We start from the raw sequence: 107,799 nt of genomic DNA, 5'->3' as shown, positions 1-107,799 counted from the left end.
TGCCATTTCTCATTATGAGTTCTGTATAATTATTTGATTTTTTAAATTATATTCATGTGTTATTTTTACTTAAAATTGTTAAGGACTTTTTTTTTTTTAAGTAAAGAGATCAAATGCAGACTACGGGCTAGCAAACGGGTTGGGACTGTAGTGGCCAACCTTTGCAAGCCTTGGTTTCCTCATCTGCAAAATGGAGAGAATAACACCCCTTGCCCCCGTCGTCACTGGAGGATCCCACGAGGGAGTGCCTGTCAAGGCCTTCGCTCAGTGTAACACTCAGTAACTTTCAGCCGGTGGTACAGTTCGCTGATGGCACCCCTGCGGCGGCGGCGGTGGTGCTGATTGAAGGCCCCTTCCCGAGCTAAAAATTCCAGAGTTCTAGGTGGGTCATATATTTTACTTGGCACTGTTTGCTGGCAGTGAGGAGTTGAACAATAATGCTACCAGGCCTTAGGGACCTCCTAGCCCGAGAGCATATGGCTGCCTGAGAGTAGTTACACTGTGCAGGAACAATGAATGGTGGTCACACAGACATACCTTAGCCTTGGGGCGACAGAGGATGCCCCAGAGTTCAGAGCCTAAGGCATGAATAGCAAGTGACCCACAGCAGCGGAGTGCAACTCCATGACAATCCCAAACCACAAGAAGAGCCTTGCTGAGCGTGGGAGCAGCGAGTCTTCAGGCCTGGCTAGAGCTTGCACATGGGAAGCTGAGCTTGCACAGCAGTCGGACGCTGAAGGCCGCGGGGTAGGGTGCGAAATGATGGGACGTGGCCTTCACACAAGCCCCGAGGGGCCAGAGGGGAGGCCAGAGCTCCATGAAGCCGCCCAGGCGGGGCAGAGGTGGTGGGGCTTTGACCTTGAACAGGAGGAGCGTAGACAGCAACCAAGGACACTCAAAAGATGGCGAGGCTTCGTTTTCTGCTGCTTCAGGCAATGAAAGGAAAACGTGCTTGAGGCCACAGGGCCCTGGGGCTCGGGCAGGAGGCGGCCGTGTGGGTGGACCTGAGGGCATGGTCAGGTCAGGAGGCGCCCACCTCCGGGCGTGGGTGCGGGTGGGTGCGGCGACGGATGCCCAGAAGGAGCAGGGATCTGGGGGAGACCAAAGGCGGGCCGCCGGGCCGGGGTGGGGCGCCCGGGCGGCCTGTGCCTTCCAGGTTCCCGGGAAGGATTCCTTCTGAAGAAGTCAGAGGAGGAGCCTGAGGTCTTCGACCAGAACTACTCAGCGGCAGCTTCCTTCGAAGACCTGGGGAAGCCCACGATCGACCGCGACGGCGCTGTTCAACCACCAGGCGGACCGCTACCCCCGCCGCGGCGCGGGCCCTGCTGGACAACAGCCTCCTCAAGCTGCTGGCCGGGGCCGGGGCTTCCGAGACGGGCCCCACACGGACACACCGGCGAACACCCTGTATGAGTACGCGCAGCCCCCGCCGCCTCCGCACTCCCTCCCTCCTCCTCCGCCTCCGCTCCCCGCCACCTCCGCGCTCTCCCCCCCCCCCCCACCTCCGCTACCTCCGCTCTCCCCCCTCCTCCGCCTCCGCTCTCCCCCCCCCCCCGCCTCCGCTCTCCCCCCTCCCCCGCCTCCGTTCTGCCCCCCCCCGCCTCCGCTCTCCCCCCCAGCCCCCTCCGCTCTCCCCCCCGCCTCCGCTCTCCCCCCCCAGCCCCTCCGCCCCCCCCCACCGCCTCCGCTCTCCCCCCACCTCCGCTCTTCCCCCCTCCCCCGCGCCCACCGCCTCCGCTCTCCCCCCTCCTCCACCTCCCCTCTCCCCACTCCACCGCCTCCTGCTTCTTTGGCTTCTTGTTTTAATGGCAAATTGTTGTTTTAGGCAGCGCTTGCTGTGAACAGTTCTACCTAAAGGGCTCCCTCCTGCCTCATATCCTACCTTTTGCAGGGGCCCTAAAGGACATGTCCTCGTCCTCACCTTGCTCTTTGGAATGGCTTTCCTGTCCAGCTCTGTTTCCATCTTGACGGTCAAAGAGAGGCGCCTCCAGCAGGTCCGGTTCATCGGTGGCCTGTACGTGGCTACATTCTGGCTCTCCGCGCTACTTTGGGACCTCCTGTCCTTCCTCGTTGCCACTCTGCTGCTGCTGATGAGCTGCGTGGTGCTGGGGCCCTTCCCCTGCACCGCATGGGGTGGGCGGGGGGCGGTGGGGCGGGGGGCTGGCCCTGGGCCCCCCGCAAAGAAGCAGAACTCAAGCCGAAACCTGGCAGGCAGCTCCATCCCCGATTGGCAACCCGGGATGTGAAAGCACCTTTATTGCTCCAGCATCAGGAGGCGCAGAGGGGCCTGCTTTAGGGTCTCTTAGCTGTGGCTTCCCCAGAACTGCTGTGACAAGCTGATAAAAGACAGTGCCCTGGGGACACGGGTTTCTAGTGCAGAAATCGCTCCCAGGGTACTGAGGGGGCAAGTCTTGGGTGGTGACTGAGCCGTGCGGCTCCAGGGTCCCTGCTTCATTTGCGAAGAACAGGTCACGCACGTCTTCCTTTTTCCCGCCTATGTGTTTTATAGATGTCTCTGAGCCCCTGACCTCCCTGCACTGGCTGCCGGGGGCAGAGCCAGCTATCTCTGCACTGCTGGACAAGCAAGTGGAGGGAGCTGCCTGTGGAGTACTGCTAACACATTATTTAACTGATTTTATTTTATTTTATTTTTATTTTTAGGGCCGCACCCAAGGCATACGGAAGTTCCCAGGCTGGGATCCAATCAGAGCTACAGCTGCCAGCCTACGCCACAGCCACAGCAACGCTGGATCCTTAACCCTCTGAGCGAGGCCAGAGCTCGAACCCGCAACCTCATGGTTCCTGGTCGGATTTGTTTCCACTGCGTCACAGCAGGAACTCCTACCTGATTTTAAACTTAAAATGATCCTATCCTTTCTCTAGTGCTTAAGACAGATGTCTCCAGTGCTTAAGACAGATGTCTCCTAATTCTCCCCCTTTCCCCCAAGGTGGTGTTTTTGTGCTACACGGAAGAGGCATTTATACAGCAGGAAAGCGTCCTGGCTGTTACCTTGATGCTAATGCTTTGTGCCTGGGCTCCCATCCCCTCCATCTGCCTGAGCAGCTTCTGCTTCGACTACCCGGGGAGCGCCTGTGCTGAGCTCATCGTCACGCTCACTGTCTCGAGCACTGGCTCCCTTGTTCTCGTCACCGTCACAAGTGAAAAAGGTGAGGACTGTCGTGCCTACACATCACGCAGCGTTCACGCTCCTGCCAGCAGCCACAGAAGTCGTGCCCACAAAAGCGTATGTCTGGGCCTTCCCTGGTGGCCTAGAAGTTAAGGGCCTCACCCTGGGTTGTTACTGCTGTGGCATGGGTTCGGTCCCTGGCCCGAGAACCCCCACGTGCCACAGGTGCAGCCCGAAAAAAAGTGTGTGTCTGCCCGAGGCCTGACGAGGCTCTTTTCGGCAGAGAAAGTGTCGGTGACCCAGGCATGCATCTCCAGGAGGACTTCACAGCTCATGGCAACACAGATCCCTGATTCCCTGAGCAAGGCCAGGGGTCAAACCCACATCCTCATGGTTCCTAGTCCGTTTGGTCTCTGCTGCGCCACGACGGGAACTTTGCAGCCACGCTCTCGATTTCCCAAGTGCACCAAGCTCTGTCTCCTTTATCTGCATAAATAATTGAAATAAAAGCAAAATGACAGGTTCAAGAAGCACTGCAAAAGAAAACTCCTTCAGGCGTGGAGGTTGGGTGGCCTCAGAGGCAGAGGGTGCACTGGGCATCAGGGGGAACTCGATTTCTGGTCTCGGGCCCGGGAGTGTGACCTGCAGTGGCAGATAGAGCAACAGAGAGAGGTGACAGATCCTTTGAATAGGATAAACAGCGGGTCCGGGGAGTTGCTGGGGGAGTGCCCTCTTCTTCCTGAAAGAAGAGTTAGTGATTTTTTTTTTTTTCTCTCTCCCCTCACAGATCTAGGCTACACGGTCGTCTCAGAGTCCTTGGACCACACGTTCCTACGGCTTCCAGGCCACTGCCTGGGCATGGCTTTCTCCAACTTATGTTATAACTTTGAACTACGCAAGTTTTGCAGTGCCAAGAGCCTGAACCAGACTGAGTGCACTCAAGTTTGTGAGTATCACAGATAGAATTTGTTCATTCCATTTTTCATTGAGCTGTAATTCACCCTTTTAAGGTGTACAATTAGCTGGGTTTGGGTAGATCCCCAAGGTTGTCCAACCACGGCCACCATCTAATTCCAGAATGTCTTCATCCCCCCCCAAAAGAGATACTCTGTCCATCAACAGTCACTCCCAAGTCCCTTTTCCTCGAAGCCCCTGACAACCAATAAGCTCCTTCCTGTCTCTGTGGATTAGCCCATTCTGGACGGTTCGTGGACGTGGAATCTGGCTGCCTCCGTCTGGGTTTTGACTTTTAGGAATAACTCTGTTGTGGACATTGACATACGGGTTTTTGTGTGAAGCTATTTTCAGCGCTCTCGGGTGTCCAGCTAGGAGTGGGTGCGCTGGTCTCACAGTGACTCGATGTTTAGCTTTTTGAGGAAACACCAAACTATTTACCACGGCAGCTGCCCCGTTTTGCATTTTACCAGCCACACGGGAGAGCCCCAGTTTGTCCACCTCCTTTCGAACATCTTTTAAAATTAGTTTTTTCCAGAGTTCCCGTCGTGGCGCAGTGGTTAACGAATCCGACTAGGAACCATGAGGTTGCGGGTTCGGTCCCTGCCCTTGCTCAGTGGGTTAACAATCCAGCGTTGCCGTGAGCTGTGGTGTAGGTTGCAGACGCGGCTCGGATTCTGCGTTGCTGTGGCTCTGGCGTAGGCCGGAGCCTACAGCTCCGATTCGACCCCTAGCCTGGGAACCTCCATATGCCGCGGGAGCGGCCCAAGAAATAACAAAAAGACAAAAAAAAAAGTTTTTTCCTTAAACTGCGATAAAATTTCTCTTACCATTTTGACCACTTTAAAGCGTTCAGGAGTGTCCGTCGTGGCTCACCAGTAACAATCCCCACTAGGAACCATGAGGTTGCAGGTTCAATCCCTGGCCTTGCTCCATGGGTTAAGGATCCGGCATTGCCGTGAGCTGTGGTGTAGGTCGAAGACGCGGCTCGGATCCTGCATTACTGTGGCCGTGGTCCAGGCCGGCAGCTACAGCTCCCATTGGACCCCTAGCCTGGCAACTTCCATGTGCCGGGAGTGCAGCCCTTAAAAAAAGACAAAAAAAGAAAGTGTACAGTTCAGTGGCATTAGGTGGATTCACACTGTCGCACACCCATCACCACCATCATCTTGCAAGATAGAAAGTGAACCCGTGGCTGCCTCCCCATGTCCCCACGCCAGCCCCAGGCAGCCAGCCCTCCTCTTCCTTTCGCCGAGTCTGACCGCTGCGGGCACCTCACACGAGACAGGGTTGTACGAGGAAGTTACCTAATGTGTGTAAAGCATGAGGAGAAGCTTGCAAAGTCACCTAAAGTTGGATGGCCCTTGTTTCTCCCGCGGTAGTAGAGGGGTACGTGGTCCGAGAACATCTACGCCTGCGAGCCCCTCGGGACGGGCTGGCGCCTGACCGCCCTCACCCTCTCAGGACCTGTGTCCGCATCCCGCTTCGCCTCCTTGAAACCAGTGGCCTGCGGGAACTGGAAGCCAGGTTCTGTGGCTTCCACAGGGAGCACACGTGGTGAGTGGGTCCAAGTGTAAGTCTCTGAGGACAGGTCAAGGGCAGCTGCACAGCTTCCTTCCTGCAGTCTGCAGGGGCCTGGAGACCTTCTAACCCACCCTCAGGGCAGAGAGGAGACGGCTGTCCCCAGGACCCCGGGGACCCGATGGGAGAAAGGCGAGGCATGTGGGCCAGGTCAGCTGAGGAGAAACAAGACTCTAAGACAAAAAAAAAAAAAAAAAAAAAAGGAGTTCCCGTCGTGGCTCCGTGGTTAACGAATCCGACTAGGAACCATGAGGTTGCGGGTTCGGTCCCTGGCCTTGCTCAGTGGGTTAAGGATCAGGCGTTGCCGTGAGCTGTGGTGTAGGTCGCAGACGCAGCTTGGATCCTGCGTTGCTGTGGCTCTGGCGTAGGCTGGTGGCTACGGCTCCGATTGGACCCCTAGCCTGGGAACCTCCATATGCCACGGGAGCGGCCCAAGAAATGGCAAAAAGACAAAAAGACAAAAAAAAAAGACTCTAGATTCCTGAAACGAGTCACCATGGAAGACCTCCTCCCCTCGGTCCTTCAGGAGCCGGATAGGAGAAGGGTCTGTGGTGCCAGCTCTTGAACATCTTCCCGAAGCAAAGCGCTCCCACCTCCGACCGCCCTGACCAAAACTCTGTAGAAAGTGGGATTTGCAATAGCTTGACACCTCTAGGCTTCACGTCTTTTAATTGTCCTTAAAAATCCAATGCCGTGTGACACGTCCTGGTCCACCACAGCATGGTCGTTCCCACAAGCCTTCAATCCTGCCTGTGGCCGCCCCTGAGGACAGGGGCAGGGGATGTCATACGGGAGCTGAGCGCTGCCAGGGCACCTTCAAGGCCTTCCCAGGGGGACCCAGTCGCTGGGGTCCCCTTGATCTCTCCCTCCGACCCTTGCAGAAGCACTCACACCTGCCGTCCTTTGTCTTGGGAAAGCAGGTGGCTTTGCAGAGCGCCGAGTCCATGCCTAGAGATCAGATGTGGAAGAGGAGGCAAAAATGATGGGGGCTTATTCAGAAAAACCGTGTAAGAAAAACCCCCTGGTCCTTAAAGAAGTATCCAAGGTAAACCCCTAGGTGGCTTAAAAAAGAAAGGCCGTTACTCGTTACTCGTGGGGCCCTTCGCATGAGGAAGCAGCTGCCAAGGGCTCCGGGATCTGCCCACCGGCTTGGAAAACAATAGTACCCGCTTATCAGCAGGTTTGCCTTCTGAGGTTTCAGTTACCTGCGACCAGCCATGCTCCAAAAAAAGTAAATGAAAAACTCCAGAAATACCAGCTCATACTTTTTTTGGTTTTGTTTTCTTGTTTGTTTGTTTTTGCTTTTTAGGGCCGCATCCTCGGCATATGGAGGTTCCCGGGCTAGGCATCAAATTGCAGCTACAGCTGCTGGCCTCTGCCACAGCCACAGCAGTGCACAATCTGAGCCACGTCTTCGACTTACACCACAGCTCACGGCAACGCGGGATCCTTCACCCGCGGAGTGAGGCCAGGAATCGAACCCGCAACCTCATGGTTCCTAGTTTCTGCAGCACCGCAATGGGAACTCCCTCAGCTCCTAAGTTGTAAATTGTGTACTGTGCTGAGCAGTGTGATGAAATCTTGAGCTGTCCCCTCTGTCACTTTGTTCAGCTTATCCACCCTTTAGTCACTTAGTTGCTGGCTCAATTATCCGATCAACTATCATAATATCAAAGCACTTATGTTCAAGTGACCTTGATTTTATTTAACAATGAGCCCAGAGCCCAAAGGCAGTGATACTGGCAATTTGGACATTCTCTTACTGTGCCTAATTTATAACCTAAACTTTGTCGGAATTCCCACGGCGGCACAGTGGGTTAGGGATCTGGCATTGTCTCTGTGGCTGTGCAGGTTCGACCCCCAGCCTGGTGTAGTGGGTTAACGACCTGGCACTGCCGAAGCTACAGGTCACAGCTGCAGCTCAGCTGCGATCCCTGGCCCAGGAATTTCCGTGTGCCATGGGTGTGGGGGGGGGGATTGATTAATTAAACTTCGTCATAGGCACATACACACAGGAGATAAGGTAGTGTGCGTAGGTCTGGTGCTGTCCATGGTTTAAGGCACCCACTGGGGGTCTTGGACCTTCTCTCTGCGGATAAGGGGGAACTGCTCTCCTGGGGTGAGTTTTGGTGGAGAGAAACTCCGAAAGAGGTTTCAGACCTCGGGGAACTAATCCCGCCTGAGCTCCTTGGTTCACGGGCCCAAAGACGCAAGTTCGCCCCTTGGCCCTCGTTGCCTCTCCCGGGGTCTCCTGTGAGACAGGAAGCCCTGGGATGGGAGGGGCCCCAGAGCCGTGAACCCCAAGAAGCCTTGAAGGGCGGACATGGTGGAGCCTCTCCTGAATCTAGAAGACAGTTTTTAGAGGAGCCGAGGTGAGGGAATCAATAGACTAAGCCTGGTCAGCGTACCTGAGAGCCCCGGCGGGACGGTGTTCAGAGACCCTGCAGGTGTGCAGACACTTGTATTTTTTTTTTTTTTGTCTTTTTGGCATTTCTTGGGCCACACCCTTGGCATATGGAGGTTCCCAGGCTAGGGGTCCAATCGGAGCCGTAGCCACCGGCCTACACCAGAGCCACAGCAACGCAGGATCCAAGCCACGTCTGCAACCTACACCACAGCTCACGGCAACGCCGGATCGTTAATCCACTGAGCAAGGCCAGGGACCAAACCCGCAACCTCATGGTTCCTAGTCGGATTCGTTAACCACTGCGCCACGACAGGAACTCCAGACACTTGTATTTATAGACAGAGACAGAGTGACAGAGAAAGGAGGAGTTGTTTCCCTGTAGATACTGGAGCTTAGGAAACGCCGTCCAGATCAGCTTAGGCAGCGTCGAAGGGGTTTCCTTGGCTTCAAAGACAGAAGGGACGCCGCTCATCTTAGGGAACTGGTTCTCCGTTTGCAGGGGCGGGAGGCGAGGAAACCTCCCGAGCCCTGCCGAGAGTAGCCGCTGGGAGGGGATGGCGCGTTGGAGCCCCAGGCCGAGGGCAGCTCCTCGACTCAGAGCTGCTGTGCGACAGGCACTGGGCAGCTCCAGCCCACTGACCGCGGGCTCCTGGCTGTGTGTCTCCTGTCTTGTGGCCTCAGGGCTACGGCAATGAGGCGCCCACCCTGGCTGTGAACCCGTGTCCCTCACTGTTCAAGCAGAGGCGTGCTTCCGCCTCCATGGAGCAGGGAAGACTTCCATTTTCAAACTGCTGACCGGGGCCGAGCCTGTCACCTCTGGGGACGCCTCTGTCAAGGGCCTCAGTGTCAGCTCTCACTTGGACACGGTGGGCCGAGCCCTGGGGCCAGAGAGGCATGAACCTGGGGGGATGGTATGGGTGTCTCCGGAAGAGGAGGCACTGACACGCCCCTGGGTGTTACCCAGGGTTCGGGAGCGGGGACCAGAGTGGAGCTGACCTTTGAAAATTCCAGGTATTGTTGACGTCTGACTCCCAAACCCAGAGCTACACCTCTTCTCTGGACACCAGATCACACATCGACCTGCTTACTCAACACTGCCTGGGAGACTTCTCTTGTAGCACGGCGGGCTAAGGACCCAGTGCTGTCATTGCAGCAGCCTGGGTTGCTGCTGTGGCATGGGTTCGATCCTTGGCCCGGGAACGTCCACATGCCGCCACAGCTGTGGCTAAAAAACAGAACAAAACACTTCTTGGAATGGCCCTGAAACCCCATGCACCCCCAAAACCATCAGCTGTCCCCATACACCCCAACCTCTTCCTTCCCCGCCCCTGCTCCTTGTGCTCCCTGGGGGTGTGAGTGCGCGCGTCTACTGCTGTCCAAGGTACCACTCAAGACGTCAGGTCAGCAACCGCAGTCCACGCCGCTCCCTCCCAAACAGCCCTGAGTGTGTGCTCCCCGGCCCCCTTCTCTCCACCCCTGCACACGGCTGGGCCGAGGCGCTTCCGAACTCAGTCTTACCTTCCTCGCCTTCCCGGCAGCAGTTCTTTTATTTCTTTTTCATCTCTTTCTCTTTTTTGGCCGCCCTGTGGCATATGACCTTTCTGGGCCAGGGATCCGATCTGAGCTGCTGTTGCCACCGAAGCCACAGCGGCAGCAAGGCCGGCCGGATTGTTAACCCACTGTGCCCGGCCAGGGATCACACCTGCGTGCCAGCGCCCCCAAGATGCCGTCCCCCCTGTTGCACCACAGCAGGAACCCCTCTGCAGCGTTTCTTTTTTCTTTTTTTTTTTTAAGCTCATCAAAGTCTCTTTCATTTATTCAACATATGCGCTAGAACTTTGGGATATTATTTTATCAAAAAAATACCTGTTACCTATTAAAACTACTCTTAGAATTTTAACTTTTTTTTTTATACTTTTTTTTATTTTCCCACAGTACAGCAAGGGAGTCAGGTTATCCTTACATGTATACATTACAATTACATTTTTTCCCCCACCTTTTGTTCTGTTGCAACATGAGTATCTGGATATAGTTCTCCATGCTACTCAGCAGGATCTCCTTGTAAATCTACTCTAAGTTGTGTCTGATAAGCCCAAGCTCCCGATCCCTCCCACTCCCTCCCCCTCCCACCGGGCAGCCACAAGTCTCTTCTCCACGTCCATGATTTTCTTTTCTGAGGAGATGTTCATTTGTGCTGGATATTAGATTCCAGTTATAAGTGATATCATGTGGTATTTGTCTTTGTCTTTCTGGCTCATTTCACTCAGTATGAGAGTCTCTAGTTCCATCCATGTTGCTGCAAATGGCATTATGTCATTCGTTTTTATGACTGAGTAGTATTCCATTGTGTATATAGACCCCATCTTCCGAATCCAATCATCTGTTTATGGACATTGGGGTTGTTTCCATGTCCTGGCTATTGTGAATAGTGCTGCAATGAACATGTGGGTGCATGTGTCTCTTTTAAGTAGAGTTTTGTCCAGATAGATGCCCAAGAGTGGGATTGTGGGGTCATATGGAAGTTCTATGTATAGATTTCTAAGGTATCTCCAAACTGTTCTCCATGGTGGCTGTACCAGTTTCCATTCCCACCAGCAGTGCAGGAGGGTTCCCTTGCAGCGTTTCTTAGTGCAGACCTTCCCTTCTGCAAGTTCTAGGCTCCCTTTGTTGACTTCTTCAGTGTTCCCTCTGTCTGATGCTCGGTCCTGGGCTCCTTTGGCAGAGCCTCTTCATCTCGCCCCTCAGCTTGTGCTGTTCCTCGGGGCTGCAGCATCAGCCCTCTGCCTTCTCACTATGCACACACTGTCCCACCGCCTCATTCACCTGCAGACTCCCATTATCTTCTGTTTGCTGATGTCTCCAAGTCGCCGCGTCCTCAGCCCAAGCCCAGTCCTGTGTTTTAAACCTGCAGACCCAGCCTTGCACAAACATCGCCCATTATAAACTCAGATGGAATATGTATCCCTCAAACGTGACCTCTTTCTCGGACTCTACCTCAGTTATTGGCACCAGCTTAATGAAACAGCTTTTGAATGCCTAGTATATGCCAACAATTGTGCGAGGCCCAGGGATCCTCACCTGCAAGGAGCACGTGCTCATGTGAACAAGCTGTTGCCAGGCAGTGAGGCACATGTAATGACCGACGTGTGGTCAGTACGCAGTGGAGTCAATGACAGGTGTATAGACCCATCACATGGAGACGTAAAGTCCTGCAGCCTGAACCCTGCTGGCGTCCAGAAGTTTATCTGATCGGCTCTACTGTCCATAAGCAAAGTAAAACTTAGAGAGAAAGCAGTAGAACCAACACAGGCTAGTTCCAGAATCCACACGCTTCATTTTCACTCTCCATCCCCTTCTGGGGAGCATAGCTTGGGTGAACAGTCATAACCAGTATAAGTCTCTCCTGCCTGTGAAACATTTTCTATTAATTTAAAATTTTTTTTGTTATTTTTATTTTATTCCCTATTTAGGGCTGCACCTTTGGTACATGGAAGATCCCAGACTAGGGGTCAAATCGGAGCCACAGTCACCAGCCTATGCCACAGACACAGTAGATCTGAGCCAGATCTGAGACCTACACTGCAGCTTGCGGCAATAGTGGATCCTTAACCTGCCAAGTGAGGCCAGGTATCGAATCCGCATCCTCATGGATACTGGTCAGGTTCTTAACCTGCTGAGCCGCAAAAGGAACTCCCTAAATTTTTTTGTTATTTTAAAATTATGGGAGTTCTCTTGCGGTGCGGCAGGCTAAAGATCCGGCATTGTCACTGCCGCAGCTTGGGTCATTGTTGGGGCGTGGGTTCAGTCACTGACCCGGGAACTTCTACATGCTGTGGATGTGGCCCAAAATAAAACCCCCAAAACTCAGTACCCACTCATGATTTTTTTTTTGATCTTTTTTTGCCTTTCCAGGGCCACACCCTTGGCATATGGAGGTTCCCAGGCCAGGGGTTGTATTGGAGCTGTAGCCACTGGCCTACGCCAGAGCCACAGCAACGGAGGATCCGAGCCGAGTCTGTGACCCACACCACAGCTCATGTTAACCCACGGAGTGAGACCAGCAGCCTCATGGATCCTTGTTGGGTTTGTTAACCGCTGAGCCACGAAGGGAACTCCCGCATGTGTTTATTTTTGCTTTTGTTTGCCTTGCCTTAGGAGACAGATCCCCAAAAGATACTGCTATGGCTTAGAGTGTTCTCTCTCTCTCTTTTTTTTTTCTAGATGTTTTATGGTTTCGGGTCTTACATTGAGGTCTTTCGTACATTCTGAGTTTATTTTTGTACATAGTGTGAGAAGATATTCTCATTTTTTTCCGTTTTATTGAAGTATGGTTGATTCTCAGCAGTGTGTTAGTTTCTGGTGTCCAGCAAAGTGACTCGTGTGAACGCATGGAGATAGATATGTGCACATGCATATATATCGTCTCTTTCATAGTCTTTTCCACTGTGGTTTATCACAAGGTGCTGAATGGAGTTGGCTGTGCTACGCAGTAGGACCTTGTGTTTATCTATCTTATACATAGTAGGTGGCATCTGAAAATGCTCTGATTCCATTCCTTTACGCGTAGTTGTTCGGTTTTCTCAGCACCACTTATTGAAGAGGTCGTCTTTTCCTCACTGTATATTCTTGCCTCCTTTGTTGCAGAGCAATTGATCTCACGTGAGGGGTTATTTTCTGCACTCGCTACTCTGTTCCATAGGTCTGTGTGTCTGGTTCCATGTGTGTGCCAGTATCATGTTTGATTACTGTAACTTTGTGGTATGGTCTGAAGTCAGGGAGCTTGGTTCCTCCAGCTCTGTTCTGTTTTTTCTCCAGACACTTTGCTAAAATTAAAAAAAAAAAAAAATCACGGAGTTCCCATCGTGGCTCAGTGGTTAACGAATCCGCCTAGAAACCATGAGGCTGCAGGTTCTGATCCCTGGCCTTGCTCCGTGGGTTAAGGATCTGGCATTGCCGTGAGCCGTGGTGTAGGTCGCAGAGGCGGCTCAGATCCCGCGTTGCTGTGGCTGTGGTGTGGGCCGGCGGCTACAGCTCTGATTCGACCCCTAGCCTGGGAACCTCTATATGCCATGGCTACAACCCTAGAACAATTTTTTAAATAAATAAATAAATAAAAATAAACAAATGGGACCTACTTAAACCTAAAAGCTTTCGTACAGCAAAGACAGCCATCAATAAAATGAAAAGACAGCCTACTGCACCGGAGGAAATATTTGCCAGTGATGTGACTTCATAAGGGTTTAATGTCCGAAACTACGTAAACAGCTTATACAACTCAATATCAAAAAAAACAAGCAGCCCCATTGAAATGGACAGAAGACATGCAGGCGGCCAGCAGGCACGTGAGAAGATACTCAGCATCGCTATTCATCAGGGAAATGCAATTCAAAGCAACGATTGGATATCGCCTCACACCTCACTTTTTTTTTTTATGAAGAGTTTATTTTTTTTATTTTACTTTATTTTTTTGTCTTTTGCCGTTTTCTTGGGCCACTCCCGCAGCATATGGAGGTTCCCAGGCTAGGGGTCTAATCGGAGCTGTAGCCGCCGGCCTATGCCAGAGCCACAGCAACGCGGGATCCGAGCCGCATCTGCGACCTACACCACAGCTCACAGCAACGCCGGATCCTTAACCCACTGAGCAAGGCCAGGGATCGAACCTGCAACCTCATGGTTCCTAGTTGAATTCGTTAACCACTGAGCCACGTGGGAACTCCCACCTCATTTTTTTTTGTCATCAAAAAGTCTACAAATAATGGGAGTTCCCATCATGGCTCAGTGGGAATGAATCTGACTAGCATCCATGAGGACGCAGGTTCGATCCCTGGCCTCGCTCAGTGGGTTAAGGATCTAGCATTACCATGAGCTGTGGTGTAGGCCACAGACACAACTCAGATCCCATGTGGTTGTGGCTGTGGTGTAGGCCAGCAGCTACAGCTGCAATTGGACTCCTAGCCTGGGAACCTCCATATGCCACGGGTATGACCCTAAAAAAAACAAAAACAAAAAGACAAAAGAAAACTACAAATAACAAGCGCTGGTGAGCATATGGACAAAGGGGAGCTCTCGTGCGCTGTTGTAGTGCACTGTTGGTGGGAGTGAAAACGGGTGCAGCACTATGGAGAGCAGTATGGAAGTTCCTCAAAAAACTGAAAACAGGAGTTCCCATTGTGGCTCAGCAAAAACAAATCTGATGAGGATCCATGAGAACATAGGTTTGATCCCTGGCCTCGCTCAGTGGGTTAAGGATCTGGCATTGTCGGGAGCTGTGGTGTAGGTCGCAGATGAGACTCGGATCCCACATTGCTGTGACCTGTGATGTAGGCCAGTGGCTACAGCTCCAATTCAAGGCCTAGCCTGGGAACCTACATAGGCCATGGGTGTGGCCCTAAAAAGAACCAAAAAAACCCAAAAACCTAAAAACAGAATTTCAGTATGATCCAGCAATTCTACTTACGAGTATATATTCAAAGAAAACTAAAACCCGAAAAGATACATGCAGCACTATCTGCAATAGCCAAGACATGGAGGCAACCTAACTGTCCATCAACAGATGAGTGGATAAAGAAGATGTGGTACATGTGTACAGTGGAATACTACTCAGTCAAAAAAATAAAAAAGAAATTCTGCCATTTGTAACAACATGGATGGACATGGAAGGTATCATGCTTAGTGAAATAAGTCAGAGAAAAGCAAATGATGTATGTTATCACTTATATGTAGAATCTAAAATATAAGACAGGGAGTTCCCATCGTGGCGCAGTGGTTAACGAACCCAACTAGGAACCATGAGGTTGTGGGTTCGATCCCTGCCCTTGCTCAGTGGGTTAACGATCCGGCGTTGCCGTGAGCTGTGGTGTAGGTTGCAGACACGGCTCGGATCCCGCGTTGCTGTGGCTCTGGCGTAGGCCGGTGGCTACAGCTCTGATTGGACCCCTAGCCTGGGAACCTCCATATGCCGTGGGAGCGGCCCATGAAATAGCAAAAAGACAAAAAAATAAAAAAATAAAATATAAGACAAACAAATGTACATAGCAAAACAGAAACAGACTCACAGACATAGAGAACAAACCTGTGGCTACCAGTGGGGAGAGGGAAGTGGGGGGGCAAGAGAGGGACGGGACTAGGAGTTACAAACGACTACAGATAAAATAAGTAAGCAGGAGTTCCTGTTGTGGCTCAGCGGGTTAAGAACCCAACTAGCATCCATGAGGATGTGGGTTTGATCCCTGCCTTCACTCAGTGGGCTAAAGATCCATTGTTGCCATAAGCTGCAGCATAGGTCTCAGATCCGGCTTGGATCCACTGTGCCTGGGGCTGTGGTGTAGGCTGGCAGCTGCAGCTCCGATTTGACCCCAGCCTGGGAACTTCCATATGCTGCAAGTTCGGCTCTAAAAAGAAAAATAAATAAAATTAAAAAGCAATAAACATATTGTACAGGACAGAGAAATACAGCCATTATTTTGTAACAAATGGCATATAATCTATAAAAATACTGAATTGCTATGTTGTATCATAGCAATTGAAACTATGGTGTAGCAATTGAAACTGAAACTAATACAGTATGGTAAATCAACTATAATTAAAAAAAACTTCAGGGAGCTCCCGTCGTGGCGCAGTGGTTAACGAATCCGACTAGGAACCATGAGGTTGCGGGTTCGGTCCCTGCCCTTGCTCAGTGGGTTAAGGATCCGGCGTTGCCGTGAGCTGTGGTGTAGGTTGCAGACGCGGCTCGGATCCCGCGTTGCTGTGGCTCTGGCGTAGGCCAGTGGCTACAGCTCCGATTGGACCCCTGGCCTGGGAACCTCCATATGCCGCAGAAGTGGCCCAAAGAAATAGCAAAAAGACAAAAAAAAAAAAAAAACTTCAGGATTTCCTGTGATAGCACAGCAGAAACCAGTCCAACTAGTGTGAATATAGATGCAGGTTCGATCCCTGGCCTTGCTCATTGGGTCAGGGGATCCAGTGTTGCTGTGAGCTGAGGTGTAGGTCGCAGACACAGCTTGGATCCCACATTGCTGTGCCGTGGCATAGGCCGGCAGCTGTAGCTCCAATTCGACCCCTAGCCTGGGAACCTCCATATGCCCCAGGTGCAGCTCTAAAAAGAAAAAAAAATTAGCAAACTAGAACTAGAAGAAACAATAGGTTAAAATCACTTGATAAAGGCAGTCAGAAATCTCCATACTTAATAGTGAAGTAATTTGAAGCATCTTCACTGAAGTCACCTGTGGTGGTGTTCTCAGCAGTTCCCTCTGGCCTGGGGACAGCTATCTCCAGGGGAGGCCCCAGCCTGGGAAGGCAAAGGCCCACCTTTGTTGTGTGATGACCCTGCAAACGTTCTTCCCTAGGCAGACACTCCAGGTACATCCCATCACAGCCTGTCACCCCCAGGTGGTGGAGCCCAAAGCTGCCCAGCTGCTTCAGAGGGAGGGGGACAGGGGAGGGGAGGACATGGGTTATCTTTCCAAATTGGCATCGTACCTCTGGTCATCATCTCCTCCAGGGCAGCACCTGAACACGGGTACACATCGGTGGTTTGCTGCAAGTTCATCACAGCAAAAACCTGGAGATATCGCATATGTGCCTGGTTTTTATTTTTATTTGTTTATTTATTTTGGATGCACCCATGGCATGCAGAAGTCCTGAGCGAGGGATCAAACCTGCGCCACAGCGGTGACAACACTGGATCCTTGAACCGCTAGGCCGTCAGGGAACTCCTATGCCTGAATTTTTTATGTAAATGGCCAAGTCAAATCTAGAAACATTCCCTGGATGACTTAAGTAGCCACTAAACAGAGTGAAAATAGATTTGTATTTACTAACCAAGGAAGATCTTTAAGACACAGTGTTAAAAAAAGCAAGTTGGAGTTTGTGGTGCAGCGGTTAACAAATCCGACTAGGAACCAAGAGGTTGTGGGTTCGATCCCTGGCCTTGTTCAGTGGGTTAAGGATCTGGCATTGCTGTGAGCTGTGGTGTAGGTTGCAGACGCGGCTCGGATCCCACGTTGCTGTAGCTCTGGTGTAGGCCAGTGGCTATGGCTCCGATTAGACCCCTAGCCTGGGAATCTCCATATGCCCAGAGAGCGGCCCTAGAAAAGGCAGAAAGACAAAAAAAAAAAAAAAAACAAGTTGCAGGACGATGGTGTCTGGCAAAAATAACCTACTGGGTCCCCTGTGGGGAGCACACGGCCCATGTGAAAGTCTAGAGGTGCGCCCCTGCCTGGCCACAGGGCAAGAGATTCCAGCAACCTTACACAGAAAATCTATTCATGGGTTACATGTCTAATAGAAAATATGGTCTTGGGTTTGGTTTGGTTTTGCTTTGCTTTTTAGGGCCGCACCCGTGGTATATGGAGGTTCCCAGTCTAGGGGTCCAATTGGAGCTACAGCTGCTGGTCTACACCACGGCCACAGCCACGCCAGATTCTTAACCCACTGAGCAAGGCCAGGGATCAAACCCGCAACCTCACGGTTCCTAGTTGGATTCATTTCCGCCACACCACGATGGGAACTCCTAGAAAATATGTTTAAAGGGGGAAAAATGAAGTGTCTTCTGTTGACCATATACTTGGAAGGTGGCAAGAGGCAGAGAGCACTGGGCGCCGAGGTCCCTCCCAGGCAGGTAGGAAGTAAGGGCTCCAGCCCCCCACGAGCTCTCCAGAATCAGCCTGGATGCCCCCAGCAAGCACGGCATCCTGACAGCCAAATGCCCCGGATGGCCCACGCACCCCACAGCACATGTCTGTTCACGTGGCATGGGTGGATGTGCACAGGCAGAGGCAGGGCCTAGCTAGGTGTCTAGCCGCTGCCCAGGCGGCAGCTTTCCTTCCAACACGCCTCCCCCTTGGGCTGTATTCCAACCCCAGGTGCGGCAGCGGATCGGCTACTGTCCCTAGTTTGATGCGCTGCTGGACCACCTGACCAGGAGACTCTGGTCATGCACGCCTGGCTGCGGGGCATCCCCGAGCGCCACATTGGTGCCTGCGTGGACCAAATTCTTGGTGACTTGCTCTTGTACACGTACGCCAACAAGCGGGTGAGGACCTGCAGGTGAGACTGGGGGCCCCCTCAGCCCTTCTCCCTCCAGTCATAAGATGTGCCCTGCTCTTCTCAGTGCCACGGTTTAGGGCTGGTATAGGGCAAGGCCCATCAGCTCCGGGCCTGCGGTAGTCATGTGGTCTGTGCCACTACATGGATTTCAGGGGATGTGCCTCTCTCCTCCCCTGAAGGAAAGATTGGGTCAGTGGCCGGGGCTGCCCCAAGGCACCGCTTCCCCTTGGCCCTGGGCAGGGCCCTGGGCAGTTATGTGGCTGAGGACGGGCAGATGCACCTCACACGTAATTCTCCCTGCTGCTTCCCAGGTGGTCTCTGCTTGTTGGTAGACTTGCATTTCAAGCACACATGACCTTATCCTGCTGTCTGAGACATCTGAGCTCTTGAAGAGCCTGGGGGATTCCTCAGTCTTAGGTTGCCAGTGATCCTAACCCAACTCCAGTGAGCTTAAACAAAAAAGGTCACACATCCCAGAGCTCCCCTCGAGTTGTGGACAGCGCCCCCTGGAGGTGGGAAGCAGCACCCCACTCCTGGGACTGGGAAGTCAGAGGTGCCCAAGGGTCGGATGATGTCACCTTGTCTCTTCCCTCTCTCTTGGCTTCAGTTTCATGCATGTTTTCGAGTTTCCGTGCATCTTTTGATGGTTAAATGAGTGAACATTTCGAAGCTTAGGAATTTCCATCATGGCTCAGTGAAAACGAATCTGACTAGCATCCATGAGGACACAGGTTCAAACCCTATTCTTTCTCAGTGGGTTAAGGATCCGATGTTGCCATGAGCTGTGGTGTAGGTCACAGACACGGCTCCAGTCACAAGTTGCTGTGGCTGTGGTGGAGGCCGGCAGCTGCAGCTCTGATTCGACCCCTAGCCTGGGAACCTCCATATGCCTCAGGTGCAGCCGTAAAAACACACACGAAAAAAACTTGGAAGTTTAGAACAGTGCCTTCTAAGTTGCAAATGCTATGTGTTTGTTTAAAAAAAGTTAGCTACTAATTATTAGAGAAATGCAAATCAAAACTGCAATGAGGTACCGCCTTGCCCCGGTCAGAATGGCCATCATTAGGAGCTCCCGCTGTAGCTCAGCAGGATTGGTGGTGTTTTGGGAGTGCTGGGAGGTAGGTTCCATCCCCAGCCCGTGCACAGTGGGTTAAGGATCCAGTGATGCCACAGCTGTGACTTAGGTCATGACCGCAGCTCAGATCTGATCCCTGGCCTGGGAGCTCCATATGCTGAGGGGCAGCCAAAAGTGAAAAAAATAAAATAAAATAAAATAAAAATCAACTATGCTTTAATTTAAAAAATGGAAAAAAAAAGGAGTTCCTGTTGTGGCTCAGCGGGTAAGAACCTGACTAGGATCCATGAAGATGTGGGGTCGATCCCTGCCCTCACTCAGTGGGTTAGGGATCCGGCATTGCCACAGCTGCAGTGTACATCACAGATGCAGCTCAGATCTGGCATTGCTGTGGCTGTGGCTGTGGCTGGCAGCTGCCGCTCCGATGTGACCCCTGGCCTGGGAATGTCCATATGTCTCAGGTGTGGTCCTAAAAAGATTTAAAAAAAAATGAAAAAAAAAAAACTGAAGAAGAACGAAATAATGCCGTTTGCAGCAACACAGATGGACCTAGAGAATCTCATACCATGTGAAGAAAGTCAGAGAAAGACACGTACCATATAACATCACCCATATGTGGAGTCTAAAATGTGGCACAAACGAATGTATCCACAAATCAGAAACAGACTCACAGACACGGAGAACAAACCTGTGGTTGCCAGGGGGACGGGGGAGGGAGTGAGATCCACTGGGAGTCTGGAGTGAGGAGAGGCAAACTGGTCCATTTAGAATGGATAAGTGCTAAGGTCCCCGCGTGCAGCCCAGGGGACTGTCACCTGTGATAGAACACGATGGAAAATAGCATGTGAAAAAGGATGTGTATATGTGTGTACATAACAATGTGTATATTCGTGACTGCGTCACTTTGCTGGACAGCAGAAACTGGCCTAGCATTGTGTGTGTGTGTGAGTGTGTGTGTGTGTGTGTTCTAATAAAACTAAAAAAAAAATTAAAATTGGAAAAATTTTACATAGAAAAAATGACACGAAAGCAACTTACCTATAAAATAAAAGCAGAGTCACAGACATAGAGAAGAGACTTGTGGTTGCCAAAGGGGAGGGAGTTGGGGAGGCAAGGATTGGGAGTCAGGGATTAGCAAATGCAAACCATTATATGTCGGATGGATAAACAACAAGGTCCTACTATAGAGCACAGGGAACTAGATTCAATATCCTGTGATAAACCATAATGGAAAATAATATTAAAAAGAATATATATAATCACCTTGTTGTACAAAAGAAATTAATACAACATTGTAAATCAACCATAAATCAACTTTAAAAAAGAAACCAACAATAAAAGATCATTTTTTTAAAAAAAGACTAGCTAGGAGTTCCCATCATGGTTCAGCAGAAGCGAATCCGACTAGGAACCATGAGGTTGCAGGTTCTATCCCTGACCTCGATCAGTGGGTTAAGGATCTGGCGTTGCCATGAGCTGTGGTGTAGGTGGCAGACGCAGACGCGGCTCAGATCCTGTGTGGCTGTGGCTGTGGTGTAGGCCGGCAGCTGTAGCTCCGATTAGACCCCTAGCCTGGGAACCTCCTTATGCCACAGGTGTGACTCTAAAAAGAAAAAAAAAAAAGTTAGCTAAAATGGCCCTATGCCCTCACCCCGAGTACCCATAGAGACCCTCCAAGGAGAGTCTTGGACCATGTGCTCACTCTGGATTGATCCCGGCCTAGTGGACAGCACAGTCACAGCGCAGCACTGGGGAAGGGGTCGGCCACGTCAATGAAGACCCCACCAGGAGGTGTGGAACACTTTCTTCATAGAGAAGTTGGAAGAGGGGAGGATCGCACTGCTGGAGACTTGTGATTGCCAGTCACCCAACTGTCCCCTCCGCCCCAGTGGCGGCAACAAGCGGAAGCTGAGCGCTGGCATTGCCCTGCTGGGAGAGCCTGCGGTCATCTTCCTGGACGAGCCGTCCACTGGCATGGACCCTGTGGCCCGGCGCCTGCTCTGGGACACCGTGGTGAGGGCCCGTGAGTCCGGCAAGGCCATCGTCATCACCTCCCACAGGTAGAGCCAGGGTCTCTGTGGGTCAGTGGAGGAGCCAGGACGAGGGCTCTGGGTGGGCTGGGCTGGGAGGAGCTGGGTGGACAGAAGACCTGTTGGCAGCGGGCAAAGACTCTGTGAGGAGAGTCCCCAGACTCTGCCATGTGGGCCACACCCTGAGCCTGGGAATCAGGAACAGCCTGATCTGGGCGCCAGCACGTGCCCGTGTGCCCAGCTTCCGACCCGGAGGGGGGCATCAGCATCCCCTGTGGCTACATGAGGCCTCTGCCCCTCTCCCCAGCATGGAGGAGTTGTGAGGCCCTGTGCACCCGGCTGGCCATCATGGTGCAGGGCCAGTTCAAGTGCCTGGGCAGCCCCCAGCACCTCAAAAGCAAGTTTGGCAGCGGCTACTCCCTACGGGCCAAGATCCGGAGCGAAGGGCAGCAGGAGGCCCTGGAGGAATTCAAGGCATTCGTGGACCTGACCTTCCCAGGTGTGTGGCGCCACACGGATGGCATCTGTGCGTCTGTCCATCCCCGACCCCTGGGGCGAGGGCTACGATTCCGGGGGCGCAGGCCACCCTGCCCTGGCCCTCCCTCCCGGCCCTCACAGGGACACGGTCTCTCCTTCATGCAGGCAGCGTCCTGGAGGATGAGCACCAAGGAATGGTCCATTACCACCTGCCCGGCGATGACCTGAGCTGGGCAAGGGTGATCGCACGCCTGGGCATTGGAGGGAGCACACCTCTGATGGCGCCCATCTTCCTGCGTTCTCTCTTTCGGGGGGAGTCTCACTCAGCGCTGCTGCGACATTCACGTGGATTTCATAAAGCAAGAGACGTCTGAGCTGGAAGGGACCTTGGGGATCAGCTCCTCCCGCCTCTCATTTCACAGAGAGGGGAGCAGCCATGTGCCCAGGGTCGCACAGAAAGCCAGGGACCCTCCTGGAGCCTCTGCCTTCTGGCACCATTCCTAGCCAGCATCCCTTTCCCTGAGATGGCAGATGGCTGAATTCCTTAGGACTAACTTCTTGAGGGGTGGTTTGGGAGCAGCAGGGCTTTGTGACAACCCCAAAGACCCTTCCTCTTTCCACCCCCTGCTGCCTCCTGTCGCCACAGCCGCCTCCTCCCTTCCTGCGGGTGTTCTGCATTATGGAGCAAGCCAAGAGGAAGTGCGCGTTGGAAGATTCCTCCGTCCACCAGACGGCTCCGGAGGAAGTCTTCCTGAGCCTCACCTGCCCGAGGCCCCCCACCCGAAGGGAAAACAGACAAGGACAAGCAAAACCAGCAGGCTCCCGGCCCCCCTCTCCTCCTTCGGCTCCATTTCCCTCCCAGCCCTCCTCCCAGCCTCCCACCCCACCCCACTCTGGGCCTCCCTCCCAGCATCCCCCACGGCTCCCCTCAAAGTCTGCCTTGCTGTAAGAAAGAGTTGTGGTGCCAGGTTAGCCCAGGTGCGCACAGCCTGCCCTGGGCTGCAGGGGGATACGGGGCTGGAGGGGTGGGTGTGGCTCTCTGCAGATTGAGGCCACTCACCTTCGAGGCCTGCTGGAGAACCCCCATGTGTTTCTGTGGAGAAGGGTCCCCTGGAGTCCCGCCTGGGTGGCCGGTGGTCTCATTGAGCCCTGGCCATGGAAGCAGCCTCAGAGAAACACCTGCCATGTCCTGTCAGGGAGAAGCCCTGTGGGTGACCGAAGCGGTGATGAAGCTGTACTTCTGAAGGTAGGCCAGAGCAGAGGTTGACACATTTGCTTCCCCAATGCAGTTTTTCTCTCTTCTTTCTTGGCCACACCCATGGCATATGCAAATTCCCAGGCTAGGGGTCGAATCAGAGCCGCAGCTGCCGGCCTGCACCACAGCCACAGCAACACAGGATCGAGGCCGCGTCTGCAACCTACACCACAGCTCATGGCAACTTGGATCTTTAACCCACTGAGTGAGGCCAGGGGTCGAACCCACATCCTCATGGATACCAGTTGGGTTCGTAACACACTGAGCCACAACGGGAACTCCACAATTTTTCAACTTAATATTGGATTCGTGGGGCTTCATTTGTCCTCTGCCCTGGCCCAGGCAAATGTTCGGGGTGAACCCGTGAACCCTACATCAACCCATGATGTGGGCAAGATGGTTGCCCCCATTTCCCAGAAGCAGCAGCTGAGACTCAGAGATATTCAGCAACTTTCCATGGTCAGCAGTTGCTAGAGCCAGGATTCAACTCAAGTGGAAGTCCTCAAAGTGGGATTCCTGACCAGAAGCAGCCACATCATCCAGAAACTTGTTAGACATACAGATTCTTGGGCCTCACCTAAGATTTATTGAATCAGAAATTTGGGGGGTGAGACCCAGAATCTGTGCTGTGATGCAACCCTGTGTTAACAGGTGCTTGGAGGCTGCACAGGTGTGAGAACGCTGAACTAAGGCCTGTGAGCTTGGACCATCCGGCCTGCGTTGACGGGTGCAGCCGGGCGCCTTTGTCTGCTGAGAAGCAGCCTATCAGATAGCCTTTCTCTCTCTAGAGTGGACACACCAGCCGCTCTAAAAAGCCCCTCTGACCCCTGCTTTGCAGGTTCTGGGAAGGCCACAACGACCGTCCCTGCCCCTACGCCCTGCCTCCGCTCACGGCGGCGCAGCATCACGGCGTGGTCGTGTCCCTGGCTGCCACACCCACTCCATGTGTTTTCCGTGTGGCTGCTCTGAGGCATCTGCCAGCATCCTCTGCCCCCCACTCCCCACCCACCAAGCCTGGTTCTCCCTGTCCCCCAGGACCCCTGGTCTGCCTCTTCCAAAGGCTCCTCTTCCTTCTCCCTGCCTGGTGGGTCCCTCAGCCCCCAGCCCGCCTCTCTCCCTCACTCTCCCCTCTGCACCTGCCACCCTTGGGTTTCTCTCTCATCCACCCCCCTGGCTTTCAACTGGCATCTTATTCCAGCCAGGAACTGCCCTGAGCTCCCAACAGTCTAGACTTTTCCAATGAGTTCTCTCACTCTCCTGAAGCCCAAAGGGAAATGGGCTCTTCTCCCACCCTCTGGACACAGCTCGTCAGCCCACCAGCTCTGGGGGCTCTTACTGCCAGGGTGGTAGGCAAGGGAAGGCATGGCTGCAGCACTGTCAAGAGAAGAACACCTATTTCCTGAAAAATAGAAAACTTTGGGAGTTCCCGTCATGCTTTAGCAGAAACAAATCTCACTAGTATCCATGAGGATGCAGGTTCGATCCGTGGCCTGGCTCAGTGGGTTAAGGATCCTGCAATGCTGTGGCTGTGGTGTAGGCGGCAGACACGGCTCGGATCCCTGCATTGCTGTGGCTGTGGTGTAGGCCGGTGGCTACAGCTCTGATTGGAGCTCCAATTTGACGCCTAGCCTGGGAACCTCCATAGGATGGGTGTAGCCCTAAAAAAAAGCAAACTTTGTAAATAAATAAAAGTGATAAAGAGATGTAGGCCAACCGAGGGACTTGGAGCCACGAGGACTCCACAGACGCAGCAGGGCAGCGGAGTGAGAGCAGTGACTGGCTCTTTGCTCCCTGGCTGGGGAGACCAGCTTTAGTCCCTGCACAGTGCTGAACAAGGGCACCTCTGCCCTGGGGAGACCAGTAACAAAGTAAGAGGGTGCGGTGGGACACAAAGTACCAAACTGGGAAACAGTAACCAGTGGCAACAGAGACAGCTGAAAACCTCAGGGGTCCTGTGGGGTTTCCTGTTCTCTGGCCTCTGGGGAGCAGGCCCCAAGTTTGCTCTGCTCTACCAGCTGGTCTTACACCGCCCCTGCCCCTTCCACCCCCCAGCTCCCAGGGCCTCATATCTCACTTGTGATCACGGCAGACATCTCCATCTCCTGCTCCAGACTGGCATGGAGCCTTGACAACACGGAGGCTCCTCTGTGTGTGCCCAGCTGCTGAGCACAGACCAACTACCCTGAAGGGGTTCCATGAGCCTAAGGGGTGGAGGGACAGGGCTATGGCGAAGAGGGGATGAGAGCATTGACCCGGATTCCCCAGCTTTTCCAGGAAGAGCCACTTTCAAACACTGCTCCCAGGAGACTGCATTTCTTTCCTGGTCAGAATGTCTCATGAAAGAGGTGGGATGTGAGCTGGTTCCTGAAAGACTGGGTGGGTGGACACTGCCTAATACCTGAGTGAACGGACCGCTCAGCTGTGGCTGCGGCAGCCAGCAAGGCACTCACTGTAAGCGTGCACGTCTGTTTTAGGAAGGTCTCCCAGGTGACCCCGAGGAGACACTGGGGACTGACAGGGGTCAGTGTATCTAGTCCGAGCGAGAAGGTGAGCGCTCCCCTGGGATGGAGGAGGGGTCCAGGGTGAGCCACATTTAAAGGGAAGAAAGAGGCAAACGTGCTGGCTTGAGTCAGTGAAGATTTCGAGCCCCAGGTCTCTGAATTCCACTTTCTGCATTACGATCTATGCCAGCCGTGGCTGGGCCACCGAAACAGGGTCTCCTCGCCTGAAGCAACGGTGGGAAGCAGGGTGTGCGGCTTTCGGGCGCGGGCCGGAAAGGTCAGGAGCAGCCTCCGTGAGGTGCTGCCTGCGGGTGGGGTCGCCCGAGTTCTCACAAGCAGAAACCAGATCCGGGTCCCAGCTGCGCCATGCCGCGCCCTCCGCGAGACCCCGGGCTCTGCGGCGCGTCGGGTCCGCTCAGACTTTCACTGACAACCCACGGTGCGCCGTGGGCTCGGGTCGCTCGGACCTCTGCCAACAAGTCAGCAGCAAGGTCCAATCACAGAACAGGCAGGGCTCACGGGGTCGAGAGCGAGCTCCTCGGGGACCCCAGCCCGGGCCAGGGAGGCGGGGCGGCCGCGCACACTCCGCCAATCAACAGTCAGCGTTCGAATTCGCGTCCTGGTATGGCCAATCGCGGGTGCCTGAGGCCGTGGGGGCGGGGTATGGGCGGGGCCTGTTGGAGCTGTGGCGCGCACCACCCCCCCGGGCCGGCCAATGGGAGCGCCGGGCGCGTTTGAAAACTCGGGCGGGCGGCGGGGCGGGTTTGCGCCTGCGTGGGGCGGTGCGCACTGGGCCCGCGGGCGGCTCTTGCGGCGGCGACAGCGGCGAAGGCGACGGCAGAGACGGCTATGGGGAGCGGAGGCGGTGAGCGCGGGGCGCCGGGCGCGGGGCGCGGGCGGCGGCAGTGCGGCCTCGAGACTGAGCAGGTCCGGCTCGAGCCCTTCGGTCCGGGGTGCGCGTCGTCCAGACGGCACCCGCCCGGCTCGCGGTTTAAATGCCCAGCTGCGCCCTGCTCCGCGTGAAAGCCGCTCGCGGGGCCTGCCACCTGTCGAGGGCTGTAATCACCGCTGAAGTTTCAGTGGTGATTACCTTGGCTGTCCTAGAGCAAGGGAATGAAAAAAAATAGCAAAATCTGGGGGTTGGACGCCCTGCGTCTTCGTTTGGCGTTCTCAGCCCGTTAATTGCTGATGGCTTGAAGACCCAGTTTAGGAGCGAGGGGAACGGGCAGGAGGAAGTCCTGTGGAGGGAGTGGTGCAGGTGGGCGAGCAGCCGCCTCCCGGCGGGACGGATGGGACTCGTAGGTGATGGGCTCCTCCTCCCTGAGAGCTTCTAGGTCGTCTGCTTAGAGTGAGGGAGTTGCTGGAGATGAAGTTGCAAGGACCCCCTGCGGGGACATCAGGCTCTGAGACTGGCTGGGCAGCTCTGAAGTCCGTGGAGCTGGACTGGCCTGGTCTTCAAGTCCACCCTTAGCTTCTCTGCAGGGCAGACCCTCCTAGTTTGGAAACCAGACTGTTCAGGCCCGCGGATCCTATTAAAATTATGTACTTTGTCATGTGTGCAATAGAAGCAAAGAGATCAGCAGGGGTGGGGTCTTCCCTGAGTGAAATGCCGGGTCAATAGTCATCCTTTTCCTCTTCCTGGTTGTCCTATGGGCTCTGGATCAGAAGTTACCCCAAAGCCCAGTTACCGGGTTACTACTCACCACGGAGGTTTATGGAATGTTTGAATGAATGATGGTCTTCTGTAACACTGCTGCTCCCGGTTACTTAGTCTCTGTTTGGGACGGTAAATATGGCTGGTTCCTTTCCTGGGGCAGAGGACAGTAACTGTTGAATCACATTCTGATGTCACTTTTCACATCAGCACAACTCCTATCCAACACATCACTTAGACCATCGGATTGTTTTTCTTAAGTGATCCACTGCAGGTGTGCCAAGTGTTTCTGCTATCCTGCAAAGCGAAGAATAAGGAGGAGACCCCGAAATCTGTCCATCTTGAGTCTCCCTGAAGACGTGCTCTTTCACATCCTGAAATGGCTCTCCGTCGGTGACATCCTCGCTGTGCGAGCTGTAAGTTGTCAGAGGAAAATGGTGGGAGCCCTGGCACTGCTGATTATACCGTGAAGCCTTTGTGTCTTAAATGTCAGAACAAAACTTGGGCTGCACGTGAGGGCAGAGGAAACAGTGCCGATACTGGTGGTAGATGCTCGAGGTTGTTTCTGATTGCTGAAAGCTAACACGTAGGACAGGGTCTGAGGCTGCTCATTGCAGGGTTTGTTTTAACGGAGAAGTACTCTGTTTAGGCAGTAAAACTGGCATTCCCGCAATAAATAAGGTAGTACTAAAAAGAAAACAGGAGTTCCCGTCCTGGTACAGTGGTTAACGAATCCGACAAGGAACCATGAGGTTGTGGGTCCGATCCCTGGCCTAGCTCAATGGGTTAGGGATCCGACGTTGCCGTGAGCTGTGGTGTAGGTCGCAGACGAGGCTTGAATCCCACGTTGCAGTGGCTGTGGTGCAGGCCAGTGGCTACAGCTCCAATTAGACCCCTAGCCTGGGAACTTCTATATGCCTCGGGAATCAGCCCTAGAAAAGGCAAAAAGACAAAAAAAATAATAATGAAATAAAATACATAAAAAGAAAACAGTATCATCTTTAGAGCAGATCCTGTGTAACATTCAGCACGGAAAGGGACTCTGGGAGTTCTTTTGCAGGTACTGGAACTGCAGCCTCACTTAGAATGTCTTAAGCAAAGGTGTACAGCAAATTAGTAGGGGGACACCAACAAGGAGCCGCTTCTCTGACTCCCATAGCTGCCTCCACTGTGTTCACCATGGGCACTACATTTCCCATGGCAGGGGGGAAGGTTTGGCACTTAGAATGCTCATCTGGGCTCAGGGCCCCCGGCCCGGCGCTTGCTACGATGGCCCGTGGCAGAGGCTCCAGGTCCCACCTGAGGCTGCTGTCGTGTGTCTGGAGGTCAGCGGCGCCCCCAGTGACCTCCAGGCGTCAGCTGTGCTCCCACGAGCAAGACCCCACGCAGAGGCTCTCCCAGCAGGTTTCTGCCATACCTGCTCCCCTTGGTGCTGGGTTCCCTGATCCTTGCAGGCATCTGGCCTTGCAGAGCTGTCATCCCTTTCTCAGCCTGGGTGCTTAGTCCTCCTTCCAGGACCCCTGTCCCCACCTCTAGAGCCAATGAGAAACTTGTTCCTGGGCGCTTCTCTCTAGTCAAAGCCACTGTTCATGACTTTGATACTCAGAGGCTGGGGGCCTTTACTGCTAGGGTGGGGAGAGACAGGAGACCTTGCATCTGTCTACACCCTTCCTTCGAGGAGCGGGGCCTCTGGGAGGCTCCCCCGATAACCCTCCACCCCCCCACACACACTTCTGCTCTTCTTCAGGTGCACTCCCACCTGAAGGACCTGGTGGACAGCCATGCCAGCGTGTGGGCATGTGCCAGCTTCCAGGAGCTGTGGCCGTCTCCGAGGAACCTGAGGCTCTTTGAAAGGTACCTGCACCCCGAGAACAGGGCAGATTTCGCCCTCTCTGGGCCGCCCAGGAATGGAATCGTTCCCAGGCCGATGGTCCACGTGGTGTTGCCCCCGCCCCAACCATCCCCCGGGAGGAGCTGAGGGCTGGGGGGACCTCGGCCGTCGGGTCACACGACTGCCAGTCCAGTCACTGGTCATCCTCTCCCCCGGCACAGGCCTGACTCTCCTTAGTCACAGGGCCGCTTCCGGAGGGCTCACTCGGGCTGTGACCCAGCCCACGTGACTCAGATGCAGGTCATCTGCGTGTGGAGACGTTACTCAGCCCTCTCCTGATCAGAACCGTGTGGTTTGACTCCCCTGGCATTATACTCACTGGCTGACCCCACCCCGCCAGCTGGAGTTGGGGCCCACGGGACGCTGCCTCAGACGTGGTCTACCAGCCACTCAGTTTACCCAAGGGCACGAGCCAGCGGCTTTGATATAGTCACCGAGTTGTACCGTCCTCAACAGTAACGTTAGGACGCTCTCATTACCCCCAGATGAAGCCCATGCCCTTTAGCAGCTGCTCCCCGTTTTCCTTATAACACCCCACGCCCTGGGCACCCACTGGTCTGCTTTCGGTCTCTGTAGTGTCCTGTTCTGAGCATTTCCGTATGAGTGTCATCATACACCAAGTTGCCGCCCATACCCGTCTTCTTTCCCTTAAGCATGTTCTCAGGGCGCCTCCGGGGGTGGCGAGGCTCGGGTCATGGATGTTTACCTCCACACCAGAGCTTTCTGCTCAGAAAACAGGTATTGTCATTTGAGGGGCTGTGGCGGAACAAAATCAGGCAATGTCTTATGTTCTTCGTGGTCTAGGGCTGCCGAAAAGGGGAATTTCGAAGCTGCTGTGAAGCTGGGCATCGCCTACCTCTACAACGAAGGCCGTGAGTCCCGGGGGCCAGCGGGGCGGGCGGGGCGTTTTAGAATGAGCACCAGCCCCGCCGGGTCAGCGCTTCAGTCGCTGTTGCTGCTGGGTCTGGCTGTGTGCTCTCTCCGCCGCAACTGGTGCCCAGAGGTGCCCCGCTCAGGGACCCCCTGGTGAACTTTGATCTTGTGTGGTGTTAGGGTTAGGTTTATTTTAACAAAACTTTCATTTCGATTGACAAAGAGGGACTCTGAGCAGAGACTCAGAATAGGGGCTGCCCAGCCAAGCCAGCCTTTCCTGGCTGCCTGCCCTCTGCTCAGTGAACACCACAGCCAGGCCTGGACCCTGGCTTCTCTCCTTGGCCGCAGCTCCTCTGTGGAACTTGGGGCAGTGGTCGGATGTCAGTGACCCTGGTGGCCAAGGCCCCATGCAGGAAGCAAGTCCAAGCAGGTCGAAGCCAGCCTGGTGCCCAGGTCTTCACCCCTCAAAGGGCAGGCACTCCTTAAAAGAACCTTGTGCAGCCCTCTCACCCGAGTCCTGCCTGTTTGCTTCGCACCCTAAGGAACAAGTCTGCAGCTCGTCCTGTCCCAGCTCCCAAAATGCATAAAGACTTGGGGCTAGCTGCCACTTTTCTGCTTCTGCGAAGACCTGGCGTCTCGCTGAGAGACCGCCCTGCACACAGCTGGCTGACAGGACGGTCGTGCCTGGAGGCGATGAGCAGTCCTGCTCCAGGCTCAGGAGCGCAGCGGTCCTCGGCCGCTCCCCCGGCAGCTGGACCCGCATACTATCCGCCCCACCCGTCTAGAGGGTGCAGGCCAGTGGTTGCTGGAATGTTCACAGCGTTGTGCAGCCATCACCACGAATTCTGAAATATGCTCATTTCCCCAAAAAGAGCAGAGGGCTGGGCAGCAGCTCCCACAGGAGGGAGGGTGGGGCTGGGGCGCCGCCATGGCCCTTCCCAGACCCCGGGATCCAGGCTGCTGGGGGGCCCGGCCGGGGCACTTCGCGCCCAGCGCACAGGAGGAGAAGCGAGGCGCTCTCATGCCGGCTCCTCTGTCCCAAAACGCCAGCGGCGCGGCAGCGGCTTAAGGCTCTAGACCCTCCCCTCCTCCCGAGACATCCGGGCTGTTCTGTCGTGTCTGTAGTGTCTGTGTCTGATGAGGCCCGGGCGGAAGTGAATGGCCTGAAGGCCTCCCGCTTCTTCAGTCTCGCCGAGCGACTGAACGCGGGCGGCGCACCCTTCATCTGGCTCTTCATCCGCCCGCCTTGGTCGGTGTCGGGAAGCTGCTGCAAGGCCGTGGTGCACGAGAGCCTCAGGGCGGAGTGCCAGCTGCAGAAAGTGAGTCGGGGGGCGCGGGGGCCTGGGTCCCAGGAGGTGAGAAGACCTGAGGGGAGAGGCTGGCGCCCAGGTCACGTTGGAGACCGAGGGCCGTGGAGGCGCAGAAACGAGCGTGGATGTGGGAGCATCTGGAAACTGCCAGCAGGGAGGGAAGGCCTCCCAGCCAGGGTCGGGGGCGTCGGGTGATGGGCTGGTCTGCAGCTGGGCTGACCGCTGGAAAGGCGGGACTCGGGCTCCGGGCAGCAGTTGGCCAAAGCCTGGGATCAGGGAGCCGCTGTCTGTGCGGAGGGGCCGGGCGGGGAGCCCAAGGATCCACAGGCGGAGGGCAGCCCTCTGGAAGTTGTCTCCGCCGACCTCACACTCCCGTCTCCTTTCAGGCTCACAGGGCGTCTATACTGCACTGCCTTGGGAGAGTCCTGAGCCTCTTCGAGGTGAGTCTGGTGGTCAATCCCACTGGGGCCTGTGTCGTTTGGCGTCCTGGCCGGGCGAGCACGCAGAGCACGAAGGCCCTGTGCTCCTGTGCCGCTCGCAAGTACTAAGGACCAGGGAGCACGTGAGAGGCGGCAGAAGGGGCCTCCAGGGTTCAGGGCCAAGGCGAGCTCTGGCTGTGGGCCTGAGCTCTGCCTGTGGGGCTGAGCTGTGCAGGACCCCAGGCCTGTTTGTTTCACGCTCTGCTGTTGGTTGGTCCCCCACCCCTCACACGGACCTCTCTGCCCTTGAGAAAGCTTAGCGAGCCTTGTGATTAGGGAACCCCCCCCCTGTAGCCTGGCCTGGTGGTGGCTTCTGGTGACAGGTGCTCTGAGAGCAGCAGGGGGGGACGGTGAGTGAGCAAGGAGCTGGAGGGGCCTTGAGAAGCGCCCCTGTCGCAGTCCGGGGAGGAGGGCTGAACTCCATCTCGAGGCGGCGGGACCCAGAGCCGAGCTCCAGGCACGCGGGTCGCCAAGTCGAGCATCCTCAGAGAAGTTGTTGCTACTCCAGGACAGGCAGCTCATTTTACTGCAGGTGAGGGCAGTATGTGGGGTCACTTAGAGGTGCTTATTCCAGGATGAAGAGAAACAGAAGCAGGCCCGGGACCTGTTTGAAGAGTCTGCCCATCAGGGGTGTTTGACCAGCTCGTACCTCCTCTGGGAAAGTGACAGAAGGATGGATGTGAGTGGGCCCAGGTCTGGGGAGAGGGTGACTGGTGTTGGCCAGAGGCATAGCCTCCAGATTAGCCCTGGGACGGGGTTCTGTCAGTGCGGGGGTCCCTCCTGGGGCCCCAGGAGCTGCTGGTCATTGGGCCGCTCTCAGCACTGCCCCAAAGACAACCACCGCCACCTGGGGGATAAAGGGCTGGGAAGAAGACCCTGCTGGGGACCCTCTGGAGGCGGCGGGGAGGGGGAGCAGTTAAGAACCCCAGGAGTGGGTTCTGAGTTTCTGCAGAGATATGACTGCATGAAGATATGGTGACTTTCTCCTGTTGACAGATGTCGGATCCTGGGCGATGCCTCCACAACTTCCGGAAACTCAGGGACTTCGCTGCCAAAGGCTGCTGGGAAGCACAGGTGAGCCGAGAGCTGGCCTTTGTCCTTATTCTTCCTCCCGAGGGGCCCAGGGGGGCAAGAGGGCCGGGCTCCCACCCAGGAGGCAGGGAGAGCGGCCCAGGGCCCAGACCTGAGCCGAAGGGAATGGGGCCCTGGGGTGAGTAGGGAGGAGAGCCCGGGGTGCTGTCTCCACCTCCGCCGGTGCACCTGAGCCAGCTGGCTGCTTCATGTCCAGGGGCTGCGGACCACCTTGCTGTCCCAATTTACACCCCTCCCTAAAGGTGGCCTGTGGGTAAAGCATCTTGGCAGCAGAGCTTGAGGCTCCTAGCAGTGGCCGTGTGGAATGCTGGCCTACGCACCGGGGGGTCCAGTGTTGAAGCCAGGGCATCAGGGATTTGTACCTGCTGTTCTCCCTGTGCAGCTGGAAAGAAGTCATTATCTCGAGACAAATCAGAGAAAACCCCCTCGGCCAAATGGGGAAGCTCTTTCTGTCACCCCAGCAACGAGCTGGGTAGTTGAGAATCATCTGCCCTCAAAAGCCAGGGAAAAAGATCACAAAGGGGCAGGGCCCAGCCCACCATCCCAGACACTGTCATGTTTATGTCCTAAAAGGCGCTTGGGAACTTCCCCTTGTGGCTCAGCAGGTTAAGAACCCAACTAGTATCCATGAGGATGCGGGTTCGATCCCTGGCCTCGCTCAGTGGGTTAAGGATCCAGCATTGCCGTGGCTGTGGCACAGGCCAGCAGCTGCAGCTTGGATTCAACCCCTAGCCCAGAACTTCCATATGCTGCAGGGGTGGCCCTGAAAAAAAAAAAAAAAAGACATAAAGGCCCTCAGCAGGTTTATCAGAACTACAACAACAGACAGTGTGATTCTGGTTCAAGCTGAAGCTAATCAGTAAGATTAGCACGGCCCCAGAGAGGTTCACGGGGCCTGGGTATACGCAGGAAAGAGGAGTGCTTTTGTGGAACGGAGGGTTCAGGATCCGGTGTTGGCCCTGCAGAGGCCGGATCACGCTGTGGCACAGGTCCAGTCCCACATGCTGTGGCCAGAGTCAGAAAGGAAAGGGAAAAAAAAAAATAATAATAAGACGAGCAGTGAAAACACAGGGCAGGTTTGAGCTCGCTGAGCGTTGAAAAGGGCGCACGGATAAAGGGGCCAGGGCTGTCCACACGAGCAGATTGTATACACGCCCTGCTTCTGAGGGGACAGCAGCAGTTCTGGCCACACACGTTCTTAGCGAGAGTGGTCTCTGCCAGCAGCAAGGAGATGCGTGGGTTCCTGGTAGTGGGCGTGCGGACCAGCCCAGGCCTCCCAGCAAGCGCTGGGCACGTGTGGCGCCTGTGGGTTGTCCGTGTGAGCGGAAGGTGCATGAAGCTGCACAGAGGTGACCCTCGAGATGACAAACCAGCAGGCTCCTCGAGCCAGGTCATTCAAGCCACCAGCCAGCTCTCAGCCACTCCAGGGCCTCCCCTGGAGCAGCCACTTGGACTAGTTGGGGGTGGGGTGGGGGCAAGCAGAAACAAGCTTCATTTCTAGAACACGCCGCCGGAGCCTGGCATGGACCGAGGCGCTGGGCCAGGCAGGAAGGGCCTGACAGCCCACCGTACAGCTGTTGTCTGTCTCAGTGTTCTGTCACGTGCCAGATTCTTCCCGAAAGAATTTAAGATCTTGGCCCTCCTGGGTCCTGAAGGCTGAGAAGGTACAGGTGGGCCAGTGTTTCCCGGCGGAATCCTTGCCTTTGGGAAGAGGACCCTCAGAAGCCCCCTGCTTCCCGCTCCCTCTGCAGCTCTCTTTAGCCAAAGCCTGTGCGAACGGAAACCAGCTGGGACTTGAGGCGAAAGCCTCCAGCGAGATTGTGAGCCAGCTGTTCCAGGCCTCCCGCGCCGTCAGCAAGCAGAGGGTCTTCTCCGTGCAGAAGGGACTCAACGACACCATGAGGTGAGCCTCTGCCGGGCAGGCGGCGCCCCAGCCAGGGGGGGAGGGCTCGTCCGTGGGTTCAGCGGCGCCTCTGGCCGGGCCCCCGTGTCCCCAGCCCCTCCAGGACTCGGGCGCGCTGCGAGTTGTCTAAGACCAGCAATGCCGGTTTCCTCCCGCATACAGGTCTGCTCTCACCCGTTCCCTTTTTAAGCCTCGGAGTGTTTTAAGCCACTTTAAACATCTTTCTAAAATGATGCCCCCAAATCACCTTTCCTTTCTGAGCATCCGTGTCTGAGTGGGGAGGGGTGGGGGGCAGCTGCCACGTGCTTGCAGCCTCCGGACCCCCCACAATCGCCGTCTTCCTGCAGCTCTGTTTTCCTCCGAGGTTTGGAATAACACTCAGCCGCAGAACATGTGGGAGAGTAAAACAAAATGTGAATATGTCTTGACGTTGACGCCAGAGCTGTCAAATGCCTTTTCGATTCTTAACGGGCAGCTCTGGCTGGACCGAGGCAGGCAGTGCCCAGCACGTGGCGCGCTCCCTCCCCTGCAGAGGCTCGAGCTCTTCCACACAGCAGGGTGCGCGGCGGCCTTTGCTCCCACGTTAAATGCCCTTGGGTCCTGTACCTGCACTGGTGGCACTGCCGCCCTGGGCCCTCCCCGCTGTTCCCTCTTTCTCTTGGAAGGAATGTGCTTATGGCACCTTGTGTTCTCTCAGTCCAGAATGAGTGCCAGCATGTCCTCCCGTGTCTGGAACCCCATCAAAACTGATGCATTGTAGAAATGCAGAATCCGGGATGCAAGAAACTGTACTGATGGCCTCCTCATCTTTTTCGCTTTTTTTTTTTTTTTTTTTAGGGCCACACCCACAGCATATGGAGGTTCCCAGGCTAGGGGTCACATTGGAGCTACAGCTGATGGCCTACACGCCACAGCCACAGCAATGCCAGATCTGAGCCGCGTCTGTGACCCACACCACAGCTCACGGCAACGCCGGATCCTTACCCCACTGAGCAAGGCCAGGGATAGAACCTGCAACCTCATGGTTCTTAGTTGGATTTGTTAACCACTGAGCCATGACGGGAACTCCGGTTTAACCATTTTAAAGGGTACAGTTCAGTTGCACTGTGTTTAGAAGTCAGGTCGCTGCGGTTGTCAGGTGTGTCTGTGCAGGGCAGCTTCCACTGTCCCCAGCAGTGGCCGGTGAAAACCTCCAGTGCCTGACCTGGTGCTGCCCTCCTCCCTGCCTCTCCCCTTCTTTCCACCGCCTTCCTCCCCTCCCATGCCCTCCCCTCGCCCACTCAGCCCCAGCGGGCGCTCCTCCTTCCCTCTGCTTCTATCAGGGCTGACGCCGCCCTGGCCCTCCTGTCTGTGCAGAATCCCTCGCTGTCACCGTCCCCCTCTCTCGCTTCTCTTCTCTCCGTTTCCTTTGCTCAAAAAAATGTTGGCCGTGGTCAGGCATCCATGTCATTGCCCACGCTGTGCCATGCGACCTCTGTGTTGCTGGGCCAGCTTTTTGCCCCGGCAAGGAGGGACCCTGTGCCTGTTGTCTCTGTGGGCCCGGGTCCTCTGGCAGGGTTGCTGGGAGACTGGGAACTCCAGCACCCGTTTTCAGCGCGTCCTGCTTCAGCTGCTTTCCGGGCTCTTTGCTGCACCACAGGGGCTGTGAGCTGCTCCTCCGGGAGAAGAGGGCTTTGCGGGAGGGCGGCAAACGTCAACTGACGCTTCTCCTGTCCTGCGACCTGGCCCCAGCTCTAGAGTGGACCCGCTTTGCCTCCGTCCAGGGCTCCTCCAGTGCCTGGGCCCTGGTGTGGGGGAGCCGGGGCACACGTGTGCAGCCCCCCTGCCTCCCAGGGACAAGCCCCCGAGGACAGGTGCCTGGGTAAACCCAGGACGCCAGAAGGGCCTGCTCCCCTGGGGGCAGCTGGGCCGGGCAGGCTGGGCGGTGGCGGCGCGAGTGCGGGCCCGGGCTCTCAGGGCTGGTGCGCTTCCCACAGGTACATTCTGATCGACTGGCTCGTCGAGGTGGCCACCATGAAGGACTTCACTAGCCTGTGCCTTCACCTGACCGTGGAGTGCGTGGACCGCTACCTGCGGCGGCGGCTGGTGCCCCGGTACCGGCTCCAGCTGCTGGGCATCGCCTGCATGGTCATCTGTACCCGGTGAGAAGTCCCCGCAGACGGTACCCAGCGTGCTGGCCCCGCCCCATTGACAGGCTGGGCTTTTCAGCACCTCGTTAATGAAGGGCTGCCCACGGCGGGTGGTCCTCCCCACGGGGCGCAGGGCTGACCCTGGGTGTGTGGGCAGCAGCTCATCTCAGGACGCAGAACACAGCACCACTGGGCAGGCTCAGGCTGGATCCTTCTTCTGACCCCTGAGGGCAGCACAGCCCTGAGGGAGGCTCACAGCCGGCTGCCCTTGCTGATCAAGTTCTCAGCTCTATCCAGAGACCTGCGTTTAGTGGGCCTCATGTCCCCCCACTCCTGGCTCCCCATAGGCCCCCTCCAACCATGTGGGCAGGATGCACCCTCCTCCAGAGACAGCCTGTACCTGTGGCAGCTCGGACTTTTCAAACCAGACATCCTAAGTTTGACCTAACTCTATCTTCCTTTGGAGTTCCTGTTGCAGCTCAGTGGTTAACAAACCCAACTAGCATCCATGAGGACTTGGGTTCGATCCCTGGCTTTGCTTAGTGGGTTAAGGATCCCGCGTTGCCATGAGCTGTGGTGTAGGTTGCAGACGTGGCTTAGATCTGGTGTGGCTGTGGCTGTGGTGTAGGCTGGTAGCCGTAGCTCCAATTTGACCCCTAGCCTGGGACCCTCCATATGCCGCAGGTGCAGCCTTAAAAAGACAAGAGACCAAAACCAAAACAAAAAACTCTACCTTCCTTTAACTAAATACCTTCCCTCAGTTTTGCCTTTGGAAGCCATGTGGATGGCAGGGCCCACCGTGCATTTTGCATTTTCTTGTTTTCCTAAACCAGACCTTGCCTGCATCTCCCCTGCATAGGGCTTCCCCGACCACACCCTGGTCTGTGAGGCTCGGGGGGTGAGGAGCAGACTCACCACACACGGTGGTAGAAACCGAGGAGCTGGGTGTGTCTCACCCAGTGACCCAGAGGCCTGGGTCGCTGGGACACTCCTTGTGTTTCTTGAGGTCATGAAGGAGCCCCGGTTCCTGTCTCGCTCCCTGCTACCCGCCACGACCACCTCTGCAGGGAGCTCAGCCATGTGGCCACAACGGGAACTGGAAAATGTGGCCTCTGGATGGCCGTGTGTCCGCAGGCAGAGGGAGCACGGGCTCAGGGTCAGTGAGCAGATTGCCACACGCTGTCCAGTGCCTCCCACTGTGCTCTGGGAACCCAGGGTTCCAGGGCTTGTCGCCAGAGGAGCTGAACAGATGGGTCCTCAGCCTCCTTGCATCCACACGGCGTGCTCCTGTCCTTGCAGTCAGGGGCCGAGGCACCGGACCAGACGGGCTGGCAGTGAGATGAGATCTGCTTAAAAAGGCTCTTAGGAGGCTAACGTGCCCCCACATCCATCCACACCCAGAGCACCCCTGCCGCTGCTCCGAGCGCAGGGCATCCGCCCACCCCCCTCAGCACCTGCAGATACCCCGGCTCCTGTCCTCTCTCTTGGCTAAGCCAGTCGCAACCGTGGGAGCTGCAGAGTCCCCGTGACAGTGGCCGAGGGCTTGGCCCAGTCCGCCCTCGCTGGGCTGCCGTGTTCCCTGACAGTTGGCACTGCTGCAGAGGAGAGAACAGGGTGACCACCTGCCTGAGCCAGTCACATCCCGGTGGCCGGGCCCGTGCTGCCTACTGACCTTTAGACTGCCTCGGGCTCTGCTTTTCCCAGCTCCCCTGCCCTCTGGCTTGAAGCGGCTGATGCTCTTGCCACAGGAGCCGGCGCAAGGCAGGGCCAGCCCTCACCCCTCGGGTCCCTGAGGACTGATGGTCACATCACTCGTGGGTGCGTTTCACAGAAACGCCTGCGAGCCCCGCAGTTCCTGCGGCCTTTGGAGGTCCCCTTGGTGGCCCCCCCAGTCGCTCAAGCCCAAAGTGACCGCCCCATGGGGAGGGGTGGGCTCCGCACTCAGACCCCTTCTCGACCCTGCAGGTTCATCAGCAGAGAGATCCTGACCATCCGCGAGGCCGTGTGGCTCACGGACAACACCTACAAGTACGAGGACCTGGTGAGGATGATGGGAGAGGTCGTCTCGGCCCTGGAGGGGAGGATCCGGGTAAGAGGCCACCTGCGCTTCCTTCCTGCATCCAAGTCGGGGTCCCGGGGCGGGGCGGGGGGCAGCATGGGGCGGAGGGGGGGGGCAGTGGGCGTGTTCGGGGCCGGCCTGACGCTCTGCTGGCCACACCGGGGGTGCTTCGCAGCACAGCCTCCCCGCTGGGTGGGTGGGGGCCCTCGGCGTGCTGAGGCCCCACGTCCGCCCCTCCGCTCCGGCCAGGTCCCCACCGTGGTCGATTACAAGGACGTCCTGCTGACGCTGGTCCCCATGGCAACGAGAACCCAGCATCTTTGCAGCTTCCTCTGCGAGCTCTCCCTGCTGCACACCAGCCTGGCCGCCTACGCCCCGGCCCACCTGGCCGCGGCCGCCCTGCTCCTGGCGAGGCTGACGCACGGGCAGAGTAAGGAACCGGTCCTCGCAGCCAGAGCCTGGGCCGGGCCAGCGGTCTGGGGGATGGGGGCAGTCAGGAGACGGTGCTCCAATTCTAGAGGGTGGAGGGAGAAGTCTTGCATACAAGTCCTGGGAACCCTGTGACAGCCAGCAGGGCCATGGGGCATAAGCGGGCCTCCGGCAGCGCCCCCCTCTATGCTTTCGTCCCCAGCACAGCCCTGGACCACGCGGCTACGGGATCTCACTGGGTTCTCCTGTGAAGACCTCATACCCTGTGTCTTAAGCCTGCATCAGAAGTGGTGAGTAGGGAAGTGAGTCGCCCCCCCCACACACACAGCCCCCCCAGCACAGGGGCTGCTCTCAGGTGATGGCCGTCCGGGTGCAGACTTTCCCTGGCCTCTCGACCTGTCCCGCGGTGGCTGTTCAGGAACCCCGGCTGCTCTGCTCATTCCGCACGTCATTAACACTGATGTGCGAGGCCCAGACCTACCTCCCCGATGGCCCCGTGGACTGGAGGTTATTTTGGCGCAGAGAGCAGCCCACCGGGCACACGCTGGCCCTTCCCTCCCGGCTCAGACAAAATGCGGCCTTTTGCAGCTGGCCTGTCACCCGCGTGGCGGTGTCCACTCTGCTACCGGCCGCTGTGCTCACTCATCCGCGCTGATGGAACTGGCGGCTTCCCACCTCCTGGCTGCTGGGGGGACACCACTGGGAAGGTTCATGTCCCAGAGTGAAGCAGTGCTGGCTTCACTCCCATCGCTGGGCTGGTTTTGTTTTGTTTTTTGTTTTTTAGGGCTACACCCTCAGCATATGGAGGTTCCCAGGCTAGGGGTCTGATCGGAGCTGTAGTCACTGCCTACACCACAGCCACAGCAACACCAGATCTGAGCCACATCTGTGACCTACACCACAGCTCACGGCAATGCTGGATCCTTAACCCACTGAGCAAGGCCAGGGATCAAACCTGTGTCCTCATGGATGCTTGTCAGCTTCATTTCCGCTGCGCCACGATGGGCACTCCCTGGGCTGTTTTTGGATGTGTCTTGTCCACTCTCGCTTGAGTCAGCAGAGGCTAAACTCAGGGGCCTCCTGGGGCGGAGTGGCAGTGTCCCTCGCCTGCTGTCCCTCACGGGTTCCTCTGTCTGCAGCTTCCACAACGATGCCCCCAAGGACTACAGGCAGGTCTCTCTTACGGCCGTGAAGCAGCGATTCGAGGACAAGCGCTACGAGGAGATCAGCCAGGAGGAGGTGGGCTGGCGGCGCCGGGGCGCTGGGTGGGGACGGGCCTTCCCCGGGGCCTCGCGCTCCCTGACCCGGCTCCCGCTCAGGTGCTGAGCTACGGGCAGCTGTGCGCAGCTCTGGGAGTGAAGCAGGAGAGCCCAGAGCCCGCGTCCTTCCTCAGCACCGGGGAGCTTCCCGCCTTCCTCAGCTCTCCCTCTGGAAGGAGAACCAAGCGGTGAGTGGGCCCCGTGGAGCTGGCAGCGGGGAGAGAGCGGGTCCGTGCCAGCGGGCGCTGGGGGTCCACCCGGACCTCGGCCGTGGCCCCCCGCTCTAGCCTGGCCACCTTGGAGGGGAGGAGGTCCTGGGCCCAGGTTGAGCCCCTCACACTCTGGCCCTGGTCTTGGCTGCTCTGCTCCCCCAGGTGGCATCCCGCCCAGCGCTCCAGCCACATCCTAATCTGGGGCCTCCGCATGTCCCCGCCCCCACCTCTCCCATCTCGCATCCCAGCCGTGTGCCCTGCCTGGGAGAGGCTCCCCTTCCACGTCACCCCCCTCTGCTAACCCTACCAAGTCCACGGGAGCTCACAGCACACGGGCAGGACGGGCAGGGCCAAGAAGCAGCCTTGGCCTCCCAGCCCGGGCCCCTGTGACCAGGCTTCCGGACCTCGCTTCTCGCAGGAAGCGGGAGAATAGCCTCCAGGAGGACAGGGGCAGCTTCGTCACCACGCCCACCGCCGAGCTGTCCAGCCAGGAGGAGGCGCTGCTGGGCAGTTTCCTGGACTGGAGCCTGGACCACTGCTCCGGCTATGAGGGCGACCAGGAGAGCGAGGGCGAGAAGGAGGGCGACGGTGAGCGCCGGGGCCATGTTCCCCACGGGGACAGCGGGCAGAAGGGTGGCCTGCGCAAGGGTTCAGGGAGACGTGAGAGAGCAGGGCCCCGGGACACAGCCGCGGGGAGGAGCGGATGTGGGCTCCCCCCGCCCCGTACCTGGCCCGCTGGGGCTACGGTGATGGCGGGGCCTCCCCAGGGCACCGGGAGGGCAGTTCGCTGTGTGAGAGGTGCTCCCAGGCGGCCCAGTTCGAGGCAGTTTCTGCTGGTTTTCCGGTTGCTTACTTTCGGGTCCCCTCGGGATTCAGTGCACTGTCAGACGGGCGAGTGTGTGGTCCATCCCTACCGGCCCCCGCATCACACCGGGTATCACCCCAAGCTTAAAGGAGACGCTTCACCCTCAGTTTCCCACCCAGAGGCAAGGCGACTGTCCAGCAAGGTTCAGGTCCCGACCAGGCAGGGGCCACCCCAATGCTTGGGCTGTGGCCTGACCTCTCCCCCAACACCTCCTCCAGTGACGGCTCCCAGCGGTGTCCTGGATGTCACTGTGATCTGCCTGAACCCAGAACAGCACTGCTGCCAGGAGTCCAGTGACGAGGAGGCCCGCCCAGAGGACAGGGGGTGCCAGACACACACGCCGCGGGCCCCAGGCCCCGCGCTCCCCCTCTGCAGCAGACGGGGGCCGGGCAAGGACGGCACGACGTCGGGGTACTCCTCCGTCAGCAGCGCGAGTCCCACGAACTCCGCGGACGGCTCGGGGGCCCCTCCGCAGCCTACCTCAGCGCTGTCCCTGGGCTGCAACTTGAACACGAGGCCCTGCCCCCATCCCTCCAGGAAGTCATGTTTACAGTGCCGCCCCCCAAGTCCCCCGGAGAGCGGTGTTCCCCAGCACCAGGGGAAGAGGAAAAACCTGTCCCCCCACAGTGAGGAGGAGGAGGACATGAACTTGGGCTTTTTGAAGCTGTGAGTGTGTCGGAGCGTTTGCTGCAGTGAATGTTTGCTGAGGGAGGGGGCCCTGGAGACGGATCCCCGGAGACCCCCTGGTGGTGGTCACACAGGGAGCCAGGAGGAGAACCGGGGGCCATAAGGGTGTTTCTCCAGGGCAGTCAGTCCATTGCTAGCCCTCAGGGTGTCTCCATCACAACAGAAACTCAGACCCTTCTCTTGGCAAAGTTTAGCCTCGAAGCAGCCATGCCCTCATGTGTGAAGCTTGTCTCTGTGCCACCCTGTGTCTGTCCTGCTTTCTCTGGAAGGCTTTAGCCCACGTCCTGATCTTCCAGCCCCCCTGAGCCCCACGCATGCCGAGAGCCAACAGCTGTCACAACAGGAACATGTGGGACCCAGGTGTCCTGGCACAGCTGTCCCCCTTCCCACATGGGTCAGCTTTGGGTTCGGGAGAGCCAACTGCTCTGAGCGCACCCCCCCCCCCCCGTGCCCGCGCCCACCTGCCTTGGGCACCTGCTTATTCCTGTCCTCCCTGGGTGGTGGGTCTTCCAGTGCGGGAGCTCTGAGCCTGGATGTCTTGGTCACAGGCTCCCTCCCTCCCACGTTCTCAGCTCATCTTGGAAATCTGCCCTCCTCTTGTCATGGTCTGTCCACGCTAATGGTGTCTGTAAGAACATCCCTCTGCACTGAATTTCTGGGCTGTTGTCTTCCCTTTCTTTATTTTCATCCTTCATTTCTCTAAGAGAAAAATTAAAAATAGAAGGTTTTAAATTTTTAAAAGTTCTCAACATTGTTTAGGCTCAACTAAAAGAAGTTTGATTCATATCCCTCAGCGTTATCCTGGCATTCTTTATGCAAAACGAATTTTCCAGAGAGGTTGACCAGGAAAAAATTGCCATTTGCAGCACCTGAGGTGACCAAGAGGCCGCAGAGCTGGGCCAGGGCGGCTCTGCTGTGGGCTCCTGAGAATACTGACTGCAGAGACTCGGGAACCGACCGAGACTAAACTCGACTTTTCTTCCCGGTTGGGTTGACCACTGACACACTCATCCTGCTGGTAGCTTTTCTTTCCTCTGGATTTGTGAGAACCGCCTGTCCAGGAGTGTCCCCCAAATGCTCTTAAACCAAAATTACAGGGACAGGGAGGTGCTGACTCAGCGAGGCTTCTCTGCGTGCTTGTGTGTGTGCCGAGGTGGAAGCTGTCTTTTCGCTACTGTAAGAGGATTGGGCCAGGTGTGGTGGAGGAAGGGAACCCCAGCATTGGGATTGCAGACCTCCCTGTGGACTGTGTGCCCCTCGACATGTGCAAGCCTCCGTTTTCCTCATCTGTAAGATGGGGCAATAGTACCTACCTCACAGGGGTGTTGTGAGGATTAAATGTGACGGGGATAGAGGCAGTCGAGTGATGTTCCTGTCTGAACTGCCTTGTTCTCTTCCCAAAATTCAGAAGTTCCCTGTTTTCTCCCGGCCTGCACTTGGAGGAAGAAACGACTCCAGTGGGGACTTAAGACCGCCTGAGTGTGGGCTGGGGTCTCCCTGTGGTCTCCTCACTGCTGGCTGAAGCCCTCTCCCCTCCCACCACCTCACAGAGGAGCTCCTGTTAGGAGGGGGTGCTGTCAGTAAACCCCTCCCAATGGGAAGGCAATGGGCCCTGTGATGGGGGGGCCTGCCCTAAGGACAGTCCCAGGGCTGCCTGGCTCCCTCGACTCCCCTCTTTCGTGTCTCTGTGCTCTATGCTGCAGCCCCTTCCTATCAGACCTGTGGAACGGACGCCTTCACCTTTAAACAGCATCCCCAGGTGTGTCATCCTGCCATCCCCTGAGGTTTCTTGGTCCCTGTAAGGTTGGCATTCATCTTTTTTTCTTGTTACCTCCAATTACACTGGACCTGCTGCCTGCATCACTCCTCCCAGCCAGCATCTGTCCCCACAAACCCCCTCCCCAGATGTCTCCTGAGTCTCTAAAGGCCTGCTCCCTGGTGCCACAGACACTGCCTCTGTGATGGCAGGCTCTGCTGTCTCTCCACCTCTCTGGGCTCCAGCTCCCCCTCCCCTGTCCTTGTCCATACACACCTGCCCCACCTTGGACCATCTTGCTCAGGCCCCTTGCCCCATGGGCCAAGTTCTTGGCTCCTGGGCTTCATCTTCCGCCCAGGTACCTACCGTTGCCTCCCCTGGATGTCATCACCTCGCCAGCATGTCCAAAAGCGGACACTCCCTCCTCCCTTGTCCCTGCGCACAACACACATCCTCACCTCCAGTGACTGCAGTAAATACCTATTGAACGACCTTTGTGCCTTTCCCTGTGCCAAGTGGCCGGGGGTCAGCAAGGCAGCAAGACCCTGCTTTAATGCGCCTCCAATACAAAGACGAAGCCAAAAAATTGCGCGAACACAGGTGCAACCATCTACCCAGTTAGCCAACCCAGAGGCCTGCGCATCACTCAAGGTCCTCACCCGAGCTCGCTCCGCAGCCCGCGTGCCAGGCTCGGAGCAGGAGTCATCGCTCGGGCCTCTGCGGGGGCAAGGGGGGCGGGTCCTGAGCTCTGGGCTCACGATTGGGCATCCCGGCCGGAAGGGGCGGTCATTCTAGCCCGGAAGGGGCGGGGTTTTCCTGCGGCGGCGGCAGAGCGCGAAGTATCGCTAACGCGGTCATGTTGCCCACCGGTTGCTCGCGCCGGTGAGCCCCTCGTCGCTGGAGGGCCGGGGGCGGCGGCAGCGCGGCCCCAGGCTGCCCGGGGTGCTGAGCTGCCCGATGCGTCCTTCCTAGGCTGGTGGCCGAGCTGCAGAACGCCCTGGACTCCTGCGCCGAGCGACAGCGGCAGCTGGAGCGGAGCCTGCGCGTTGCCCGGCGGCTGCTGCAGGCCTGGTACGCGGACCCCGGGTCCACCCGGGTAGGCCTCCCTCGGGATGTCCGAACCCTGTTTAGAGCCCCGCAGCCCGGGAAGCCCGTTCCAACGCTCACTTCCGAGTTGCGGGCTGTCAGTGCTCCCGGCTTTCCCGGCAGGCTTTGAGACTAGGGGGTTGCTCCTAGGCCCAGCATCCCTGGGGTCCGTTGGGCATGGGCCCTGCCTTCTGGCCGTGCCACCGCTGTCCTGTATCTTTGCAGGGAACCAAAGGAGACCCCGGCTCCGGAGCCAACCCCAAGGCCAGAAACGAATGAAGAAGACCAATTTTCAGGTAAACCCCGGCCACTGACTTTTCTCCAGGTGCACCCCTGGCCTGTCTTCTGGCCAGGATGAGGAACGCCTCCTGGGGGACAGTGGAGAGGGACCACTGCATGACTTTTGGCTTTCACAGCATGCACGCCCAGCCCCCAGGACCTCCAGGAACTGGAGCTACTGACCCAGGCATTGGAGAAGGCTGCGAGGGTGCGAAAAGGCATCTCAAAGGCTGGAGGAGACAAGGCCCCCAGCCTGAAGTCTGCGTCCATCGCCGCCTCCCCTCCTTCCAGAATCTCTGCCCCAGCACAGGCCTCACGCAGGGCTGGCAGCCATGCATCACAGACAAAACCCCCCAAGGGCATCCGCCAAACCAGGGTCCCTGCCAAGAACCTCCCTGAGCAGAGGCTTCTGTCTGTGGCGGATGCAACCTATAAGAGGCGAGGGGCCCAAGCCGTCAAGCCTGAACCAGGCCTCAGGGACCAACAAATGGTGCCATCAGCTGCTGCTCAGGCCCCAGAAGCTTTTATGCTCAAGGATAAGGGGTACGTTTCCCAGGCCCTCACTGGAGGAATTGCTGTCTACCTGGTCAGATCCTGGGTGGCAGCAGAGTCTGGGTTTGGGGTGACAGGGAGGGCCAGGGGAGCCCCAGGATGCACCCATGCCCTGAAGCTGGCACAATGGAAGAATTGGCTGCACAGGTGCCACGTTCGCTGGCTGAGGCCTGCCCTGCTCTCCTCTGGCTGCCCTGTCCTCTGTCCTCCTCCACCCAGCCCGGGGACTCCAGCTGGCCTTGAGATCTAGAAGGCCTGAGCTCTGCTTGCTCTTCTCCCTGCCAGGCCAGACCTGGCGTGGGCTGACTACCGTGGTCACTCTGGAAGCCCTCTCTGAGGGGGTGGGTGAGCCCCATCCCTGACTAGGCTCTGAGGAGAGAGTGGGGCCTGCAGTCCTCAGAGAGACAGAGCTGCTCTGAGCACTGCCCTTGCTGACAGGGTCTTGCTGCAGCTGCCCGTGGCCTTCAGGAAAGCGGCTTCTCAGAATTCCCGGTGAGGCTGAGTCTTGTGGCACTGGCGGTGGGAGTGGGGACCAGGGAGGCCAAGCCTGTCCCAGCAGGTCACTCTGCTTTCTTTGCTGGGGGGCTGCACCCTCAGCCTACCTAGGACTGCTGTCGTCTCGGTGGACCTGGGCCCCCAGCTCAGCCCCTCCTGAGCCGTGAGACCGTGAGCGGAGAAAGCACTTATTGTCTCCAAGTCCCAGCTGATTTTCCTTTGTAGCTCTGGCTTCTAGGAGTTCCCCTGTGGCTCAGTGGGTTATGGTTCTGCACAGTGCCAGCTTTAGACGCATCATAAGGTTTAAACGAGGTGGCTCCCTTCAAGTGTTTGTGTTGTGCCTGGTGCAGAGCCAGCACCCAGAGTTGTACCAGGCATGCTGCTTACCAGTGCCCCCTTTCCTCGAATTCTATTGTGGTCTTTCCCAGAGTGGGTCAGCTCTGTCCCCCTGTCATGGACAATGTCCCAATGTCCCAAAGGCCCCTCCTGACATTCAGCAGAGCCAGACATTGCAGCCGGGGCCCTGACCCTGGCCCAGCCGGCTGGGGTAACACGCTGCTTCTTGTTCCCGGGCTGCCCGTGTGTGCATCCCAGCCTGTGGGCCCAGCTCAGCTCTGCACAGACCAGCGACTCTGCGGATGCTGCGGCCACCGCCAAAGCCCAATTCCTCCAGAAAATGCAGACGGCCGTATCCTTGTGGGGCCTGCGGGAGGGTCGGGGGAGAAGCAGGGGTTCTGGCTCTAAACCTGATGAATTTGAGGAGCACCTCTGGGAAGGGCCAGAGCCATTCCGGGACCCGGTCCTTGGGGGACGGGGAGGAGCCTGGCCACAGGGGAGTTTCCCTGACCCGGGTCCAGTCAGGCTGGCCCAGCGCCGCGGAGGTGGGGCGCCTGCAGAAAGCCTGCTCGCTGCTAAGACTTCGAATGGAGGAAGAGCTCATGGCAGGTTAGCGGGCCCCAATGCAGGTGTCTGGTCGGGCAGGGGGGGTCTTCAGGACCAGTGTGGACCCACCCCACTCTCCTGGCTCTTGTGTAGACCCTGAGGACTGGGCACAGGAGCACCGCTGCCTGCTCACCCTGCAGGGGCTGCAGGCCATGGTCGGGCAGTGTCTGCACAGGCTGCGGGAGCTGCACCCAGGTGAGCCCACCCCGTCCCCACCTGCACTGAAATCTGGTCGCGGGTCAAAGTCCTCTAGCCACAGGGCAGTGCTGCGACTTGAACAGCAGCCCAGGAGCAGAAGCCGGCAGGCCCTTGCCGCGTCACCCAGCTACATCCTGGGTCCTCGGCTGCCCTCCTCCCCAGTGCAGTCCCGCTCCGCACACAGCCCCTGTCACTCTCTAGCTTGCTTATCCATCCAGTTACTGAAAAAGTGGCTTGTGAGGATCAGAGGGGTGCTGGCAGGTGCCTGGTATCGCAAGAGAGTTGTTGACGGGGAAGGGAGCTTCCTGCTGGAGGCAGAGGGAGACTGCACCCCCTGAAAGGTGCGGCGGGAGGAGGTGCCTGGCTGCTGCCCTGCGAGGCCGCATCCCCTGTCCTCACAGCAGCGGGGGAGCAGCTGCTGAGGCCGTGGCCTGAGGGGAGACTCCCCAGGGCCTCATCGCCCTGTGGAGGAGGAGCAGACCCCGTCTGGAGCCCCCAGTTGCTTCTCTACTCCAGTCCCCAGGAGCTGCAGACCCTGGCAGCCCTCAGGCTGCGGGTGGCCATGCTGGACCAGCAGATCCACCTAGAAAAGGTACTTCCAGGGTGAGGCATCGGGGGGCTTAGTGTCGGGGAGCCGCCAGGAACCTCCAGATCTGGAGCCTTATCAGGGCTTGGCCTCAAGAGCCTGTCTCCGCTGCTCCCCACCCCCGAGTCCTGCTGGGGAAGGATGGGAGCCTTGGAGCCTGTGCGCAAAGGAAGACTAGGAGCTTGGGGAGGCAGGAGGGGCTGGGGTGTGGCGCCTCCAAACTGCCCTGGACCTGACCCTCGCGCCACCCCCAGGTCCTGTTGGCCGAACTCCTCCCCGCGGTGAGCAAGCCGGAGGTGCTGGGGCCCCGTTGGCCAGCGCTGTGCCGGGCTGTGCACAGCCTGCTCTGTGAGGGAGGCAAACACTTCCTCACCATCCTGCGGGAAGATGCGCCTGCTGACTGAGCCCCTGCCATGGCCGGGCCCGCCGCCCGGTGCCCAGTGCCCAGCTCCATTCTGCCCCAGCCCGGCTGCCTGGGGGGCCCCCTTCCCTGGGCAGAGTTCAGGGAGCAGGGATGGGGTTTTCACTGCGCTGGTGAGGGCCTCAGAGGCCTGTGCCACCTTGGGAGCCAGCTTTCCAAGGGGGGCAGGGACGGCCCCTTGGCTCTTCCTGAGGAACTCGGGGCCTGTCTCTCCGCTGCTGGGCCTGCTGGTCAGTCGGGCTCGGCTCAGCTTGGCCTGGCCCTCCACGGGCTTGGGAGACCAGAGGCGGGCAGGAGCGTCTTTCAGCTGCCTCTGTTTTCTCTTGCTTCTGTGGTCAGGTATGTGACATTAAGGCTACTTCAGAAGTATATGTATTTAAATCCTACCAAGATAGAACTTTGGGCCTGTTTGTTTTCTTCTTTGTGTTTTTAACTTACCAAGACTGGGCATGTCCCCCCTGTACTAAGGCAGGGTCAGAGCCACCCAAGGTGGGCCCCCCCGGGACTCACCTCATGCACTGGCCCTGGCACACCTGACACCTCTCCCCACAAGTGAGGAAGCCCTGGTGGGGCGTTGCAGGTATGGGGGGTAAACTGGTGATGTTGAAGCAGCCTTAGGGTGGCCCCACCCTGCAAGGAGGCGCTACTTATAAAGGGCCCCACCATCCAAGAGGCCAGAAACCTTGGACACGGATGCCCAGGGGAGCAGATGAGAGACCAAAGTAGGAAACAAAAAACCAGGGTCCTGGAGTTTCCCCCTGTGGTGCAACGGGATCATCTGTGTCTCTGAAGTGCTGGGACACGGGTTCCATCCCCAGCCCTGCACAGTGAGTTGGGGGACCCTGTGTGGGTCACAGCTGCAGCTCAGACCTGATCCCTGGCCTGGGAGTCCCATGTGCCAGGGGTGGGCCAAACAAGAAAGACCAGGATCCTCACAGCACTGAGAGGCCTCCAGGGAAGGGGGAGTGAGAGAGAGGGAGTCTGGGGGACAGCCACCCCATTGCTGCCTCCAGAGCTTAGGCCCAGGTGCTGGGATCTGGAGGAACCCTTCATCTCCAGGACCTACCACCGCCCTGTTACAGACCATCCCAGAATCAAGTTTCCATAGCAGGGGGCCTCCCCTGCCTTTGTTCCAGCCTCTGTTCCCTTGTCTTACTGTGCACCTTACGTGTTGGCAGGGATGCCATCTGCCTCCTCCTTAGCTAGCCGCGGGTGGGCGCCTAGGGACTGTTGATTCAAGGAGCCACCTTTGGGGGGCCAGTCCTGGGCACTGGTGGACGGCTAGGGGCACCCGGGCCTTCACGCGCATGGCATGATGGGAGAGGTCCGCGTAGGCCCCAACGCGAAGCGTCCAGAGCAGGAAAAGGGGGACCCCCTCTGGATTAGCTCCCGCCCAACCCCATTCCACACCACGCTGGGAGGCAGTGAACTCCTATCCCCGGGTGGCGTCACCGCATCGCCGACCAATCCGCTGGGGCAGGGCGGGCGAGCAGGGCTGCGGGGGCACCCACACCCGCTTGGAGCGCTGCCCCCGCGTCAGCATGAGCGCGCCCGAGCCCCAGCCTGCGCCTGCGGAGCCCCCCGGGGCCCTACTGGCGCTGCTCCTGGCCACTGGCGGGGCGGGCGGCTCGTGGCCGCGCTGCGTCCTGCCGTTCGGCGCCGTGGCTCTGCTTGCGGGGGCCGCCGCCACAGCGATCACCTTCTCCCTGCGCGGACCCCGCCTGGACCTGGCCCAGGGCTCGGCGCTGGCGGCGCTGGGCTCGGGCCTCGGGCTCCTGGCCGCCGCCTTCCTTTGCTGGCGCGCTCGGCAGCGGCAGAGGGCTGGGCGCGGGGGGCGGCGGGAGCCGGGGGCGCCCTGAGCCCGCGCGCCGAGCCCCACCCCGCGCGAGGCCACGGCGAGCCCGCGCCTCCTCCCTCCGGGCCTCGCGGGGGCTGGCGCGGAACCTCCTCCCCAGACGCTGTCCCCAGGCTGTTCTGTCGGAGGCCCGAGTACAGGGGGCTGCAAGCCGTTTCCCCTCCCCTGACTTGGCTCGCGCCACCCCCTCCTCCCGGTGTTGCTTCCCAGCGTTTCGCTTGGCGCGCAGAGCGGGCTGGCTTTGCGCGGGGCCGGCGGCGGTCTGCGCGGCCCGGGGGCCCTGCTGGGTGTGCAGGGCGGCGGCGGCGGCGGCGGGCCGGGGACTCGGCGTGACCACCCTTCTCAAGGCGAGGCGCAGTGTGCTGTGTCCCCCTGCCTTAGCCGTCTGTCGTCCCCGCTGGGTTGGAAGCCCCTGAGGCACAGTCGGCGCTCAAAAAACGTTTGTGAACTGGTGGCTAGTAAGCGTCTGGCCCAGTCACTAGGTCCTGGGCTGGGCCGGGAGTATTTGCTCAGCTGACCTTTTAAGGGAAAGACCTCAGCCCCTGAGGCCTGAGACTGTCAGGACCCCTGGTCCCTTTTCCCCCAGATTGGTTCCCAGAGCCCCAAAGCTTACAGCTGTCACTCGGAGTAGAGCTAGGGATGGTGGGGCGGCCAAAGCGGCCTGAGGAGATGCAGGTGGAGCAGAGCCTCTTCTAAGGTTCCAGGCGGCAGCAGGGCCAGCAGAGAGGTGTGGGAGGCCCTACTCGGGGACTGGGGACAGATGGCTGAGTCCACAAGAAGTGATGCTCCTGGGCTGGGAGCTGTGGCAGGGCTCTCGCCCTGACTCCCATCACACCATCTGCCAGGGCTGCCCGCGGGGCCAGAAGAGAAGGGGTACCTATGGCCATTCCAGGGAGGAGCCAGGGCAGCCTGCTGCCTCCTCCCTGGGGAGCTAGCAGTGCAACCACCCTCTGGGCCAGGAGCCTGCCTGCTGACCTTGATGAATACCCTCTGTAGGCTGAGCCCTGGGGGCCTCCCACCCACAGCAGAAGCCACCAGACGTTCTGCAGACCCTAACCCCCAATTCACAAGGAGGCTGGGCTGCACACAAAGCCTGCAAGCGGGAGGGGGGAAGCTGCTTCCCTAGTTCTTCCTTCCAGGCAGGAGTCCTGAAGTCCAGACAGCCAAGGTTTCCCTGGAAGCTTGTCTCGGGGCCTTGGGGACCACTGTGTTCTGCACTGTGGCCACCTCCTTGCTTCTAAAGGTCTCAGAGAATCTCCCACCAGGACTCCCCCACCCCCCCATTCCCAGGCGGGATTTGAGGCTGACAATCAGAAGAACCTTGAAAAGGATGCTGCTCTCTGACCTTTACACACCCCGAGCTGAACTGCGCCCCCTGCCAGCTCCAGTCACACATGGCTCTTTGTTCTAAGGGGCATATTTTCTTTATTGGGAAATTAAGGGTCAGGTCCCTGTAGCACCTGTTCTGAGGAACAAGGGGCACCCTCAGCCTTCCTGTTGCTGCCAGAGGGGAAGGGAGAAACCAGCAGCCCCTGTGGCCGTCCTGGCTCAGTCCACCTAAAGCCTCCTATTATCCCTTCCCTTGCAGCCCACCCCTGCGCTGCTGCCGGTCAGGTCTGGTAAAGGGCCTGACCAGAGTGTCAGTCGCTCCAGGTGCCCCATCAGTGTCTTCCTGCTGCTCCTCCTCCAAAGTGAAGCCTGGTGCCTCCTCCTCTTCTTCACTACCCCCTGGGAGGCTCCCTGTCATCCAGCCCCCCCCCCAATAGTATGAGAGTTCTTTCTTCTCTCCATCTTCATATCTGGCCTTTCAGTGTCTCCGGCCCGGCTGGGGATGGCAGCCCTGCTTACACAGACATGCCCATGTGGTGTCCCTCACTGACTGCTGGGCCTGGCCTGGAGTCAGCCTTCCATCTGGAATGTCAGGTCTCATTTTTCTTTTCTTTTTTTTTTTTTTGCTTTTTAGGGTTGCACCTGAGGCATAGGAAATTCCAGAATAGGGGTCAAATCAAAGCTACAGTTGCCAGCCTACACCAGAGCCACAGCAACGAGGGATCCAAACTCACAGCAACACCAGATCCCCAACCCACTGAGTGAGGCCAGGGATCGAACCCGCATCCTTATGGATCCTAGTTGAATTTGTTAACCACTGAACCTCAAAGGGAACTCCGGGAACTTCGGGCCTCAGAGTTGCTCCCAGGTGGGACATAGGGGGCTGAGCCTTCCTAGGATGCTTTGCACCCTGCATCCAGGACCCAAAGGTCACGGGGAAGAGGTCTCTTTGTCCAGAGCAATTTCTGGCCCCTCCTGCCTGGGGCCACTCTCAGCTACAGCTGTCCCATCCCCAGCTGGTGCTCAGGCTACCCAGCTGGCCTCAGTTTCCCTGCCCAAATCTGGGCATGTGGCCCAGGCTCAGGGGTTCTGACACTGACCCATCTGGGACTTGGCACTGCCCATGGATCAAAACCCTCCCCCACCTCAACAGCTGACCAAGCCCCTGAACCCCAAGGGGCCCTGCCACACACACACTCCAACTTCTTTCCTGCCAGCCCTGAGGTCTGGGCCCAACATGGTGATGCATCTAGACACTGAGAGACCCATGGATGCTTTGGGACAAGAGTTTGGCCTGATTCCAGTGGGGGGCACCAGTCTCATCCCTCAGGTGAGCTCAGGCCAGTCCCCGGGCTGCTGTCCTTCCTGAACAGGCAAGGAGGGACTGGAGCCTGTTGAGCTCCCGGGCTGCATCCAGTACCTATGTGCTCATGAAATCCCAGCAGCTTGGCAAAGTTGAAGATGAGGCATCTGGCTGATGAGGAGACTGAGGCTTGGGCAGGTTAAGGAATATAAACCAGACACTAGAAATCGGAGCTGCTTGGATTCAAAATCAGACCTGGCCCCATTCCTGGGCTCTTTCTACTAGAGCAGACTGTTGCCTCAGGGACACCCCACAACCACCCGCTGAGTGTACCCTGTAGGGACCCAGGGGAGCATCCGACCCCAGTCTTCAGATCCAGGGCCCAGCCTGTCGGATGGGATGGCAGAGGGAGGAGGTAGCCAGACCCCCGCCCAACACGTGGCACAACCCCAGGAAAAGTCAAAGCCTGGCTGCAGGCCGGGGGCCGGCTGGGTGGTCCCCCAAGGGCTGCGTGGCTGAGCCACCCCCTCCAGACCCCTCCCACCAGCACATTCCTGACTCCCGGGCCCCTCCCCCGGCTCCAGGGCCTCCCAGCCCCCTCCCCCGCTGGCCCAGCGGAGTCTTAATCTGCTTCTGATTCCGGCTCTGCCGACGAGGCCCCCTCCCCTCCCTCCCTCCCTCCTTCTCAGACCGAGCAGCCCCGCCCCCGGCTGGGCCCAGGCTTGCGCCTGCTGCGCCCCCCACCCCCTACTGGCACAGCTCGCCCGCCCTCGCTGCAGCCGGGAGAAGGCGGCGGCCGGCTCGCCCCAGGCCCCGCCCGCCCTCGGCCCGTCCCGGGAGGCCGGGAGACCTGCTCGACCCGGCCCCTCAGTGGGTGAGTGCGAGCGGCGGGCGGCGGGTGGGGCCTCTGCGGGCGGGGGCGACGCCTGTCAACGCTCCAGGCCCAGCGGGAGGGCGCGCCGACATCCCCGCTGCTCTGCTCGGCCCGGGGCGTGCCCGCGGCTGCGCCCACCTCTGGACCCCGGCTGGGGCCACCCGGGGGCTCGGGTCGCTCGGCACTGCAGCGCCTCGGACCGGGTTTTCTCTCCCGAGGGGGGCGGCGCGGGGCCCCGACCGGCCGGCTGATCCACGGCGGCTCCGGCCATGCCCGGCTGGCCCTGGGGGCTGCTGCTGACCGCGGGCACGCTCTCGGCCGCGCTGAGCCTGGGGCCGCCGGCGCCCGCGGACCCCTGCCATGACGAGGGGGGCGCGCCCCGCGGCTGCGTGCCCGGCCTGGTGAACGCGGCCTTGGGCCGCGAGGTGCTGGCGTCCAGCACGTGCGGGCGGCCGGCCACGCGGGCCTGCGACGCTTCAGACCCGCGCCGAGCACACCCGGCCGCCCTCCTGACCTCCGCGGGGGGCACCGCGAGCCCTGTGTGCTGGCGGTCGGACTCGCTGACGCAGGTGCCCCTCAACGTGACCCTCACAGTGCCCCTCGGCAAGGCTTTTGAGCTGGTGTTCGTGAGCTTGCGCTTCTGCTCGGCACCCCCCACTTCCGTGGCCCTGCTCAAGTCGCAGGACCATGGCCGAAGCTGGGCCCCACTCGGCTTCTTCTCCTCCCGCTGTGGCCTGGACTACGGCCGTTTGCCTGCCCCCGTGGATGGCCCAGCCGGCCCGGGACCTGAAGCCCTGTGCTTCCCTGAGCCCCAGGCCCAGCCTGACGGTGGTGGCCTTCTAGCCTTCAGCGTGCAGGACGGCAGCCCACCAGGCCTGGATCTGGACAGCAGCCCAGTGCTCCAAGACTGGGTGACCGCCACAGACATTCAGGTGGTGCTTACAAGGCCTACAGTGCTGGGGGACACGAGGGACGCTGCGGCCGTGGTTTCTTACTCTTATTCAGCCACTGAGCTCCAGGTGGGCGGGCGCTGCAAATGCAATGGACATGCCTCCAAGTGCCTGCTGGACACCCAGGGCCACTTGATCTGCGATTGCCGGCATGGCACCGAGGGCCCTGACTGCGGCCGATGCAAGCCTTTCTACTGCGACAGGCCATGGCAGCGGGCCACTGCCCGGGAAGCCCACGCCTGCCTTGGTGAGGCCTTGGAGGGTGGCCTGGGGATCTCAGACTGGGCCGCCTTGTCCCTGACTCATCCTTCCCTGCAGCTTGCTCCTGCAATGGCCATGCCCGCCGCTGCCGCTTCAACATGGAGCTGTATCGACTGTCCGGCCGCCGCAGTGGCGGGGTCTGCCTCAACTGCCGGCACAATACCGCCGGTCGGCACTGCCACTACTGCCGGGAGGGCTTCTATCGAGACCCGGGCCGTGCCCTGAGTGACCGCCGTGCTTGCAGGGGTGAGCCTGCCATCAGCCACCCGCACACCCTCGCCCTCCACTTTTCCACATCCCCAGATGGGCTTCTGACCATCCCACTTCTATCCTCAGCCTGTGACTGTCACCCTGTTGGTGCTGCTGGCAAAACCTGCAACCAGACCACAGGCCAGTGTCCCTGCAAGGACGGCGTCACTGGCCTTACCTGCAACCGCTGTGCCCCTGGCTTCCAGCAGAGCCGCTCTCCAGTAGCACCCTGCGTTAGTGAGTGGCACTGCCCTGCTTAGAACACCTCAGCCCAGGGCACCCCCAGCTCCATGCTGCTGTCTGCCTGTCCCCTGGGTCCTGCAGACCCCACCCCCGCCCCCGGCCAGCTCAAATGCAGGCCATTATCCCATCCCCCACAGAGACCCCTGTCCCTGGACCGACTGAGGAGAGCAACCCCGTGGAGCCCCAAGGTGAGTGGAGGTCCCAGAGGGGCGGGTCCATGCGGGGAGGGGGCTATGGATTCCAGGAGGGGAGGAAGAGAGGGTGGGAGAAAGAGATGGGCATCTGTGTCAACCTCCTCCCGCACCCTCCTCCCAGACTGCGACTTGCACTGCAAACCCGCCCGTGGTAGCTACCGCATCAGCCTGAAGAAGTTCTGCAGGAAGGACTATGGTAGGCCGCCCGCAGGCCTCCTGCCCCCAGCCTCTCACCTTGCCCTACTTTCCTTGCGGGTCGTGCTGACCCTCGCTGGGTCCCGAGGCCATCCCCCACCCCTCAGATCCTCCGCTGTCTCCGGCCCCCGCCTCGTCAGCCCCCTTGGCCTCTCGGTGCTCCTCCACCACCCCCTCCGACCCCCGCGGGCGCCGCACCGGGTGCTCCTCTGCGCGGCCCGGCCCCGCCCCGCCTGACCCCGCCCCTTTCGCCTCCCTCGCAGCGGTGCAGGTGGCTGTGGGCGCGCGCGGCGAGGCGCGCGGCTCCTGGACACGCTTCCCGGTGGCCGTGCTCGCCGTGTTCCGGAGCGGCGAGGAGCGCGCGCGGCGCGGGAGCAGCGCCCTGTGGGTGCCGGCTCGGGACGCAGCCTGCGGCTGCCCGCGCCTACTGCCGGGCCGCCGCTACCTGCTGCTGGGGAGCGGGCTGGGGGCCTCAGTCGGGGGGCCGGGGGGCCGGGGGCCCGGTCTCAGTGCCGCCCGCGGAAGCCTCGTGCTGCCCTGGCGGGATGCGTGGACGCGGCGCCTCCGGAGGCTTCAGCGGCGCGAACGGCGGGGGCGCTGCGGGACGGCCTAACCCCACTGGCCGGGTGGGGGCCGGCGGGGCGGTTCCCACACATCAAGGCGCACGTTCTTGCAGTGTATCCGCCTACCGAGGAGTCTTTGCTTGTGTCGCGCGAATCTCCATCTGCCCCACCACCCCCCGCCTTGCCCCGCGCCTCCCTCGGTGCCTTGAGCTTCTGTCCAGGAGTGTGACAGACGCAGCGACACCCCCGTCCCAACAAAGAGGGATGTGCTAGCCCCTAAGAGCGGCTTCGAGGCCTGCTTGGGCAGCTGTCATTAGGACGACTCCTTGCCCCCCCCCCCAGCTACCTACGGCTTCCAAGGGACACAAGGATACCCCAGAGGGCTGTGAACCCCCTGTGGGCCGGAACTTGGAGGCTCTGCGAACACTCCAAGGGCTGCCTTACCAACCCCACCCCGGGATGTCGTGGGCCCTCAGAGAGCAGTCTCACCTTCCTAAAAGTGACACCCCCAACATTTATGTACCCCTTTGTGATGCCAGGACCCACAGAGAGCGAGAACACCCTAAGGGCTGCTGTGATTCCACGGACTGTGTTCCGCCAAAGAGCGCTCTGACTCCCCAAGAGGCACTGTGGCCACGACAGACGCCTCTGGACCCCCATGGGGCTCGGTGACACTGGCTCTCCCGCCCCCTGTGAGGATAAGCAGAGGGCGCTGTAACTCCTCCCCCAACGAGGATGGTGGCCTCTGGTTCCCGTCTGACCCGCTTGTCACCTCTGTCTGCTGGGAGTCCGTGTCCCTGTCCCTGCTGCGTCTCTACCTCTTTTTTGGCCTGTTGTGCCCCTGTCCCTTGTCTCCATCTGGCTGTCTCTCTCAGCCTCAGGGTCCGTCCTCTCACATCCCTCCCCGAGGACCCCCTGCACCCTTCGTCCGCTCCGGACCAGACGACGTGCCCAAGCGGACGCGCGTCCCTAAGTCTACGCGTGATCCGGTGCGACAGTGGCTCCCGCGGGCAGCCCTGCAGACTCCCCAGATGCCTCCCGCCTTGCCGGCTGCTAAGCGGGTCAGCCCACGCCCCCCCCCCCGTCCACTCTCTCGCGCCCGAGGGCGGGGGGCAGCGCGCGTGCTCGCACTCCTCGCACTGGGACCCACGCACAGCTGGCGCATGCTCCTGCCGCCTTGCCGCGGGGCGTCAGCGCGCATGCCCAGAGCCCGATGCAGCGGAGACCAGCGGGCGCCCGGGGTGGGCAGCTGGCTGCGCTTCTCGGCGGGGGCGGGGCCGCGTGCGCGCGTGCGCAGAAAGGCGGGCGCTCGATCTCTCGGCAAGCTGAGGAGAAAGCGGCGCGGCGGGCGGAGGTGGGTGCGCGGCCGGCGCGGGTGGGCGGAGGTGGGCGCGCGGCCGGGCGGGCGGAAGCGAGAAGGCCCGGCGCGGAGACCGCGGGGGCGGCGGGGCCGGGTGGCTGGCTGTCATCGCGGCCCGGGTGTGCTGAGAGAGGGGGCGTGGGGGCCTGGCTGCGGGGCCTCTGTCCGAGACCGGGCGCGCGGCGGGGCGGCCGGCGCGCGGGTCCGGGGTCTGGGGCCCGCGCATCTGGGGCCCGAAGCCGTCTGCCTGGCGTTGCCGGCTCCCCGCGGACCGAGCGCCGGCCTGGGCGGGACGTGGGGCAGGGGCTGATCTCGACACCGCCCCGCTGGACATCCCCCCGGGGGCAGAGCCGGCGCCCCTCACCAGGCCGTATCCGCGCGCCGACCGGCTCCGGGCGTGGCGGCGGTCGGAAAGAGCTGTCTCTGTGTCACTCCTTCCTTGGGGCGCTTTCCGTCTCTGCGGGGAAGGAAATCCGCTTCTGGACTCAACACTTGCAACAGATTCTCTGATAACATTCTGCCTTCGAAGACCTGCAGCAGCGCCCGCCCCGGCCCTCCGCTGGCTCCAGGATGACAGCCGGCCCGCCTGCCTAGGTATCTATCCAGCCGTGTGAGCCTGGTGTGGTGCGTGCCCCCTTTGGAACGGACGCAGTGCCAGGGAACAGAAGCATTTCCACAGGGCCCCTGGGCACTGAGCTCTCTGAGCCTTGAGTAAGCACCGCTGGAGGTCAGGGACAGGCTGCACCTGGTCAAGGTCCCCTCCCGGCAAGGGTGCTGGTGGCCTTGTGACTTCACTCAGTAAGGGAAAAGATGGATGGTGGGCCTCCTGGTTGAACACTTGCTGAGCTGACAGTAAAGGCCAGAGGTTGTCTAAGAGGCACAGGTTGTTGGGTTAGCGTGTGCCTGGAATGCACAGGCCTGCTAGTGGATGTGGCTGTGTTTATGATTCTGGTGTTGAGGTCTTTCCCCAGCTGCTTATTCCTTGTCAAGAGCTTGTCTACCAGTGGAAGCACTTTGAAGTGCTTTTCCTTATTTATATATGTATATATTTGCTTCAGTGCCATCAGGAACACTTCTAAGCAATGGCATGGGGCAAAAATCCTGTTATTTAGCAGATATAGCTGTTTTTCCTGCTTGAGGCAGAGGATTTCCCTCAGCCTTAGCATTCCAGCCCCAGCACATAGTAGCCACTTGTAAACAATTACTTAATTGCCTTGAAGGCAGGTGTGCCAGTTCTTTCCTTTTTAGGGAATACAGACTGGGAGAACAAACTCAGGTTAAAAAAAAAAAAGATGAAGAAATCTCACAATGGTTTTGCAGTTAGCATTTCTTTTGTAGCCAGTGGTATGACCCCCATGTACACTTCCTTTTGTTTTGAAGATTGGTCTTCGTGTAATCTTCTCAGCCCACAGTTAAAGCCTGTATGGGAGGTGCTTATCCAGTAGCAAATGCTCTGTTTAGAAGCTTATCTCTCCCTGTGAACAGGGCTGGAGCTTTGTTAGTCTTATCTCCGCGCCCTCCTTGCCTGGCATGGAATAGGCCCAAGGTTCTCCCTGGATGATTGTTGAAATGAACCAAGGTGCTGAAGCTAGTGCAGTGGTTTCATGTGGGTGAAGGGTGACCTTCAGGGCATGCAGGAGTCACCTAGTAATTTAGTCAGGCTTTTCATAACAATGACAAAATCCAACCCCCTGGATTCGCACGTTCACCTACAGGTGGGCCCTGCTAACTGTCGCTGGCTGCACCTACCAGCGGTGTCCAGCAGGCCAAGTGACCTTGGGCACACGGCCTATTTCTCATTACAGTCCAAGCCAACCTCTGAAGACATGGTTAAATGTTTGCTTTTAGATGGCTTTGGTTTTAAGTACATAAGGACAAAGAAGCAGGTTATATAAAAAGAGCATTTAACATTTCCCCTGTTGACTGTTTTACCTGTTTGAGCATACCTTCTCTGTTATGACAACTCTGTACAGGGAAGAAAGAAACCCTTTTCAACTGGAAGCAGCAGTTTCAGTGGCTGTTTCAAGTGACACTTTGCAAACGGAGATAATATCAAGGAAACACTTTGGGCTTTTCATTAAGGATCAACTTGAATTCATTACTGGATGATTTTTGTTATTCTTTGAACACAAGTTTATCCAACGCATACTCAACATGGCGAGGACTGGTGCCCTGTGTTATGGGGCTACGAGGTTGCGTGAGCCTATGCCCTTGCAGACCTTAGGGTGCACTGAGGAGACGGGCCAGTGAACAGTGGCACTGTAGTAGGCACTTCCATAGAGGTGGACAGAGCTTCTTACTGTGGATACAGAGGAAGTCAGTCCAACCGGCCTTTACTAGGGGTTCCTGAGAAGGGCTTCACTTACATTTTAAGAACAAATGGGGAATTCTGTTTGTGGCTCAGTGGGTTAAGAACCTTACTAGTATCCATGAGGATGTGGTTTGATTGCTGGCCTGACTCAGTGGGTTAAGGATCCGGCGTTGCTGTGGCTTCGGTGTAGGCCGGCAGCTGCAACTCTGATTTGACCCCTAGCCTGGGAACTTGCATGTGCTACAGGTGAAGCCCTAAGAAGCAAAAAAAAAAAAAAAAAAAAAAAAAAAAGAGGAATGGGAGTGGCAAGACCACGTGAGGAAATGGCCAGTGTGTGCAGGGTCCACCTACCACCCCCAGCTGCTGGGAGAAGGGCAGTGGGCACCTTGGGTTGTTGGGCTGAGGAGAGGAGAGAGGGGAAGTTGAGCCAGGCTGGCAGCAGATCAGGAGAGGCCTTGAGTACCAGTCCCGAGTTTGAATTTTACCCTGAGAGCAGTGGGGAGCCACTAAAGGGCTCTTGGGTTTGTGAGTGACTGGTCAGATAGTGCTCTTGGGTGACCAAGCAGTGGTGGCCAGGATGGGCTGCACTGAGTCAGGGACGGGTAGCAAGTAATACATCCAGCGAGCCAAAGGCTCAGCACCAAGGACGGGTGATGGGGGAAGAGAGAAAGCAAGACCACGAGCCGGGTGGCTACGGGGATGGGAAGGGCCAGGGTTAAAGGAGGACTCGGGGAACAAGGCTGGGGCACAGCAGCTGGTGGGGCCACATCACACACAGTGTGTGCTGAAAGGGAGCAGGCCCGGCAGTGGGCGATGACTTTCAGTGTGGAGATGTTGAGCTGAGCATCAGTAAGACTTTGTGGTCTGGAGCCAAGGAGAGCAAACTGGGCTGGGGGCATTTTCCTGTGTGACACTGAAGCCAGGGCATGGGCAGGCCTTCCCAAGAGAGTGTGGAGTGAGAAAAAGACTGAACTCTGGAGCTACCTAATATTTCCGGTCTGTAAAACAGAGCAGATAAGAGAACAAAAATCTGACTCCTAATACCTGGCCATTTGGGGGCATGGGAACAAGATCGTGGGCCTTTTATTTCTGTCACAGAGCCCTAGTTTGTTGATTAAACAGCAAAATGTAAGATACTAAAGGTTCAAAGTCACATGATTGATTCCAGATGCCTTCCTGTCACATGTTTATTTGCCTTTTGGGAAAATTCCAGATTGTCATGCATCTCAAAGACTTCATTCTCCTCCAGCCCATGGTTGGTCTTCTCACAATTAGACCTCTGAAAAAAGGGCCCTCTCAGACTGAGATAGATCCAAGCTTGCAGAATTCTTGGGGGTCCTTTCGCAGTCCTTCCAGGCCCCCAGTCTCCATGTGGTACGGCAGCATCCGTGGCAGGTGGCACTTGGGAAGGACTTGAAGGTAGAGCGGCCAGTGTGTAGTGCTGCCCCCTTCTCAGTCTTCCTCCCACACTGGGGGCTGCCCCAGAGAGGGTGAGGAAAGGCTGGTGTGCAGGAGGCCTGTGCACCCACCGGCAGCGCCTGACCCCACAAGGCCGTCCCCATCTCTGGATAAGCGCTGTCAGCAGTTGTCTTGGTCTCTTATGGAACTTGCTCACTTAGGGGCACGTGAGACAAGATCTCCTTCTGTCTTGGGCAGTGTCATTCCCCTGCCCGTGGGCCCTCATTGGTCGCCCCTGGCTGTCGCCCAAGAATCTGCCAGCAGGGGTCTTGTATGAGCAGCAGTCAGCCTGGTTTCTCTGTCCACCCTGCTCTCCTTTTACCAGTGATGAGAAGCTGCTCTACCAGGCTGGATCTGTTTCCCATGATCTGAAACTGTGTATCTGTGTAATTGTTACACAGTCTTAATTGGATACCTGTACACAGTGTGGGCTGTTGTTCAGCCATGAGTGATTATGTCACCCATAAAGGCCCTTCCACTGTGCAGGTTCCAAGTGTAGCTTGTTAGCTGTGCCCCTCCCCCACCTTCCCTGGCTTTGTCCCTTTGGCTTTTCCTTGAAGGAGTCTGTCCTCTGTAATTCCTTTTTTGGCAAAGCTGATTCCATAAACCTGGGGGTCTTGGAAGCATCCAGGTGCATACATTAGCTCCATCTCCCTCATTTCTCTTCCTGCCTTCTAGGCCTCTGTCTTGGGCCCTTTGGCTTTTTAGAGCCCTTGAAGGTGACTGAAGAACTGTCTTTGAATCTGAGCCGTGAGTGACACTCAACAGTCTGCTCCTTCAAGGAGCTGAACTGCACCCCGGCCCCAAATGGCTCTGCTCCCAGGGCCCTGTCCTGTGCCCACACTTTCTGCTGCTTCCTGAGCAAAGGCCTCCTTCCTCATCCTCCAGGGTCTGGCTGGGGAAGCCTTCCTGACCCCACTTTCCTCGTGAGCTGGGGGCCAGACACCCTGTGCTTTTCTCCCAGCACCTGCACCTGGTTGGCGTGGTCAATGCTCCTGTGTCCCCACGCCCAGAAGCTTGCGGAGAGTGGAGCTGGGGCTTGCATCTGCGTGCTCAGCGCTCCATACACCGGCATTCAGGAAATGTCTCGAATGCCTATTAAAATGATTAAACGTGCAAGATTCCCTCCCAGCCCGGCTCTGTTGTCAGGTCTAGAAATACTTGCTGAGAGCCTGCTGTGGGCCCAGCCTTCTGACACATACCTGTCACAGGCACCTTGCTTGGAATTCAGACTGGTCAAAATTCTAGCTCCTGACAGCTGGGTTCTCCTCCTCTGTTGCTCATGCCTCTCAGCAGGCTGGTTCCTCCTGTGCCCTTGCGGGAGGTTTCCCGGATATACTGTTGGGAGAACTTTCTGAGCTCAGAGGATAAAGATCCTGAGTGAGCAGAGCCACATTCCAGCCCCAACCCCTGCCTGTGGGCAGACCAGACCCGGTTGGGGGAGAGGTGTTCTGCCCAACAGCAGGACGCAGGGAGCCTTTTGAGTGGCTAAGCAGGTTAGGACTCTGCCTGGGTCTCATCCATAGGCTCAGGTGCCACTGCTAAGACCTGCAATTGAACCTCCGACCAGTGGCAGCAGATGGGCCAGCCAAGTGGCCCCGGTGCTCTGACTAACCTCCTTAATGGTTACGCCCTTTAGACCTGCCACATGCCCTCCATTGTATGCTGTCAGCAAAGGGCCCACTATCAAGTTCCCGGGTACCTGGCAGCCTGGCAGTCACCGTGGGATGCCAGTCACCAGTAGCCCTTGAAAAATCCCTCTGCTCTGCTCCAAGGCTGAGGCAGAGCACAACCTTCTCACCATGGGAAGATGCCTGCTGGGAAAGTTACAGGACTAGGATAAACCCGTCAGCAATGCTCCTCTCGTTCTTACGTAGAACTCGATTTTACTCTTGGGCCCAAGTGGTTTGGAATTTTCCTGAATCTCCTGAATCTCTCCTTTCCTCCTTCCTGGGTTCACCGAGTGTGGTGTGAGGCCCAGGGCTCCAAAGTCAGTATAGTAGACAGAGTTCCTATTGTGGCTCAGAGGAAATGAATCTGACTAGTATCCATGAGGACGCAGGTTTAATCCCTGGCCTTGCTCAGTGGGTTAAGGATCTGGTGTTGCCATGAGCTGTGGTGTGGGTCGCAGACGAGGCTTGGATCCCATGTGGCTGTGGCTGTGGTGTAGACCGGTGGCTACAGCTCTGATTTGACCCCAAGCCTGGGACCCTCCATATGCTACAGGTGCAGCCCTGAAAAGACAAAAGTCAGTATAGTGGAAGAGCTGGACTCCTAAGCAGGTCATCACAACGGCTGGCCAGGTTGAAGCAGGTTTGGACAAGGTGGGTGCCGGAGGCCTGCGTGGGCTAGTGGAGGAGGGGGCATTGGGGCTAGGCTTGAAGCAGGTGGGCCCGAGAGGTGTGTCCTGCCTTTCCCCCTTCCCGATGTCAAGGTTCCAGAAGCCACCTCTGGAGGGCAGGCAGGGCCGGGTCCTGAAGGGGCGGTGAACGGGAAGGGCTTTCAGGTGGAGGCGGGCAGACCTGCCTCGCAGTCACGTGCAGCATGTGAAGGTCCCGAGGCTTCAGGAAAGGGCTTGGAGGTGTGGGACTGAGTTCACAAGAGCATTCTAGGCTGAGAAGAGGATAGACTTGGGCGGAAGTGGCATTGGAGGGACAGGAGGAGCGGCGGCAGCCACAGAGGTGAGGAGACAGCAGAGAGGAGGGCTTTCCGGAGGCCTGGTGGGGGTGGGGGTGGGGGTGGGGGGGAGCTGGGAGCGGCCGTGTGTGCTTCAGGGCGATAAGAGCTCCTCCGAGGTGTCCGTTAGGTCCGGCTGCCAGGCAGTGCCGGAGGCAGCCTGCTGTCACCAGAAGCTTAACCGAAGGAAAGAAAGGAGAGGCTTAGCGGGAGGGGCGTGTCAAGAGCTGGAGTTGGAGGTTGGAGGCCTGTCTAGCAAGGAGGGAGCATTAGAGATGCAGGAGTGTTGGGGTCCCCAGGAGGTGAGATCCAGGACCAAGAGTGGGGAGTGCAGGTCAAGGGCCAGGGTCTGAAGGGAGAGGATGCTCTTGCTCCTGCCTGATTCTCTGGAGAGCAGGTGGGGTCACACTGTAAGCTGGTGCAGTCGACAGGAGCAAGCTGGCCCCGGGGGGCTCTCAGATTCCCTTTTTTTTTTTTTTTTCTTTCCTTTTTAGGGCCTCACCTGCTGCATTGGGAAGTTTCCAGGTTAGGGGTTGAATCTGAGCTGCAGTTGCCAGCCTACACCACAGCCGCAGCAACCTGGGATCTGAGCCAGGTCTGCGACCTACACCACAGCTCATGGCAACAGTGGATCCTTAACCCACTGAGCGAGGCCAGGGATTGACCCCGAATCCTCATGGATGCTAGTCGGGTTTGTTACCACTGTGCCACGGTGGGAACTCCAGGGCGAGATCCTCTCACCTCTACAGTTGGCTGTGGGCGTGGGAAAGTCTGCCGTCAGGCTGGCTTCTGGTGGGGGCTTTGCTGAGGAGCCGAGACAGGAGCCCAGGAGGGCTGGGAGCCCAGGCTTGGCGGGAAGGCACACCGGGGAGAAAGGCCTGCGAGGGCTGGCGGTGGGGTGTGCCGAGCTCCAGGCTGGGTAGGAGAGAGTGGGGGTTGTGAAGCGCCCCCTCTGGGTGGAGCAGTCTCTGGGCTGCCGGGGTGGAGATAAAGCCCAAAGGCTTCTGGAGGTGGGAGCTTTGAGCCAGGTCTGCTTGCTTGACCCTCAAATGCCCTGCAGTGAGGGCAGCTGAGAGGCGGAGGCTGAGAACTCGGAGATGCATTGGGTCCCGGGCATTGGGTCATGGGTGATTCCGCTGCTGTCGGCCTGAAGGAAGGGTGCGTTCGGGGACAGGATGGGGGGGGCGGGGTGGGGGGGGTTGCCACAGGCAAGTTCCTGCACAAGAAGAGAGGTGGGGCTTGCGGAAGCAAGGCAGCAAGGTAAGGGAGCGTGGGGGTCAGTGCCTGTGGTCACCCAGTCAGTGCCTGTCACCACCGCCACGTGCAGACCTGGAATCCTCCTAGCGCCGAGGCCCGAGGTGGGGAGAGGAGCGTCCTTGACCCAGGGTTCCAGAAGGGCCTTGAGGTGTGTCTCCGAGGCCTCCAGCAGATTCTTGGGGGTGAGGGTGGGCGTTGCCGGGCCTCTCCCCCGGCAGGAGTGGGTCGGACTTGACTTGGACTTGAGGTCATCACTTCTCTTGGAATGCGTCCTGCTCCCAGCTGTCACGCCCAGGCCCTGCCCACCCCGCCCCTGCTGGGTGCCCTGGGTAATGGCCTCGGGGCCCCTCCCAAGCCCCCACCTCCTTCCCCGTCTCTCCCCAGAGCTCTGCCTGCCACACCTGACTCACAGCCCTGTCTGCCTTCCAGGCCGTCCTACCTGCCCTGCCTCTGTGCCCAGGTACCCTGCAGGCAGAGCCACGCCCTCCCTGGCCACACACTGGACATCTTCCCTGCCTGGTCCTACTCAGATTGTTTTCTGCTGTGCCACAACAGGAACTCCCCTGATATGTCACCTTCTGCTTAGGCTCTTATCCTGCTCCCTCTTCTGTGGCAGTGATGTCCATTCTCCTAGCGCAGCTGGCGCCCAAGACCATCAGCCATCTCTCAATCCACCTCTGGCCGCTCCCATCATCTGCCCAAGGCCTCCCAGTTGCCATGCCCTCCGTTGTGCGATCGTCCTCATACTCATCTTTATGCACTCCAGGTACCTACCGTTGCCCCTTCTGTGGCTCTCGTGTGGCGTTAGCACCCTGCCCTGGGGGATTACCAGTACCCTGCCTGGCCTCTCATAGTCTCACTGTGTGAGCTGTAATCATTTGGTCTCTTCAAGAACCACCCTTACTCTCTTTTTTTTTTTTTTGTCTTTTGTCTTTTTGTTGTTGTTGTTGTTGCTATTTCTTGGGCCGCTCCCACGGCATATGGAGGTTCCCAGGCTAGGGGTTGAATCGGAGCTGTAGCCACCGGCCTACGCCAGAGCCACAGCAACGCGGGATCCGAGCCGCATCTGCAACCTACACCACAGCTCACAGCAAGGCCGGATCATTAACCCACTGAGCAAGGGCAGGGATCGAACCCGCAACCTCATGGTTCCTAGTCGGATTCGTGAACCACTGCGCCATGACGGGAACTCCCCACCCTTACTCTTATATCCCCAGTGTCCTGCCCAGAAAAGGCAACTTAGCAGAAGTTTGTCAAATGAATAAAAGTTTGGATCAAGGGGAGCTTTGATGGGGTGCTGGGCTCTTCAGGAGAGGCAGCCTGGAAAGGAGACATAGTACCCAGTGTTGACAGGGGGTTAAGGTGGAACTGCCTGGGGAGTTCCTTCTGGTGCAATGTGTTAAGGATCTGGCATTGTCACTACAGTGGCTCAGGTCGCTGCCGTGGTGTGGGTTCAGTCTCTGGCCTGGGAACTTCCACATGTGGCGAATGCAGCTAAAAAAAAATAAAAAAGGTGGAATTGCCCAGACTCGATGTGGGGATCTGTCTGGAGTTCCATTGTGGCTCAGCAGGTTAAGAACCCAGCATACTGTGTGTGAGGATACAGGTTCGATCCCTGGCCTCGCTCAGTGGGTTAAGGATACAGTGTTGCCATGAGCTGAGGTGTAGATCGCAGCTGAGGCTCTGATCTGGTGTTCCTCTGGCTGTGGTGTAGACCAGCAGCTGTCGCTCCGATTCAACCCCTAGCCTGAGAACTTACATATGCTGTAGGTGTGGCCTGAAAAGGACAAAAAGAAAATGTGGGGGTCCGTCTGTCACACGAAAGTGAGTTGGTTTTCAAATCCAATTGTTAGGGAAAATCTTGTTCCCCCTTCAGCCCCCTTCAGAGATGAGAAAGGGAGAGATCCCGAGAGACCGGGTCAGACACAGTGGTGTTAGGATAGCAGCGTAGCATTGAGAAGCCAGGTAGGTCCCTTGGAGTTCTGATTGTGGCTCAGTGGAAACAAATCAGACTAGCATCCGTGAGGACACAGGTTCGATCTCTGGCCTCGCTCAGTGGGTGAAGGATCCTGCGTTGCCGTGAGCTGTAGTGTAGGTCGCAGACACAGTTCAGACCCCGCATGGCTGTGGCTGTGGCTGTGGCTGTGGCTGGCAGCTGTAGCTCCGATTTGACCCTTAGCCAGGTCTCAACTGGCAGAGGAAAGAGTGTGGGCGAGGCTTGCCATCCTGGAGGACCTGAGGTGGGAGGAGGTCGAGGACACTGTGGGGTCCCTCTGGAGGCTGACAGGTCAGGGTTGGATGTGCCTGTGCTGGGGACCCCCAGGTACCTCTCTGTATCCCAGTTTCCTAGAACCCCTGAGGGACCCCCACACCCCTGAATAGAGGCCACGCATTTTCCCTGGCCATTTTACTTTGCTTTTTAAGAAATCCTTGCTTTTGAGAGCCCGAACTCGCAAAACAGATATCTTACTTGTGAGGGAAGGGGACTCGAAGGTCACGGGAAGGGGCTTCCGAGGCGGGGAAGCGGAAAGTGGGGGCCTTGGCAGCAGCCCTGCCGCAGGCCAGACCCATCCCTCCCCAGACGAGCCTGAGCCAGCGCCAGGCCGGGAACACCTGAGCGCCCTGGAGTGGCAGCCCGGCCTGAGTGCCTTCTATAAACAGTTAATCCTCCAGCGAGCGATTGGCTTTTCAACACATCCCTTGGATGGCGTCCCCTCCCGGCTTCCCACTGCACTTAGAAGGACAGCCCCACCCTCCTTCACCCCAGATGTCTCCGCTGTCCGTCTCTGCGCTCCAGGCCTGGCCCTGCCCGAGGGCCTTTGCACTTGCTCTTCTCGCTGTCCAGAGGGACCTTGCCCCAGCTCCTCGGGCTGCTTCCCTCCCGTCGCTTCAGGTCACACTGGGAGAGACCTGCCCTGGCAACCCTAGCTGAAGTACCGCCACCCTCCTGAGGGCTGTGTGGTCCCCGCTGTCTGGAACGACTGCTCTCTGCAGTCCTTGTGAGTCTAACAGGATGTTGAGTGGCATTTTTCCTGTTTTTCCCGGAATTGCAGCTTAGGCCCAGAGCTGATAGAAAAACACAAAGTTCCTTTTTAATTCCAAATTCAGGGAGCTGTGGGCAGCTGGGGCCAGCCTCTTCCCGCAGGGCTGGTAGAGAGGTGCCGCCTCAGAGCCTGCCCTGCCCCCACCTCCATTCTTCTGCAGTGAACTTGCAAAACTAGAGGTGGAAAGAGAGAGAGAGAGAGAGAGAGAGAGAGAGAGAGAGAGAGAGAGAGAGAGAGAGAGAGAGTGTGTGTGTGTGTGTGTGTGTGTGTGTGTGTATAGCCTTAAGGCGAGTGCTGTGTTTGTGGTTAGAATTCATTCCTTCCCTCCCCCTCCTGAGCCCAAGGGAAAGTGGTTTTCCAGGGCACCTGCTGGCCGTCTGCCCTGCGCTGCCGCAGGGGTTGGGGCGGAGGTGGTAAGAAAGAGCAGGATGTACTTGTTTGTGGGGAGTCGCCCCACCCCAGCCAGTGAGCCCAGAGTAGGAGTTCAAAGCCGAGGTGTTCCATGGGGATGAATGCCTGTGACGTGGCTGTATGGATCTGCTCCCTTTAGAGCCAGGCGCCTGCTATGCGTGGAGGAGGCCTGGCTTTGGGGAGCTTCAGCCTGACAGGTGGCAGAGCTAGACTTTGAAGCCCGGCCCATCTGACTTTAAACTGGATTGTTTCCTGTGTTAGCTCCTGCTTCCCTCTGCCAGGTTCGGACCAGGAAGCATGGCCTCCTTCCTGGGCCTGGTACCTTGGTCAGGAGATGGGGGCCTGTGTGGAACCATGGAGCCTGTTTGCCCAGTAGCAGCAGGAGGTGTGGACAGTGTTGTGTGGTGGCCACGTGCTGCAGGTGGAATAACTGGGGAGGGTAGCGCTTCAACTCTAGAGCTTCCCTCGGCCCTGAGGGCCCTGGCTGGGCAGCTGTGCTTCTGATCTGTCTCCCATGTCCTGGCTGCCCTGTCCCAGTTGCAGTCCAGCCTGTCTGACTGGGTTGGGATACGTGTACACATAAATGCAAGAAAAAAGGTTTGATGAATACGCCCAAAATTGTGAGTGTGATGATCTTGGATAGAGGAGAGAGTAGGCTTGGGAGGGTAACTTAAACAGGACTTGACCTTTTTACTCTATAATTAGTTATTATTTGACTTTTTTCAAGACCATGCACTCATGTAAAAAACCAGACCAACGAAAACCTACCTTGGCACGCAGTTTTACAGATGCCTCGGGAGGTCAGCACGAGCCTTGGCGGTGGCGCCTCAGACCCACCATGCTCTCTTTTCGGGTGGGCACTTGGGGAGGAGGCCTGCAGGGTCCAGGGGACTCCTTTGGGGTCTCCTGCACTTGTCTTTGCCTCAGGATCCCTCCATATCCAGCATGTCCCCAGGCCACTTGCAGCAGCAAAGACAACCATGGGTCTGCATCTCTCGCTAAAGCTCTTTTTTGGAGGAATTTGCAAGGGGCAATAACCTTTTTTGGAGTTTCCAGTTTAATTTAATACTCAACCGGAATCTGAGGCCAGTTGAATGAGGGTGGGCACTGTCCTCCCCAGCTCTTGTTCTGTTTGTAAACATGTTTATGGCCCCAGCAAGGAGCTGGTTGTGTTCACACAGCAGGATGGGCCTGGGATCCCTCCAGAGGCTGGTGGGTTCAGAGCCTAGAACGAAGGATGTAGGAGTTCCCGTCGTGGCTCAGTGGTTAACGAATCCGACTAGGAACCATGAGGTTGCGGGTTTGATCCCTGGCCTTGCTCAGTGGGTTAAGGATCCGACGTTGCCACGAGCAGTGGTGTAGGTCGCAGACGCGGCCCAGATCCCATGTTGCTGTGGCTCTGGCGTAGGCCAGTGGCTACAGCTCCGATTAGACCCCTAGCCTGGGAACCTTCATATGCCACGGGTGTGGCCCTAGAAAAGGCAAAAAAAGACGAGCAAAAAAAAAAAGAATGAAGGAGGTAGACTCCATAGGTCATTTGCACGTGGAGGATTGCAGAGCGTGGCCTGGGCATGGCCGTGGGGATGACTTCACCGCCTGGTGGGCGGACCAGACTAAGCAACTGCCATTTGGGTTTCTTTTCTTCTGAGGAAGAAAACATCGTATGAGTCCCTAACATGAGGTACCTAGAATGGCCAAAATCATAGAAGGGGGGATGGAGAGTCGGGGTTTCGTGGATGCAAGATTTCCACTTGGGAAGACGGATGGTGGTGATGGTGGCACAGCATTGTGAAAAGGCCTGACGCCACTGCATGGACACCTGAGTGGTTAAAGTGATATTTGTGGGAGGAACCTCACCCCTCGCATGCGGAAATCGCAGGCCAGGTGTTGAGTTGGGACCACAACAGTGACCTGAGCCTCAGCAGTGACACCACCAGATCCTGTAACCACTAGGCCACCAGAGAACTCCTATTATTATTATTATTACTTTTTTTTAGTGCCACACCTGAGGCATATGGAGGTTCCCAGGCTAGGGGTCTAATCGGAGCTGTAGCCACTGGCCTACGCCAGAGCCACAGCAACACGGGATCCGAGCTATGTTTGCAACCTACACCACAGCTCACAGCAACACCGGATCCTTGACCCACTGAGCAAGGCCAGGAATTGAACCCACATTCTTCTTTTTTTGTTTTTTTGTTTGTTTGTTTGTTTTTTTGCCTTTCCTAGGGCCGCTTCCCATGGCATATGGAGGTTCCCAGGCTAGGGGTCTAATCGGAGCTGTAGCCACTGGCCTACGCCAGAGCCACAGCAACATGGGATCCGAGCCACGTCTGTGACCTACACCACAGCTCACGGCAACGCTGGATCCTTAACCCACTGAGCAAGGCCAGGGATCAAACCCGCAACCTCGTGGTTCCTAGTCAGATTTGTTAACCACTGAGCCACAGTGGGAACTCCTGAACCCACATTCTCATGGATGCTAGTCCATTTCATTTCACTGCACCACAACGGGAACTCCCTGTGTGTTTCACACAATAAAGAAAGAAAAGAAAAACCCATGTCAAGGCGCTTTCTTGAGATAGCTTCTCACACGCAGGTTTCACGTTGCAGTGCTTTCCCCTCGGTGCTTCTGAGGTGTTATTTCCTTTAATATTTTCAGATGAATGTTCTCGAGGCAGGGGCAACGGAATGATCCGTTCATCTCCCAGAACTCACTGAAGCAAACCCTTGTGAAACTTTGGAACGGTGATGCTGTCCCAGGCCAGAAGGTTAGTCCGAGGTGCCTGGGTGGCCTGTTGTGCTTAGTGCTGAAGACAGGAGCCTTGGCACAAGCAGCTGTGGAAGTGCGGTATTCTGCGCCCTGGGCCTCTGCCTCCCTGTCCACGTGTGGCCAGAGTCCCAAAGAGCACAGTTTATCCGTTGTTTCTATGTCTCTGGGAATCTCAGTGGTTGCCCATGATGGAGAGATGGCATCAAACCCACCTGTGCTTCTGGTTCACTCGGTTCCAGAAAAGTCCAATTGTTTGGGGTTTTTTTTTTTTGTCTTTCTAGGGCCACACCTGTGGCATATGGAGGTTCCCAGGCTAGGGGTCCAGTCGGAGCTGCAGCTGCTGGCCTGTACCCCAGCCACAGCATTGCCAGATCTGAGTGGTGTCTGCGACCCACACCGCAGCCTGCCAATGCTGAATCCTTAACCCACGGAGTGAGGCCAGAGATCGAACCCATGTCCTCATGGACACCAGTCAGGTTCGTTAGGGAACTCCTTTTTTTTTTTTTTTTTTTTAATGTCCAGTTTTGAAGCTGTGACACCTTCCGTTTATTTCTCAGGCCTCACATCTCCTCCCACCAGAGAACCCCCCTGGAATAGCTGCCTGGAAGTTAGCTGGTATTTTTAGAACGTTAAGAGCTGGCCTCCAAATTCCAGCCAGGGATGGTGGGACAGAGCAGGTGTGCGTCCTCCTCACGACACACGTCTGATTAAAGGTCTGGATCCTTTGAGAACTGAAACGCGGCGGGGTCTGACGTCTTAAGGGAGCCTTTGTGACTAGCAGCTCCTCAGGAGGCCCTCAGGCTGCAGGGTGAGGAGTGGGCACCTGATGGGCCACCCTCCCCTGGGAAGATTTGTTCTCATCAGGGTCAGCCTCTTGCAGCCTTTACAGGAACTCATCTCTAGCCTCTCCTTACCTGGAGTCTCTGCGACCTCTTCCAGTGTCTTCTTAAGCCCCATTAAAGGAAGTTATGCTCCAGAGCTCACAGTGAATTCTCAGAATGTCCACTTATCTCGAATGGAAGCCCTTCTGATACTTTATAGAAGGATTAAAACTGGAGTTCCCATCGTGGCGCAGCAGAAACGAATCCGACTAGGAACCATGAGGTTGGGGGTTTGATCCCTGGCCTCGCTCAGTGTGTTAAGGATCTGGCATTGCCATGAGCTGTGGTGTAGGTCGCAGACGTGGCCTGGATCTGGTGTTGCTGTGGCTGTATATAGGCCGGCAGCAGCAGTTCTAATTCAACCCCTAGCCTGGTAACTTCCTTGTGCTGCGGGTGCGGCCCTAAAGAGACAAAAAAAAAAAAAGAAAGAAAGAAAGAAAGATTAAGACTGAAATATGTTCTTCAAAAGTGTAAACCTTCAGAGTTCCTGCTGTGGTGCAGTGGGTTAATGATCCGGCTCGTCTCTGCGGAGGCGTGGGTTTGCTCCCTGGCCGGGGACATTGGGTTAAGGATCCGGCATTGCTGCAGCTGTGGCCTTAAGTTGCAGCTCCGGCTTGGTTTCAATCCCTGGCCTGGGAACTTTCCACATGCCACAGGGCGTGGCCAAAAAAAACCCCAAAATGAAACAAAACAAAGAGTAAACCTGCATACATGTGTATGAAGCATGGTTTTTAACCCCATAGGGCACGGGATGGCAAATAGGCTAGCAGGAACGCCTCGGAGAGGGGGCTGGCGGATTTAGCTGCTGCCCTCTGCCCCCGTCCAGCAGCCCGGGCTCGCCTGCACCATGGACGCCCCAGGCTACAACTGCTTTGTGGACAGAGACAGGATGGATGCCGCCATCCAGGACCTGGGGCCCAAGGAGCTGAGCTGCACCGACGTGCAGGAGCTGAAGCAGCTGGCGCGCCAGGGCTACTGGGCCCGCAGCTACGCCCTGCGGGGAAAGGTGTACCAGCGCCTGATCCGGGACATCCCCTGCCGCACGGTCACACCGGACGCCAGTGTGTACAGTGACATTGTCGGCAAGATCGTGGGCCAGCACAGCGGCAGCAGCCTGCCCCTGCCCGAGTTCGTGGACAACACACAGGTGCCCAGCTACTGCCTGAACCCGCGGGGCGAGGGTGCCGTGCGGAAGATCCTGCTGTGCATCGCCAACCAGTTCCCCGACGTCTCCTTCTGCCCCGCGCTGCCCGCGGTCGTGGCCCTGCTGCTCCACTACAGCATGGACGAGGCCGAGTGCTTCGAGAAGGCCTGCCGCATCCTGGCCTGCAACGACCCCAGCAGGAAGCTGATTGACCAGAGCTTCCTGGCCTTCGAGTCATCCTGCATGACGTTTGGGGACCTGGTGAACAAGTACTGCCAGGCGGCCCACAAGCTGATGGTGGCCGTGTCGGAGGACGTCCTGCAGGTCTACGCGGACTGGCAGCGCTGGCTATTCGGGGAGCTGCCCCTCAGCTACTTCGCCCGTGTCTTCGACGTCTTCCTGGTGGAGGGTTACAAGGTGCTGTACCGCGTCGCGCTGGCCATCCTCAAATTCTTCCACAAGGTGAGAGCCGGGCAGCCCCTGGAGTCGGACAACGTGAAGCAAGACATCCGCGCCTTCGTCAAGGACATCGCCAAGACCGTGTCGCCCGAGAAGCTGCTGGAGAAAGCCTTCGCCATCCGCCTCTTCTCTCGGAAGGAGATCCAGCTCCTGCAGATGGCCAACGAGAAGGCTCTGAAGCAGAGGGGCATCACCGTCAAGCAGAAGAGGTAGGCGGGACCAGGCTGGGCCAGAAACCCTCGGGAGAGGAGAAGGGGCCCAGACGGCACAGGGTCCTGTCCTCGGGAAGCTGGGTGCTGCCTGTGGCACCGGGAGGCCCAGCAGGGAGCCGGGCTGGCCGCCTCGGGTTGCCTCAGCGGCTCCTGCTCCAGCACTGTAGCCCCGGGCTCCCTTGCTGGACATTCTCATGGCTGCTGGACATAGGCCCTGCCCTGAGCACAGCCTCCTGGGGAGCAGGCGTGGGACGGGCCCAGCTGTCCTGAGACCTTCTCAGCGGCAGACGCCGTGACCGTGCAGTAGGCGTGGAGGTCTTTCTCCTGGGACAGAGGCAAGCATGTCCTGGGCATCATTACCTGCCACTAACCTCTCCTTGTCTGTTTTATTTTTCTTCCTCTTCTCCGTGTCCGTTGCTTCCTCCTGTTTTTCAGTGTTTCACTTTCTAAAAGGTAGGTCTGGAAACCATGTCTCCACGCCTGGCTTCTCTCTGTCTTCCCGCCTGGCTGCGTGCACTGGCTCTGGGGGCTGGCTTCAGCAGTGCTGCCTCAGAGCCTGGCTGATGCTCAGGCTCTGTCTGTCTGTCCGTCTGCCTGTCGGTGCTTGGCTGGCCCTGCAGCATTGTCTTGCCAGAGCTGACTCATTCTCTGTCTCCGTTTCTTAGAGGAAAAGTGCTGGGCGCTGTCCCTTCTCTGTAGCGGGGGGGTGGGGGTGGGGGCTTGGGCTCCAGGGGACAGTGCCACCCGTTTCTCAGGGAGGCCCCTGGAACCAGGCTCTGACCTGGCTGCCTAGGTGAGAAGTCTCCTCCGGGCGGAGCCCCACGGAGGCTCCGCACCCCTGTGGGGCGGGGCGGGGCGGGGCCAGGGGTCTGACCCTGTGGCCGCTATCCCCAGGCAGTTCGTGCACCTGGCCGTCCACGCAGAGAACTTTCACTCGGAGGTTGTCGGTGTGAGGGAGATGAGGGACATCTGGTCGTGGGTCCCGGAGCGCTTCGCCCTCTGCCAGCCCCTCCTGCTTTTCTCTTCCCTGCAGCATGGGTACAGCCTGACCAGGTAACGCCGGGAGGCGGGGGACGCGGGCTCCAAGGGTCTGCGGTGCAGAAGGGTGGAGTGGGCTGTGGAGCCACATAGCTTCTGAACTGGACCTTTGAGCCTGGGCACCTGGGCAAGGCCGTGCCCGTTCCTGGGGGGCGCTGGAATTGGTAGCCGTTTTTCTGGGCATCTCTCACTCCCAGGTCACCCAAACTTCAGAGGTCAGTGCAGTACACACCATAGCTCCAGGCCGCCACGTGGGCATTGTGGTGATGCAGGAGGTAGGGTATCCCCCGCGGAGCTTGGCGCTGTGGGGGCAGCGGAGGTAGCAGGCCTTGGCCCGCCACTTCCTCTCCCCAATGTGGTCAGTCCACAAGGCGGGTCCAGGTTGGCCCTGTGGGCTATGCCAGCCCCTGGCCAGCATCCAGCATATTCTGGAAGGGCTCCCTCAGGACACACTGTCCTCTAAGGTCACTCTGCCAGAGCCTCAGGTGGCAGGTGGCCCCAGAAGCCCTGACGTGGAAGTTCCCGTTGTGGTGCAGCAGAAATGAATCTGACTAGTAACCATGAGGTTGTGGGTTCAATCCCTGGCCTTGCTCAGTGGGTTTAGGATCCAGCGTTGTAGGTCGTCGAGCTGTGGTGTAGGTCACAGATATGGCTCAGATCCCACATGGCTGTGGCTGTGGTGTAGGCCAGCAGCTGTAGCTCCAATTCGACCCCTGGCCTAGGAACCTCCATGTGCTGCAGGTGCAGCCCAAAAAAAAAGGAGTTCCCGTTGTGGCACACTGGTTAACGAATCCGACTAGGAACCATGAGGTTGCGGGTTCGATCCCTGGCCTTGTTCAGTGGGTTAAGGATCCAGCATTGCCGTGAGTTGTGGTGTAGGTTGTAGACGCGGCTGGGATCCCACGTTGCTCTGGCTCTGGCGTAGGCTGGTGGCTACAGCTCTGATTAGATCCCCTGGGAACCTCCATATGCCTCAGGAAGTGGCTCTAAAAGACAAAAAAAAAAAAAAAGCCCTGACTTGGGTCCAGGATGACCCTGTGGAGGTGAGACCAGCAGCCAGCCTAGGCCACATGGCAGGCACCATCTGTGGCTCCTCCAGCATCATGGCGTAGCCGGAGCTGCACTTAGCTGGCCCCCAACTCTGAGCAGTGCGGGAGGCCCCCTGATGGCCAAACAGAGCTACCAGGAACACCGGCCAAGCCCTGGGCACCTGGCACCATCATAGCGGCAGCCTCGGGCCTCCTCTCATGCCTCCCAGCACTGCCCAGTTCCCAAGGACATGCGAGCTTTCCTAGAGCAGGCACCTGTTCCTCTGGTTCTTGCTTCCCCAAGTGCCTGGCACGCGACTGTCTGCCGTGCAGCTTCTACTCTGTCATAGCAGCCCAGAGTCCCTGGGGCCTCTGACTGCTTGCTTGGCCTGCAGACCTCCTGGCCAGGGCCCCACCTCGGCCCAGGAAAGTGCCCTGGCCAAGGTGTTGCCATCCTCAGCCCATGTGCCTGGCCCCCAGGAGAGGAGGAAAAGCAGTTCCCCGGTCTGTCCACCCCCAGACCGACTGGGCATCTCAGACACAGGGTGTGGCTCCACAGAGGCTGGTGGGAGGCGGCCGGGGGCAATGGCCACTGTCAGGCCTGGCACGTGTGGTCTCTGCCCCCAGGTTCTTTTTCCATTGTGAAGGACACGAGCCCACAGTCCTGCTCATCAAGACCACACAAAAGGAGGTGAGGAGGGACCCGAGGGAGCCTGGGGTCCTGGCCTGATAAGCTCTGGGGAGTCTGTGCCCCAGGGTGGCTGGGTGCTCCCCTGGAGCCCCTACCCAGGCTTCCTGGGCTTGGGGGTGCAGAGCAGGGCCGGCCCTCCACAGAGAGGTGAATCCAGCCTCCCCACACGTCCCCCCGAGGCCCCTGGGCCTCCCTGTTTCCCTTGGGGCCAGGCCCCCAGCCTGGAACAGCCTGGCAGTTTAGAGGAGCTTTGCAGAAACGCCTAGAGAGCACGGCTCTGCCTCCTCCTGCAGCAGTCAGCGCCAGGTGAGTCGTCTGCCTTTACCTGCCTCCCCATGACAGGTAGTTCCTGGGGCCTTGTTCTCTGTATGGCTGTCGCCTGGAAAGTACCTTAAAATGTCTAGAAATGTCAGAGCTCACGTGCCCCATCCCAGGGCCTCTGCGTGCGGTAGAAGCTCCTTGTTCAGTGGCTCCCAAACCCGCTCCTGTGGAGGTTCTCGTCTCCTCATCCTGTGGGAGGCTCTGCACGCAGGTGTCAAGGAGGAGCCTGGGCACACGCGTCAGAGCCAGTGACCCTGATTGTCAGACACGCTGGGAACCCTGTGGCCGCTCAAAGGAGTGACTCTCACATGGTGAAGTCAATCACTTTGCCGGCTGCTGGAGGGTCGGGAAACATTTCTCGGGCAGGGGTGCCTCCCGCAAGCGGCCATCTGCGGGGCATCGCTGAGGTTGATGCCCTAGTCGTTGTGGCCGCGGGGCTCCTTTCCTTGCTCTGAGGCCAAGGGAGGACATGAAAGCAGCCCAAGGAAGCTGATGGCGCCGAGGCCGTGCCTGCTCCCTCTCACGGCCCGCCCGGCCCACCTTCCCACGCGGCGCCCCGGCCCCGGCCCCCAGGCCGTGACCCCCAGCAGCCAGGCCCCGGGCGCCCCTGCTGCCAGCGGGGCGCAGCCTCACCCGGGCCTTTCCTCCTAGGTGTGCGGGGCTTACCTGTCCACAGACTGGGCTGAGAGGAACAAGTTCGGAGGCAAGCTGGGCTTCTTCGGGACCGGAGAATGCTTCGTGTTCAGGGTGAGTGGGTCTTCCCTGGGGTCACCTCCGCTCAGGTGACCCCGTTGACTGTCAGTGCGGAGGCTATCCTCCAGGCCAGCTTCCCTGTCTCCTGGTTTGTGATTATTAGACCGCGGGTGCCATCTCCCAGCCCCGCCGGGGCCCAGCACACGGAGGGCGCTGACGAGGGCCTGGGGAGGAAGGTGGGCGGAAGGGGCCCTGCAGGCACCGCGTACCAGCTCCTCAGGCCGCTCCTTTGTCCTCAGCTGCAGCCCGAGGTCCAGCGCTACGAGTGGGTGGTCATCAAACACCCAGAGCTGACCAGACCCGTGTCCTCGGAGAACACCACCAGCCTGCCCTCGCTCTGCCACTCCGCATCCCCAGATGCCTCTGACCGACTCTCGCCCTTCCTGGCTGCTCGGCACTTCAACCTGCCCTCCAAGACTGAGTCCTTGTTCATGGCCGGGGGCAATGACTGCCTCATCATAGGTGGGCACCTCCCTGCCCTTGGCCGCTTAGCCCGGCAGGAGGGGCAGGGGCGGCCCTTGCTGACCCAGACCCGGGTAGGGCCCTGGGAGGCAGAGGAAGGGGGTGGCCTTGCTGGGGAGCAGACCCGGGAGGTAGACACCAGGACACGGGCGGGCACGGGGGTGCAGGCTCTCGAGCTGGTTTCGCTGAAGGCTGGGCACCCTGGAGAGGGAACCATCCGCCCTGTCATTGTGGAGAAGCCTCTGGCAGGGCTGGGCCCCGGCAGCTCCAGGACTTGCCTGTCCAGGTGGAGGTGCTGGGGAGCGGGAGAGCCCTCCGGGTCCCTGCTGGGCAGGCAGCGGCTGACCGAGCATCCCACAGGTGGAGGGGGCGGCCAGGCGCTGTACATCGATGGGGACCTGAATCGGGGCCGCACGGGCCACTGCGACACCTTCAACAACCAGCCACTCTGCTCAGAGAACTTCCTCATCGCTGCTGTGGAGGCCTGGGGCTTCCAGGACCCCGACATTCAGTGACAGGCGTGAGCTGAGGGTGACCGGACTGCGGCTGTAGGGAGGGTGGTGGCTGGGCCTCCTCAGGGAGGAGGCACTGAGCGGCGCTCCCCCACGTGCATGGGACCATCCGGGTGCAGCTGGGCTGGGCAGTGCTTAGCCGGCCAGGCCTGGGCCTCCTGGTGCTTCTCAGACCTGCCCGAGCCTCCATCTCCGCCTTGGTCTCAGGGCCTGGCTGTCCCCTGTGGGCATCCTGTGCCCCAGGCCTGGGGAGAGAGAAGTCCTGTAGCCCCCGAGCCTTAGTTCTGTGGGCTGGGGTGAGGGGCCCAGCTGGAAAAGCAGAAAAGAACCTGCTGCCGTGTGTAGGTCCATGGCGCCCCCTGCTGGTGCCTCTGAGCATGGCTCCCAAGGCTGCGGGACTTCCCTGGGGTGTGTGGGTCCCGAGAAGACAGCAGGTGCCTGGGGATTTGGCAGGACTGTCTGCCTGGAGCTTCTCGCTCAGGTCTGTCCCCCCCTTGCTGGCTTGGTGGGGCTGCCTCTTGGGCAGAAGCCGCCGCAAGCTGGAAGAGGGGAGGGCAGGGTTTGTGCAGAACTCCCTGCCCCTGGGGCCAAGGGCGGTGGGCTGAAGGGCCCAGGGGGACAGTACGTGTCCTTGTGTTTCTGCAGAGCCTGAAGCTTCGGCGGGCCTCATTGTGTGTTCACACCGGAGGAGGCTATCTCAGGAGGGGCGCTCTGGCCTGACCACCAGCCAGCCAGCAGCAGCATCACGAGGGACCCACGGAGCCTCCTCCGCCCTCCTCCTCTCCAGCTCCAGCCTCCTCAGCTCCTCTGCCGTCCCTGAGGCGGCTCCATTTCGATGCAGTGACCTGGGCCCCAGGATCCCATGTAGACCCTTCGGAGAGCCCAGCATGCCATTTTCTCCGGCCGGACCCACCTCACCTCCGCTGGGCTCCATGCACCGCGTGCTGGGGCTGCGCCGTCCCCAGCTCCCTGCCTGCCCGGCGCCTCTTGATGCACCCCTCTGCATGGCTCGATCCGCTCGTTCCTCTCACAGGCCCTGGTCGGGCACACAGCGTGGCTGCCTTTGCCCCCACCTCTCCCCCCTGCCACCTGGCCTGACTGCAGGGGCCGGGGACGGCCGGCCAGGGAGCAGCCCTCCCCCAGGACCCCCCCAGCTGGTCCTGAGGGCCTGGCCACCTGAGGGAAGAGAGGCTGACACCCAGGCGGCTGTGCCAGAGATGCCAGGGGTCCCGCCCTCCGTGCCCCCACACGCCACACCCGCCCTGCACACCTCGCTCCTCTTCCTGTGCTGGGCGCGTTGTCCCACCTACTTGGCTCCGCCTGAGCCAGGCTGCAGCGAGGCAGGGAAGGACCAGGAACCCTGTGTGGCTGCGGGCGAGCGGGCCATCCAGTCTGGAACTCAGGTTCCCCGACTATAACGTGGGGTCAGTCCTCCTGCTCTGGGGCCTCGGGGGTGGGGGCACAGCACGAATCCCTCTGGAGGGAGAGGCGCTGGACAGCGGTGTCACAGCCGACCCCCCCCCCCCCCCCCCCGCCGACCCCTGCAGCCCTTCTGCCCCTCCTCTGAGCCCCACAGCCCTCTGCTCCGCTCTGGCCTTGGTTGAACACAGTCTCACTACCTGAACTCCAGGGTTCCGTGTCTGGTTTCCTTAGCCAGAGGGATCTCCAGGGGCTCCCCCCGGCTTGCCCCCACATGGGGTGTAGCCTCCTTTTTGTCAGTGTTCTATCACGGGGACGCCACAGGCCGTTCAGACACAGCCTCTGACAAGCAGCCAAGAGCGAGGCTGAGCTCAGTGTGCAGGCTCCCTCTGCAAACATGCCGAACTGAGTATTCTTTTTCTGGTGAGTAAGTCCAGGGGCTTCTCCACGGCGGCCACAAGAGCCCCAACCTGGCCTTCCCCAGGGCCTGGCCCTCCCCGAGATCCAGCCCAGGGACGGCACTTGCTGTGTAATCACGGTTTCTCCATCATGGGGGTGTGGGGTGTGTGTGTGTGTGTGCGCGCGTGTGCAAAATAATCAGTTTCTTTGAATTTCATAGTTTCTTCCTAACTTTCCTGCTAAATTAAAAGGCATGTGTGATTATTATCTTTATTTTTTTATTATTGTCTGATATTAGGTGTTACCAAATAGAACATGATTTATTTTGTGAATATTCTTTTATTTCTTCCTGATTATTTATTATTAGTTTTTGATGTTAAAAATTAGCCAAAGTTTTATGGAATTTCATAATGAATTATCATTTATTTTCCTAGAAACATTTGAATTTTTTTTTTATTGGCCATGTCTATGGCATGCAGAAGTTCCCAGGCAGGAGTCAAACCTGTGCCACAGCAGTGATAATGCTGGATCCTTCACCTGCTAGGCTACCAGGGAACTCTGAAAAATTTTTTAAAAACAAAAAATGTTGAACATAGTTTAAACCAGTTCATTAAGTGATTTATTGAAGCAGACTCTATGTATTTAAAGCTTCAGAAAATCAGCTTTTCAAAAATAATTTGTAGGAGTTTCCGTTGTGGCTCAGTGGTTAACGAATCCAACTAGGAACCAAGAGGTTGTGGGTCCAATCCCTGGTCTTGCTCAGTGGGTTAAGGATTTGGCGTTGCCATGAGCTGTGGTGTAGGTTGCAGATGTGGCTCAGATCCCAAGTTGCTGTGGCTCTGGCATAGGCCGGTGGCTACAGCTGCGATTAGACCCCTACCCTGGGAACCTCCATATGCCACGGGAGCAGCCCTAGAAAAAGGCAAAAAGACAAAAAAATAATAATAATTTGTAATAATAATTTGTTTATTTTGTGAATTTTTCAATTTTAATTGAATTAAAATTAATATTTCGCGAGTTCCCGTTGTGGCATAGCTGAAACAAATCTGACCATGAGGATTTGGGTTCAATCCCTGACCTTGCTCAGTGGGTCAGGGATCTGGCGTTGTCATGGGCTGTGGTGCAGGACACAGCTCGGATCCCGTGTTGCTGTGGCTGTGGTGTAGGCCGGCAGCTGTAGTTCCTATTCAACCCCTAGCCTGGGAACTTCCATATGCCGTGGATGCGGCCCTAAAAAGCAAAAAACAAACAAACAAACAAAACTCAATTTTTCCTATTTTTACAAGTTCCATGCTTAACTTTTTTAGTTCTTGAGGGCAGTTTGGTTTAGAAAAACCTGAAGATTTCAGAAGGCCTTCACTTTTGTCTTAGACATTTCCCGAAGCCACAAATCCTTTCTCATAGTCCCCTTTCCTATTTCATACTTAGGAGATTGTTTTTGTAAGTTCATTCTGAAGTCGTCTTAGGTTTACCCAAGAGTTTCGAGGATGCTCAGAGCTCCTGAATGCCCTCCCTGGCTCCCCGACTGTTTGCTAAAACTAGGAAATTAACGTCAGTGTGAAGCTAGGAACTTAAACTACAGTCTTTATTTGGATTCCCTCAGTTTTTCTATGGGTGTTTTTGTTCCCAAAATACATCTAATTTTTATAAATACTTTTCTGTGTCTTTTTTCTTTCTCGGTGGCCCACATCATGTGGAGTTCTCAGGCCAAGGATCAGATTGCATATGCAGCTGCAGTTGTGACCTATACTGCAACTGCAGCAACGCCAGGTCCTTTACCCACTGTGCCAAGCAGGGGCTCGAACCTGCAGAGACACCACCGATCCTGCTGTGCTGCAGCGGGAACTCCACTTTCCCCCATTTTAATTAAATCCTGATGTCATCAAATTCACCAGACTAACACTGGTCAAAAAACCCTGCCACTAATTAGGCAGCACAGCCGTTGTCTCAAACGTGTATCCATATATGCTGATCCCCTCTGTCCCGTTTGCAGAGAAGTCAGCAAATGAGGTGAGCGTGCCAAGCACAGCTGGCTGGCGCTTCCCTTAGGCAGAAAGAAAAGCATGCGGATTTTTAAAATAACCTGTTGTAAAAAAAAGAAAAATGTATGATCTGTGTTGTGTTTGTGCCAGGTCGTGCACTAAATTAGGTACCTTGTGATTTGCTGCTCAAGTCAAAACGCCCCATGCACTTGCGGATGTGCTCGTCTCACCCGACTGTTTGGAATTTGTCACCACTGTGCTTGGGACCAAGGAAGCACAATCAGTGGACATTGTTGGCCGGACACTCTGGCCCGTGACGTGACATAGGACACACAGACTAAAGCCTCCTGCTTTAGATGGCTGAAGCCACGGGGTGGCTGCTCGGTTAGGGCCCCCGTTGGACACCCCCTGGTCGGAGGGGGCCTGCCGGCTGATCTCGTCCAGGATGCCAAGCGTCCCAGCCCCCGGTTTTACCTTCCCACGAAGTACCTGGGGGCAGAGCTCTGTTCCCCTCCATCCTGAAGCGCGCTCACTCGCAAAGGACATGCCTTGTCAAAAGCCCCCAAGCTAGAGGCTGACAAGAGAGAAGAGAGTTAGGTGAATAACTGCACCTTCTTATTCTTGCGTAGGGTGGTTATTGGCTGAAAACTGGGTTCGCGGACACACACTGTGGAGCATTTCAAGGAATGTAATCAGAACCTTCAAGGTCCTTGTGAAAACACGTGTAGTGAGAAGATGCATGGCTTTGAAGCAAAATCTGACTCTGGGAAAGTGAAGGCAAGTGACTCAGTAACATGTTGGCTCAGGGTTCATTTGAGTCCTGAGTAAAATGAACAAGAATGAATGGATCGCTGTCACTGCAAATCTGACCGGAAGACGTTTCCGTGGGGTGGGATGGGAGCGCCCGAAGGCAGCGCCGCGTGTGAAGGGAGGGACCCGCCTCAGCTGACCCCTCGACAGCGACAAGCATCCACTCCAGAGGGCGATGTCCTGCTGCACAGAGTGCCCGCCAGGTGACGGGCTCGGTGACCCGAGTCGTGGCTGAGACTTCGCAGTCAAGAAGCACAAGGCACAGAGTTCCCGTTGTGGCGCAATGGTTAACGAAGCCGACTAGGAACCGTGAGGTTGAGGGTTCGATCCCTGGCCTCACTCCGTGGGTTAAGGATCCGGCGTTGCCGTGAGCTGTAGTGTGGGTCGCAGACGCGGCTCGGATCCGGCGTTGCTGTGGCTTTGGCGTATGCTGGCAGCTACAGCTCCGATTCGACCCCTAGCCTGGGAACCTCCATGTGCCGTGGGTGCTGCCCAAGAAAAGGCAAAAAGACAAAAAAAAAAAAAGTACAAGGCAGCTCCCCTGGCAGTTGAGTGGGTTAAGGATCCGGCCTTGTCACTGCTGTGGCACAGGTTCTGGCCCTGGCCCTGGAACTTCCGAATGCCATGTGCGTGGCCAAGAAAAAAATTGCAAGCATCCCTATCACATGCAAAACTCTGTCAAAACAGTCACGTTCATGGCGTTCCCGTCATGGTGCAGCAGAAATGAATCTGACTGGGAACCCCAAGGTTGCGGGTTTGATCCCTGGACTCGCTCAGTGGGTTAGGGATCTGGTGGTGCTGTCTGGGAACCTCCGTGTGCTGCAGGTGCAGCCCTAAAAAAGCAATGCAAAAAAAAAAAGTCACATTCATTGAAACAAAGAGTGTTCTACTTGGACTTTCGTAGACGCCCCTGTCAATGTCCTTCCTGCCCCTCGCATTAGCGGGGGAGCGCAGGGAGGGTGGACACACGGCCTCTCTGCCCGGTGCACACCTGCCTTGGGTTCCTCCCGTGCCGCGCGCGCGCTCCTGGGAAGGGCTCCTTCCATCTTGCCTTCTGATCCTCTTCCCCTCAGTGGCCACCAGACAGCGCTCCTGCTGCCCCCACTTCCTTCACAGCGGCCTCCCAGGGCCTGCGCTCCCACCAGCACCCTCAGACGCCCAGCCCAGGTTCCAGAATCTCAGGAGCAGAGGCTTGGCCCAGCCCCCGGCTCTCTGACGCCAGCTGTTTCAGTTCCTCTTCGGAACCTGGAGCCTCTGCCTCTGGGCCGTTTCCCATCCGTCAGAGGGCTGCAGGCCCTTCCCCTGAGGCCCCTGGGGACACCACTGTTGGCTATCGTCCCGTCCCTCCCCTGTGGGCCTAAGAGCAGGAGCCTCATGTGATGCTGTCTGTGCCAGTGTCTACTGGGTCGTTCTGGACAGGAGGTGGCCATGCCCAGTCTCGTGTGGCAACGTGCGCTGGGGATGACCCAGTGTCACCAGCAGTAACTTCTTACTGTAAGTGGGCTTAGGGCCAACTTGTGGTTGCCATGAAGACACTGACACAGGCCAAAATTGGGCAAGATGGGTCTCCGGGCGGGGGGGTCAGGATGGAGGCCTGCCTCTCTCAGGCTGGGTCTGCCCACAGCTCAACCAGGCGGGGCTCCTGCTCTCCTCCGGCCCACCCCCGACATGGGCCCCTTCTGGGGCCTGGGCTGTGGTAATTGTGTCCCGACCTGTGTTCCCCCCAGAGCCAGCCACAGAAGTGCTTTGTTTTATTGTATTTTTTAACATTAAAAAGGTTAAATGCAAATGCAGCCATTCTGTGGCACTCAGTGCCTCTGCAGTGCTGTGGGAGCACCTCTTCTACCAAGTTCCCAAAGGAAACTCATTTAATACTTGCTCTGCATTCCCCACCATCTCCCGGTTGTTGTTACTTTGTCTTTTTACGGCTGCACCTGCGGCATATGGAAGTTCCCAGGCGAGGGATCTCATGGGAGCTGCAGCTGCCGGCCACAGTTGCAGCCACGTCAGATCCAAGCCGTGTCTGTGACCCGCACCACAGCTGACAGCAATGCCAGATCCCCAACCCACTGAATGAGGCCAGGGATGGAACTCACAACCTCATGGATACTTGTCAGGTTCTTAACCTGATGAACCACAGCGGGAACTCCCTGCCTCCCAGTTTTTTAAAAGGCAAAGCGTGTACTTGGCAGAAGATCAGTGGGGCACAGGAGTATCCCCAGGGGGCAGCCGCCTTCCCAGGTGGGTCCCGGCCTGACGTAGGCTGCAGGATCCGTGCGCTCTCCCACCCTATGGCCTGTCACTTGACCACGTCTCAGGGGTCATCCACCCGCTTCCGTCTCATCGGCAGCTGCCCAGATTTCTGTGTTTGGATGGTTTGTAATTTAAGCACAAACAGGAGAGAGGAAAGATCCTGTCTCCCCTGCACAAACCCTCTGCATCTTGCAGGACCTCATTTAGCCATCACTCCTGGGGGCCGTCAGAGCCCCCCCAGCCCATCACTCTCGGTACCACCTCTACAGCTGGTGACCCCTTTCTGGTTTGCTGTTGGGACCTCACTATCTGTGCGTCCAGCACCCCGGGGGGAGGGCGGGAGCTCTCTCCTTCAATCCTGGATCCTCAGAGCCTCGCTCAGTGCCTGCACACAGCAGAAGCTCAGTAAGCGCCAGACAAGTGACTTAGGATTGAAGGCTGAGCACCTTCAGGGTGCTGAGCCTAGACCAGGGCAGAGGGTGCCCGCGAGGGCACCCAGGTCTGAGGATGCATCCAGCACCCTTTCTGAGCACCTGCTCCAGGGCCAGGCCTGCCCGGTTTACAGTAAACGGTTAGGATTCCCCTTCCTTCCTCTGCGTGGCCCAGCAAGTGAGCCCCACACTGCCCCCTGGTGGTTAGGGCCGGCCCCTGGGCTCGACACCGGAGGCCAGTCGGCCGCGGGTAGGGTTTTCAAAGAATCCATCAGGCCCTGTTGTATCAGTCCCTCAAGGTCTGGGTCAGTGAGGGGGCCTCTCGTCTCTCGAATCACCTGAGTCTTCCACCTCCTGCCTCTCTTGGGCCAACACGAGAATGCAGGGTTCCCCTGTGGGGCTGGCTGCCCCCATCTGTGCTCCTGGAGCCTCCGTCCCCCAGTGTCCTGCCTGTGCCATGCTCTATTTACCTATAGGACTTTTTTTACTAAAAAGAAACCTGAGGAGTTCCCACTGTGGCTCAGCAGTTAACAAGCCCGACTAGCATCCAGAGGATGTGGGTTCAATCCCTGGCCTCGCTCAGTGGGTTAAGGATCTGGCGTTGCCGTGAGCTGAGGTGTAGGTCGTAGACATGGCTCAGATCCAGCGTTGCTGTGGCCGTGGTGTAGGCTGGCAGCTGTAGCTCCGATTAGACCCCTAGCCTGGGAACCGCCATATGCTGTGGGTGTGGCCCTAAAAAGACAAAAATAAAAATTAACCTGAATCATTTTGTAAGCCCTAATTTTTATTTTTTATTTTATTTTTTTGCGGCACTCACAGCATGTGGAATTTCCCAGGCCAGGGGTCAGACACACGCCACAGCAGTGACCCAAGCCACTGCAGTGACGGACAACGCCAGATCCTTAACACCCTGAGCCGAAAGGGAACTCCTAGTGATTTTAATTACATAAAAATATAAGGCACCTCACAGCCCCGCCTGGGCCGCACGTAGCTCTTATCCAGACAAGTCGAGAGAGCCGGGTGCCTGCTCTCAACGTCACACCCCCGGGGGGTGTCTTCATGACAGCCTGGAAGAATGGGACTGTCTGGGACTGCCCACTGGGAGCAAGCACCCTGCCTGGACTCGTTGTCTGCAGTTGCCTGATGTTCTTGATAAGGCTGCCATGTCAGGAGGCAGGACAGCCTTCGTTCTTCTATAAATGGCTTCCTCGGGAGAAGTTCCTCTTTCCGATGATTTGAGGCTGTTTCTAATTTTGCTCTTGGTCTTTCTTCCAAGCCACCCCCTCCCTTCGCCGAGGTCTCTGCAAAACGCCCTTGGATTTCTCTCTCCACCATCTTTCAGTGCAGACATGAAAACCCTTGGGGGAGTTCCCTTCATGGCGCAGCGGAAACGAATCCAGCTAGGAACCACAAGGTTGCAGGTTCGAGCCCCGGTCTCACTCAATGGGTAAGGATCTGGCAACAGCAACAGCTCTGATTCGACCCCTAGCCTGGCAACCTCCATATGCCGCAGGTGCGGCCCTAAAAAGACAAAAGACAAAAAAAAAAAAAACACAACCCTCGGGGACATCAAGGTCCCCCCCCCCCCGCACCTCTCTACTTCCCCCCACAGCCCCTCCTTTATCCCTAGAAGTCCCCACCTGCACAATGACAGGCCAGGGGCTGGTGACAGTGAGAGTCCAGGCCAGGAGGTGCCTAGCTGTGAGGGAGAAGGCAGAGGTGTGTGTCCCTGGCCATTCCCTTCCATATCTCTGGTGCCGGGAAACCCCGGGGAAGATGACCTGGGTCCCTCCTGACCCTGTCACTGGTCACCAGACACTCCCTGAGCGCTCATGCAGGAAGTAGGAGGGGTGTTGCACCTCATGGGCCCGTCTCCTTGTCCACAAAGTAAGGGTAGGGGTGGCATCTTCCCCCAAGGCTCCCTCGAGGATTAACTAACACCCCCAAATGCTTAGGGGATGCTGAGGGCTCCACAACGGAAGTGGCTCGTCAGATGTACCCTTTAGGAGGGTCGCGTGGCTATGGGGTGAAGCAGGCTGGGCAGGGGACTGGGTCAGAGGCTGTGAGAAGACCCAGGCCAGAAATGAAGGCCAGTCTGAGGGGTGGGGGTAGAGCTGAGAGCCGGGAAGCTGCAGATGTACCGGGCCTGGTGAGTAATGACGAGGGAGCCGTGACTCGGAGGCCGTTGGTGCTAGCAGCCGGCTGGCTGGATGTGCCTTTGGCCGGAAATGGAAAGAACCCAGTGGAAGCTGGTGATGTGGGGGGAGGGGAGCTCAGGTTGAGACATGCTGGTTTGAGCTGTCAGCATCCCCACTGGAGACCCATGGTGACCTCTCACACCAGAACTCAGGGAGAAAGCCAGAGGATGGTGAGCCAAGCCCGCCTGCCCTCTAAGCCTGCGTATGGAACTGTCCCCGACCTCCTGGGCTCTGGGGTCTGCACTTTTGGTGGCGCCATATCCCGAGGTGGACTGTCCTGCGCCTCCGCTCCTTAGTCTGAGTCCTCCCCCTGCCTGTGGCCTCCCTGGCCCCTCAGCCAGTGCCAGCTCCCTGGTCTGGACTCTCCTGACCCTGGACCCTTAGTGCCCGGGAGTTATGGGGGCTGGGCCTGGCCCAGGCACTTGGGCATTTGCTCGCCCAGAGGGCTTCAGGTCTGGAAAGGTGCAGGTGATCACCCAGGGGCAGGGCCCAGCAGAGGGAGCCATGGAAACCTGGGACCTGCAGGGAAGCTGAGGAGGCCACTGTCCGTCAGAGCGGGGCCTGGGCCTGCCCTTGCTCCTGTGATTCCAGGAAGGAACGAGGGCGTCGGGGCACATGCAGGTGAACTTGGAGAGAGTGGCGGTGTGGCGCGGTGGACAGCAGGCCGTGGCAGCAGAGGTGGCCATTCAGAAAGCCTGAGCCGCATTCCTCGGTTTAGAGAAATGGCAGTCGCCATCCCCCTTGGCAAGGACAAGGAGCTGAGGACACTGAATGAAGATTCCTCTTTCCAGAAGTCAGAGTCAGGGCGAGGAAGACCATGGCAGAGGGCGGCGTGGAGGGCTCTAGCAGAATGGTGACCTCCTCTCTTTTGGGACAGGACGGACACAGCCCTCCAAGGGCTGCACATTCGGGGGCAGGGGCAGGGGCAGGGGCAGACCCAGCCTCACCAAGAAGGGTCTGAGAGTGGGTCTGAGATTCCAGTGGGAGGACCAGGCCAGCGGAGGTGACCCCACCACCCACATGGAGAAGGCTGATGACAGCTACCACCTGGGTCACTCACAGAGAGTGCTTCCGTGTCGGAACAAGGGCTTGGAGCTCAAGGGAGACCCAGGACCAGATGGTAGCCACCCAGGGTGCCTGAAATGGAGGGAACAAAGGGCAAAGGGATCCAGAACTGGCGGGTAGAGATAAGGCAGCTAGTTGGGGTGCCAGGAGGGCCACATGGGATTATCCGGGCAGTGCCAGTCCCAGGCCAGGCTGCCTGCTGGGCTGAGAGGAAACCTTTTACTGCTGCCCCAGAAATAAGGGCAACCCTGCATGTGCGGGACTTGTGTGGGACAGGCAGAACAAGGACCCAAGAAATTTGGGGAAGACTTCTCAGGTCGCAACACCGACAGGGCGCCAAACCAGTCGTGCCTACATTTTGAAGGGCAGAGACAACCCGCTCCTCAGCTGCAGTCTGGGTCCTTGATATAAAAGAGGGAACAGAGGCGGGGAAAGGGGCTCCTTGTCTATGGAAGCCAGGGTAGCAATCACCGATTGCCAGGTTGGGGGCTGGTGGGTCTGGAGCAGACGGAGGACGGCGTCTAAGGGTTGGGGAGACCCGAACCGGGAACACAGGAGGGATCGGGCCGGAGACCAACCAGACAGCAGGGGGGCAGAGGTTTCCCTGGGGGCTGCCGAAGAGGCCGGCGCCCGGTTCACAGGATTTGGCTCCGCCTGCTCGTACCCTCGGTTCGCCCCAGGAGGTATGAGCACGTGCGAGGTAGACCGCAGTCTTGGGTTTCTGGGGGCTGGGCCGAGAGAACGCCGTGGCCGGGCTCCACACAGAGAACGCAAAGAAAAGCTTCGGTAGGAACCGAATCCTGGATAGCGCCGCGCAGCCGCAGAGGAGGCGGGGCACCACGAGCACCGCCCTATATGCTAATGAGGCGCGCCACTGCCCCGCCCCGGCCCAGGGACCGGACTGGCCCAACGCCGCGGGGTTCCAGAGGCCGACCTTGCCCGACGGCGCACCTGGGAAGGCCGAGGTAGGGCGGAGCGCTCGGGTCCGGGCCGGCGGGGTGACAGCACAGTGCGGGGGTGGCCAGCGGGCCTCTAGGGCGCCCCCCGGGCCATGACGCCCCCCCACCGGCGCGAAGTGGTACGGCCCTCAGGGGCGGGGCCCAAGTCATGTGACTCGGCAGCGGCCGCCATTTTGTTCTGCGGTGCTGGTATTTAGAGCACAGCGGCTGACGCGCCGGATTGCCTTCGCAGCCGCCTCAGCGCTCGCTTCGCGCACCTCGCCGCCTGCCGCGCTCGGCCCGGCCTCGTCCCCGCCTCGACCTGCTGAGCTCGCCCCCTCCCCACCCGCAGACATGTCCGAGGCCAAGAGCGGCCCCGAGTACGCCGCCTTTTTCGCGGTCATGGGCGCCTCGGCCGCCATGGTCTTCAGCGGTGAGCGCCGTGGCAAGGAGGGACCCGGGGGGTGGGGGCGCGCGAGGCTTGTGCCCGCTCCTCGCCCGGGGTTCGGCATGTGACGTCAGTGTGACGTAATTTCGAGCCGTTAGGGGGTCCCGGGCCTCACGTGACTGTGGGCGGGGGTCGGGGCCGCAGGGAGCCGTAAGGTGTCTGGAGCGCAGGGCGCGCGAGCTAGTTCCCAGTCCGGGTCCCAGGGTCTCCCGGGGTCCCGGGACCGCAGCCCCCCCAGCTGGCGGTGTCGGTGCGGGGGTGGGGCGGCGGCGCCGCTGCCATCTTAGCCCCTGGAGAGGCGGGTGCAAGGCTGGGGTGGGGGCGCGCGGTCCTGCGCCTGCTCTGCACCCGCTCCCCCGCCCCAAATCCTGCGGGCAGGTGTGACATCACACCTAATAGAGTTCCCCCGACGCAGAGCCGACCCCCCGTCCGTGGGCGGTGGGGGATCCAGCCCTGGCATTCCCCGCCAAGTGCACAGCCCTCGCCCTTGTGGAGGCCTGCTCCCCCACTCTCCCCGCCCCCCCGCCTCCCGGCAGGGGTCAGGTGGGTCTGCACCCAGGCTGGTGCTTCCGGTTAGGGCATGTCGGTGTTTCCCAATACCCCTGAAGGCTGCGGGGGTTGGTTGGTTAGGGAAGCCTGGCTGAGGGGTTGGTGTTAAGAGCCGGCAGAGACCTGGGAGTGGGAGTGGAATTGGGGGCTGTGGGGGGCGGGGGTCATACAGGCAGAGGGGGCATCACGGATGTCTGGGGGGCAGGCCAGTGCCAGCACTGTGCGTGTGTGTGGACACTCGTCTGAGTGGGCGAGGTGGCGTGGAGCCTCAGCGTTGAGGGGATTGGGTCTTTTCCAGAGAAGGAACTGCTCAGGCCCGAATGAATGAATGACCTTTCTCCCCTTCCCTGAGGCCTGGAACTGGGAGGGGCTGCCTTCGGAATGCTGAGGGGACTTCCAGACTTCTTGACGGTCCCCTGGTTTTGAAACCGAGTCTTCGCAGTCCTGGGGGTGTCAGATTCCGTGTGGGAGAAGGGCACTGGGCCAGGCAGAAATGTGGGACCCAGGGAGTCGAGTCCTGACCCAGCTCCGGCTCCTGAGGACTGGTCTGGCCTGGTCTGGTCGAGGCCTCCTCAGGTAGGTCTGGTTTTGGGCTTTGATGACTCGCCCTGCCCCACCCTATGTGGTGGACTGGGGAGGCTCCCTGTGCAGGTATGTGGCGGGATTGAACTCCAAACAGCTCTGCTGACTATAAACACTGATGGGGTGGGGGCTTGGGGGCCTCCCTCTGCCCAGACCTGCCTGTCTGTCACAAGCTGCTGAGTGAGCCATGCCCTTCCCGTCATGTGCGAGTAAGGGGTCATTTGTGGTGGGAGCCCTGTCCGTACTTCCCCTTCCCCCCGGGGCGACGCCCACTCTTTCCACATCCTCAGGAGCTGCCTGCCCTCCAGGCTGTCCAGCAGCCAGCCATGTCCCCTTTTCCTCCAGCCTTTTCTGCTCTTTGCATCCACATATCACCCGGGGATTGTCCTTTGCCTGGTGTCTGCCAGTCACCATTCCACAAATCTTCACTGAGTTCCAACTCTGTGCCAGGCACTGGGGACCACGAGTGAACAAAAGAAGATCCCTGCCCACATGGAACTTGAATTCTGGCCGAGGTTGCCCTCGAACCCCTTTACCTGTGTTCGGCTCCTGGCCTCCCTCCAGTCACTGGGGGCCTCTCTTCCTCGCCTTTTAGAACTTACTTGGTACTTCTGAATGGGGCCTGACCAGCAGGTGTTAGGTCTGCCTGCCCTGTGCTCCCGGGAGTTAGGGCCGCCTGCTCTGGTTGGCTTGTGTGCAGCTTCACTGCTGCTCCCTTCCCCATGCGGGGCTTGACCTGGCCCCAGGGGAGCCAAAGAGTCACTTGGCCAATTGGGTCAACTTCTGCCTCCGTTTCTTGCTCCAAAGGCTTGTCTTCATCTCCCCCCGTGTGCCCTCCAGAACGGTTCTCAGGCCTCAGGTGTTGCCGCCAGGGCGCCTGCGCACTGCCTGCTGCTCCAGGCCCAGATCCTCCCTGGCCTGCCCAGCACTTGGCTGAACGAGGTCCACTTACCCTGGGGCCTGCCAGTGCCGTTTCCCATCCCAGCTTCCCTTTTTTTTTTTTTTGTAACTTACAGCTGAAGTCCCTTGGAGTCTTTCCTCCTCACGCCTTCCATGAAGCTGTTAGCTGCTCCTTTTCCGTATTTTCTGTGACATCCTCCCTACCAGCGAGTCTCTGGTGTTACAGTGCTGTGTTCCAGGAACAGCCTCCTGACACCCCTTTCTGTGCCCTGCTCCGTCTGGAGCCCCTCCTGATGGTCGTCCTGGTTTCTTCCCTTGGTTCCCCTTGTTCCCGCCCATCCAGCCACATGCTCTCCTCACTGCCGGTCTCCAGCCCATCCCTGCCTTGCAGGGCCCGCTGCCTGGGATGCTGACCTCCTGCAGCTATCACCCTGCGCCACCTGTTGCCCGTGCCCTCTGCCTTGAGTAGGGAGCCCCGGCACTGGCCTGGTATGGAGTCCGCAGTCAGAGGCCAAAAACAGGAGCCTGAGGAGTTCTTGTTGTGGCTCAGTGGTAATGAACCAGACTAGTGTCCATGAGGATGCGGGTTCCATCCCTGGCCTTGCTCAGTGGGTTAAGGATCCAGTGTTGCCATGAGCTGTGGTGTAGCTCACAGACTGGGCTCGGATTTGGCGTTGCTGTGGCTGTGGTGGAGAACTCCAATTCAACCCCCAACCTGGAAACTTCCATATGCCACACATGCGGTCCTAACAAGCCAAAAAATTAAATGCAAATAAAACCAACAAAAAGCTCCAGCAACCTACACTGTTGCTCCAGGAAAGGCTTTATGAAGATAAGACGAACCCTGAAGGCCGGGTGTCTGGGTGCTTCAGGGGTGGCATGGAGGAGAGGCAGTGCAGGCCCCTCTGCCCCCACCCCTGCCTCCTTTCTCCCTCTAGTTTCTCCTTATCTGGTGCCACCTTGGTTGGTGTCTCTGTGGTCTGGACTCCTTGCCCCGTCGTTCTGTGACCACTTGCTCACTGCCACTCCTGCATTCAGTCCTCACCTCCCTTGCGAAGCACTTCCCCAGACCTCCCCAGTCTCCTGGGACCTGTTGCTGTGTGTGGAGGGGCTGCGTCTGCCTCTTCACTAGGCTTAGGGCCCCAGGAAGGCACAGCCCCCTGACATCACCCTGCTTTGTGATGGGCACAGAATAGTCATCTTTTGCAGCCCAAATAGGTGAGTATAAGATGCAGCGGAATGACTGGGATTGTTCTGGCCCCTGCTACCTCTGACCCACGTCAGCGTCTGCACAGGCAGCACAGTGGGGCCCTGGAGGGTAGGCAACAGGAGTGGGAAAAGCCCCCGTATTCCCTGTGGCTCTGTGTTGTGCTCGCAATTGTCTTTGTAGACTTGGAGATAAGCCAGGAAAAGGGGGGCTTTCAGGAAGGCTGCCCACCCTGGAAGGAGGGAGGAGGGACAGTGGCAGAGAAGATGGATTCCTAGATGCCAAGGCCCCCACTCCCTTACTGGGGCCTCAGCAGAAGCTGTCCGAGCCTTGTGTTGCCTGGGTGACGCCCCCAGCCCCTTGTCTTTCCTGTGCCCAGTTTTTTTCTTTTTTTTTTTTTTTGATCTTTTTGCCATTTCTTGGGCCGCTCCCGCAGCATATGAAGGTTCCCAGGCTAGGAGTCGAAAAGGAGCCATAGCCACTGGCCTACACCAGAGCCACAGCAACTCGGGATCTGAGCCGCATCTGCAAGCTACACCACAGCTCACAGCAACACTGGATCCTTAACCCACTGAGCAAGGCCAGGGATCGAACCTGCAACCCCATGGTTCCCAGTCAGATTCGGTAACCACTGAGCCACAACGGGAACTCCGTCCTGTGCCCTATTCTCTTGGGTTCGTCCTTTCTCCAAACTCAAGGGTCCCAGCCTACTGTGTGGTTGAGGGTGCCGAGAGCGCCTTTCCTGGCAGAGCGCTCAGCCTGTGGCCATGCACATGAGCCCTCATGGCAGCGAATCTCAGGGTGGGCGGTGGTGGGCAGAGTGGGGAGGTGGCGAGGCTCTGGCCTGAGGGCAAGAATGGCCAGCCCAGCTCCCCCAGGCCTGTGTGGCAGTGGCTCTTCCACTGGGTGTGGGGGTGTCACCCACTGGACTGATGGCCTGACCCTGGCCCAACATCTGGGCTCTTGGAGATACTCAGCTCATGCCTTCCAGGCCTTTCCTAATGTGGGAAAGTGCATGAGACAAAAGGTGCCTGGAATCTGTCAGGCTTCTGGGGCCCAGCTGTCTAGTTCCCCCTGTGATGGGGCTCCTGTACCTGTTAAGCTCCACCTTTTAGGGTGCAGGCAGCTGTGCCAGGGCTTCCTGGGAACATGGGACCTGGGTAGCAGGAGTGGGGCGTGCTGCTGAGCATGGGTTGTGTTTCCCAGGGGAGCTGGAGCCCGGACTGGCCTGACAGCCTTGGCCTCTGGAGAAGGAGCCCAGGCTGCACGGGGCCCCTTGAGGGCCCAGCCATCCCCCCGCTCCACCTGCTCCTGGCTGGCTGGCACTTTCATCTTCGCCTTTGTGGGGGGTTTTGCGTGGCCCTCAGGTATGCCCAAGGGTACCCCAGGGTCCTGGTCCAGGTGCCCTGGGCTGACCTTACCTTCCTCCCTCAGCCCTGGGTGCCGCCTATGGGACGGCCAAGAGCGGCACCGGCATCGCAGCCATGTCTGTCATGCGGCCAGAGCTGATCATGAAGTCCATCATCCCTGTGGTCATGGCGGGCATCATTGCCATCTATGGCCTGGTGGTGGCAGTCCTCATCGCCAACTCCCTGACTGAAGGCATCAGTCTCTACAAGTGAGTGCTGGCCGGGGGCTGAGAGGGGGGCCTCGGGTGGGTGGGTGGCTGGCTGGCTGGCTGGTGGTCCAGGCCCGCCGCCTCCCCCGGCTGCTGGCTGACACCCACCTCACGTCCTCTCTCCCCCAGGAGTTTCCTTCAGCTGGGCGCTGGCCTGAGCGTGGGCCTGAGCGGGCTGGCAGCCGGCTTTGCCATCGGCATTGTGGGCGACGCAGGCGTGCGGGGCACCGCCCAGCAGCCCCGGCTCTTCGTGGGCATGATCCTGATCCTCATCTTCGCGGAAGTGCTCGGCCTCTACGGTCTCATCGTCGCCCTCATCCTCTCCACAAAGTAGCCCCTCCGGGCCCACCAGCCACAGAATAGGATGTAAAGACCACCCCCTCCTCATTCCAGAACGAACAGCCTGACACACACGCACGGGGCCTCCGCCCCCCTCCCCCGTAGTTGGTCTTGTAAATGCGCAGTATCCTAGTGCCCATCGTCTGTTGCCCCAGCCTTGTCCCTGCCCGCCCCGTGCCGTGGACGTCCGGGCCACCACTCACCCATCCAGGCCCCCGACCAGTGAGGATGCAGGCCTCCGGCCGCGCCCACCCATCAGCCCTAGAGTGCTCTGTGTATAAAGATGAATTAGAGGTGTCACTTTCTATTCACTGGATGTTTATTTATAAAGTTTTGACCTGTTCATGCGTCTGTGGAGCAGCCCTCGTCTCCCAACTATATAGTCATCCCAGGTAGACTGTTGCGTCGCGAGGTTATTACCGTTTGCCCTGAGACTCGTGGGATGGAACCACCCTCCTGCCGCCCGGCTGCCCGGGGCCGCGGGGCCGTCCTCCGGGCCCACCGGGCCCTGGCGCTGAACTGTGTTCAATAAAGTTCTCGGATGTGACTGGACGCCTGTGTGTGTGGCTCGCTCGGCGGGGCTGGGCGGGGCCGGGCCTCCTGCGAAGCGCGCCGCCGCGTCACTGCGGGGCCGCCGGGCGCGCCGGTCACGTGGGAGCGCTCCGTCAGCTGAGGGTCACGTGGGCCCGGCCGCGTTGCGGGGCCGGAACTCTCGGCGCGGGATCCGGCGCCTCCCGCTCAGCTGGGCTCAGGATGCGCGGCGGGCAGGGCGCGGCCCGGGCCCCGGTGCTCCAGTTCACCAACTGCCGCATCCTGCGGGGCGGGGCGCTGCTCAGGTGGGCGCGGGGCGCGGGGCCGGGGCCGCTGCGGTGGGCTTCGGGACCGGCGATGCGAGCCCCCGCCTCCCTCTGTGCGCAGGGAGGATCTGTGGGTGCGCGGGGGCCGCGTTCTGGACCCCGAGAAGCTGTTCTTTGAGGAGCGGCGCGTGGCTGATGAGCAGCGGGACTGCGGGGGCTGCATCCTAGCGCCTGGCTTCATCGACGTGCAGATCAACGGTGCGGGCTGGGGCCGCGGGCTGGGGACCCAGAGGAGGAGCTGTGGGCCCTGTGCGAACCCCTTCTTTTCTGTGGCCGCAGGTGGATTTGGCGTTGACTTCTCTCAGGCCACGGAGGACGTGGGTTCAGGAGTCGCCTTGGTGGCCCGGAGGATTTTGTCGCACGGAGTTACCTCCTTCTGCCCCACGTTGGTCACCTCGCCACCGGAGGTTTATCACAAGGTGAGTTCAGGCTGCCGGCCTCCAGTGTAGGAGGCCCCAGAAGCACCCACCTTCATCAATTTTCAAATCTCATCTCTTCCCTGCGCAGACACCCCTTGTCACTTGAGTCTAGCCTCACTTGGGCCTGGGGTCCCCGGGGTCCCCTTCCCCCTCGGCTTCCTCAAGCAGGTATCCCTCTACCAGGTCTGCCGTCGCAGCTCAGCCTGCAGCTGCTGCCCGCCCTCCTCACCCTGCACTCCGGCCCCTCCAGGCACCAGAAACCACCGCCTTGACTAGGTCGAGGGAACTTTCTGATTGCCACATTCTTAGTTGCTCATCCCCCGCCCCGAGCGGTTTGTGGTATGTGACTCCAGTGAACGCGCTTTCCAGAAGGGAGCTCCAGGGTCTATCCTGGGCCTTCCTCTGTACTCCTGCCAGCGCTCCCCACTTCTCTTCTTCCTCACCTGTAGCTCTCGGGATTCCCTTGTCTGCGGTTCCTTTTCCTTTTAAAAAATTTAATTTTTTGGAGTTCCTGTCGTGGTGCAGCGGAAACAAATCCGATGAGGAACCATGAGGTTGCAGGGGTTCGATCCCTGGCCTCGTTCAGTGGGTTAAAGCTCTGGTGTTGCCATGAGCTGTGGTGTAGGTCACAGGGTCACAGATGCAGCTCGGATCTGGCCTGGCTGTGGCTGTGGCTGTGGCTGTGGCCGGCGGCAATAGCTCCGATTAGACCCCTAGCCTGGGAACCTCCATGTGCTGCAGGTGTGGCCCTAAAAAGACAAAAAAAAATTTAACTTCTCATGCAGGTTCTCCAGTTTTGCTCTTTTCTGCATTTTATCATTTGATCTTGTTTTCTCTGCCTGTGTGGTGTTCTGTTTTACTGAACTGCTTGAAAGTAGGTGGCCTGCATCAGGCGTCTTTACTCGTTAGCACTTAACTTCTTCCTAAAAGCTCGTCTAGTCTTTTATTTGAGCAGAGTCGAGTCACCGAGTTTATGAAATTAACAGGAGCGTCCTTTAGGCTGCCATTTGTGTTCCAGTTCTGTGGCTTTCCTCCAGCACAGGGTCCATTTCAGGATCTCGGGTTGTACTGCCTGCTCTGGGGTTCCCTCTAGGTTTGTGGACACAAGACTCAGAGGCTGGAGCTGTGGGTCCCGCCTCCTGACTTCCTCTATCGAATGAGAGAGTCCGGACAATCGTTACTTGTTTCTGAGCCTCCATTTTTTCAAACCTTAAGTAAGAATGATAATGGAATCCGTCTCTTGGAGGTGGGTGCTCGATAACTGTGATGAGTTCACAGTAAGTACTTGGTAAGAGTTCCCATCGTGGCTCATCGGAAATGAATCCAGCGAGGAACCGTGAAGTTCCAGGTTCCAGGTTCCATCCCTGGCCTCGCTCAGTAGGTTAAGGATCTGGTGTTGCTTTGAGTTGTGGTGTGGGTCGCAGACGCAGCTTGGATCCCGCGTTGCTGTGGCTCTGGCGTAGGGCGGCAGCTGCAGCTCCAGTTTGACCCCTAGCCTGGAAACCTCTATGTGCCGCGGGCGTGGCCCTAAAAAGAAAAAAAAATACTTGATAAATGTCAGCTATGGACATCTTTGTGGAAACTACCCCCCAGCTCTCCTGTCCTGGAGTTGGATGTCAAAAGCAAGCTCGTTTTCCTGCTGAAAACGGGCACCTGGCCTGGCGTTTTCTCTCTTGGTCGAGATTTTCCCGATTTTCCCGCCCGGGGTCTGGGAACAGGCCCACCCTCTCGGCCCCACCCCCGCCACCCCGTTCTTGTCTGCTCCCTTCCAGCCCCCACCAGTGAGTTCCGTGACTGTCGCCCACTCTCCTGACCGCTGTCCCAGCTCTGGGTCCCTCCCGAGTGGCCTTCCCCAGTCCCTCCCCAGCCCCCGCCCCAGCCCCCAGCACGCCCTCCCTGCTGGCATTTCAGCCGATCCCAATCCCGATCCCGGCAGAAGGCAGCTTCCTGTTCTGCCACCAGGCTCTCTGCCTGGAAGGTGCCTTGCTCTGTCCCCCACACCAGCTGGCCGCGCACCTCCTCTGCAGCCCCGCGGCACGGACTCTGGGGCTGCTTCCTTAAGAGAAGGAGCCTTGGCCAGTAGGCAAATGTAAATGCTTACAGGATGGGGACCTTGGGAGGCAGAGTAGACTGATCCGGGGTGGAAGGTGGGGAGGGTTTTGAATGTTAAAACTTTTAATACCTGTGTCACCTTAGAAACTGCAGGACTGTTTGCTTGGGGACCTCTCACAGCCCCCTTCCCCCCTCCTGCCCCCTCTCCCGCCCCCTCCCCTACTCCTACCCCCATCCTGCCCCCTCCCTCACTCCTGCCCCACATCCTGCCCCCCCATCCCACCCCCTCCCTACTCCTGCCCCCCATCCCACCCTCCTGCCCCCCTCCCCCAGGGCCGGTGGTTCACAGTGAGCAGGACTGGATCACTATGTCCTCAGACGTCACTCAGGTCCACTGAGACCCGCGGCAATTTTTCTGCGCTGTCCCCTCCGGCCTTGCCATTTACATTCTGGAGGAGGGTCTGGTCACCACTGGCTCTGAGTCGGGCCGGCCCGAGGCACCGCCTGAGAGTGGCAGCCAGGCACTTTGCTCTCGCCCCACGTGCCCTCCGCACTTCGACCTTGTCCAGTGCTTCTGTGCCTTGAACATACTCCTGCTTTCCTTCACTTCTAGGCTGTTTGTTTTATTTTTTATTTTTTAAATTACTCAACGAGATTTGTATATTTATGGGTGTACACCTCTCATCACAACCCCATTTTATAGCATTTCCCTCCCAAACCCCAGTGCCTCCCCCCACCCCCCAACCTGTCCCAGTTGGAAAACATAAGGTTTTCAAAGGTTGCAGGCTGTTTTGACTACTTAGAATTTGGCGAGGGGGGGGCCACATGCAGCGGTTTGAGGTGGGCTCTCAGTTCCCAGACCAGGGATTGAACCTAGGTCGCAGTGGTGAAGGTGCCAGGTCCTAACCACCAGACCAGGGAACTCCCTAGCTTTCCTTTTCAAAACATTGTTCTGGAAAAACTCAGCCAGTGTTTCTCTTTCCCTAGATCTTTCTTTAACTCTTTTTTTTTTGTCTTTTGTCCTTTTAAGTCCGCACCAGAGGCACATGGAGGTTCCCAGCCCAGGGGTCTAATCGGAGCTGTAGCCGCCGGCCTTCACCACAGCTCACAACAACGCCAGATCCCTAAACTGCTGAGTGAGGCCAGGGATCGAACCCGTAACTTTATGGTTCCTGGTTGGATTCGTTTCCGCTGCACCATGATGGGAGTTTCTTCCTTTCACTCTTCAGTAAACTTATGTATCACATGACTTGTTAAGGAAGACAGCTGCCCTTTGTTCCCACCAGTTCGCACCCAGAAATAATCACTTTCAACTCAGCTGACCCTTGGAATTTGCCTCCTTGTCGCTGAAGTAGAGACCGGTATTCCCGCTCATCTTTCTGGTTTGTGGCCGTGTAAACGTGCTCTCCGCCAGCAGGGATCAGAATCTGCTTCCCTTGAGCCCCTCCTGCCGGGCAGTGCTCCCCCCCCCCCAGTTAGTTTCGCTTAAATCAATCATCAGGACTGGGGGCTCTGCTCAGTTACATGTTCTGATCTGCCTGCTCTGTTTTCCTTGGAGTTCGCATTCTCTGCTTGTTTTTTGGGGTTTTTTTTGTGTGTATCTTTTTAGGACCACACCCACGGTGTGTGGCGGTTCCCAGGCTAGGGGTCAAACTTGTGTCCTCATGGATGCTAGTCGGGTTCATTTCCGCTGAGCCACAATGGGAACTCCTGCTTGGTTTTTTTGATCTACTGACCCAACTCCGGTCATCTCCCTCTCTCTTCAGCATTTTCAGGCTGAGCAAAGCTTCTGTCTATTTAGTCTTGCCGAGGGAGCCCTGGGGACCTGCTCTTCCAGCGCTGGCTGTGGGCCTCGCTGGGGCCCAGGTGTCCCAGGAGCTCCCTGCCCCTCACCTGGTGGGGAGGTCCCCGGGTCTCTCTGCCCAGTAACCTGCGTCTTCCTTGCTGCTGTTCACACCTTCTTTTGGGGGGAACCCATCCTCTACTAGCTTCCAGGAAGCAGTTTTGAGATGCTGGGAGTCTGAGAGCCATTTTCTTTTTTGGTTTTTTGTTTGTTTTTTGTTATTTTTGTCTTTTCAGGGCCACACCCGTGGCATATGGAAGTTTCCAGGCTAGGAGTCGAATCGGAGCTACAGCCACTGGCCTACAGCGCAGCCACAGCCCATGGCAATGCCAGATCCTTAACTCACCAAGTGAGGCCAGGGGTCAAACCTGTGTCCTCGTGGTTACGAGTCAGATTCATTTCTGCTGAGCCATGATGGGAACTTGGAGGGCTGTTTTCTTGGTTGATGGCTTATCTAGGTTAGGACGGTGCGGGACTGGTTGTGCTCAGGGATTTTCAAGGTGGTGCTGTGTCGTCTTAACTTCCAGGGCTGCTGATGAGAAGTCGGTAGCCATCTGACTCCGGATGCTTGGTGTTCGACCTGTTCCTTCCTCTGGAGGCTCGTGGGACCTTCCCCTTGTCGCTGGGTTCCGGAGGCTCGGGGACCGGCAGAGTTCGGCTCTTGAGCTGGCCATTGGCAGGCCCTCTCAAGCTGCAAGCTCAGTTTCTCTTTGTCTAGTAGGTTGGGGGGGGTTGCCACTCCCGAGCCATGCAGAAGGTGCCCGGCCAGGGATCACACCCGCGCCACAGCAGTGACAATGCTGAATCTTTAACCACCGTGAGGGTTTGGTTTTGTGAGTTTTTCTTGAATGGTGTCCAGGTAATTTTCTCCCTTGCTGCTCCGTCGTCCTCTGCTGGGGCACGAGTCCACTGCTGGGGCCTCTCTCGTGCTTTTTCTCTGACTCGACTTTCCAGGCACTTCCTCAGCTTTTATCTTGTTCTTTTTTTTTTTTTTTTTTTTTTTAAGGGCCGAAGGTGCAGCATGTGGAGGTTCCCAGGCTGGGGGTCTGTAGCTGCCGGCATACGCTGAAGCCCACGGCTATGCTGGATCCTTAACCCACTGAGTGAGGCCAGGGATGGCACCCGCATCCTTGTGGATCCTAGTTGGGTTTGTTTCTGCTGCGCCACCATGGGAACTCCTAGTCTTGTTCTCTTAATTACTACTCACTTCCGTGCTCGTTTTTTTTTTTTTTTTTTGTAAACTTGGAAGTGCTTGCTCCCTTCCCACCCCAAATGTTCCTTCTTCTTAACCTGGAGTTCTTGTTTCATGGCTCCAAGGCCTGTCTCTCCTGCCTTCCACTCCTCGGCTCTGGGCTGTTGCTGGGTGTGGCTTCCGGGTCCCCTGGCTCAGGCTGCCCTGGGCCTGGGTGCTGGCTCTCTCTGCAGGCAGGTACCATCCCCCCGCCGCCAGCACGGAGCCTGGGGACCCCCTTAGGTCAAGGTGCTCGATCGAGTCTTTTCTCTTAGGCTGGTTGGAGGGACCAGGCCCCCCCGGTGACTGTTAGGAACGTAAACTTGACCCCCGCTCCCCAGACCCTCTGGTTCACATGTCAAGGTGTGTGGCGGGGTGTCTCTGGGGACCTGGCTGCTCTCCAGCGAGGCTTGTCTGGTCGGTTCTCCTTCCCCCGGCACCAGGCCTGCGGGGCCGAAGCCAGTTGGGGTGCTGTCCCCCGGCAGGCATGTCTGCCCACATCTGTCCAGCAGCTACCCGCCTTTTTCCTGCCCGCTCTCAAGCTGCCCTGAAGCTTGACAATCCCTGCACTTCCTTCTGGGTGGCAGGCTCCCCCGGGACCCTGTCCGCGCCCTTCCGCACGTGGGAGGAGGGCGTGTGGGCTGCGACGCCTGCGGGCCTGTCTGCCTCTGAGCCGTGTCCCGTCGGCACGCATCATGCACGATGTCCAGGCGCGTGTGGCCGCACCATCAGTGCCCGAGCTGTTGGCCGCCAAGCCCCCGCTTCTGCCCTTCATTCTCCCGGGAGTGCGGGCCAGTGGCTCGGCGCTGCCTGGGCTTGGGCCCTGTGGTGAGAGGCCTCTGTGCCCCGCGCCTTCGGGCCCCTCCTGCAGGCCGGTCTGGTGTCCCCGAGGGCTTGGCGTTTCTTACGTGCTGTGTGGTCAAGGGCCTTTGATCACCTGCTAACTTCTGGGGGAAGGCCCGCGGGGGCTAGGGGGGCTCTGAACTCTGCCCTCTGCCCTTGGCTGGGCTGTGACCTCTGGGTGCTGGGCTGTGGGGGGCAGGGCTTTAACAGCTGGTTCCCCCCAGGTCCTTCCTCAGATCCCCGTGAAGAGCGGTGGTCCCCATGGGGCAGGGGTCCTCGGTGAGTGGCTGACCCCTCTCCCCGCCCTGCTCTGGGAAGCTCCTTGGGGACCTGTTGGCAGCCCCTCGCCTATCCAGGTGCCCAACGGCGGGGGAGGCGGGGGGCGGGCACAAGGGTCCAGGGTGGGGAGTGCAGGGCGGGAGGCCTGCTGGAACCATCCCCTCCCCTCCCCTAGGGGTGCACCTGGAGGGCCCATTCATCAGCCGAGAGAAGCGGGGTGCGCACCCCGAGGCCCACCTGCGCTCCTTTGAGGCCAATGCTTTCCAAGACGTGCTGGCCACCTACGGGTCCCTCGACAACGTCCGCATCGTGACCCTCGCCCCTGAGCTAGGCCGCAGCCACGAAGTGATCCGGGCGCTGACGGCCCTCGGCATCTGCGTGTCTCTAGGTAGGAGCGGGGTCTCACCTCGGGGCGGCCGGGCCGCCCAGGATCCCCACCAGGGGCTGAGTCTGAGCCCAGGTCCCCGCAGGGCACTCCGTGGCTGACCTGGGGACCGCGGAGGAAGCCGTGCAGAGCGGGGCCACCTTCATCACCCACCTGTTCAATGCCATGCTGCCTGTGAGTGCCACCCGGCTCCTGGCGGGAGGCCCTGGCGGGAGGCCCTGGCGGTCCTGCCGTCGCTCACGCCCGCTCCTCCCCCGCCCAGTTCCACCACCGTGACCCAGGCATCGTGGGGCTCCTGACCAGTGACCAGCTGCCCCCGGGCCGCCACATCTTCTACGGGCTGATTGCCGACGGCATGCACACCAATCCTGCCGCCCTGCGCATTGCCCACCGCGCTCATCCCAAGGGTGAGTGGCCCGGTGGGGCGGGAGTGGGCAGGAGGGCCGGGGGGACGGGTCCTGAGGTCCCTTCACTTGCAGGGCTAGTGCTGGTCACTGATGCCGTCCCCGCCCTGGGCCTGGGCAACGGCCGCCACACGCTGGGGCAGCAAGAAGTGGAGGTGAATGGGCTGACAGCCTACGTGGCAGGTGAGTGACAGTGGCCCCTCTGGTGAGATGTCAGGGCCTGGGTGTCTCCTGCCAACCCACCGGGCCCCCCACCCAGCGGGCCTGGTGGCCCTTGGCCGCCACCCCCCGCCCCAGAACCGGCTCTCTCTGCTCTGTAGGCACCAAGACGCTGAGCGGCAGCATAGCCCCAATGGACGCCTGCGTCCGGCACTTCCTGAGGGCCACAGGTCAGCGAGGCCGGGGCTAGGTGCCGGGGCAGAGGCTATGCCTGGGAGGGGCTGCATCCAGAGCCCTGTCCGTCTGTCGGGGGAGACCCTGGGGGGCAGGCACTACGATTGTGGCCAAGGTCCTGCCCGTAGCAGCTCATGGCAGAGGGAGAGGGTGGTGAACCAGCAGCTGGCTGCAACCCCCGGTGATCCAGGTGGACCCAGGAGAACAGCTCTTGCCCTACCTGAGAGTGGGGCCTTGGCCTGGGGCCTGTGGGTTGTGGGACCTGGCAGACGCAGAGCTGGGGGTCAGGGGGGTTGGGACATTCTGGGGGAGGTGGGGAGGGGGTGTCTGGCAGAGGCTGTGGTTGGCCAGGCTCCATGGGGCTCTCAGCAGTGCAGGGGGCTGGGGGCCCCATGGCTCACGGTGCCATTGAAGGCAGCAGGGAGATGGGCTGGGAGACAGAAGACAGCTGTGGCCTGGCTTGCGGGGTGAAGCAGGAGATGGAGCGGATTGGGGCCCCCAGCAGCATCCTTGGGTTGGGGGGATCTGGAGCTCTGGGTAGGGGGGCCCTGCCCAGCACCCTCTTGCCGGCCACTCACCCCCCACCCCAGCCCTGCAAGGACCTCATCTGCAGAATGCTCTGGACCCAAGTGCCTGCAGGCCTCTCCTTCTCCTGGCTTCTAGGGAGCACTCCTCTAGGAGGCAGGATCCTGGGCATTTGCCCCTATGCCGCCTCCTCCAGCAGTTGTGTGGGAGCCAGCTCGGGCCAGGGATGGTCAGGCACCTGTGTCCACACAGGCTGTGGTGTGGAGTCTGCCCTGGAGGCTGCATCCCTGCACCCCGCCCGGCTGCTGGGGCTGGAGAAGCACAAGGGGACCCTGGACTTCGGGGCTGATGCAGGTCAGGGCCCAAGGAGGGGCGGCTCCGGGAGTTCTTGGGAGGCCCAGGGCAGGGCCGGGGATGGCAGGCGGGCGGGATCTCCCCCTACTCAGGGGTCTTTGCCTGGCCAGCGTCCTTGGTCAGGCCAGGCGGGGGCTGCTGGCTGCCATCGGTGCCAGGAGTGGTCCAGGCTGCATGCAACCTGTGATGGGCCCTGAGACCCCGCAAGTCAGGTCTGGACCTTGAGTCCCCTCCTCACGGCCCGCCTCTGACCCAGACTTCGTGGTGCTCGATGACTCTCTACACGTCCGGGCCACCTACATCTCGGGCGAGCTGGTGTGGCAGGCAGAGGTGGCCAGGCAGTGACCGAGGACCACAGCTGGAGGGGAGGCCCAGCCCCAGCTGGACACTGTCGCTGGGCCGTGGAGGAGCAGGTCTCCAGAGAGGAGGGGAGCCCTGCCCCGTGGAGGCGCGGGCTGGGGGGCGGGGCTTGGATAAACGTGTGTCCTCGGGGGACTCGCCTGGTCTCTGCGTTTTGCTTCAGTGGGGCTTGCGTTTCGGCCCTCAGCCTGTGGCCTTTCCGGGAGGGTGTGTGTGGCTCAGGGTTGGGAGTGGCTGGATTCCAGCTCAGCCTTGCCTGTGGGGCCTTTGGGTTCAGTGGGGACAGTAGGTCCCTCTCTCTGTCTTTTGGACTCGTGCCTGGGGCCCACGGGGCAGGGCTGCAGTCGGAGGTGAGTGGAGGCAGGCGGGAGCTGGCTGGACGGGGCTTGGGGAGTGAGCGGGGGCGACCTCACAGGTTACCTGTGGGGCTGAGCGAAAGTGGATGTCTGTCGGGGTTTTAAGCAGGAAGAAATGGACCAGTTGATTCTGGGGACAGGAAGGGCAGGGAGGAGCTGGGGACCAGGGGGCCCTCGGGCAGGCCCGTTGGTGCAGGGCCTACTGGTCGGTCGTTTGCAGCGCTGGACCTGGACCCGCATCTGGACCCTCATCGGCTGCTCCTCTCCGACCTTCGAGAGGAATCTGTAGTGCCCTTGGGGCCCCAGGTCGCCCAGCACTGAGCTGGGGATGTGGCCGGAGGGCCCCTCAGCTGACCTTGCTCAACCTGCTTGGCCAGAAGCGCCGCTGCCTTAGCCCTCGCGGTGGATGAGGCTCCATTTCTTTTCGTGTCTTTTTGGAACAGCTCCGTCTCCTGATCCAATCCCTGAGCCTGCCTGAACCCTGGTGTTTACATAGCAGTGGGTGACCCTGCCTGGTGCCAGTGGGCAGCGCGAGGTTCTCGGCCCCGGCAAAGGTCCCCCCACATTGGGGACACAGGCTGTCGGCTCCCTGGATAGGGTGCTTTGAGAGGAATGGGCTTTGGGGAACTGCTGGCTCCGAGGACAGCCGTGACACAGGTGTGGTCCCAGGTCTGGGATCAACCTGACTTCCTCCCATTTGGGTCCCAGGGTGGGCACCCCTCCCGCCTTCCCGCGGATGTGGTCCTGGGTGCGGGCCACAGCTCCTGCCCCTGCCTCAGCCACTAGAAGCGCTTCCAGGCCCAAAGTGACCAAGATGGTGCAGGTGCCAGCGGGGCTTGGTGGTGAAAAGGCGGAGAACAAGCCCATGAGGCAGGGCCCCCTGCGGGAGCTGGGAGACCCCAGAGGGAGCAGCCAGTTGAGCGGTATGTTGACTTGAGCAC

The 107,799-nt window shown here is 58.5% G+C and overlaps 8 protein-coding genes and 1 long non-coding RNA gene across 33 annotated transcripts; 8 read left to right on the top strand and 1 right to left on the bottom strand.

The window, feature by feature from the left end:
* The first annotated feature begins 860 nt into the window (after window positions 1–860).
* Window positions 861–18,844, top strand: LOC125127592 (ATP-binding cassette sub-family A member 17-like). 4 transcript variants are annotated; one of them, XM_047780849.1, is made up of 5 exons: window positions 861–1,413; window positions 1,892–1,994; window positions 2,949–3,168; window positions 3,916–4,074; window positions 17,937–18,844. In XM_047780849.1, exons 2-5 carry the CDS (start codon window positions 1,935–1,937, stop codon window positions 17,969–17,971), a joined length of 474 nt encoding a protein of 157 aa, XP_047636805.1. In that variant the 5' UTR covers window positions 861–1,413; window positions 1,892–1,934; the 3' UTR covers window positions 17,972–18,844. The 4 variants fall into 4 exon arrangements, 3 of the variants coding, with proteins under 3 accessions (XP_047636805.1, XP_047636804.1, XP_047636806.1); XM_047780848.1 differs by having other exon boundaries at window positions 862–1,407; XM_047780850.1 differs by lacking the exon at window positions 17,937–18,844 and adding an exon at window positions 9,082–9,246 and having other exon boundaries at window positions 864–1,407.
* Window positions 18,845–21,022: 2,178 nt separating this feature from the next.
* On the top strand, window positions 21,023–22,091 carry LOC125127594 (phospholipid-transporting ATPase ABCA3-like). Its single transcript, XM_047780851.1, has 3 exons — window positions 21,023–21,255; window positions 21,533–21,724; window positions 21,868–22,091. Exons 2-3 carry the CDS (start codon window positions 21,574–21,576, stop codon window positions 22,074–22,076), a joined length of 360 nt encoding a protein of 119 aa, XP_047636807.1. The 5' UTR covers window positions 21,023–21,255; window positions 21,533–21,573; the 3' UTR covers window positions 22,077–22,091.
* A 4,147-nt stretch (window positions 22,092–26,238) lies between these two features.
* Window positions 26,239–43,086, top strand: CCNF (cyclin F). The gene is made up of 17 exons (XM_047780847.1): window positions 26,239–26,323; window positions 27,374–27,528; window positions 28,860–28,966; window positions 29,808–29,875; window positions 31,002–31,195; window positions 31,573–31,626; window positions 32,240–32,344; window positions 32,662–32,739; window positions 34,509–34,660; window positions 36,637–36,801; window positions 38,755–38,878; window positions 39,098–39,278; window positions 39,480–39,567; window positions 40,417–40,516; window positions 40,597–40,724; window positions 41,167–41,336; window positions 41,832–43,086. The coding sequence occupies exons 1-17, from the start codon at window positions 26,308–26,310 to the stop codon at window positions 42,281–42,283; spliced, it is 2,337 nt and encodes a 778-aa protein (XP_047636803.1). The 5' UTR covers window positions 26,239–26,307; the 3' UTR covers window positions 42,284–43,086.
* On the bottom strand, window positions 37,482–38,918 carry LOC125127590 (uncharacterized). Its single transcript, XR_007134993.1, has 3 exons — window positions 38,462–38,918; window positions 38,244–38,384; window positions 37,482–38,117 (listed from the first exon to the last, which is right to left on the bottom strand). It is a non-coding gene; the product is annotated as an uncharacterized LOC125127590 (long non-coding RNA).
* Window positions 43,087–44,864: 1,778 nt separating the features above from the next.
* TEDC2 (tubulin epsilon and delta complex 2) lies at window positions 44,865–49,012 on the top strand. 3 transcript variants are annotated; one of them, XM_047780845.1, is made up of 10 exons: window positions 44,865–44,938; window positions 45,029–45,127; window positions 45,368–45,438; window positions 45,559–45,964; window positions 46,412–46,465; window positions 47,063–47,156; window positions 47,326–47,413; window positions 47,504–47,605; window positions 48,013–48,200; window positions 48,449–49,012. In XM_047780845.1, the coding sequence occupies exons 1-10, from the start codon at window positions 44,913–44,915 to the stop codon at window positions 48,596–48,598; spliced, it is 1,278 nt and encodes a 425-aa protein (XP_047636801.1). In that variant the 5' UTR covers window positions 44,865–44,912; the 3' UTR covers window positions 48,599–49,012. The 3 variants fall into 3 exon arrangements, with proteins under 3 accessions (XP_047636801.1, XP_047636799.1, XP_047636802.1); XM_047780843.1 differs by having other exon boundaries at window positions 48,010–48,200; XM_047780846.1 differs by lacking the exon at window positions 46,412–46,465 and having other exon boundaries at window positions 48,010–48,200.
* Window positions 49,013–52,573: 3,561 nt separating this feature from the next.
* Window positions 52,574–56,746, top strand: NTN3 (netrin 3). Its single transcript, XM_047780842.1, has 6 exons — window positions 52,574–55,173; window positions 55,245–55,433; window positions 55,524–55,673; window positions 55,817–55,867; window positions 55,995–56,069; window positions 56,332–56,746. Exons 1-6 carry the CDS (start codon window positions 54,246–54,248, stop codon window positions 56,679–56,681), a joined length of 1,743 nt encoding a protein of 580 aa, XP_047636798.1. The 5' UTR covers window positions 52,574–54,245; the 3' UTR covers window positions 56,682–56,746.
* Window positions 56,747–57,921: 1,175 nt separating this feature from the next.
* On the top strand, window positions 57,922–84,063 carry TBC1D24 (TBC1 domain family member 24). Of its 18 annotated transcripts, none has more exons than XM_047780828.1 (12): window positions 58,181–58,585; window positions 63,987–64,084; window positions 66,310–66,459; window positions 71,808–71,916; window positions 73,626–74,611; window positions 75,050–75,067; window positions 75,509–75,667; window positions 77,308–77,371; window positions 78,344–78,439; window positions 78,685–78,907; window positions 79,268–79,427; window positions 80,065–81,569. In XM_047780828.1, exons 4-11 carry the CDS (start codon window positions 71,812–71,814, stop codon window positions 79,420–79,422), a joined length of 1,806 nt encoding a protein of 601 aa, XP_047636784.1. In that variant the 5' UTR covers window positions 58,181–58,585; window positions 63,987–64,084; window positions 66,310–66,459; window positions 71,808–71,811; the 3' UTR covers window positions 79,423–79,427; window positions 80,065–81,569. The 18 variants fall into 18 exon arrangements, 17 of the variants coding, with proteins under 17 accessions (XP_047636786.1, XP_047636787.1, XP_047636788.1 ...); XM_047780824.1 differs by having other exon boundaries at window positions 66,280–66,459; XM_047780830.1 differs by lacking the exons at window positions 58,181–58,585; window positions 63,987–64,084 and adding an exon at window positions 57,922–57,985.
* Window positions 84,064–91,036: 6,973 nt separating this feature from the next.
* On the top strand, window positions 91,037–97,104 carry ATP6V0C (ATPase H+ transporting V0 subunit c). Its single transcript, XM_047780823.1, has 3 exons — window positions 91,037–91,347; window positions 96,035–96,218; window positions 96,348–97,104. Exons 1-3 carry the CDS (start codon window positions 91,269–91,271, stop codon window positions 96,550–96,552), a joined length of 468 nt encoding a protein of 155 aa, XP_047636779.1. The 5' UTR covers window positions 91,037–91,268; the 3' UTR covers window positions 96,553–97,104.
* A 116-nt stretch (window positions 97,105–97,220) lies between these two features.
* AMDHD2 (amidohydrolase domain containing 2) lies at window positions 97,221–106,637 on the top strand. 3 transcript variants are annotated; one of them, XM_047780821.1, is made up of 11 exons: window positions 97,221–97,393; window positions 97,476–97,612; window positions 97,694–97,833; window positions 104,027–104,081; window positions 104,257–104,469; window positions 104,552–104,640; window positions 104,729–104,873; window positions 104,946–105,053; window positions 105,191–105,259; window positions 105,927–106,142; window positions 106,253–106,637. In XM_047780821.1, the coding sequence occupies exons 1-11, from the start codon at window positions 97,311–97,313 to the stop codon at window positions 106,327–106,329; spliced, it is 1,332 nt and encodes a 443-aa protein (XP_047636777.1). In that variant the 5' UTR covers window positions 97,221–97,310; the 3' UTR covers window positions 106,330–106,637. The 3 variants fall into 3 exon arrangements, with proteins under 3 accessions (XP_047636777.1, XP_047636776.1, XP_047636778.1); XM_047780820.1 differs by having other exon boundaries at window positions 97,222–97,393; window positions 106,399–106,637; XM_047780822.1 differs by having other exon boundaries at window positions 97,223–97,393; window positions 106,041–106,142; window positions 106,399–106,637.
* Window positions 106,638–107,799: the final 1,162 nt, after the last annotated feature.

Source organism: Phacochoerus africanus, chromosome 5 (genome assembly GCF_016906955.1).
Source record: "Phacochoerus africanus isolate WHEZ1 chromosome 5, ROS_Pafr_v1, whole genome shotgun sequence".
NCBI lineage: Eukaryota > Metazoa > Chordata > Mammalia > Artiodactyla > Suidae > Phacochoerus > Phacochoerus africanus.
Note: the sequence above shows the minus strand (reverse complement) of the source record. Positions and strands in the feature narration are given on the sequence as shown.

What these genes read in the sequence shown, in the direction of transcription:
- TEDC2 (XM_047780843.1), top strand. Translation starts at nt 44,913, where the DNA reads ATGTTGCCCACCGGTTGCTCGCGCCG. An exon ending in TCCAGAAAATGCAGACGGCC is followed by an intron (nt 47,157 to 47,325) that starts GTATCCTTGTGG and finishes ACCCGGGTCCAG; the next exon opens with TCAGGCTGGCCCAGCGCCGC. An exon ending in AGCAGATCCACCTAGAAAAG is followed by an intron (nt 48,201 to 48,448) that starts GTACTTCCAGGG and finishes CGCCACCCCCAG; the next exon opens with GTCCTGTTGGCCGAACTCCT.
- CCNF (XM_047780847.1), top strand. An exon ending in CGGAGTGCCAGCTGCAGAAA is followed by an intron (nt 31,196 to 31,572) that starts GTGAGTCGGGGG and finishes GTCTCCTTTCAG; the next exon opens with GCTCACAGGGCGTCTATACT. An exon ending in TCTGGAAGGAGAACCAAGCG is followed by an intron (nt 40,725 to 41,166) that starts GTGAGTGGGCCC and finishes CGCTTCTCGCAG; the next exon opens with GAAGCGGGAGAATAGCCTCC.
- ATP6V0C (XM_047780823.1), top strand. Translation starts at nt 91,269, where the DNA reads ATGTCCGAGGCCAAGAGCGGCCCCGAGTACGCCGCCTTTTTCGCGGTC. An exon ending in GGCCGCCATGGTCTTCAGCG is followed by an intron (nt 91,348 to 96,034) that starts GTGAGCGCCGTG and finishes TTCCTCCCTCAG; the next exon opens with CCCTGGGTGCCGCCTATGGG. An exon ending in GAAGGCATCAGTCTCTACAA is followed by an intron (nt 96,219 to 96,347) that starts GTGAGTGCTGGC and finishes TCTCTCCCCCAG; the next exon opens with GAGTTTCCTTCAGCTGGGCG.
- LOC125127594 (XM_047780851.1), top strand. Translation starts at nt 21,574, where the DNA reads ATGGTGCAGGGCCAGTTCAAGTGCCTGGGCAGCCCCCAGCACCTCAAA. An exon ending in CGTGGACCTGACCTTCCCAG is followed by an intron (nt 21,725 to 21,867) that starts GTGTGTGGCGCC and finishes TCCTTCATGCAG; the next exon opens with GCAGCGTCCTGGAGGATGAG.
- NTN3 (XM_047780842.1), top strand. Translation starts at nt 54,246, where the DNA reads ATGCCCGGCTGGCCCTGGGGGCTGCTGCTGACCGCGGGCACGCTCTCG. An exon ending in TCCAGTAGCACCCTGCGTTA is followed by an intron (nt 55,674 to 55,816) that starts GTGAGTGGCACT and finishes CATCCCCCACAG; the next exon opens with AGACCCCTGTCCCTGGACCG. An exon ending in GTTCTGCAGGAAGGACTATG is followed by an intron (nt 56,070 to 56,331) that starts GTAGGCCGCCCG and finishes CCTCCCTCGCAG; the next exon opens with CGGTGCAGGTGGCTGTGGGC.
- TBC1D24 (XM_047780831.1), top strand. Translation starts at nt 71,812, where the DNA reads ATGTTCTCGAGGCAGGGGCAACGGAATGATCCGTTCATCTCCCAGAAC. An exon ending in ATGCTGTCCCAGGCCAGAAG is followed by an intron (nt 71,917 to 73,625) that starts GTTAGTCCGAGG and finishes GCCCCCGTCCAG; the next exon opens with CAGCCCGGGCTCGCCTGCAC. An exon ending in TCAAGACCACACAAAAGGAG is followed by an intron (nt 77,372 to 78,343) that starts GTGAGGAGGGAC and finishes CTTTCCTCCTAG; the next exon opens with GTGTGCGGGGCTTACCTGTC.
- AMDHD2 (XM_047780820.1), top strand. Translation starts at nt 97,311, where the DNA reads ATGCGCGGCGGGCAGGGCGCGGCCCGGGCCCCGGTGCTCCAGTTCACC. An exon ending in CCATGGGGCAGGGGTCCTCG is followed by an intron (nt 104,082 to 104,256) that starts GTGAGTGGCTGA and finishes CCCCTCCCCTAG; the next exon opens with GGGTGCACCTGGAGGGCCCA. An exon ending in CGGCATCTGCGTGTCTCTAG is followed by an intron (nt 104,470 to 104,551) that starts GTAGGAGCGGGG and finishes AGGTCCCCGCAG; the next exon opens with GGCACTCCGTGGCTGACCTG.
- LOC125127592 (XM_047780849.1), top strand. Translation starts at nt 1,935, where the DNA reads ATGGCTTTCCTGTCCAGCTCTGTTTCCATCTTGACGGTCAAAGAGAGG. An exon ending in AAGAGAGGCGCCTCCAGCAG is followed by an intron (nt 1,995 to 2,948) that starts GTCCGGTTCATC and finishes CTTTCCCCCAAG; the next exon opens with GTGGTGTTTTTGTGCTACAC. An exon ending in GACTGAGTGCACTCAAGTTT is followed by an intron (nt 4,075 to 17,936) that starts GTGAGTATCACA and finishes TTCCAACCCCAG; the next exon opens with GTGCGGCAGCGGATCGGCTA.